We start from the raw sequence: 144,179 nt of genomic DNA, 5'->3' as shown, positions 1-144,179 counted from the left end.
ATGAGGTGAATCCAGGTGAAAGCTATGATCCCTTATTGATGTAACTTGTTAAATCCACTTCAGTCAGTGTAGATGAAGGGGAGACAGGTTAAAGAAGGATTTTTAAGCCTTGACACAATTGAGACATAAGAACATAAGAACATAAGAAAGTTTACAAACGAGAGGAAGCCATTCGGCCCATCTTGCTCGTTTGGTTGTTAGTAGCTTATTGATCCCAGAATCTCATCAAGCAACTTCTTGAAGGATCCCAGGGTGTCAGCTTCAACAACATTACTGGGGAGTTGATTCCAGACCCTCACAATTCTCTGTGTAAAAAAGTGCCTCCTATTTTCTGTTCTGAATGCCCCTTTGTCTAATCTCCATTTATGACCCCTGGTCCTTGTTTCTTTTTTCAGGTCAAAAAAGTCCCTTGGGTCGACATTGTCAATACCTTTTAGAATTTTGAATACTTGAATTAGGTCGCCACGTAGTCTTCTTTGTTCAAGACTGAACAGATTCAATTCTTTTAGCCTGTCTGCATATGACATGCCTTTTAAGCCCGGAATAATTCTGGTCGCTCTTCTTTGCACTCTTTCTAGAGCAGCAATATCTTTTTTATAGCGAGGTGACCAGAACTGCACACAATATGCAAGATGAGGTCTTACTAATGCATCGCACAGTTTTAACATTACTTCCCTTGATTTAAATTCAACACTTTTCACAATGTATCCGAGCATCTTGTTAGCCTTTTTTATAGCTTCCCCACATTGTCTAGATGAAGATATTTCTGAGTCAACAAAAACTCCTAGGTCTTTTTCATAGATTCCTTCTCCAATTTCAGTATCTCCCATATGATATTTATAATGTACATTTTTATTTCCTGCGTGCAGTACCTTACACTTTTCTCTATTAAATGTCATTTGCCATGTGTCTGCCCAGTTTTGAATCTTGTCTAGATCATTTTGAATGACCTTTGCTGCTGCAACATTGTTTGCCACTCCTCCTACTTTTGTGTCGTCTGCAAATTTAACAAGTTTGCTTACTATACCAGAATCTAAATCATTAATGTAGATTAGGAATAGCAGAGGACCTAATACTGATCCCTGTGGTACACCATTGGTTACCACACTCCACTCTAATCAGTACTTTCTGTGTTCTACGTGCTAACCACTCCCTAATCCATGTACATGCGTTTCCTTGAATCCCAACTGCGTTCAGTTTGAGAATTAATCTTTTGTGCGGGACTTTGTCAAAAGCTTTCTGGAAATCTAAATAAACCATGTCATATGCTTTGCAATTATCCATTATCGATGTTGCATCCTCAAAAAAATCAAGCAAATTAGTTAGACATGATTTCCCTTTCCTAAAACCATGTTGACTGTCTCCCAGGACCCTGTTACCATATAGGTAATTTTCCATTTTGGATCTTATTATAGTTTCCATAAGTTTGCATATAATAGAAGTCAGGCTTACTGGTCTGTAGTTACCTGGTTCAGTTTTGTTTCCCTTTTTGTGGATCGGTATTACGTTTGCAATTTTCCAGTCTGTCGGTACCACCCGTGTCAAGAGACTGCTGCATGATCTTGGTTAGCGGTTTGTAAATAACTTCTTTCATTTCTTTGAGTACTATTGGGAGGATCTCATCCGGCCCAGGGGATTTGTTTATTTTAAGAGCTCCTAGTCCTTTTAACACTTCTGCCTCGGTTATGCTAAAGTTATTTAAAACTGGATAGGAACTGGATGACATGTGGGGCATGTTGTCCGTATCTTCCTTTGTAAAAACTTGTGAAAAGTAATCATTTAATATATTTGCTATTTTTTTTTCTTCATCTACGATTTTGCCATTTGTATCTCTTAAACATTTAACCTCCTCTTTGAATGTTCTCTTGCTGTTGTAATATTGGAAAAACATTTTGGAATTGGTTTTAGCCCCCTTAGCAATGTTCATTTCTATTTCTCTCTTGGCCTTTCTAACTTCCTTTTTGACTTGCGTTTGCAGTTCCGTGTACTCTTTCTGCGTACTTTCTTTTTGGTCCATTTTTAATGCTCTATAAAGTGCCTTTTTTTTCACTGAATATTTTTTTTAATTGATCTATTAAACCATTTTGGCAATTTAGTTTTACATTTAGATTTGTCTACTTTAGGAATATAATTGTTTTGCGCCTCTAGTACTACATTTTTGAAGAACAACCATCCTTCTTCTGTTGGTGTTTTCTCTATTTTACTCCAGTCTAGTTCTGTTAGTCTCTGTTTCATACCTTCATAGTTTGCTTTTCTAAAATTGTAAACCTTAGCTTCAGTGTTTACTTTTGGGGTTTTAAAAAACACTTCAAATGAGACCATGTTGTGGTCTGACCTCTGTTTTAGTTATTCTGTCTTCGTTATTTGAAAAGACTAAATCAAGGCATGCCTCCCCTCTAGTCGGTGCCTTGACAAATTGTGTTAGGAAGCAGTCATTTGTCATTTCCACCATTGCTATTTCATCCTTCGTGCTACCCACCGGGTTTTCCCATTTTATCTGGGGGAAGTTGAAATCCCCCATTAGTATGGCTTCTCCTTTGCTACACGCATTTCTAATGTCATTGTATAACAGATTATTTTGCTCACCGTCTGAATCTGGCAGTCTATAGCATGCTCCTATTATTATGCCCTTTGAATTTTTGTCCGTTATTCTGACCCATATTGATTCGGCTTTATTTTCTTCGTCCAGGTTTAAGACTGTTTCTTATGTATAGCGCTACCCCTCCTCCTCTTCTGTCCTGCCTGTCTTTCCTATACAGTGTACACCCAAAATATTATATTCGTCCCCATCACTCTCAGACAACCAAGTTTCTGTAACACCTATCACATCATAGTTACTTGTTAGTGCAGTAGCTTCAAGTTCTTGAATTTTGTTTCTGATACTTCTAGCATTTAGATAAATACATTTAATGGTTGTCTTACCTGAGTTGTTGTCCTTGTTTTGATGCGGTCTCCCTTCTGTTTTTTTGTTGATTTCTCCCCCCTTCCTTTCTAGTTTAAATGCTTCTGAACCTGCTCGAGGATCTTTTCTCTGAGTAGACTAGTTCCCTTGTTATTTAAGTGCAGTCCGTCCCGTCTATACAGATAGTCCTCATTGTAGAATATGGTCCAATGATCAAGATAGGTGCTGTACCTAACACATGGTGTACGGTGTGCCATTCAGAGGGTGAACAAGGTAACTACTTGGAGAAAAGATCCTCGAGCAGGTTCGGAAGCATTTAAACTAGAAAGGAAGGGGGGAGAAATCAACAAAAAAACAGAAGGGAGACCGCATCAAAACAAGAACAACAACTCAGGTAAGACAACCATTAAATGTATTTATCTAAATGCTAGAAGTATCAGAAACAAAATTCTAGAACTTGAAGCTACTGCACTAACAGGTAACTATGATGTGATAGGTGTTACAGAAACTTGGTTGTCTGAGAGTGATGGGGACGAATATAATATTTGTGGGTATACACTGTATAGGAAAGACAGGCAGGACAGAAGAGGAGGAGGGGTAGCGCTATACATAAGAAACAGTCTTGAAGCCCAGGTGTTAAACCTGGACAAAGAAAATAAAACCGAATCAATATGGGTCAGAATAACAGACAAAAATTCAAAAGGCATAATAATAGGAGCATGCTATAGACCGCCAGATTCAGACGGTGAGCACAATAATCTGTTATACAATGACATTAGAAATGTGTGTAGCAAAGGAGAAGCCATACTAATGGGGGATTTCAACTTCCCCCAAATAAAATGGGAAAACCCGGTGGGTAGCGCGAAGGATGAAATAGAAATGGTGGAAATGACAAATGACTGCTTCCTAACACAATTTGTGAAGGCACCCACTAGAGGGGAGGCATGCCTTGATTTAGTCTTTTCAAATAACGAAGATAGAATAACTAAAACAGAGGTCAGAGAACCACTGGCAAACTCAGACCACAACATGGTCTCATTTGAAGTGTTTTTTAAATCATCAAAAGTAAAGACTAAAGCTAAGGTTTACAATTTTAGAAAAGCAAACTATGAAGGCATGAAACAGAGACTAACAGAAGTAGATTGGAGTAAAATAGAGAAAACACCCACAGAAGAAGGATGGTTGTTCTTCAAAAACGTAGTACTAGAGGCGCAAAACAATTATATCCCTAAAGTAGACAAATCTAAATGTAAAACTAAATTGCCAAAATGGTTTAATAGATCAATTAAAAAAAATATTCAGCGAAAAAAGGCACTTTACAGAGCATTAAAAAAGGACCAAAAAGAAAGTACACAGAAAGAGTACACAGAACTGCAAATGCAAGTCAAAAAGGAAGTTAGAAAGGCCAAGAGAGAAATAGAAATGAACATTGCTAAGGGAGCTAAAACCAATTCCAAAATGTTTTTCCAATATTACAACAGCAAGAGAACATTCAAAGAGGAGATTAAATGTTTAAGAGATACAAATGGCAAAATCGTAGAGGAAGAAAAAAAAATAGCAAATATGTTAAATGATTACTTTTCACAAGTTTTTACAAAGGAAGATACTGACAACATGCCCCACATGTCATCCAGTTCCTATCCAGTTTTAAATAACTTTAGCATAACTGAGGCAGAAGTGTTAAAGGGACTAGGAGCTCTTAAAATAAACAAATCCCCTGGGCCGGATGAGATCCTCCCAGTAGTACTCAAAGAAATGAAAGAAGTAATTTACAAACCGCTAACCAAGATCATGCAGCAGTCTCTTGACACAGGGGTGGTACCGACAGACTGGAAAATTGCAAACGTAATACCGATCCACAAAAAGGGAAACAAAACTGAACCAGGTAACTACAGACCAGTAAGCCTGACTTCTATTATATGCAAACTTATGGAAACTATAATAAGATCCAAAATGGAAAATTATCTATATGGTAACAGGGTACTGGGAGACAGTCAACATGGTTTTAGGAAAGGGAGATCGTGCCTAACTAACTTGCTTGATTTTTTTGAGGATGCAACATCGATAATGGATAATTGCAAAGCATATGACATGGTTTATTTAGATTTCCAGAAAGCTTTTGACAAAGTCCCGCACAAAAGATTAATTCTCAAACTGAACGCAGTTGGGATTCAAGGAAACACATGTACATGGATTAGGGAGTGGTTAACATGTAGAAAACAGAAAGTACTGATTAGAGGAAAAACCTCAGAATGGAGTGTGGTAACCAGTGGTGTACCACAGGGATCAGTATTAGGTCCTCTGCTATTCCTAATCTACATTAATGATTTAGATTCTGGTATAGTAAGCAAACTTGTTAAATTTGCAGACGACACAAAAGTAGGAGGAGTGGCAAACACTGTTGCAGCAGCAAAGGTCATTCAAAATGATCTAGACAAGATTCAGAACTGGGCAGATACATGGCAAATGACATTTAATAGAGAAAAGTGTAAGGTACTGCACGCAGGAAATAAAAATGTACATTATAAATATCATATGGGAGATATTGAAATTGGAGAAGGAATCTATGAAAAAGACCTAGGAGTTTTTGTTGACTCAGAAATGTCTTCATCTAGGCAATGTGGGGAAGCTATAAAAAAGGCTAACAAGATACTCGGATACATTGTGAAAAGTGTTGAATTTAAATCAAGGGAAGTAATGTTAAAACTGTACAATGCACTTGTAAGACCTCATCTTGAATATTGTGTGCAGTTCTGGTCACCTCGCTATAAAAAAGATATTGCTGCTCTAGAAAGAGTGCAAAGAAGAGCGACCAGAATTATTCCGGGCTTAAAAGGCATGTCATATGCAGACAGGCTAAAATAATTGAATCTGTTCAGTCTTGAACAAAGAAGACTACGTGGCGACCTAATTCAAGCATTCAAAATTCTAAAAGGTATTGACAGTGTCGACCCAAGGGACTTTTTCAGCCTGAAAAAAGAAACAAGGACCAGGGGTCACAAATGGAGTTTAGAAAAAGGGGCATTCAGAACAGAAAATAGGAGACACTTTTTTACACAGAGAATTGTGAGGGTCTGGAATCAACTCCCCAGTAATGTTGTTGAAGCTGACACCCTGGGATCCTTCAAGAAGCTGCTTGATGAGATTTTGGGATCAATAAGCTACTAACAACCAAACGAGCAAGATGGGCCGAATGGCCTCCTCTCGTTTGTAAACTTTCTTATGTTCTTATGTTCTTAAATGGGCAAGACAAAAGATTTAAATGCTTGAATAGGGTATGGTAGTAGGCGCCAGGCGCGCTGGTTTGAGTGTGTCAAGAACTGCAATGCTGCTGGATTTTTCATGCTCAGCAGTTTCCCTTGTGTATCAAGGATAGTCCACCACCCAAAGGACATCCAGCCAACGCAGGCCAATGGTCAAAAACGGCTCATTGATGAAAGAGGCCAAAGGAAGCTGACACGAATTGTGCAGAGCAACAGACGGGCTACAGTTAGTCAACTGACAGTCCAGTACAACATTGGTGCCGAAATACCCATAAAAGAATGCACAACTCGTCGTACCTTGACACGAATGGGGTACGGCAGCCGACGACCTAACAGTGTGCCATTTCTTTCAGGCAAACACAAGAAACTGCAGTCGCAGTGGGCTAAGAAATGAAAACACTGGACACTGGAGGATTGGAAAAACATTGCCTGGTCTGATGAATCCCGGTTTCTGCTGTTTCACGCTGATGGGAGGACGAGGGTATGGAGAAAACCACATGAGTACATGCATCCATCATGCCTCATGCCAACATTGCAGGCTGGTGGTGGTGGTGTGATTTGGCCCCTTGATAAAAGTGGAGCAACGTTTGAATGCCACAGGATATCTGAACATCATTGCCAATCTGGTGCATCCCTTCATGGCAGCAGTGTATCCATCTGCTTATGGATTTTTTTCAGCAGGATAACGCCCCATGCCACCAGGCTAGGATTGTCCAGGAATGGTTCCACGAACATGACAGTGAATTCAGCTTACTGCTGTGGCCTGCCCAGTCACCAGATCTCAATCCAATTGAGCATCTGTGGGATGAGATGGAACGAGCTATTCGGAGAAGAGATCAGCCAACTTGACACAACTGTGGGAAGCATTGGAGTCACCATGGGCCAGCATCCCTGTGGAATGTTTTCGACACCTTGCAGAGTCCATGCCCCGATGAATTGAGGAAGTAATTGGAGAAGGAATCTATGAAAAAGACCTAGGAGTTTTTGTTGACTCAGAAATGTCTTCATCTAGACAATGTGGGGAAGCTATAAAAAAGGCTAACAAGATGCTTGGATACATTGTGAAAAGTGTTGAATTTAAATCAAGGGAAGTAATGTTAAAACTGTACAATGCACTTGTAAGACCTCATCTTGAATATTGTGTGCAGTTCTGGTCACCTCGCTATAAAAAAGATATTGCTGCTCTAGAAAGAGTGCAAAGAAGAGCGACCAGAATTATTCCGGGCTGAAAAGGCATGTCATATGCAGACAGGCTAAAAGAATTGAATCTGTTCAGTCTTGAACAAAGAAGACTACGTGGCGACCTAATTCAAGCATTCAAAATTCTAAAAGGTATTGACAGTGTCGACCCAAGGGACTTTTTCAGCCTGAAAAAAGAAACAAGGACCAGGGGTCACAAATGGAGTTTAGAAAAAGGGGCATTCAGAACAGAAAATAGGAGACACTTTTTTACACAGAGAATTGTGAGGGTCTGGAATCAACTCCCCAGTAATGTTGTTGAAGCTGACACCCTGGGATCCTTCAAGAAGCTGCTTGATGAGATTTTGGGATCAATAAGCTACTAACAACCAAACGAGCAAGATGGGCCGAATGGCCTCCTCTCGTTTGTAAGAACATAAGAACATAAGAACATAAGAACATAAGAAAGTTTACAAACGCGAGGAGGCCATTCGGCCCATCTTGCTCGTTTGGTAGTTAGTAGCTTATTGATCCCAAAATCTCATCAAGCAGCTTCTTGAAGGATCCCAGGGTGTCAGCTTCAACAACATTACTGGGGAGTTGATTCCAGACCCTCACAATTCTCTGTGTAAAAAAGTGTCTCCTATTTTCTGTTCTGAATGCCCCTTTTTCTAAACTCCATTTGTGACCCCTGGTCCTTGTTTCTTTTTTCAGGCTGAAAAAGTCCCTTGGGTCGACACTGTCAATACCTTTTAGAATTTTGAATGCTTGAATTAGGTCGCCACGTAGTCTTCTTTGTTCAAGACTGAACAGATTCAATTCTTTTAGCCTGTCTGCATATGACATGCCTTTTCAGCCCGGAATAATTCTGGTCGCTCTTCTTTGCACTCTTTCTAGAGCAGCAATATCTTTTTTATAGCGAGGTGACCAGAACTGCACACAATATTCAAGATGAGGTCTTACAAGTGCATTGTACAGTTTTAACATTACTTCCCTTGATTTAAATTCAACACTTTTCACAATGTATCCGAGTATCTTGTTAGCCTTTTTTATAGCTTCCCCCTTTCTTATGTTCTTATGTTCTTATGTTCTTAAAGCACTGGCAGGTGAGCTGGACTGCTCTCCATGTAGGAAGTTCTCTAGAAGAAGTAAACACCAAAGAGCAGCCCTATCTCCAGCAGAGCCTCTCTCCCCGAGCCATCGGAGAATGAGGTCCGTGGTCCAAGGGCCTCTGCAGAGATTCTCTAGGACCCCCCCTGCTACAGTGAACAGAGACCCTTCCCCACCACTGGTACAATGGCGCAGACACCTCTCAGGGGAGGCGAGATGGTCACCGCCGAGGCAGTACCGCTTGAGGGGACTCTCACCAGGGGACAGGCAGTCACCACGCAGGCACCGCTCCCCTTCCCCACGCAGGCACAGACAATCCCCAATGGAATCGCCTCGGAGGCACCCAAGCTTGGCTGAGCGGTGCTTTGCGGAGCTAGCGGAGACTGTAAGGGCTCAGCAGACCATGCTGGAGACCCTATTGAAATCTCAGGGCAGCAGCCCCAATCACCCGTCCCTATCTCCATCTCCATCTCCGGCACACAGACCTCCAAGCCCAGGCGAGCTGTCGTTCACAGCCTCAAGGTCGGACATGTCTGAACCCATCACATCAGTTAGGCAGGCCACAGCGGGGGGCTCTATATCGCCCCTTCTGCATGTTTCACAGAGGGAGGAGTTCCGGGCCTTGATGCAGCATGCAACTGCTGCCGCGGACGTTCCCTGGTCAACTGAGCAGGAGGGAAAGGGGAACCACTTCTTAAAACAGAAGGGGCATCCACAGCATGTCCTTTCCTTGTGCCAGGACTATGGAGCTGGTGCAGTCATCCTGGAGCAGTCCAGCATCTGCCCCCTCAGCCTCTAGAACAGCAGAGGCCCTTACACAGCCCAAACAGAAGTTCAACATGTTGACAGCACAGCGTATCCTCCAGTCCGTCCAACCGGGCAAATAGTTCACATTGATCGACCTGCAAGATGCCTACTTTCACGTCCCGATCCGTCTCGTGCACAGAAAATATCTGCGCTTCGCCTTTCAAGGCAATCCGTATCTACGTGCTGCCGTTTGGCCTCTCGCTGGCACCTCGCGCAATTTTAAAGTGCATGGATGCAGCACTGGCTCCACTCAGGCTGCGGGGTATTTGGATTCTGAACTATCTGGACGATTGGCTAGTTTGGGTGCATTCCAAAAGACGTGCAGAGGCACACCTAGGTCATAGATCATGTGATGAAGGCTCTCAATACATCAACAGAAGAGCAACTTCATACCATCCCAGTCCACAGTGTTCCTGGGGATCAAATTGAATTCTGTTGGAAGACAGGATTTGGACGTTGGAGGCCACACTTCCCTATTCAGAGAGGACACTCTCCTACAGATCAGAGTATATCAAAGGTTGTTGGGGCTGATGGCAGCCACTTCGAGAATCCTTCCACTAGGGCTGCTGAGAATGCTCCCGCTTCAAGCCTGGGTAAATACGCTCAAGGTGCACCCTGTCAGAAATCGGTACCGACTGGTGCGAGTGTCCAGACAATGCCGGAAGACACTGGAGTGGTGGCTCCGTTCTGGTAATCTGTGCCTCGAGTCTCCCCTAGGATCCCCTCACAGAAGGGAAGTGATCACTACAGACGCCTTAAGCCTGGGCTGGGGAGCGGTCTGGAATGGGAGAGGAATAAGAGGTCAGTTGAAGGGACATAAATGCCCAAGAGCTGCAAGCATTGACCCTGCCGTTATCTTATTTTCGCCAGCAGTTAGTGCACAAACATGTGCTGGTCCAGACGGACAATACTACAGTGGTAGCCTACATAAACAACCAAGGCAGCCTGCGATAGTCGGGCCTTCACCATGCAACACACAGACTCCTGTTCTGGACACACAGAAACTTGGGTTCCATCAGGGCGGTTCACCTCCCCGGTGTGGACAACAAGGCAGCAGACCGCCTGTCCAGATTTGCTGCAGACAGCTCGGAATGGAAACTGCATACTCAAGTGGTGAAACAGATTTGGGAGTGGTTTCGACCTGCACGAGTCCCCTCATTGCCCCCTTTGGTTCTCCATGTAGAGAGACGGGGACCCCCTGGGAATAGATGTGCTAGCTCACCCCTGGCCACAGGGGCTCTTGTATGCACAGTACATTAATCAACATCATCTGTACCATTCCAAATGACCTGATAGAACCTGTACTCAGAGACCGTGTCTTGAAATGGCAGCAACACAAATATAACAAGTACTGTCTAAGATCCAAGAAAATCAAAAACAAGGTGGTGATAGTTTGTCACTTTGGATTTCCCAAAAAACAACAAACCAGGTGGTAATCCAAGATGTGGCTGAGACCACTGCTGGCCGGAAAGCACTCAAACGTCATGGCAGACTCTATGAGCTACCACGGAGTAGTGCAGAAGTCAGAACCAATGACTACAATCCAGCCATTTTGCTAACTTGGGAAGGCAATATGGATATTCAGTTAATTGGTGAACAATCTACAGCTCAACCGCTACATTACAAAATACCTCTCAAAACCTGAGAAGAGTTTTGCCCTTGGCATCATGAATGACATCAACTCAAACAAGTCTCTGGCCAGCAGACTATGAAATGTTGCACTCCACAGCTTGTCCAACAGAGAATGTGGTGCACTTGAAGCAGCAGACAATCTCCTAGGCTTACCTCTCTATGGCACAGATCCACAGGAACCATCAAGTGGATTGATGTGTCAAAGGTTTCTAGCCGCCGGCTGAAATCCAAGGAAAACATTGACATGCTAGCAAAAGAAAATCCTGACTCAACCGACATCTACTTTCCTTCCTGGATTGACTCATACTACCCAAAACATCTGGAGGCTCTACAAGACATAAGCTTCTATAACTGCATTGCATGATGTGGTATGAAGCCTAAAATGTTTTCCTTGGGATACAACAACAACAGAAGCATGCCTTACTTAATCAATCATTACCTTTACAGCATACAAAACTACCCAGAGAACTACTTCTATGCTATACTCCTACTTTTCAAGCCATGGAAAGACAGAACAGACCTTCTTCCTGAAGCGCCATTCCTATGTGGAAACCTTCCATGATTGATAGCCTTCAAAAAGTTATAGCCTATCATGACCAACTACAACCAATAGCTGCAGCTGATGAGGAGTTATTCTAGTTAGTAGAGCAAAAACAAAAGGAAATAGAGGCTGAAGAGGACAATGAGCTTGAATTAGAAGGACCTGAAAATCAAGTTCACTTTGCTCCTCTGCGGGCTGCAGAGGCAATGGTTGAATTCAGAGATGTGGCAGCACAACCTCTTCTACAAAATGTAGAAGACATGCTCAAGCACCTTAATAAAGATTAGCAGAGTGTTTGACCACATTGCTAAAACTTTGCAACAACAAACTGAAACAAACGCCCCCATCCTCTACGTGTTTGAGTGGCACTGGAGGCACAGGGAATAATTTTCTCATTCAAACTGTTACAGCATGGGTGAAACAAAGCCTGGGAAAAGAAGTGGTAATCACTGCACCCACTGGAGTTGCAGCTTACAATATCAATGGGATATTAAAGATTTTCTTTAAGTCACATTACATGCAAAACAATTACCTCCATCTGCATGTACAGTTTCTTTGGGAAATATCTTGACATGATCCTCAGCCAAAATATACTTTGTTTGTTTTGCTTTGTCTTCCATTTTTGGTATTTTACATCAGACAATTGGTTGATGGCCAAATCAGTCAAGACACTCTTATGATATAATGGCCAAAGCTACTGGCTGAGTGCCTTATCATGCAATAGAAAATGTGCACATTATGAATAAAAGGTTGTATTATTTATTTATTTTTTTACTTTTAGGTTTATCTGACTCGTGACTTTGATGACCCTACCCTACTTCTGTCTCTATGACACTGATTGTGTAAGCTTACACTGCAATTTATACAGAGGATTTAAGTAACATTGAGATATCTTTCATCATGTATTTAATTTTGATCGAACTGATGTCCTCTGGATTAAAGATGAGCTTTGTCCAGTAAGCAGGCTATATCATATATATATATTGAACAGATGGAGACTGAGATGCACAGACTGAGAATGGCACAGAGAAGATAGAGAAAGTCAAGGCAGCCTGAAGAACTTGTACAGATGATGGATGAGGCAGAAAGTACAGACGAAAGCAGTTCGGATGATTGATTTGGATAAATCTAGTGATGAGGAAGTAAATATTTCTCTTATTGAGGATTCTGAGGAAAGTGACCATGAACCAGACGCGCAGCCGGAGGGCGAATGGAGACGCACATCGGTAAGTGCAGATGCTTTCACAAAACTTAAATTTACTGTGGTAAATAGGGGATATCAAGGGAGTACTTTGAGAATTGCACTGGAGTTTTTTCACCTTTTTCTCACGAACACTTTGTTTACTGGAATTGTAAATGAAACCAATAGATATGCAAGTGTAAAACTGACGGGACCAATGTGTCATAATTCTATTTGGAACTCCTGAATACCTATTACATTACCAGAGATTAAGGCATTTTTGGTGTTCTGCTGAATATGGGACCGAATTTCACATTTCATTTCCAAAAATGAATCAAAGAGCACCAAATACTGTTTAGTGTGCAGTGACAGAAAGACAAAAGGGGGGAGAGAGACTGTATGCTTCTACAAAACATGGCAGCCAGGGCCAGGTGACTGTTTTGAAAGATACCATACCATGGACACATACAGAGAATTTCTGTCACTAAATGCCTTTTTTGTTTGCAAACCTTGCCTGGTGTAAATAGTTATAACATCATGAATAATAGTTTTTAGTTATTTTTTTTTTTGTTTGTAGTAGTGTGTAATTGATCTGTAAAAAGTTTTGTACCTGTAATATAATCAAGCAAAAACTCATATTTTGTGACCTTTTGTTACTTTTTAATGTTGTCAGTTTCCCTGATATATATATATATATATATATATATATATATATATATATATATATATATATATATATATATATATATAAACAAACAAACATGTTTTTTGTTTACAAAAAATAATTGGACTGGACCAGCCTGACAGCCGCAGAATAAATGGACTGCAAAGGATTAAATGCATCAAGATTTAAATGCATCAAGGAGATTAAAAGTAATTAAATCGGGTTTAAAATAAATACTTCTTATTGTGCAGAAACAATACATGTGGGACATTAGGGCCATGTGGAAGTTACTGGAGTGAGGGATTGGCTCCAGTTCAAATTAATTAATTATTCAATTTAATGTCTTGTCAATTGTCTTTAACAATGTAATTGTTTAGCGTTTAAAAACTCTGTGTTTGTGAGTGTTGGACGAGGGAGAACGTGTGGAGTTTGGTTGGTGACTGGGAGAGTGAACAGAGGAAATTATTTGGAATAGATTTACTGGTAAACGAACACTGAAACAGGAATTTGGTTTACAGCTTTGGATTGTGAATTGGTTTTGATGACAAGGGAACAGACTTAGCCTGCCTCGTTATTAGTTAGAGAAAGAACTGTTTAAGTAGGGCCCGGGATCGGGTTAGGTTTTGTTTTCTTTATTTTGTTTGTGAATAATAAACACACGCTATGGCATTTTCTTGCATCCTGTGTCCCTAAAGTGTTTATTTGAAGAAGAAAAAAACATGTGAACAGAGGGCAATCCATCACTCCCGGGCCCTACCTAAACAGTTCTTTCTCTATTAAATGTCATTTGCCATGTGTTTGCCCGGTTCTGAATCTTGTCTAGATCATTTTGAATGACCTTTGCTGCTGCAACAGTGTTTGCCACGCCCCCTATTTTTGTGCCATCTGCAAATTTAACAATTTTGCTCACTATACCAGAATCAGAGGGCAATCCATCACAATTTTATATATATGAGAAAAAGATGAGAAAAAAAGGCTGTAGAAAATAAACAACACAGCTAATGAGATGATATATTGTAATTTTTCAACATGTGGAACATATTGTACTTTATTAATGATTCAAGGGAATCAACCAAAATTACACATTTCTCAAATTATAAATTTATTTCCAAAAATAATAAGTGTCACCATTATTGGCACCCTTGTTTTCAGTACTTTGTGCTCCCCTTGCAAGGATAACGGCGCTGAGCCTTTCTCCATCATTTTTTATGAGATTGGAGAACACAATGAAAGGGATCTTAGACCATTCCTCCATACAGAATCTTTCCAGATCCTTGATATCCTTCGGTTTCAATGGGATTCAAGTCTGGAGACTGAGATGGCCATTGAAAAATGTTGATTTTGTGGTCAATTAACCTTTTTTTTTTTGTGAATTTTGATGTTTGCTTGGGGTCATTGTCTTGCTGGAAAGATCCATTTGTGGCCAAGTTTCAGTCTCCTGGCAGAGGCAACCAGGTTTTTGGCTAAAATGTCCTGGTACTTGGTAGAGTTCATGACGCCATTGACCTTAACAGGGACCCCGACACCAGTGGAAGCAAAACAGCTCCATAACATCAAAGATCCACTACCATATGTTACAGTAGGTATGAGGTTCTTTTCTGCATATGTATCCTTCTTTCAACGCCAAACCCACTGCTGGTGTGCGTGGCCAAAGAGCTCTATTTTCGTCTCATCTGACCATAGCACCTGATTCCAATCTAAGTGCCAATGTCGTTTAGCAAACTCCAGGTGCTTACATTTGTTGGTTGCTCTCAATAAAGGCTTTTTTTCTGGCAACCCTTCCAAATAAGCTATTGGCATGGAGGTGGCGTCTAATTGTAGATTTGGAGATTTGGTGACACCAAGATGCAACCAAGTTCTGTAATTCTCCAACTGTGGCTCTTGTATTCTTGTTTGACTCCCGAACCATCTTCCTCACTGTGCGTGGGAGCAAGATGCATTTGCGTCCTCTACCAGACAGATTTACCACTGTTCCACTGGTTTTGAACTTCTTAATTATTGCCCTAATAGTGGTAAGTGGTATATTTAGGTTTTCAGGTATTTTCTTGTACCCATTGCCTGATTTTTGAAGGTCAACAACCATTTGTCTCTTTTCATGTGTGAGTTCTTTACCTTTCCTCATGGTGATGGATGACAAATGGATTTACCTCATTTTTACACCTCAGTGAAACAGGAAGTCATGGAAGGCCACAATACAGTTCCATAAGACTGTGATGTATTTAAAAAAGTAGAATGTTAATGCAGTTTAATTTTGTTTGATTTTATTTATAAGAATCTTTAGGGGTGCCAATAATTTTGACACCTATCTTTTCTATAAATTAAAAAAAACTTAAAAAATAAACTGTTTTCTCTGAGCAATTGTATTAGTATAAAAATATAGTTTTCCCATATTTTTTAGCATAAAATATAGCTCATTACCTGTGTTGTTTATTGTTATAATGTTATTACATTATAACACATGGCAAATGACATTTAACATAGATACTGCATGCAGGAAATAAAAATGTGCATTATAAATATCACATGGGAGATACTGAAATTGGAGAAGGTATTTATGAAAAAGACCTAGGAGTTTTTGTTGACTGAGAAATGTCTTCATCTAGACAATGAGGGAAAGCTATAAAAAAGGCCAACAAGATGCTCGGCTACATTATGAAAAGTGTTGAATTTAAATCAAGGGAAGTAATGTTAAAACTGTGCAGTGCCTCAAATAAGGCATTATTTAAGACCTCAAATGTTGTGTTCAGTTCTGGTCACTTCGCTATAAAAATGATATTGCTGCTCTAGAAAGAGTGCAAAGAAGAGCAACCAGAATTATTCCGGGTTTAAAAGGCATGTCCTATACAGACAGGCTAAAAGAATTGAATCTGTTCAGTCTTGAACAAAGAAGACTACGTGGCTGCCTAATTCAAGCATTCAAAACTCTAAAAGGTATTGACAATGTCGACCCAAGGGACTTTTTCAGCCTGAAAAAAGAAACAAGGACAAGGGGTCACAAATGGAGATTAGACAAAGGGGCATTCAGAACAGAAAATAGGAGGCACTTTTTTACACAGAGAATTGTGAGGGTCTGGAATCAACTCCCCATTAATGTAGTTGAAGCTGACACCCTGGGATCCTTAAGAACATAAGAACATAAGAAAGTTTACAAACGAGAGGAGGCCATTCGGCCCAACTTGCTCGTTTGATTGTTAGTAGCTTATTGATCCCAAAATCTCATCAAGCAGCTTCTTGAAGGATCCCAGGGTGTCAGCTTCAACAACATTACTGGGGAATTGGTTCCGAACCCTCATGATTCTCTGTGTAAAAAAGTGTCTCCTATTTTCTGTTCTGAATGCCCCTTTTTCTAAACTCCATTTGTGACCCCTGGTCCTTGTTTCTTTTTTCAGGCTGAAAAAGTCCCTTGGGTCGACACTGTCAATACCTTTTAGAATTTTGAATGCTTGAATTAGGTCGCCACGTAGTCTTCTTTCTTCAAGACTGAACGGATTCAATTCTTTTAGCCTGTCTGCATATGACATGCCTTTTAAGCCCGGAATAATTCTGGTCGCTCTTCTTTGCACTCTTTCTAGAGCAGCAATATCTTTTTTATAGCGAGGTGACCAGAACTGCACACAATATTCAAGATGAGGTCTTACAAGTGCATTGTACAGTTTTAACATTACTTCCCTTGATTTAAATTCAACACTTTTCACAATGTATCCGAGCATCTTGTTAGCCTTTTTTATAGCTTCCCCACATTGCCTAGATGAAGACATTTCTGAGTCAACAAAAACTCCTAGGTCTTTTTCATAGATTCCTTCTCCAATTTCAATATCTCCCATATGATATTTATAATGTACATTTTTATTTCCTGCGTGCAGTACCTTACACTTTTCTCTATTAAATGTCATTTGCCATGTGTCTGCCCAGTTCTGAATCTTGTCTAGATCATTTTGAATGACCTTTACTGCTGCAACAGTGTTTGCCACTCCTCCTACTTTTGTGTCGTCTGCAAATTTAACAAGTTTGCTTACTATACCAGAATCTAAATCATTAATGTAGATTAGGAATAGCAGAGGACCTAATACTGATCCCTGTGGTACACCGCTGGTTACCACACTCCATTCTGAGGTTTTTCCTCTAATCAGTACTTTCTGTTTTCTACATGTTAACCACTCCCTAATCCATGTACATGCGTTTCCTTGAATCCCAACTGCGTTCAGTTTGAGAATTAATCTTTTGTGCGGGACTTTGTCAAAAGCTTTCTGGAAATCTAAATAAACCATGTCATATGCTTTGCAATTATCCATTATCGATGTTGCATCCTCAAAAAAAATCAAGCAAGTTAGTTAGGCACGATCTCCCTTTCCTAAAACCATGTTGACTGTCTCCCAGTACCCTGTTACCATAAAGGTAATTTTCCATTTTGGATCTTATTATAGTTTCCATAAGTTTGCATATAATAGAAGTCAGGCTTACTGGTCTGTAGTTACCTGGTTCAGTTTTGTTTCCCTTTTTGTGGATCGGTATTACGTTTGCAATTTTCCAGTCTGTCGGTACCACCCCTGTGTCAAGAGACTGCTGCATGAGAAATCAACAAAAAAACAGAAGGGAGATCGCATCAAAACAAGAACAACAACTCAGGTAAGACAACCATTAAATGTATTTATCTAAATGCTAGAAGTATCAGAAACAAAATTCTAGAACTTGAAGCTACTGCACTAACAGGTAACTATGATGTGATAGGTGTTACTGAAACGTGGTTATCTGAGAGTGATGGGGACGAATATAATATTTGTGGGTATACGCTGTATAGGAAAGACAGGCAGGACAGAAGAGGAGGAGGGGTAGCGCTATACATAAGAAACAGTCTTGAAGCCCAGGTGTTAAACCTGGACAAAGAAAATAAAACCGAATCAATATGGGTCAGAATAACAGACAAAAATTCAAAAGGCATAATAATAGGAGCATGCTATAGACCGCCAGATTCAGACGGTGAGCACAATAATCTGTTATACAATGACATTAGAAATGTGTGTAGCAAAGGAGAAGCCATACTAATGGGGGATTTCAACTTCCCCCAAATAAAATGGGAAAACCCGGTGGGTAGCGCGAAGGATGAAATAGAAATGGTGGAAATGACAAATGACTGCTTCCTAACACAATTTGTGAAGGCACCCACTAGAGGGGAGGCATGCCTTGATTTAGTCTTTTCAAATAACGAAGATAGAATAACTAAAACAGAGGTCAGAGAACCACTGGCAAACTCAGACCACAACATGGTAAAGATTCAGAACTGGGCAGACACATGGCAAATGACATTTAATAGAGAAAAGTGTAAGGTACTGCACGCAGGAAATAAAAATGTACATTATAAATATCATATGGGAGATACTGAAATTGGAGAAGGAATCTATGAAAAAGACCTAGGAGTTTTTGTTGACTCAGAAATGTCTTCATCTAGACAATGTGGGGAAGCTATAAAAAAGGCTAACAAGATGCTCGGATACATTGTGAAAAGTGTTGAATTTAAATCAAGGGAAGTAATGTTAAAACTGTACAATGCACTAGTAAGACCTCATCTTGAATATTGTGTGCAGTTCTGGTCACCTCGCTATAAAAAAGATATTGCTGCTCTAGAAAGAGTGCAAAGAAGAGCGACCAGAATTATTCCGGGCTTAAAAGGCATGTCATATGCAGACAGGCTAAAAAAATTGAATCTGTTCAGTCTTGAACAAAGAAGACTACGTGGCGACCTAATTCAAGCATTCAAAATTCTAAAAGGTATTGACAGTGTCGACCCAAGGGACTTTTTCAGCCTGAAAAAAGAAACAAGGACCAGGGGTCACAAATGGAGTTTAGAAAAAGGGGCATTCAGAACAGAAAATAGGAGACACTTTTTTTACACAGAGAATTGTGAGGGTCTGGAATCAACTCCCCAGTAATGTTGTTGAAGCTGACACCCTGGGATCCTTCAAGAAGCTGTTTGATGAGATTTTGGGATCAATAAGCTACTAACAACCAAACGAGCAAGTTGGGCCGAATGGCCTCCTCTCGTTTGTAAACTTTCTTATGTTCTTATGTTCTTGATTAGCGGTTTGTAAATTACTTCTTTCATTTCTTTGAGTACTACTGGGAGGATCTCATCCGGCCCAGGGGATTTTGTTTATTTTAAGAGCTCCTAGTCCCTTTGACACTTCTGCCTCAGTTATGCTAAAGTTATTTAAAACTGGATAGGAACTGGATGACATGTGGGGCATGTTGTCAGTATCTTCCTTTGTAAAAACTTGTGAAAAGTAATCATTTAACATATTTGCTATTTTTTTTTCTTCCTCTACGATTTTGCCATTTGTATCTCTTAAACATTTAATCTCCTCTTTGAATGTTCTTTTGCTGTTGTAATATTGGAAAAACATTTTGGAATTGGTTTTAGCTCCCTTAGCAATGTTCATTTCTATTTCTCTCTTGGCCTTTCTAACTTCCTTTTTGACTTGCGTTTGCAGTTCTGTGTACTCTTTCTGCGTACTTTCTTTTTGGTCCTTTTTTAATGCTCTGTAAAGTGCCTTTTTTCGCTGAATATTTTTTTTAATTGATCTATTAAACCATTTTGGCAATTTAGTTTTACATTTAGATTTGTCTACTTTAGGGATATAATTGTTTTGCGCCTCTAGTACTACGTTTTTGAAGAACAACCATCCTTCTTCTGTGGGTGTTTTCTCTATTTTACTCCAATCTACTTCTGTTAGTCTCTGTTTCATGCCTTCATAGTTTGCTTTTCTAAAATTGTAAACCTTAGCTTTAGTCTTTACTTTTGGGGTTTTAAAAAACACTTCAAATGAGACCATGTTGTGGTCTGAGTTTGCCAGTGGTTCTCTGACCTCTGTTTTAGTTATTCTATCTTCGTTATTTGAAAAGACTAAATCAAGGCATGCCTCCCCTCTAGTCGGTGCCTTGACAAATTGTGTTAGGAAGCAGTCATTTGTCATTTCCACCATTTCTATTTCATCCTTCGCGCTACCCACCGGGTTTTCCCATTTTATTTGGGGGAAGTTGAAATCCCCCATTAGTATGGCTTCTCCTTTGCTACACACATTTCTAATGTCATTGTATAACAGATTATTGTGCTCACCGTCTGAATCTGGCGGTCTATAGCATGCTCCTATTATTATGCCTTTTGAATTTTTGTCTGTTATTCTGACCCATATTGATTCGGTTTTATTTTCTTTGTCCAGGTTTAACACCTGGGCTTCAAGACTGTTTCTTATGTATAGCGCTACCCCTCCTCCTCTTCTGTCCTGCCTGTCTTTCCTATACAGTGTATACCCACAAATATTATATTCGTCCCCATCACTCTCAGATAACCACGTTTCTGTAACACCTATCACATCATAGTTACCTGTTAGTGCAGTAGCTTCAAGTTCTAGAATTTTGTTTCTGATACTTCTAGCATTTAGATAAATACATTTAATGGTTGTCTTACCTGAGTTGTTGTTCTTGTTTTGATGCGGTCTCCCTTCTGTTTTTTTGTTGATTTCTCCCCCCTTCCTTTCTAGTTTAAATGCTTCCGAACCTGCTCGAGGATCTTTTCTCCGAGTAGACTAGTTCCCTTGTTATTTAAATGCAGTCCATCCCGTCTATACAGATGGTCCTTGTTGTAGAATGTGGTCCAATGATCAAGATAGGTGAAGCCTTCCCGTGTGCACCACGTCTTCAGCCATTCGTTTTGATTAATTATTTCCAGCTGTCCATATGGTCCTTTGCAAGGTGCGGGTAGTATACCAGAAAATACCACAGTTTTGGTTTTCTCTTTTAATTTCCTTCCTAGCTCTCTGAATTTGTTTTGCAGGGATTTTGGTCTGTCTCTTCCAATGTTGTTTGTACCGATGTGGACGACTACTACCGGGTCATCTCCTGTTCGTTCTAGGAGCCTGTCCACGTTTTCAGTGATGTGCTTGACCGAGGCTCCCGGAAGGCAGCACACTGTTGTAGTAAGGGGGTCCAAACTGCGAACTGAACTTGCTGTGTTTCTCAATATGGAGTCCCCAACAATCATGACCTCCCTTCTTTTTGCTGTCTGGTCACCACTGTCAATAGGGTCCTGGATGTTGTTCCTTTCATTCTCTTGTTGTTGGTTCTGCTCATCAAAATTCTGAAGTGACTCAAATCTGTTGGTTGTTTTGATTTCTGGTGGTTGTGTTTGACGAAGTTTCTTTTTTTTCCCTGCTTCTGCCTACCTGAACCCAGCTGTTCTGACCTTCTATCTCCCTGGTGGCTTTCAGTCTGTTAGGGGTGATGCAGACTTCCATGAATTGTGGGTGTGCCAGTTCCTCAAGATCCTGTTGCTGTCTCACTTCTTCCAGCTCCATTTCTAGCATACTTACTAGTTTATGCAAATCCTGGATCGCGCGGCACTTTACGCACACTTGGTTTAGCTCGGCTGGGTTTTCTCGGATTTCCCACATCAAGCAGGTGTCACAGATTACTGGCTTGAAGACCATGTTGAGTTTTTTTTTTTTGAAGTTTAGTTTCTTCTGCAGCCGTCAACCTGCTTTCAAACTGCTTCGAAACTGCTCTGTACTTTTCCACGCCTGTACTTCTCCCACTCGCTGTCGCTTCCACTCGCTGTCGCTGGGAAGACTGCCTCGTTTAACTGCGTTGTTCAGCTGTGCTGTTGGCTCCTCCCCTCGCCCGTGTCTCAAAACGGCGCTGAATTTGAATCAGCTGCTCCGAGTTTCAGCTTGTTTGTTATCAGAAAAACACACGCGGCTGTTTGACTTTGAGCTGCTGCTGTGTTTCCCCAATGTCCTCTGTTTTCTGATTAAAGCAATTCAAGATGCAATTTCTCCTTTCTGCTTCGAAACTGCTCTGTACTTTTCCACGCCTGTACTTCTCCCACTCGCTGTCGCTTCCACTCGCTGTCGCTGGGAAGACTGCCTCGTTTAACTGCCAAATTACCTTCAAGAAGCTGCTTGATGAGATTCTGGGATCAATAAGCTACTAACAACCAAATGAGCAAGATGGGCCGAATGGCCTCCTCTCGTTTGTAAACTTTCTTATGTTCTTATGTACTCTTAAAACTGATTTCACAGACACCAATTTAGCCTTAATCTTGGACTACCTGTAGAGTACTGTTGTCCTGGTTTATTTCTAATTTGGTATTATAAATTGTTGGTAATGACAAAACCTAACATACTAAGATTTTGGCATCATACTATGTACACAACTATATTCTATGATTCTCTCGGTCAAGTTCTATTGTGGGTTTATACAAGAAAAGGTAAACTCTTTGTGGTGGTAATTTGCCGCCGCTACTACATGGTCAAAGCTGCTTATTTCAGATTTGCAGGGTTATAAAAACCATGGCTTGCTTAAATGGCTGTCATGACTTTTTAGATTTCTTTTGAATAGAGAAGTAAAGCTGGAGCTGTTGTCTTCGTCTTATTGTGTACATTTACACCATTCAAATCACCTTACATTATGTGACTGGGGAACAGTTAACAGTATCACTATATTGTTAACTGCAGCAGTAACTGTTTGTCAATATGAAGCCTGGTGGATCTATTCAAACAGGGTTGTGCCCTACAAACAACATTCATTTTTAAATTGGTTCTTGAAACAAAGTGTATGTGGTAAAAACAGTATTCAATTTTAAAAAATCCGATGACTAAATCGTGCAACCTTCAAATGATTCATTTTTATAGAAACATTTTTTTATTCTATAACAAGCTTTATATTATTATTGATTAGAGATCACCAAACTTGATCTCTTTCCAAACTAGGATACAACAGCTATACTTGCAGTAATAATAAACCAGTGGTTCTCAAACTTTTCCTAACTGTGACCCACTCTGAGGTGACTTGGATCTTCTGTCATTCCCAGTTTGAGAACCCCTGTACTTAACAGTTGTGTAACTTTATTTCCAACAAAAACATTAGCAGAAAAAAAAATATTATACTTAAATATGTTTGGGTTGTTCTGCATTATGTTTTTAAACCACTATTGGAATACATAGGAATAATGTATTACAGTGAATCAGACAGGCTTTGAATTTCAAGAATTTAGTTATCAAATGAGTTGTTTATCACTGTGACAGGACGGCCGCGAGCGGTGACGTCAGGCCGGAATGCAGGAACAAAAACAACCAAGCTAGTACTGCAGTCCAAAAGACGCGTTGTGCGCAGTTTATTAAAGAACAAAAAGATTTTAACAAAAAAAAAAACATCCTCATTTACTACGCGTATGCCATTTAAAATATGGGCCCAAATCAGGCCTGATTGTTAACCAAAGTATTCAAACAGCTGACCCTAATTATCCCTTTAATTGGGTTGAGTTAATTAGGGAGGCAATAACTTTTTCACACCTGAAGATTGCATGTTTGATTACCTTGTGAAAACAAATGAAAGCACCACCAAACTTTGGTGTCATTTTTTCTCTCAGACTCCCTCTATATACTACTACAACCCACAAAAAGATTTGACCAAATTCAATGTGAAAAATGTGCAAAAATGCAGAAAATCAGACAGGGGGCAAATACTTTTTTATGTCCAACAGCTCACCTGGTTTCAGCTTCTAATTTCAGGTCGATAGTCTCGTCATTTCTCCATGTGTCGTAAAAAACACAGGCTGCTATGTGAACGCGCCATTTCATGTTCTTTAATTTTTCATGAAATACGGTGCCAATCTTTTTTTCCAACTGCCCATGCTTGTTGGTGAGAAGCATGTTTTTGCAACCTCCAAACAGCGAACACAGTTCACAGTATACATTATCCTGGGAACCTTCTCTCCATTCTTAGTCACTTTGTAATAATATTCACTTGGAAAACATGTTTTTTGTTAATAATTAACTTTTTTTACATTTCCATCATCGATATTTACTGGCAAATTTGCTCTCTCAGTTGGGAACGGGTCACCTGGACAACAATCGCTAGTTTCAGCTTCTGGTTTGTCTTGTTTGTTTTAAATCACAGTTTCATTATTTGTAGTACTTGCCTCATCATTATTGCTAGTGGCATATCATCGGGGTTGTCTGTGTTTTGACTGGAGCAGGAGAAAACGTTGGTCAAGGTGTAACTCTGGCTCTGGCTGTGATGATGACGATGCTGATTCCGAATCACAGGTAGCAGGCCTTGTTATTTTAGAACATAAGAAAGTTTACAAACGAGAGGAGGCCATTCGGCCCATCTTGCTCGTTTGGTTGTTAGTAGCTTATTGATCCCAAAATCTCATCAAGCAGCTTCTTGAAGGATCCCAGGGTGTCAGCTTCAACAACATTACTGGGGAGTTGATTCCAGACCCTCACAATTCTCTGTGTAAAAAAGTGTCTCCTATTTTCTGTTCTGAATGCCCCTTTTTCTAAACTCCATTTGTGACCCCTGGTCCTTGTTTCTTTTTTCAGGCTGAAAAAGTCCCTTGCGTCGACACTGTCAATACCTTTTAGAATTTTGAATGCTTGAATTAGGTCGCCACGTAGTCTTCTTTGTTCAAGACTGAACAGATTCAATTCTTTTAGCCTGTCTGCATATGACATGCCTTTTAAGCCCGGAATAATTCTGGTCGCTCTTCTTTGCACTCTTTCTAGAGCAGCAATATCTTTTTTATAGCGAGGTGACCAGAACTGCACACAATATTCAAGATGAGGTCTTACAAGTGCATTGTACAGTTTTAACATTACTTCCCTTGATTTAAATTCAACACTTTTCACAATGTATCCGAGCATCTTGTTAGCCTTTTTTATAGCTTCCCCACATTGCCTAGATGAAGACATTTCTGAGTCAACAAAAACTCCTAGGTCTTTTTCATAGATTCCTTCTCCAATTTCAATATCTCCCATATGATATTTATAATGTACATTTTTATTTCCTGCGTGCAGTACCTTACACTTTTCTCTATTAAATGTCATTTGCCATGTGTCTGCCCAGTTCTGAATCTTGTCTAGATCATTTTGAATGACCTTTACTGCTGCAACAGTGTTTGCCACTCCTCCTACTTTTGTGTCGTCTGCAAATTTAACAAGTTTGCTTACTATACCAGAATCTAAATCATTAATGTAGATTAGGAATAGCAGAGGACCTAATACTGATCCCTGTGGTACACCGCTGGTTACCTCACTCCATTCTGAGGTTTTTCCTCTAATCAGTACTTTCTGTTTTCTACATGTTAACCACTCCCTAATCCATGTACATGTGTTTCCTTGAATCCCAACTGCGTTCAGTTTGAGAATTAATCTTTTGTGCGGGACTTTGTCAAAAGCTTTCTGGAAATCTAAATAAACCATGTCATATGCTTTGCAATTATCCATTATCGATGTTGCATCCTCAAAAAAATCAAGCAAGTTAGTTAGGCACGATCTCCCTTTCCTAAAACCATGTTGACTGTCTCCCAGTACCCTGTTACCATATAGGTAATTTTCCATTTTGGATCTTATTATAGTTTCCATAAGTTTGCATATAATAGAAGTCAGGCTTACTGGTCTGTAGTTACCTGGTTCAGTTTTGTTTCCCTTTTTGTGGATCGGTATTACGTTTGCAATTTTCCAGTCTGTCGGTACCACCCCTGTGTCAAGAGACTGCTGCATGATCTTGGTTAGCGGTTTGTAAATTACTTCTTTCATTTCTTTGAGTACTACTGGGAGGATCTCATCCGGCCCAGGGGATTTGTTTATTTTAAGAGCTCCTAGTCCCTTTAACACTTCTGCCTCAGTTATGCTAAAGTTATTTAAAACTGGATAGGAACTGGATGACATGTGGGGCATGTTGTCCGTATCTTCCTTTGTAAAAACTTGTGAAAAGTAATCATTTAACATATTTGCTATTTTTTTTTCTTCCTCTACGATTTTGCCATTTGTATCTCTTAAACATTTAATCTCCTCTTTGAATGTTCTCTTGCTGTTGTAATATTGGAAAAACATTTTGGAATTGGTTTTAGCTCCCTTAGCAATGTTCATTTCTATTTCTCTCTTGGCCTTTCTAACTTCCTTTTTGACTTGCATTTGCAGTTCTGTGTACTCTTTCTGTGTACTTTCTTTTTGGTCCTTTTTTTAATGCTCTGTAAAGTGCCTTTTTTCGCTGAATATTTTTTTTAATTGATCTATTAAACCATTTTGGCAATTTAGTTTTTACATTTAGATTTGTCTACTTTAGGGATATAATTGTTTTGCGCCTCTAGTACTACGTTTTTGAAGAACAACCATCCTTCTTCTGTGGGTGTTTTCTCTATTTTACTCCAATCTACTTCTGTTAGTCTCTGTTTCATACCTTCATAGTTTGCTTTTCTAAAATTGTAAACCTTAGCTTTAGTCTTTACTTTTGAGGATTTAAAAAAACACTTCAAATGAGACCATGTTGTGGTCTGAGTTTGCCAGTGGTTCTCTGACCTCTGTTTTAGTTATTCTATCTTCGTTATTTGAAAAGACTAAATCAAGGCATGCCTCCCCTCTAGTGGGTGCCTTGACAAATTGTGTTAGGAAGCAGTCATTTGTCATTTCCACCATTTCTATTTCATCCTTCGCGCTACCCACCGGGTTTTCCCATTTTATTTGGGGGAAGTTGAAATCCCCCATTAGTATGGCTTCTCCTTTGCTACACACATTTCTAATGTCATTGTATAACAGATTATTGTGCTCACCGTCTGAATCTGGCGGTCTATAGCATGCTCCTATTATTATGCCTTTTGAATTTTTGTCTGTTATTCTGACCCATATTGATTCGGTTTTATTTTCTTTGTCCAGGTTTAACACCTGGGCTTCAAGACTGTTTCTTATGTATAGCGCTACCCCTCCTCCTCGTCTGTCCTGCCTGTCTTTCCTATACAGTGTATACCCACAAATATTATATTCGTCCCCATCACTCTCAGACAACCACGTTTCTGTAACACCTATCACATCATAGTTACCTGTTAGTGCAGTAGCTTCAAGTTCTAGAATTTTGTTTCTGATACTTCTAGCATTTAGATAAATACATTTAATGGTTGTCTTACCTGAGTTGTTGTTCTTGTTTTGATGCGGTCTCCCTTCTGTTTTTTTGTTGATTTCTCCCCCCTTCCTTTCTAGTTTAAATGCTTCCGAACCTGCTCGAGGATCTTTTCTCCAAGTAGACTGGTTCCCTTGTTATTTAAATGCAGTCCATCCCGTCTATACAGATAGTCCTCGTTGTAGAAAGTGGTCCAATGATCAAGATAGGTGAAGCCTTCCCGTGTGCACCACGTCTTCAGCCATTGGTTTTGATTAATTATTTCCAGCTGTCCATATGGTCCTTTGCAAGGTGCGGGTAGTATACCAGAAAATACCACAGTTTTGGTTTTCTCTTTTAATTTCCTTCCTAGCTCTCTGAATTTGTTTTGCAGGGATTTTGGTCTGTCTCTTCCAATGTTGTTTGTACCGATGTGGACGACTACTACCGGGTTGTCTCCTGTTCGTTCTAGGAGCCTGTCCACGTTCTCAGTGATGTGCTTGACCGAGGCTCCCGGAAGGCAGCACACTGTTGTAGTAAGGGGGTCCAAACTGCGAACTGAACTTGCTGTGTTTCTCAATATGGAGTCCCCAACAATCATGACCTCCCTTCTTTTTACTGTCTTGTCACCACTGTCAATAGGGTCCTGGATGTTGTTCCTTTCATTCTCTTGTTGTTGGTTCTGCTCATCAAAATTCTGAAGTGACTCAAATCTGTTGGTTGTTTTGATTTCTGGTGGGTGTTTGACGAAGTTTCTTTTTTTCCCTGCTTCTGCCCACCTGAACCCAGCTGTTCTGACCTTCTATCTCCCTGGTGGCTTTCAGTCTGTTAGGGGTGATGCAGACTTCCATGAATTGTGGGTGTGCCAGTTCCTCAAGATCCTGTTGCTGTCTCACTTCTTCCAGCTCCATTTCTAGCATGCTTACTAGTTTATGCAAATCCTGGATCGCGCGGCACTTTACGCACACTTGGTTTAGCTCCGCTGGGTTTTCTCGGATTTCCCACATCAAGCAGGTGTCACAGATTACTGGCTTGAAGACCATGTTGAGGGTTTTTTTTTTTTGAAGTTTAGTTTCTTCTGCAGCCGTCAACCTGCTTTCAAACTGCTTCGAAACTGCTCTGTACTTTTCCACGCCTGTACTTCTCCCACTCGCTGTCGCTGGGAAGACTGCCTCGTTTAACTGCGTTGTTCTGCTGTGCTGTCGGCTCCTCCCCTCGCCCGTGTCTCAGAACGGCGCTGAATTTGAATCAGCTGCTCCGAGTTTCAGCTTGTTTGTTATCAGAAAAACACACGCGGCTGCTGCTGTGTTTCCCCAATGTCCTCTGTTTTCTGATTAAAGCAATTCAAGATGCAATTTCTCCTTTCTGCTTCGAAACTGCTCTGTACTTTTCCACGCTGTACTTCTCCCACTCACTGTCGCTTCCACTCGCTGTCGCTGGGAAGACTGCCTCGTTTTAACTGCGTTGTTCTGCTGTGCTGTCGGCTCCTCCCCTCGCCCGTGTCTCAAAACGGCGCTGAATTTGAATCAGCTGCTCCGAGTTTCAGCTTGTTTGTTATCAGAAAAACACACGCGGCTGTGTTTCCCCAATGTCCTCTGTTTTCTGATTAAAGCAATTCAAGATGCAATTTCTCCTTTCTGCTTCGAAACTGCTCTGTACTTTTCCACGCTGTACTTCTCCCACTCGCTGTCGCAAAAACTTCCTTTTTGACTTGCATTTGCAGTTCCGTGTACTGTTTCTGCGTACTTTCTTTTCGGTCCTTTTTTAATGCTCTGTAAAGTGCCTTTTTTCGCTGAATATTTTTTTAATTGATCTATTAAACCATTTTGGCAATTTAGTTTTACATTTAGATTTGTCTACTTTAGGGATGTAATTGTTTTGCGCCTCTAGTACTACATTTTTGAAGAACAACCATCCTTTTTCTGTGGGTGTTTTCTCTATTTTACTCCAATCTACTTCTGTTAGTCTCTGTTTCATACCTTCATAGTTTGCTTTTCTAAAATTGTAAACCTTAACTTTAGTCTTTACTTTTGGGGATTTAAAAAACACTTCAAATGAGACCATGTTATGGTCTGAGTTTGCCAGTGGTTCTCTGACCTCTGTTTTAGTTATTCTATCTTCGTTATTTGAAAAGACTAAATCAAGGCATGCCTCCCCTCTAGTTGGTGCCTTCACAAATTGTGTTAGGAAGCAGTCATTTGTCATTTCCACCATTTCTATTTCATCCTTCGCGCTACCCACCGGGTTTTCCCATTTTATTTGGGGGAAGTTGAAATCCCCCATTAGTATGGCTTCTCCTTTGCTACACACATTTCTAATGTCATTGTATAACAGATTATTGTGCTCACCGTCTGAATCTGGCGGTCTATAGCATGCTCCTATTATTATGCCTTTTGAATTTTTGTCTGTTATTCTGACCCATATTGATTCGGTTTTATTTTCTTTGTCCAGGTTTAACACCTGGGCTTCAAGACTGTTTCTTATGTATAGCGCTACCCCTCCTCCTCTTCTGTCCTGCCTGTCTTTCCTATACAGTGTATACCCACAAATATTATATTCGTCCCCATCACTCTCAGATAACCACGTTTCTGTAACACCTATCACATCATAGTTACCTGTTAGTGCAGTAGCTTCAAGTTCTAGAATTTTGTTTCTGATACTTCTAGCATTTAGATAAATACATTTAATGGTTGTCTTACCTGAGTTGTTGTTCTTGTTTTGATGCGGTCTCCCTTCTGTTTTTTTTGTTGATTTCTCCCCCCTTCCTTTCTAGTTTAAATGCTTCCGAACCTGCTCGAGGATCTTTTCTCCGAGTAGACTGGTTCCCTTGTTATTTAAATGCAGTCCATCCCGTCTATACAGATAGTCCTCGTTGTAGAATGTGGTCCAATGATCAAGATAGGTGAAGCCTTCCCGTGTGCACCACGTCTTCAGCCATGCGTTTTGATTAATTATTTCCAGCTGTCCATATGGTCCTTTGCAAGGTGCGGGTAGTATACCAGAAAATACCACAGTTTTGGTTTTCTCTTTTAATTTCCTTCCTAGCTCTCTGAATTTGTTTTGCAGGGATTTTGGTCTGTCTCTTCCAATGTTGTTTGTACCGATGTGGACGACTACTACCGGGTCGTCTCCTGTTCGTTCTAGGAGCCTGTCCACGTTTTCAGTGATGTGCTTGACCGAGGCTCCCGGAAGGCAGCACACTGTTGTAGTAAGGGGGTCCAAACTGCGAACTGAACTTGCTGTGTTTCTCAATATGGAGTCCCCAACAATCATGACCTCCCTTCTTTTTGCTGTCTGGTCACCACTGTCAATAGGGTCCTGGATGTTGTTCCTTTCATTCTCTTGTTGTTGGTTCTGCTCATCAAAATTCTGAAGTGACTCAAATCTGTTGGTTGTTTTGATTTCTGGTGGTTGTGTTTGACGAAGTTTCTTTTTTTCCCTGCTTCTGCCTACCTGAACCCAGCTGTTCTGACCTTCTATCTCCCTGGTGGCTTTCAGTCTGTTAGGGGTGATGCAGACTTCCATGAATTGTGGGTGTGCCAGTTCCTCAAGATCCTGTTGCTGTCTCACTTCTTCCAGCTCCATTTCTAGCATACTTACTAGTTTATGCAAATCCTGGATCGCGCGGCACTTTACGCACACTTGGTTTAGCTCTGCTGGGTTTTCTCGGATTTCCCACATCAAGCAGGTGTCACAGATTACTGGCTTGAAGACCATGTTGAGGTTTTTTTTTTTTTTAAGTTTAGTTTCTTCTGCAACTGTCAACCTGCTTTCAAACTGCTTCGAAACTGCTCTGTACTTTTCCACGCCTGTACTTCTCCCACTCGCTGTCGCTTCCACTCGCTGTCGCTGGGAAGACTGCCTCGTTTAACTGCGTTGTTCTGCTGTGCTGTCGGCTCCTCCCCTCGCCCGTGTCTCAAAACGGCGCTGAATTTGAATCAGCTGCTCCGAGTTTCAGCTTGTTTGTTATCAGAAAAACACACACAGCTGCTGCTGTGTTTCCCCTATGTCCTCTGTTTTCTGATTAAAGCAATTCAAGATGCAATTTCTCCTTTCTGCTTCGAAACTGCTCTGTACTTTTCCACGCCTGTACTTCTCCCACTCGCTGTCGCTTCCACTTTTCAGTAACTTCCTTTTAAGTATCTTCTCTCTCTCTTTATTCTGGCACTTTTGAGAGCCACTCAAATACTTTCTTGAGGCACTAGAATGCTTCATACCTCATAATTAAGTCACCCACAACCTAAACTGAAAAATGTGAACTGAACAAAATGCCTGTTAACACTTATTTGTTCTCCAGAATAAATCCTATGGGGCAACGACATGCACAAAGGACTGACTCACCCCCTTATTCTGATTGGTCGGAGGACCAGGAAAAATGCAGAGAAAAAAAAAGCACCACAATATTTTAAACCAATTAATATTGACAGATTGTCTTCCAATCTGAGGCCTCCTGTTTGAGACGTGGATGCCCCCCTCTCCCCCCTCAGTGGGGGGTCTACGGGGGCTTACCTTATGCCACTGAAACAAACATCTTTTGTCAACGTTTAAGCACACCCAAAGAGCTTAATATAATTAACATGCATTTGTCCCAATTGGGAGACGTTTCTGTTGTTGAAGAAGATTTCAATATTATACAAGACAGACGCCTACAGGCTGAATATGTGTTGTTTTGGATGAGGATGGTGAGAAGGCTTCTAAGCTACTGGCATGGGTTAAACAAGTAGAGAAATAAATCTTATCGCGGCTGTTAAGAGTAAACGAATACAACTGTTACTGATGAAGAGAGTGCCAATACAGTATTTAAGGTTCACAAAATAGTTCTATGCCATATTTAATGAAATGACCCCACTGTTATTAAATCATTTCAATACAGTATTTGAGAGCGTCTTCTTCCCCCCCTTTTTGCAATAACGTAATAACACTAATACCCCTAAAAGTCAGAGACCCTTTGCAATGCAGCAGCTTTCGTCCTATAATGTTAATAGATTGTAACAAAGACAAATCACAAAGGTCATTGCTAAATCACCTAAAGCAAGTAATTGGGGATTTGAGGATGAACAGATATAGCTCTGACACTATAAAAAAAGTTGTTAAATATGAAGTGAAGTCGTTTATGAATAATTCTGACATTCCTGCCGCAGTTCTAGCTCTTGATGCTGAAAAGGCGTTTGACAGAGTTGAGTGGAATTATCTACTGAGCAGTTATGGGTTTGGACCCGGCTTTATTAAATGGATACAGACTATATCAGGACGCGGCTACGGTGGTTCTCACAAATGGCTGCATTTCACAGCCATTTAGGTTATATTGAGAGACCATACAGGGTTGCCCTTTGTCCCCCCTTTTATTTGTACTATAGCGATAGCAATCACAGAAGACGATAACATTCATGGCATTCCTGTGGCAGACGTGACACATAAAATAGTACTATGCAGATGATGTCATTTTGTTTCTTACTCAACTAGACATACACCATCCACTCAATATATCGTGGGTGTCGGCGTCCAAAATAAATTCGCTATATATCAAGGGCCGCGATATAGCGATAGACCCATAGAAAAACAAACAGGCTAACAAATAAATGCAGTACAACCACTCCCTTGTTTTATTGGGTGTGTCAGGGTCCAGTATAAATCCTTTACACAACCTGCTTTTTCTCATTTTTCATATAAAAAGCAGTACATCGTTTTAATTCATACAGCAGAGGGTAATTGCTTCTCATCAGCTTCAGTCTCCAATTAATTTAATGAGTCTTCCTCTTTTTCAAATGCACAAACCTGTTGCATTGAAAGAATCCATTCCCAACAACAACATAGGCTTTTTTGCTAGGGAGCCGACGTCACTGCCTTGTGGCTTTTGCAATGCATTGCTGCCACATGTGAATAGCTAAAATAAAAACCACTTCAGCAAGTATAATTTGCTTTGTGTTATTGTGCAATACGTGTGTATATGATAACAGTACTATATTAACCCCTTGCAAGCCATTTATTCAGCGTTTGTCAGACGCGTCAGGTCCAATTTATTTTCACACGCACTGTTTATTTTACACATGCTGTTTAAATTTAAAAATAAAAGTAAAACAGGTTTAAAACGCATTGCATGGCAAAACGACATCAGTACTGCATCTCCAGCTAAGGCCCACACCTTGTTTGCAGTATTTTTCACATACCTCTTTATTGACGTGCATACTGATAAACCCTCTCCTGAGCACTTATTTTATCACCAAACTCCTCAAGTCATTATATTATTATTATAGCATCTCGAAAAAGCTCTGCAAATGTCCTTGATATTCTTCAGCGCTGGATGCGGAAGCAGCTATCTCCTTTATTTGTGTCCATCTTAACCTCTGTGGTGCAGCTGCTAGCTCTATTGCTCTCACACCCCCTTTTTTCGGCTTCATTCGGCTCTTATCAGTTTCACCCGTCCATTGAATGTTTTTTTTTAGCTTTTTCTGGAAAAAAAAAGGCTAGAGACCTGTGCTTTACGTCTTTTTGATGAGACTGGAAAAGGGAAAATTCTAATGTCGGACCTGGTCTGACCGCAAAGGGTTAATTGTTTTGAATATTGTTGTTTGTGATGTGCAGTACGAAATAAAGTGAACAGTAATTCTAAGTGCCTATATGTATATTGCAGCTAAGGCATACGCAGTTAGATACTAAAAATTGGGAGCCAACTCAAGGACTGTGATATACCCGAATCTGCAGTATAGTGAAGGACAATATAACGAGGGGTGGGTGTATCATTAAAAATGTATTGGCCATTATTAAAGACTTCTCTTTTTCTGGCTATAACATTAACTGATAAAACTGAGAAATACTTACTATCAAAGGTGGAGACACCAACCAGCTTTATAGAATCTGACATCAGTGTCAGAAAAAAGTTATTAAATATGGGGAGGGCTTAGGTGGTCTGGCCGGGCGGCTGCAGGCTTGCCTGTAAGCTGCGTTGTCCTCCAACATTGTAGCTCTAGAGGTGGCTGCATGGTGGGCCTGCAGTGTGAAAAAGAAGCGGTCTGCTGATGGCACATAAGAACAATAGAAAGGCTGTCAGCTTCAACAACATTATCGGGGAGTTGATTCCAGACCCTCACGATTCTCTGTGTAAAAAAGTGCCTCCTATTTAATGTTCTGAATGCTCCTTTGTCTAATCTCCATTTGTGGCCCCTGGTCCTTGTTTCTTTTTTCAGCTCGAAAAAGTCCCTTGGGTCGACACTGTCAATACCTTTTAGAATTTTGAATTCTTGAATTAGCTCGCGGCGTAGTCTTCTTTGTTCAAGACTGAATAGATTCAATTCTTTTAGCCTGTCTGCATATGCTATGCCTTTTAAACCTGGAATAATTCTGGTCACTCGGTTCTGCTAAAGTTATTTAATCTGAGTAATACAGTAACCCCATGCACCACAGAGATAACACGGACACAAAGGAGACAGCTGCTTCTGCATCCAGCATACAAAGAATATCACAGACATTTGAGAGCTTTTTGAGATGTTACAGTAATAAAATAATGGATCACATTACTGAGGTGTGAGGTGATAAAACGAGTGATCAGGAGAGGATTTATCAGCATGCACATCTATAAAGAGGTATGTGAAAAATACAGCAAACAAGGGGTGGGGCTTGGCTGGAAATACAGTACTGATGTTCTTTTGCCATGCATTGCCTTTTAAACCTGTTTTTCTCTGAAAAAATATTTTAAACAGCACATGTAAAATAAACAGCGGGTGTGAAAATAAATTGGACCCGACGCGCCTAACAAGCACTGAATAAACTGACTGCAAACGGTTAAAGCTGTTATAAGCTGTGTTACTCAGGTGAGAATGGAGCCTGACTCTGCAATTTGCATACTGGGTGTTCTGTCATGTTTATGGAGATCAGACAATGCTAAAATTCAATCCTAAAATTCTAGGTACCTCACACATTACAGATATAGCATGATCCCTGGGGAAAGTTATTATATATACTGAGTCAGTAAAGGGCAGTAAACAACTTCTTCTGTTTTTGTTTTTTTTATTAATCCATGTACTGTATTATTGGAAAGTATGCAAACCAAGTGGTTGCCTGGCAGCTTGATACAACCTTTTCTGGCAACTGCAGAATCAACTAGTTATGACAATTTTCAAGTTTTTTTTGTTATTACATTGTTATTTTCACTCTTAAATTGCTGTAAAAATGCCTCCTAAAACTAGCTTGAAAATTGACTTGTTTTTTATAGGCTTATGAGAAAAGGTACAGAAGGTGTGGTGCCCCAAAGCAATTTAAATGTGTCCAGACGTTTGACTTTAGATACACCGACTAAAATGCAATTGCAAGCAATGCTCAAAATTTTTTACAAACAAAAAAAAAACATCCTTGTTTTACACAGATTGGTAATGCTCCTCACCGAGTAAGCATTACAAAGAATAATGTAAAAGTCAAGAATATATGATCACAATAATATATATCCAGAGTAAGTTTTGGGCAGTAATGCAGCCATATGGTATTTTATATTTTCTACCTTTCTAAAAGCATACACAAATGAATAAAACATTTCTATATTGTTTGTCAGTTTTCAGCTGTAACAAATCTCACAGATTAACAAGAAATGTGGAATAAAGTGCAGGTGCACGGGCCGGGTACTGGTGACCAATGCACGGGCTGGTGCTGCTGATGCCATGAGCTGATACGGTCCACAGGGTGGGTGTGGTACAAGCCGGGGGCAGAGGGTGCTCGTGCCTGCAACAGTGGAGGTGACAGGCTGGGCTAAAAGCAACCACACAGACCACTGGCAACAACAACAGGAGTACCACAGCAGAGCCTGTGTGTGCCTGCTTGATAGCCTGGGTTAAAAAGCCTTTGCAGCGTGTTGCTAAAAAGTTGCCCACTGCTGCGGTATGAACACAGAGACCAGCTCTCCAATCGGAAGGCTCCTGTCAATGGATCGGTCGGTGTAGCCTGCCAGCTGAGCACCAATGCTCGTACAGGAGTGTGAGTCAGCAACAATCTGGTTCCAGAAAACGTAAAGCTATTATCATAACCTTGGTTCCCTGAAATATAAATGTATCCATCACACATGGGTTAACCTATTACACCCGATTCCACTGAACACTACCAATGCTGCGTCTACGCCCACGACGTCAGCACGCCTGTCTTAACCCCCACAGGAGACAAACTAGGTGCAAGATGGCGCTCAGCGACATAAACTTTCTTCATCCTAAGGCATAGAATATACGCAGCGACCAAAGAATTGTAATGGATACATTTCTATTTCAGGGAACCAGGGTTATGATAACAACCTTCCGTTCCCTTTCAAGTACAAAATGTATTCTATTACACATGGGTATGTATACCTAAAGCCGTCACAAGGACATGATCTGCAGAACAGCCAACTTTGGCAGACCGATGGCTTGCCATACTGATAAGACAGACTAACTTCTACAGAATGCCTAATTACCTCATGAATGTGCTTCTGAATGCGGCTGAGACGCCGCTATCAGCACTCTGGTTCCAAAAGCAGGGTTATGGGGATCCAGGACATTAAGCCTGTAGAACCTTGTGCAGGTGTGAGGGTGGCCCACACCGCTGCATCGCAGATGTCTCCACTATCCAATTGGACAGCATCTGTTTTGATAGAGCTTGACCTTGGTTCTTAGCTCCAAAACATATAAATAGTTGCCCAGACTGTCGACAAGTTTTTGTCCTGTCAACATAATACGCTAGTGCCCTGACCAGACAAAGCGCATGGAGCCGACGCTCCTCATTCGATTGGAAGGGAGGTGGATGGAAAGCCTCCAATTCGACAGATTGATTGACATGGAAGGTCGATAAACATTTAGGCAGAAAAGTCAGATTTGTATGGAGTGTGAGCTTTTGCCACTGAAACAGTACATGTAGCACCACATTTAACCACCAATGGTTAGATAGATATCCATTGGCCATGGTCATGTAGTTAGATGACCAGAGCCCCTGGGGTTCCTGCTCATGTAGCCGGGGTGATGGAACTGTCCCCGGGGTAGCTGATGCCAGCCCGGGGAAGTGGAAGCTGGTTCTGGGGTCATGGAAGCCAGCGGTGGGCGGTGGAAGCTGCTGCCGGGGTCCTGGATCTGTCCCCCAGGTAGCTGATGCCAGCCCGGGGCTGCGGAAGCTGCTGCTGGGGTCGTGGAAGCCAGCGGTGGGGGGTGGAAGCTGCTGCCTGTGTCCTTGAAACTGTCCCCGGGGTAGCTGAAGCCAGCAGTGGGGAGTGGAAGCTGCTGCTGGGGTCCTGGAACTGTTCCCTGGGTAGCTGATGCCAGCCCGGGGCGGTGGAAGCTGGTTCTGGGGTCCTGGAACCGTTCCCGGGCAGCGTAACCCTGAGCCGGGGTTATAAGCAGAGGCAGAGGCGCCTATGCTTGACACGACCAGAGCCGGGATCGGGCCGAGAAGCCAGCCCAGGGCGGTGGAAGCTGCTGCCGGGGTCCTGGAAGCCAGCCTGGGGTGGCTGAAGCCAGCGGTGGGCGGTGGAAGCCACTGCTGGGGTCGTGGAACTATCCCCAGGACGGTGGAAGCCAGCCTGGGGCGGTGGAACCTTTCCCCGGGACGGTGGAAGCTGCAGCCGGGGTGGTGGAACCGTCCCCGGGACGGTGGAAGGTAGCCTGTGGCGGTGGAAGCAGCACCCGGGGTCCTGGAACTGTTCCCGGGGCGGTGGAGGCAGCCCGGTACAGTGGAAGCAGCACCCGGGGTCCTGGAACTGTCCACAGGGCGGTGGAAGACAGCCCGGGGCGGAGGAAGCAGCAACCGGGGTCCTGGAACTGTTCCCGGGGCGGTGGAAGTGGCTGGTGAGGTCCTGGTACTGTTCCCGGGTAGCGGAACCCAGAGCCGAGGTGGCTACATGACCAGAGCCCCTGAGGCCATGGTCAGTAGGCCCGGGGCTCTGGTCACATAGCTGGTGGCCATGGTCATGTAGTTACATGACTAGAGCCCTGGAAGCCATGGTCATGTAGCCCAGGCCATGATCATGTAGCCGGTGGCCATGGTCATGTAGCCGGAGCCGCTTTATGACCAGAGCTCTGGAGGCCATGGTCATGTAGCCCAGGGCCATGGTCATGTAACATCTACCTTCTCTGGCTGGCAGCCGGTGATGGTCATGTAGTTTTGGGAAATCCCCTATCTTAACATGACATGGCCAGTTCCGAGTTTTTGGTTCTGCCAGAAACTAAGTTTTCGTTTGCCTCTGGTCATGTTTACCTATCTTTAACATGACATGACCATGTCCACCGAGGGTCAGTTTCTGGAAGTACGCTAAGGGTGCTTTCCAAAGGCTCCAGTCGGGCGGTGGCGGGGGTTTTTCTGCCTAAATCAGTGCCTTGCTCCCTTAGGTGTCTGACCCTGCAGATACAATGGGGGGGGGCTACCTTCCTGGGTGCCCGGCTAGCTTTCTACTTGGTGGTGCTCCGGTTCCTTGGCCAGGGAGCGACCCAGGCCACCAACTGCAGCCATGTTTGTGCACTTGGTGCCAGGCTTGGCTTGACATCTACCTAGGGTCCTTGGCTACCTTCGCCCTTGGTCGGGCTCCGGTTCCTCGGCCAGGGAGCAACCCGCGTCACCCACTGGAGCCGGCTTGGGGCTCTTGTTTGCCGGCCGGGGTTGACGGTTCCCCCGGGTCCTAGGCTAGCTTCCTACTTGCTTGTGCTCCGGTTCTTTGCCCAGGAAGCCACCCGGCCACCGACCGGAGTCGGCTTTGGGCGCTTGGTTGCCGGGCCAGGGTTCTCGTCTCACCTAGGCTCGTGGCTACCTGCGCCCTTGGTCGGGCTCCAGATCCTCAGCCAGGGAGCGACCCAGGCCACCGACTGGAGCCAGCTTGGGGCTCTTATTTGCCGGCCGAGGTTGACAGTTCCCCCGGGACCTGGGCTTCAGTTTTCATCTGTTCCAAATCTCACAGATTAACAAGAAATGTGAAATTAAGCGTTTTATTTCTATTATTCTTATTCATAAACCTATAATAATGTTCCTGGACGAGACCAAACCTGCACATTTCCACCCGGACCGGGCTCTTATAAAAGTTAATGACACATTATCTGTCAATCAAATACTCTAATTGCCCCACATAATTATCAAAACAGAATTATTATTGAATCATCTATTATGTTTCAAAAGAAACCTGATGGAGGAGTCCGGACGGAGCAGTTCATTTAACTTTAAATAACACGTATCATGTGATGTTTTTTATTTAAGTTGAATTAACTGCCCTGTCCAGGCCAGGCCGGAGGATATCTGATACTGGCCTGCAATTCTGTCTGCTTATTATTAATACAAAGATTCATTAAATTGCATAATGGGGACACAGAGACAGTAACTCTTCCTTATCTTACATTATTCGAGTTGTTTCCTATTTCGTATCTGCCGATCACACTGCTCATCCCCTGCTAACTTTTACCCTGTGAAGTTTAGCCTAGGCTAATTCTCACACCGTAGTGATAATTAGCCTAGCGGTGAGAATGTGAAGCAGCACTGGCAACTTCACATGTTGTAGAGGTCACTATTTGGCAGCTAGTTATACAGTAAATCATGTTGTGCTCACAAGCTAATTAAGAGTTGTGCCTCAACATTGTACCAAATCAAGGTTAATAAACCTAAAGGTCCTCTGATTTTATACCCAGAGATCAAACTTTAAACAGCATGGAATCGAAACAAAAAAAAAAAAAAACACACATTTAGCATGCAGTGAAACTCTTAAAACTGTACTCATTTATAATAAATCAGCATTTAAAGTTAAAAAAATTATCGATCTTTACTGTCAGTAAATATTCATAATTTTAAAAAGCTTAGTTGGTGTTCTTATTCCGTCTTTAATAATGTGTTACTGTAAGCCTGCCTCGTACACAGGCCACCACACCAGAGACCACAAAAACCCAGTAGATTCACAAAAAATAAAAATACATTGGACACCCATGTTAACACAAGGACAGTTGAAAAGAGATGGTAATCATTTTATTTTCTGATCACAATATAAAAACAGAAAGAAAACATGACCAACATGAATTTTTTCTCAGCAAAGGGTGTTGATGTTTTGATGTCGATTTTACATCTAAACACTTTATCCAGTTAATTTTTCCAGCAAAGCCTCCACTCCTTTTGCATTTTCAATTTTCTTTAACTTGCATATGAGTAACTTCAGAGCATCCTTGACCTTACTGGCAACATCTTCATCAGCACTCCGGAGAAGACTAGAGAGGGAATAAGAAAAAAGGAATAATTAAATCAAACAAGTCTAGAATTACAACCCAATCTAAAAAATAAGCCGAATGTCTATTTATTTTCTTTCAGTGCCATCAGAATAACAAGTAATGTAGTTTCACTGAAGACACAAAAGACATCTAGGTCTAAACATTTTTCATTGAATTAAGTTGCTTTTGACAAGTTTTCCACTATACGCCGCAATATAAGTCCATACTTATATAACATGTCACAATGAAATCCTGTCCAATAAATGAATAAACAAAACAATTTATCAAACTACACATTATAGCTTCTTCCAAAACACTGACATACCATTACTTTACTGAAGTCAAAACAGTAAAATGTTACCTGAAATAGAAATGCAATCATTTCCGAATGGGATCGTGGCAGTGTGAAAGCCTTGCCGATGCAACTGTATATGTGTTGGTGTGGAAAGTAAAAGGTTGGTAGGCAAAGGGTTAAATTTTTCCCTGTTAAAATACACGGGAATGTGGAATTATTAATTAAGGCTCCAGCCACAGGTGTATAAGCAAGGTGATCACAGGTGTTAGTTAGAATTAGTAGAGTTAATGTTGGTGTGGAGGTCAGTGGTCTGTGTTTTGTGTTCCATGCTCTCGTCCTGTATTGTTGTAAGTTTTTGTATAGACCTTTTGTGCCATTTATTTTGTTAATGTGTTTGTTGGTGTTCACTTCTGTGTTTATTTGTATTAAACGTGTGCATTAGCGCTTAAACTGCAGCTTCTGTGTTTGAGTCTCACTTCCTGGTAGAAATAGCTTGCCAGTGACGCTGTCATGTCACAGGAATCTATCTCTTATAGCCCACATTATCTTATATCAAAGCTGCACCTTTAAGAGTCCCGTATGCGTCAGACATCTTCTCCACCCCCAGGAGATAAATACGAGTGACGCATAAGGCTCAGTGCCATTTTCTCGTCAGTTCTGTGTTGGCGTGAACGCAGCGACCTTGAAGGGTAATTGTTACATTTCTATTTCATGGAACCAGGGTTATGATGATAACCTAAGGTTCCCTTTCAATCATGAAATGTAACTGTTACCAAATGTGATACAATACCCAAGCTGTCACAAGTGAAGGACTTGCAGCACCGGCAGATGTACTAAAAAGATAGAAAAACTGCCTTTAGCATTCTGGCTGAGGACCGATAAGGGTCCATGACATTAGTCCACAGTACAGTGTATATGCTGCAAGGTCATAGTGAGTAACCTCAGTATTTTTAACACCAGATGTCTAAAGAGGTGTGTGGCTAACTACCCTAGGTCTTAAAGTGGAACATGATAAAAATGTGTAAAAGAACAGAATGAGTTGTTGCCCTTAACACTCTGGCCCCAAAAGCAGGGTTCTGCTGACCTACGACATTCAGTCGGTTGAACCTGGTAAAAGTATGCAGTCCTGACCATGTCTACAATCCACCTTGACTGCCACTGTTTAGACAGGGATTGTCTGTGGAACTTAGACCCGAAGAAAACAAACAAGCAGAGAAAAGCAGGATTAATGCGGAGAGTAACCTTAGTTCTGACTTTCGCAAACAAGAAACAGGCTTTCGCCGTTGAGAATGCTTGTATTTCACCTACCCGCTTGACTGCGAGAGTAGCAAGCAGGAAAGCTTCTACGGACAAGAATTTCATTTCTGCTGAATGCTGGGGATCAAATGGCGATTTTGTAAGCATATCCAGAACTACACTGAGCCGCCTAGCGAGGGACAAGGTCCTTTCTAAGGGGTCTTAACCTCTGACCACCCTTCAAAAACTGTCCCGCCAGGAAGTGTGCATGTGGTGAGACTTAGTCAATTTTAATATAAGAACATAAGAAAGTTTACAAACGAGAGGAGGCCATTCGGCCCATCTTGCTTGTTTGGTTGTTAGTAGCTTATTGATCCCAAAATCTCATCAAGCAGCTTCTTGAAGGATCCCAGGGTGTCGGCTTCAACAACATTACTGGGGAGTTGATTCCAGACCCTCACAATTCTCTGTGTAAAAAAGTGTCTCCTATTTTCTGTTCTGAATGCCCCTTTTTCTAAACTCCATATGTGACCCCTGGTCCTTGTTTCTTTTTTCAGGCTGAAAAAGTCCCTTGGGTCGACACTGTCAATACCTTTTAGAATTTTGAATGCTTGAATTAGGTCGCCACGTAGTCTTCTTTGTTCAAGACTGAACAGATTCAATTCTTTTAGCCTGTCTGCATATGACATGCCTTTTAAGCCCGGAATAATTCTGGTCGCTCTTCTTTGCACTCTTTCTAGAGCAGCAATATCTTTTTTATAGGGAGGTGACCAGAACTGAACACAATATTCAAGATGAGGTCTTACTAATATGGCAAGCTGATATAGCTGCCAGGTAGATCTTAAGTGTGGAGGGAGATTTCCCTTCATCAAAAAGGTCCTGCAAAAATTGCAGCATATCTGCCATGGGGCAGGTCGTGGGGTCAAGTCCACATGACTGACACCACATCTGGAACCGTGTAGATCAGGGGTGTCAAACATATGGCCCCGCAGGCCAGATCCAGCCCCCAGAGCGATGTCATCTAGCCCGCGGAATATAATTTTTTTATTCACTAGAATACAGGTTAAAAAAGGGGGCTAAGATCAGCCCGAGCATTGCTGTTCTCTCTATTTGCTAAATAAAATAGCTTTCTATTTTGGAAGATAAAAGTTGCACGCTTGGATTGTTACCACTGCTGCAATCGGGGTCCGTTTCTGTCTGCAATATTATAATACAGGTCATACTTGCAAAACTCGTTTTTTAATCAACGTTTTAATTTTCTTTCATGATGCAATCCTAGTTTTTGTAAGTGAAATGCAAAAAATAAATAAAACAGTGAGTAAATATTGTTCATATTGTACAATTCCATCTTTAACCTGTGTTTTATTTGAAGTGTTTATTCAAGTTAAAAACCAATGAATGTTATTACTTTATAAAAACGCGTCTATGACCACTCTTGTTTATTGCCAAGACACAACAAGGGCAGTGATTATTAAATAAATAAAATAAATGTTTTTACTTGAAATACACACATGATTTAACTAATGTATTGCTTTCTTTGTTTTGTAGTTAATTCACAAGGGTAAAGTAATGCCCTTCTTAATTCTGGAATATTTTTCAACTTTAATACAGTGCTACATATAATGGCTTTGATAAGGTTTTTAAAACGAATATCCGAACAAATATCAAAATCTTGAGCGAATATCCAAACATGAACATTTCATGTTTGTCCCAGCACACACACACACAAAAAAAATTCTAAATTGTAAGTAGATACTGATCAATTTTTTTTATTTAGCACTCACCAAAAAGATAAAAGACAAAGAACATTAGTGACTACTACTGCTGCTCCTGATACCTGGAACCTTTGCGTGAACCAGTGTATCAACATCTGGATCAAATGACTGGGCTGAGGATAGCTTGAGTATTGAGTTAAGTTGAGAATAACATTTGATTTGTTAATATTCATGACAGAGAAAGACTGCTGCTTCTCAAGATACTATTTCAGCAGCATTTCTTCAAAAATTCTCCATCAGAAAATGGTTCTGAAGAAACAGCTATTTCGTGAGCAATCACATGGCTTGCCTTAGCAGCATCACTTATGCTACAAGCAACAGTAAACATCAATTGCTGCTTTTTCAATAACTGTGCTAATTCAGAGTATTTAGCTTCACGTACCGTTCCTGTATATGCATCATAGTTCTTGCCATGGTTTGCTTCATAGTGTCTTTTAATGTTGTACTATTTCCCAAGACACATGTTGCTTACAAATAAAGCACATTGACTTTCCATTCATGTCCTCAAAGAAATATGAAATTCCCCATTTGTCTTGAAACACACAACACTCTTCCACCTTTCTCTTCATGGATAAAGACACAATGACACTTGTCTCCACAGAACATTGTTCTGGTATCACTGGTGTCGTCTACTCAAAACAGCTGACGCACTGCTGTCTCACCCAAGTGGTCGGCGATTGACAGCAATCACAGCAACATGACAATTTGTGTTGCTCATGCAAAGGTTTTGGGTTCGTCTTTGTATTTTTATAACTGTCACCCAGCCCGCGCCAAGTGCCAGGGTATTGGATCAGGCCCGCCAAACTAAACAAGTTTGACACCCCTGGTGTTGATGCTGCTCTGGCATTCTGAAGTCTCAATGACTTTGTCAGATAACCTAAAACAGCACAAGTGTCTCCGCTCAGGGGCCAGACCCAAAGAGCTGTTGGTTCTGGACACCACAGAGTCCCCCGCACCTGCCTCAGCAAGTCACGACAGACCAGCAGCTCCCATGGCTGACCGAACAGGAGCTGTGTCAGTATCGAGAACCAAGTCTTCCTGGGCAACTTTGTGTTGGGCTGAAACAGCTCCAAACAGATATTAGCCTCTGGATACTGTTGTCCCACAGATTGGCGATTATGTTTCCAGAACTGAGGCTTATGCCAAGATCAAAAACCTCTTGAGAGGTCGTCAGCATGTTTTTCGACTGGTTCACCGTAAGGCCTAGCTATTGGATGACTGGTGACCAGTCTAGTGTTCAACACTGCCTGTGCTGGTGACTCAGCAATTATCAGCCAATTGTCCACGTAATTTAGAATTCTGATGCCTTTGAGTCTCAGAAGGGCCAATATAGCATCCATACACTTCGAAAAAGTGCGAGGAGCTAGAGAGAGAACATAAGAACATAAGAACATAAGAAAGTTTACAAACGAGAGGAGGCCATTCGGCCCATCTTGCTCGTTTGGTTGTTAGTAGCTTATTGATCCCAAAATCTCATCAAGCAGCTTCTTGAAGGATCCCAGGGTGTCAGCTTCAACAACATTACTGGGGAGTTGATTCCAGACCCTCACAATTCTCTGTGTAAAAAAGTGTCTCCTATTTTCTGTTCTGAATGCCCCTTTTTCTAAACTCCATTTGTGACCCCTGGTCCTTGTTTCTTTTTTCAGGCTGAAAAAGTCCCTTGCGTCGACACTGTCAATACCTTTTAGAATTTTGAATGCTTGAATTAGGTCGCCACGTAGTCTTCTTTGTTCAAGACTGAACAGATTCAATTCTTTTAGCCTGTCTGCATATGACATGCCTTTTAAGCCCGGAATAATTCTGGTCGCTCTTCTTTGCACTCTTTCTAGAGCAGCAATATCTTTTTTATAGCGAGGTGACCAGAACTGCACACAATATTCAAGATGAGGTCTTACAAGTGCATTGTACAGTTTTAACATTACTTCCCTTGATTTAAATTCAACACTTTTCACAATGTATCCGAGTATCTTGTTAGCCTTTTTTATAGCTTCCCCACATTGCCTAGATGAAGACATTTCTGAGTCAACAAAAACTCCTAGGTCTTTTTCATAGATTCCTTCTCCAATTTCAATATCTCCCATATGATATTTATAATGTACATTTTTATTTCCTGCGTGCAGTACCTTACACTTTTCTCTATTAAATGTCATTTGCCATGTATCTGCCCAGTTCTGAATCTTGTCTAGATCATTTTGAATGACCTTTGCTGCTGCAACAGTGTTTGCCACTCCTCCTACTTTTGTGTCGTCTGCAAATTTAACAAGTTTGCTTACTATACCAGAATCTAAATCATTAATGTAGATTAGGAATAGCAGAGGACCTAATACTGATCCCTGTGGTACACCGCTGGTTACCACACTCCATTCTGAGGTTTTTCCTCTAATCAGTACTTTCTGTTTTCTACATGTTAACCACTCACTAATCCATGTACATGTGTTTCCTTGAATCCCAACTGCGTTCAGTTTGAGAATTAATCTTTTGTGCGGGACTTTGTCAAAAGAGGACGAACAGCAGTAGATGGAACTCGTATGCAGTGCCTTGAAGAGCGAACCACAACTACTTCCTGTGGCTGGGTTTTATAGGGATGTGAAATTAGGTGCCCTTGAGGTTCACCATAGTGAACCAGTCACCTGACCTGACTGACTGCAACATTTGCTGCATTGTGTGCATCTTGAACCACTGTACCCTCAACTACAGATTGAGTTGTCTGAGCTCAAGGATCGGTCTGAGGCCGCCATCCCGTTTCTGCACCAGGAAGTACCTGAAGTAAAACACTTTTTCTCTTTAACCCCTAACCCTGGGGACAATGGGGGGCCTTGCAGCAGCTCCGTCAAAAGGGAATGCTGCTGGTTTATAGCTTCAAAAAGCTTTTCCATTTGCCCCACAACCCGGTCAGTATTGACAGAATGCCTGCCATGGCAGCATCTGTTCCTCTTCCTTGGCAGAGGCGAGGGGGAGCTCTCAGAGCCAGAGAACAAAGGAGGATTTAGAGGAGCACGCGCTCTTAGTCCTTCCCCTAGAGGGTCGATTCCTAGCTCCTTGTGTAACAGATATGAAGAGCGGTGTCTAGAATAGAAGACTAGCCTGGTTTCCATTGTCCTCTTAGCAAAATAAGCACAAGACATGCAAGTGCTGCGGTCTTTGACTGCTCCTTTGCAAGGCAGTGGATGTACATGTCATGCTTATCCTCTGCCTGAATGTTTCTCTTGCAATCAGCACAAATGTGAAACCCAAGCATGGTGCAAGGTTGAAAAAAACAGTTCAGCTGTACAATGTATGCGCACAAGAACAGACAGCAAGCTGACTGGTACTGAAAACTGTTGTGTACCTAGAGTGCAAAAAAATGGAGCACTGGTAATGGACTTGGTTGTCGAACCAGACTGAACCGGGTCACTAGTACTGGCTCTGGTACCAGTTCTAGTACAGACTGGTACTGGCAGAGCTAGTCACTGGTACCAATGCACTGTTAAACAGACAAGAGGCTGCAGTCGCCTTCTAACTAGAAGAAATCTAGTAGCTTTAATTGTCAGTGAAGCAAAAAGCAAACACAGTAATGGCAATGAGACACTCATTGGCTCAAAGGCTCCTGCCAATTCGACAGCGCAGTGCAGCTAAAAAGCCATACACTGGCAGTATCTCCGTAGTACAAAAAAGCTGACTGGAAAAAAAATAGACAGCTAACGCAGTATACTGTATGTGTACAGAGGCGAACCTAGTACGAGCAGACAGCCTACACGCATGGTAGGTTTCTGGAAAAAAAAAAAAAAAAGACAGAAATATTAACTTGCTAAAACGTTTATATATTTTTTTAAAACAGTTTTTCAACAAACTACCACTTTATCCTGACTTGTTTCGAAATCTCCTGGTTTCTTGGTTGCTTTGTTGGATCACTATGTGAGTTGCAGCTTGAAAGTCTTTATAGGAGGCTGTGTGGTCCAGTAGTTAAAGAAACTGGCTTATAACCAGGTGTTCCCCGGTTCAAATCCCAGCTCAGTCACTGACTCACTGTGTGACTGAGCAAGACACAACCTCCTTTTGCTCCTTTCTTTTGGGTGAGACTTTGTTGTAAGTTACTCTGCAACTGATGCATAGTTTACAAACCCTAGTCTCGTATCTTGTAAAGTGCTTTGTGATGGTGGTCCACTATGACAGTCGGTATATAAAAATAAAGATTACTATTATTATATACCTGAGAGAAATTATCTACAAGTTAAACCACTTTGAGTACACACAGGCTGAAACCATTTAACTAATTTTGTTACCTTGCAAACAAACCATTTGCACCTGAGCTGATTTAGGGCTTCAGTAGCAAACGGGTTGAATACTTATGCAACTGAGTTTAATCAGTTTTTCTTTGTAAATCTTATTTATTTATATTCTATATGCATTAGTTTGTGTAGATTCTACATGTAAAGTCTAATTTGAAAGAGTCATGGAAAACACTCAGGTGCCAACAAAATGTGAAAATTTGCTAGGGTGTGAAAACTTCTGCAAACCACTGTATATACTTGATATATCGCGGGTGTCAAGGTCCAAAATAAATGCGCTATATATCGAGGGATGTGATATAGCGAGAGACCCATAGAAAAACAAATAACCACTCCCTTGTTTTATCAAGTGCGTCAGTGTCCAAAACCTGCAAAACCTGCTTTTTCTAATTTTCTGTGTAAAAAGCATTTTAATTCATACAGCGGAGGGTAATTGATTCTCATCAACTTCAGTCTCCAATTAATTTCATGAGTCTTCCTCTCCTTTCCCAAATAAGCAAAACCCGCTGCATTGAAATAATCCATTCCCAACAACAATATAGGAGGTTTGTTGCTAGGGAGCTGATGTCACTGCCTTGCTAGTGCATTGCTGCCAAACGTGAACACCTTGTTGGCTAAAATAAAAACTGCTTCAGCAAGTAGTATTTAATTTGCTTTGTGTTATTGTGCAATACGTGTGTATATGATAACAGTACGATATTAATGCTTTGTTTTTAATTGTTTGTATATTGTTGTTTGTGATGTGCAGTATGAAATAAAACGAACAGTAATTCTAAGTGCCTATGTATACTGCAGCCAAGGCATATGCAGTTAGACAGTAAAAATAGAGAGAGCTCCGTCCAGGACCACGCTATATATCAAAGGCAGGACGTAGCTAGGGTTTTGCCCGTTACTGTCGCACACCACACAGTATATATATATATATATATATATATATATATAATATATATAGATATATATATATTATATATAATATATATATATATATAATATATATATATATATATAACCGAGCAGCAAGGAAGAGTGTGAGAAAGTTAGCCGCAACAAGCAACTGAATCCCAGGGAAGGGGCGGGGAGAGCCACACAAGGTCGAGGAGGGACTTAACCCTTTGGTCCATTTATTCAGCACCTGTCAGGCGTATCAGGTCTAATTTATTTTCACATGCGCTGTTTATTTTACACGCGCTGTTTAAACATTTTTATTCAAAGTAAAACAGGTTTAAAAGGCACTGCATATCTACAGGACACTCTACAGTACTTCAGTACTGCATCTCCAGCCCTGCCCACCCGTTTGCTGTATTTATCACATACCTCTTCACAGTCGTGCATACTGATAAATCATCTCCTGATCACTCGCTTTACCACCAAACAATAACGTGATCCAATTCATTATTACTATAACATCTCAAAAAGCTCTGCAAATGTCTGTGATATTCTTTGAACATCGGATGCAGAAGCAGTTATCTTGTTTATGTGGTGAAGGGACTACTATGCGCATTGCTCAGATGCGTCTTCATTTAAAAAAATATTTTTGGGGGGGTTCTCTCTGCCTCACTGTCCATTGAAAGCTTTTTTTGGCTTTTTCCATAGCAAAAACAATTAGGGGCCTGTGCTTGACATCTTTTTGATGATACTGGACTGGAAAGGGAAAATTGTAATGTCGGATCTGGTCCGACATAGGAACACAAACGGTTAAATCAGAACCGAAGGCTAAGAAAGAATTATTCACAAATAAAATTATTTCAAAATATGAAATTAGAGAAAAAGTGAATACACAACTTATCGCTGTAGTTATGACTAAAGGCAGGCTGAAAGAAAAATGGCGCTGATCCTTATGCGTCAGTCGTATTTATCTCCTGAAGGCAAAGATGATTTTGATGTAAGTGCTCAGGTAATTTGGGCTATGAGAGATATATCCTATTCAGTAATGGTTAAACTAGAGGCGCAAAACAATTACGTAGACAAATCTAAATCTAAAACAAAATTGTCAAAATGGTTTAATAGATCAATTAAAAGCATATTTCAGAGAAAAAAGGCATTACAGAGTGTTTAAAAGGGACCAAGAACAAAGTACACAGAAAGTACTTGGAACTGCAGATACAAGTCAAAAAGTCCAGTTTCAAAAACTTTTTTTTTCCAATATTACAACAGCAAGAGAACATTCAAAGAGGAGGTAAAATGTCTAACAGATACAAATGGCAAAATCATAGATGAAGAGAAAAAAATAGGAAATATATTAAATGATTACTTTTCACAAGTTTTTACAAAGGAGGATACGGACAACATGCCCCACATGTCAACCTGTTCCTATCCAGTTTTAAATAACTTTAGTATAACAGAGGCAGAAGTGTTAAAGGGACTAGAAGCTCCTAAAATAAACAAATCCCCTGGGCCGGACGAGATCCTCCCAATAATACTCAAAGAAATGAATGAAATTATTTACAAACCGCTAACCAAGATCATACAAGTGTCTCTTGACACAGGGGTTGTACCGACAGACTGGAAAATTGCAAACGTAACACCAATCCACAAAAAGGGAGACAAATCTGAACCAGGTAACTACAGACCAGTAAGCCTGACTTCTATTATATGCAAACTTATGGAAACTATAATAAGAGCCAAAATGGTAAATTACTTATATGGTAACAGTATCCTGGGAAACTGTCAGCATGGTTTTATGAAAGGGTGATCGTTTCTAACTAAACTGCTTGACATTTTTGAGGATGCAACATCGACAATGGATAACTGCAAAGCGACAGGGTTTATTTAGATTTCCAGAGAGCTTTTGACAAAGTCACATAAAAGATTAATTCTCAAACTGAATGCAGTAGGGATTCAAGGAAATGCATGTACCTGGATTACGGAGTGGTTAACATGTAGAAAACAGAAAGTACTGATTAGAGGAGAAACCTCAGAATGGAGTGTGGTAACCAGTGGAGCACCACAGGGATCGGTATTAGTTCCTCTGCTATCATCTACATTAATGATTTAGATTCTGGTATAGTAAGCAAACTTGTTAAATTTGCAGACGACACAAAAGTAGGAGGAGTGGCAAACACTGATGCAGCAGGAAAGGTAATCCAAAATGACCTAGACAGCAATCAGAACTGGGCAGACACATAACAAATGACATTTAAGAGAGAAAGGTGTAAGGTATTGCATGCAGGCATAAAAATGTGCATTATAAATATCATATGGGAGATACTGAAATTGAAGAAGAAATAAGAAAAAGACCTAGGAGTTTATGTTGACACCAAAATGTCTTCATCCAGACAATGTGGGGAATATAAAAAAGGCCAACAAGATGCTCGGATACATTGTGAAAAGTGTTGAATTTAAATCAAGGGAAGTAATGTTAAAACTGGACAATGCACTAGTAAGACCTCATCTTGAACATTGTGTGCAGTTCTGGTTACCTCACTATAAAAAAGATATTGCTGCTCTAGAAAGAGTGCAAAGAAGAGCGACCAGAATTATTCCGGGCTTAAAAGGCATGTCATATGCAGACAGGCTAAAAGAATTGAATCTGTTCAGTCTTGAACAAAGAAGACTACGTGGCGACCTAATTCAAGCATTGACAGTGAACAACCAAACAAGCAAGATGGGCCGAATGGCCTCCTCTCGTTTGTAAACTTTCTTATGTTCTTATGTTCTGTATATCTAGGACCAAACATTTAGCATCAACTACAATTTTAGGATTGAGACATAATAATAAAAAAAAAATTAAAAAAACTATGAACATAATTTAGATCTTTTATTTAGTAAGACCTCATCTAGAATACTGTGTTCAGGTCTGGTCACCTCTCTACAAAAAGGATATTGCTGCTCTAGAAAGAATTGTGTCTTGAACAAAGATGACTGTGCGGCAACGTGATTCAAGCTTTCAAAATTCTAAAGGTATTGACAATGTCAACCCAAGGGACTACTTTGATCTGAAAAAAGAAAAAAGGACCAGGGGTCACAAATGGAGATAAGACAAAGGGGCATTCAGAACATAATATAGGAAGTGAGGTCTGGAACCAACTCCCCAGTAATGTTGTTGAAGCTGACACCCTGGGATCCTTCAATAACCTGCTTGATGACATTCTAGGATCAAGAAGCTACTAACAACCAAACAAGCAAGATGGGCCGAATGGCCTCCTCTCATTTGCAAACTTTATGTTCTTAAAAATAACTGGACATTAATAAATTGGGGAGAAAACAATAAAATAATTGGTGACCACCAAGCAGATGTGATAAGAAAGATCTTGGAACATATCAAACAAACGAGAACAACACAGCTTAGTCAGCTGACTCCTCCCTAATCGCACCCTGTTTTAGTGCAGGAAATTACTGGTACATTTACATTTTAATACATTATTTGGAAAAGGGTTACAGACGAGTACGCTGAAAGGACAGAAAACCTTTCTGGTGATTCAAATTCAGACCCGAAAATTATTTTTTTTATTGACCCCCACCCAAATCGCAAATCGTGAAAAAGTTCACATTCAGAACCCAACCCAACCCACTTTTGAGGGTCATCCGTGGGTGCCCGACCCGATGCAGAAAATATGACATTTGTGATAGAGCCTTTTTTGTTAGGGTTCCAAAAGGCTGCTTCTAATTATAGCTGCCTATTTTTATACTATAAAATACATTAATATATTCATTAATTGATTGAAACCATGCCTGCATGCTTATTGATTACTAGGAATTGTGCAGTGGGGGTAATGTTTTTTGTGTAAAGTAGTATATTTGAGTATATTGGCCTACATACAATTTCTATAGATAATTTCAGGTACATTACTATGCAGTCTCTCAGTTGAAACCACTGGTATGGCTCTCACACTGAAATGTGAAAGAACACATCCTTAAGATGTAGACTTGTGCACCAGTCTCCCAACTGTGGCCGTTTTTTGGAAATTTGTTGAGGGGCCTCATGTCCAGTATTGGACTTAGGCCGCCGCACCTCTTGAGGACAAGGAAATGGCGAGAGTAGAAGCATCTGCCTCACTGGTCACCGGGGATGGGTAGATGGCTCATTTCTCTTAGGTGCAGCAGCTCTCCTGCAAGCAGAGCGTTTTGGGATGGGTCACCCACCATTGACCACCAAATGCCTTGAAAAGGATGACAGCAGAATTCTAGGGCGTAGCCTCTTTCCACAATGGAGAGGACCCATTTGTCTGAGATGGCATCTAGCCTAGAGTGACCAGACCCCCGATAAAATCGGGATCGTCCCGGTATCAGGGGCCATCGTCCCGATATCGAGGTACTATCGGGATGCCATTTGTCCCCATTCTTAGAGTAAACACTGAAAATCCAGGCATAAAATGTGAAATTTTTATTTTCTCGTTAGGAAATTTCGTGTATGTGGCTGCTCTACTGTCTCGCGGTGCAACAGCATAGTTTACTGGTTTAGGGCGTGTTGTTCGAGTGAACTGTTTGCATTGCATCTGTGCGGCTATCCAGTCACGTTAACCCGCATGCATCATGTTTTCCTTGGTGCGTGCACCTGTGCGTCTGGTTTTACTGGCGAAGTGTCATGATGGCTGGTGGTGTTGACGAGCCTGTCACTGGTAAAAAGCAAAAAAGAATTACCGAATGCAAGTACCGAATGCTGTGGGGGGAATAAAATGGATTCAAATCATATGTCCATGGTCAAGTCATCCAATTTGAATTAGGGTTATAATTAGGATTTCACAGATATTTCGCGGACCTGTTTAAACATTAAATACACAGAATATTTCATGGCACTATAAAAGCCTAAAATAGTGGTACTTGCTTCCTTACTAAAACAGAGTACTGTCGTTTGTTAAAAGTCAACCATGCAACATCTCCCAACAGTTGCTGCTGACATTCTCTGTCTGGTGTGGATGTCCCCATACACTGAGACTGCATGTTTGCATCCACTGAATTATTTGGAAGTGTAAGGCAAAGCTTTGCCATGTTATACAGGATGTGGCAAATAATTAGAAATAGTCCCAAAACTCGGTTACCCAAAGGTATCTGGCATTGTTTAATAAAGTCCATATATGCAGCACGTTCATTGTCATGTTATTTGTCTCATCCAGGAATTAATTTTACAAGTAGAGTCAAAACAAAGAAAACGTCCCTATTGGTCTACAATTCTAACTGCGTTTAAAAAGTATACAGCAGGTTGTTTGAACCGAGGTAGCTTATTTAGGTACCTGTAGTGCCGACTTAAATTGGCTACAACCAACACAGGAATACTTTGCCTGCGGTTACTTTCCAGTTTGTTTTCTGAAAGCTGTTGTTTGTTTTACATTCTGTTCCTTTTGTTTAATGTGTGATTCTGAAGTTATAGTGATCGATTTTATTTTCTTACGTCACGTTACAAGATGTGCAAAACAATTACCTCCATCTGCATGTATAGTTATTTGCGAAATGTCGACACGTTCCTCAGCCGAAATACACTTTGCTTGTTTTGCATTGCGTCCACTTTTAGTATTAAGTCTAATGCTGAAAACTAGATTTTAGCAACCTACATTAAAACAATGCAGCACTGACTGTCCCACCCGCTACGTACAGTACAGCAGGTCACAAAATAGCCAGTACAGACGCACTAATAGGCTGATTAAAACATTGTTGTCATCTGAACAGTAAACAAGAAAGTTAACCGCTTTGGAGTATGTTTTTTTAAAAGTATATTTCTCTAAGTTTTTATTTTGCCTAAGTACAATGCACACAACCTATCTGCATAAGAAAGGAAAAAAAAAGCCTAAGAAAGATGGGTAGTTTGCGTCGCTTGTGTTGTGCAGTCGAGGTTTCTTTCCTCCCCGCACCAACTGAAAGTGTCCTGATTTTTCACTTTTGCTACCTGGTCACCCTAATCTGATCATTCGTTTAGATTTGGGGATAAGCGGGAGAATGAGGTGGGGCTCAGGTCTGTTGTGTTGGCAGACACTGCTGGGCGTCAATACTGTGGTTGCAACCTCTGGGGTCTCCTTATACGCTGTCTCTACTGTTCTTGCTTGCCTCTGGGCTGATGGTCCTGAAAGCTGGTGCCGGGCGGCTCCTCAGAGCTGTGGTGGCAAACAGGTCTGATAACCCTTTCAGGGTGTCCTGGGACTGCAAGAGGAGATTACTGACCGCTGGCCCAAAGATGGTGCCCCAAGTCATGGCACAGCCACAATGCTCTTGTGGATGTACTCCAGGCAATGCATTTGTGCCACCCAGACCTGCCTTTGGATCGCTTCTGCAGAGGCCAGATTTGCACCGTTGACCGCCACTTGAGCCTAAGAGAGCTTAAGCCACTAACGGCTGATGTTCACCAGCTCTGCACAAATCTTGTTTGCCCAGGATGGCAATGAGACAGACAGTTCTTACAAGCCGGTGGTGGTAACCAGCATGATAATTGCCGATCTTTACTCCTAAGGCTCCAGCGGCATAAGCCCTCTTGGCAAGGGCATGAAAACAAGGATGTTCCTATTTGTGATGAATGGAAGGTTCCCTGTCTGAAGGAGAAATATACATTTTTACATGTGATGTGTACACACAAAAGTCACTAAATTAAAGCCAACTGTTACGCATGTGGGTACGTGGGAAAACTCCATACTTTCTCTGTGTTAAAATGCCTAGGTAGAACGTCTCAGTTAAGATTGTTGTAGTGTAAAAACTTAAACCAAAAGTTCCTAATTTTGTGTATTTGTGTCGCAAACTTCACGTTACCTTAACATAGTTTTTTTTTGTATTTCATTCTTCCCCTATCAAGCAGACAACCTGAGGCAAACATGTATGGAATATTCATTATCAAATTTATTTACAAAAGACGGCGGACATTATAGGTTAATGGTTACTTACCAACAAAGAACAATAGCTCCACGATTTACAGTGGCCCATGTCTTCAATTTCTCAATTCCTACATGCTCCAGCAATGTTCTTGAAAAGCATTCTGTGGGGTTCAGTTATAAATCGTTACAATTACATTACACTTCTTAAAAATACAGGGATCCTAAATATACAAGCTTTAATGACACTGCCAGGAGATTGTTAAAAATACATAAACAATTTCACTTCGGGTGGAAAATGTCACCACCCAGTATTTATTTTGGTGTACTCTGGAACCTCCGTACAACACAAACTATCAACGGATTGGGGAAACTTGATCAAGTGTAGTATAGGAGACCTGGATTACATTTGTAAATTTAGTGAAGACACCTATAGCACATATCCTACAGTACTTCTGATTTTACTGAGAGTAATTATGTAATATCACAAGCATCATTCAGAATTAATATCCCTAAAGGACAAATTTAAAGTAACAAGTACCTTTCGGTCATAAAGAAGGAGCAAAGGGTAATTTTGCAAGGAACTTAGTTTTCACCACAGAAATGTGTAATGTTATGTAGCCATTCAAAATTTAATTTTAGAAGTAGGTCAAAATATCTGTTCAACACTTATTTTCATTGCTTAAAAAATATGTACTGGAGCTGTGCTTACAAGCATTGCAAAGAGAGGGAAAACAAATAAGTACATTTGTTATTCAGGGAAACTCATCTAAAGGATTTCTTATACTAGGCTTTACAGCATGGGCAATTATTTAACAGAGATCGTCGACCAAAAATAGCATTATCATTTAATATCCCCTACTTCTGTGGCCAAAAAGCATATTCTCCTGCAATCAGACCCAACATGAAAAGCCTCAGACCCTATCAAAATAAATACTTATCAACTTTCTAAATCACTGAAAACTGATTAACTCATTTTTCACTTTTGGCCAGTTAATTACCCTCAGCATTATTGTCTAGGTTTAGACTTAAAATATATATCTGTCATAAGAACACTGAGCATCTGAAATATTTAACTGATTGTAGGAGGATTTGAAGGAACATTAGATTATTATCATAACCCTGGTTCCCTGAAATAGAAATGTAAACATTACCTAATGGGTATTTACAGTGGCTCTCAAAAGTATTCACCCCCCTTGGACTTGTCCACATTTTATTGTGTTACAACACGGAATCAAAATGGATTTAAAATTAGGAGTTTTCGCCACTGATCAACACAAAAAGTCCATAATGTCAAAGTGGAAAATAAAATCTACAAATTGTTCTAAGTTAATTACAAAAGTAAAACAGAAAATAATTGATTGCAATAATTGAAGTATTCACCACCTTTGCTATGACACACCTAAATAAGCTCTTGTGCAACAAATTGTCTTTAGAAGTAACATAATTAGTTGAATGGAGTCCATCTGTGTGCAATTAAGGTGTTTCACATGATTTCAGGTTAAATACACCTGTCTCTGGGAGGTCCCACAGTTGGTTAGAACATTTCCTAACAAAAACTACATCACGAAGACGAAGGAACATTCAAAGCAAATCCGGAATAAGGTTCTTCAAAAGCACCAATCAGGGGTAGGATATAAGAACATTTCCAAGGCATTGAATATCCCCCGGAGCACAGTAAAGTCCATTATTAAGAAATGGAGAGAATATGGCACAACTGTGAATCGGTCTAGAACATGCCATCCTCAAAAACTGAATATCTGGGCGAGAAGGGCACTAGTCAGGGAGGCTACCAAGAGGCCTATGGCAACTGCATAAGTAGGGACTTTTTTGACCTGAAAAAAGAATCAAGGACCAGGGGTCAAAGTGGAGATTAGACAAAGGGGCATTCAGAACAGAAAATAGGAGGCCCTTTTTTACATAGAGAATTGTGAGGGTCTGGAACCAACTCCCCAGTAATGTTGTTGAAGCTGACACCCTGGGATCCTTCAAGAAGCTGCTTGATGAGATTCTGGGATCAATAAGCTACTAACAACCAAATGAGCAAGATGGGCCATATGGCCTCCTCTCGTTTGTAAACTTTCTTGTAAATGTTCTTCTTATGTTCTTATTTCTGTGAAAAAAAAAAAAAAAAAAAAAAATAGGAGAAACAATTTTTATTTTTAAAGTTCAACTGAAGTAGACACCCGGAGAGAGAACACAGGTGCCGACTTAAGGTTGTTCGATCCTGGGGAAGAGGCAGCGGAGCCGGCGGCTTCGTGCGGGGCACAAGGCCGCTATGGGATGAACAAACACCACGGCTGAGTGCACAATACATGTAAGTAGTAATTACTATAAGCATGTACGATAATTGCATGTAGTGTAATTAAAAAAGTGAACTACCCACAGTTGGGTAGTGTATTCAAAGCAAAGATACTATCATCAAGTATGCTTTCAAAACAACTCTGGGATAAAGTAGGGGAGGGGTATAAAAAGATTTCAAAGGCATATATCCCTTGAAGCACAGTCAAGTCGATCATTAAGATCTGGAAGGATCTGGAAGGTAGCACCACCCAGAATCTGCTTGGAGCAGGCCGTCCTCCCAAACCTAGCAGCCGGATAAGAAGGGCAATGGTCAGAGAAGCCACCAAGACGCCAATGACAACTCTGAAAGACATACAGCGTTCAATGGCTGAGATGGGAGAAACTGTCCATGTGTCAACAACAGCAGAGGTACTCCACGAATCTGGCCTGTATGGAAGAGTGGCACGAAGGAAGCCATTTCTGAAAAAAGCCCATTTAAAATCCTGCTTGGAATTTGCAAAAAGGCACATGGGAGACTAAAAAGATGTGGCAAAAGATTTTGTGGTCCGATGAAACAAAAATTGAACTATCTGGCCTAAATGCAAAGCGTTATGTCTGGCGCAAACCCAACACAGCACATCACCCTGGTAACACCATCCTACTGTGAAGCATGGTGGTGGCAGCATCATGCTATGAGGTTGCTTTTCATCGGCAGGGACTTGGAAGCTTGTCAGGGTAAAGGGATGGAGCTAATTACAGGCAAATCCTTGAGGAAAACCTGCTTCAGTCTGCAAAAGACCCATTTGAATGCATCAGGATTTCAGGTTGTAAAACAACAAACTGAAAATGTCCAAGGGGGGTAAATACTGACTATAGGCACTGTATCTTGTATCAGGTTATCACTGTCTTTAAGGATAAATACCTATTAGATAATGGTTACATTTCGTACTTGATAGGGAACAAGTACATATAGTAAACATTACCTTTTTTCCCAAGCTCTTTCATCTTCAAATCTTGTTCAATTAACCACTTCAGCACCAAGTGCCCTGCAGGGTGCTCTGCCATGTGAAGCTGAAGAGAAAAAGAAAATAAAGCATTCTGTCAAGATTAAGCATGTTGCTCGAAACATACAAACTACTAATATTTTGTGGTAATCCATTCAAATCACAATTATACAAAAAGCTGTATAGAAATGGTAAAATGTGTTTATGATCAAAAACGAAGCAGTCAACTAGTAGTGGTTTGTCACACCAAGTTAAAACCACGAGCAACGTATACTAGGAAAATGAATTGTTGTTCTGCAGTTGTTCTTCCAATGTAGTCACCTCAAACTAACAAATGTTTTGCATCATTCCAAAGAATTAACCAATTGCTTCATAAAGTAGAATAAAACCTGCTGAATAATGTTATGTTAACATCGAATTACATATCACATTGTAATTTTTCTATATACTTAAATTGACAATTTGAAAAAATGTGACATTTCAAAATATAACTTCCAGCGGACTTTCGGGATATCATGTTGTTGTTTCTTTGATTACATTATGTTAAATAAAAGATCTAAATTATGTTCATATAGTTTTTTTAAAATGTTTTTATTATTATGTCTCAATCCTAAAATTGTAGTTGATGCTAAATGTTTGGCCCTAGATATACAGAACATAAGAAAGTTTACAAATGAGAGGAGGCCATTCGGCCCATCTTGTTCGTTTGGTTGTTAGTAGCTTATTGATCCCAGAATCTCATCAAGCAGCTTCTTGAAGGATCCCAGGGTGTCAGCTTCAACAACATTACTGGGGAGTTGATTCCAGACCCTCACAATTCTCTGTGTAAAAAAGTGCCTCCTATTTTCTGTTCTGAATGCCCCTTTGTAATCTCCATTTGTGACCCCTGGTCCTTGTTTCTTTTTTCAGGTCAAAAAAGTCCCTTGGGTCGACATTGTCAATACCTTTTAGAATTTTGAATGCTTGAATTAGGTCGCTGCGTAGTCTTCTTTGTTCAAGACTGAACAGATTTAATTCTTTAGCCTGTCTGCATATGACATGCCTTTTAAGCCCAGAATAATTCTAGTCGCTCTTCTTTGCACTCTAGAAAGAGCAGCAATATCTTTTTTATAGCGAGGTGACCAGAACTGCACACAATATTCAAGATGAGGTCTTACTAGTGCATTGTATAGTTTTAACATTACTTCCCTTGATTTAAATTCAACACTTTTCACAATGTATCCGAGCATCTTGTTAGCCTTTTTATAGCTTCCCCACATTGCCTAGATGAAGACATTTCTGAGTCAACAAAAACTCCTAGGTCTTTTTCATAGATTCCTTCTCCAATTTCAATATCTCCCATATGATATTTATAATGTACATTTTTATTTCCTGCGTGCAGTACCTTACACTTTTCTCTATTAAATGTCATTTGCCATGTGTCTGCCCAGTTCTGAATCTTGTCTAGACCATTTTGAATGACCTTTGCTGCTGCAACAGTGTTTGCCACTCCTTACAGCACTCGCTTAAAGTTACATACAAATAAATTTGAAACATGTAACCATCCCATTCAATTATTTAAACTGCACTGGAGAAAAAGTTGTTTGAACGTCAGAAAAAACAAAGGAAACATTTAAGAGTATAACATGTTTTATTTTAAAATAAACAGAGCCTGTTTGTTTAAATTCTGAGATGCATTTTCATGTCATGCTTTAAATGAAACACTTTGTTTTAGTTCAATAATTGTTAACAAGCAGCTTACTGACATGTTAAAGTGCATTTTATGTTTAGTTTATGTTAATAGTTATTTAAGACATTGCAGCTAGTAAAATAAACCAAAATGTATCCTTTATATATTATTATCCACCGTTTACTGCCATATTCTAGTTTAAAAGAACAGGAAAACAAGCTTATATTTATATAAGCTTAATATTTATATTTATATTGTTGATGAATCTAAAAAAAGAAAAATAGCAAATGTGGAGAGAAAGTAAACCCATGAGGTACTTCTTGAAGGTCAAAATACCCTGCAAAGGTGCTTTGGTGTAAAGGTATATCTGGACCCTTAGTCTCTCTGATGCTGTGGAATCAATGAATTGGTTTACTCTCAGCACTCAAGGTGGGTGTTCGGAGGAGTGAACAAGAGCGGGAGAGGAGAGTAAAAATAAAATAAAGAAAAACGAAACTTAAAGGAACCATGAAGGCTACTTGCCCAGCCAGACCTTAAGGGTTATTATTGTGTTCGTGACTTGTTTTGTTTATTATTTTATTTTGCTCTGTGAGCAATGTTTTCTGTTTGAACTTTTTATTTTATTTTTGTATTTAAATAAAAACGGCGCACGCCACATCTTTTTCACTGCAGTACTGCCTGTGTGTTTTGGTTCCTGAATCTGGCCTGACGTCACCACACGCCATTCCTGTCACAGAGCTAGAGTGAGCACTACTATCAGGCATTACCTAACTGGAAGAACTGTAATACCAGTGTGTTGTATTTGTTTTAAAACTTTAATTTAAAGTTATTTTTCTTGTTAAAATTTAATTAAAAATTAAAAACAGATTACAAAAAAATTACATTATACTGCGGTATGACGATAACCGTGGTATATTTGATGGTTGCCATTGCGTCAAAATTTGATACCATGACATCCCACGGAACTCATAAGTGGTTCCCTGAAAGGTGAACCGGAGTTACTACCTGTGTGGGTTTTATGGGAATGTGGAAATTGACATCCTTTAAGTCCACCGTGAACTAATCACCTGGCCTGATTGACTGCAACCTCTGTTGCATTGCCAACATTTTGAACATCCTGCTTCGGCACTAGGAAGCAAGTACCTTTTGTTTTTGCACAGGGTGGAGGAACCTATTATGGCCTCCGCAGCGAGCAGCCACGGGCTGGTTCTGAACATCACCTCTGGCAATGGCCGCAGGTTTACATACACAGGGTTTGACATTAACTGGGCCAGTTAAGAGCACATTTTGGCTGGTAGTTATGAAGCACCACAGGCCCGACTGGTCCGGTTACATTTAACTAGTGTGTGTGTGTGTGTGTGTGTGTGTGTGTGTGTGTGTGTGCGTCTAATTACATATATATATATATATATATATATATATATATACACATACATACATACACATACACACACACACTGAGTGTACAAAACATTATGAACACCTGCTCTTTCCATGAAATAGACTGATGAGGTGAATCTAGGTGAAATCTATGATCCCTTATTGATGTAACCTGTTAAATCCACTTCAATTAGTGTAGATGAAGGGGAGACAGGTTAAAGAAGGATTTTTAAGCCTCGACACAACTGAGACATGGACTGTGTATGTGTGCCATTCAGAGGGTAAATGGGCAAGACAAGATTTAAGTGCCTTTGAATAGGGCATGGTAGTAGGTGCCAGGCGTGCCGGTTTGAGTGTGTCAGGAACTGCAACGCTGCTGGGTTTTTCACGCTCAACAGTTTCCCGTGTGTATCAAGGACGGTCCACCACCCAAAGGACATCCAGCCAACGGCAGGCCAGTGGTCAAAAAAGGCTCATTGATGAAAGAGGTCAAAGGAGGCTGACACGAATTGTGCAGAGCAACAGACGGGCTACAGTTAGTCAACTGACAGTCCAGTACAACGTTGGTGCCGAAAGACCCAGAGAAGAATGCACAACTCGTCGTACCTTGACACGAATGGGGTATGGCAGCCGACGACCTAACAAAGTTCCACTTCTTTCAGCAAAACACAAGAAATCGCGGTTGCAGTGGGCTAAGGAACGAAAAGACTGGAGGATTGGAAAAACATTGCCTGGTCTAATGAATCCCGGTTCCTGCTGTTTCACGCTGATGGGAGGACTAGGGTATGGAGAAAACCACATGAGTACATGCATCCATCATGCCACGTGTCAACATTGTAGGCTGGTGGTGGTAGTGTGATGGTGTGGATGATGAAAAAATATATAAATATATTGGGCCAGACAAAATTGCATCCGGGCCAGTAAAAACACTACCTAACTAGTTAAAAAATCTAAGCGTAGAGCCATGATACTGCAGGTGGTTGCTTGGGAAGGCGGCCAACCAGCTCCTTAGTAGATTCCCGTGGGCATTGAGAGCGCTGCACACCGAGTCCACTGTGGTATCAAGCAACCGACAGCGGTGCTTTGTGTTCGTCAGGCATGTGTGGCTGGGAAAGCGGCTCCTAGCGCAGCCAGGTTTCTAACTACAGGCTGTCCTTTAAGCCTGGACACATACAGTGGCGAGAAAGTTTGTGAACCCCAGTGATAATTATGGAGATTCCCCACAGTTTTACCATGATAGCCTTCTTGAATCAAAACCAGTCTTTTCTTAAATATTCAATAGGGTTTATATTAACCAATTCCATGTCTTTTGAAACAAAACGATGTATGAATTAGACAAACAATTTAGTAATTAAGATTCAGGGTATGTGAAAAAGTAAGTGAACTTCTGGTTTTATCAGCTCAATTAAGGCGATAATTAGAATCAGGTGTTTAAATAATTAGGTAGCTCTTCAGGGGTAAGTATAGGAGGCCCCACCCTATATAAAGATTAGAAACTTTGTGAGTTTGGTCTTCACCATACAGGTGTGTGAAAACACGTCATTCCACGATCAAAAGAAATCTCTGAGGACCTCGGAAAAACAGTTATTGATGCTCATCAGTCTAGAAAGGGTTACAAAACAATTTCTAATGATTTGGGGCTCCACCAGTCCACTGGTCAGACAGATAGTCTACAAATGGAGAAAGTTCAAGACCACAGGGTCACTTTGGTCAGGAGTGGTTGTCCTACCAAAATCTCTCCAAGAGCTTTTAATTAACGGTACGTTACCACAGGGTACGTAACCACAAGGTACGTTCTGTCTGACAACGTCCTCAGGACGGGAACACCAGCTGTTGTTCACCCACCCCCTCAGCGCTTGGGGCCCCAAGAGGACAGGCGGTTCAGGTGACGCTGAATGCTCCCGCAGTAATTCAGTGAGAACAGTTCCTTGGTGGGAAACAGCTGCCCAGAGCCTTTCCATCTGCTACGAACGACGACTCTTCCTGTTTCCACAGGAGAGGGGAAGTAGAGGCAGAGCTTGAGGAGGATGAGGAAGACCAAGAGGACGGCTCCTTGCCTGGGCTACTTTCCTGGGTGCGTTGCTCGCTTTCCCTTGGCACAGAGATATGGAAGAATGGTTCACAGTAAGTGCAGGTGCCACTAGCAAAACCACTCAAGTCAGTACCACACATGAGACGGAGGGAAGCCTGCTTGTTATAATGGACTAACAGCCTTTGCAATGGTGTTGCTTAAAGCTGTCACCAAAATGGCATCAAGATAATGTAGTTGAATTGCAAGCAACAACAACAACAACCGAAGCAAATATCTCAGTCCTACGCAGTGCTGCTGAGCCCAGCTGCTGCTCCTGCTGCATGTGTTCTGAGCACCACGTTGCAGACAGGTGTGTATGCAGTATCTACAAAAAACACAACACACACACAAAGTGAAAATACTTTCTCAACAAATAACAGTAATTAACAATTGCATAAATAATACAAAACGTCTCGTATGGTGCTAACATGCAAAAACAACAAATAAAATAAGCTCCGGCCAGAGCTAGGCAGCCTGGGGGGAGGGCACAAAGTCAGTCGACTGATGTTGCTGGATCCCTGGGAAGGAGCGACTCCAGCCACTGGCTTCACACAGGGCACAAGGCAGCAACGGGCCATACCATGCAACAGGCGGTAGTGCACACAATAAAAACTATTACCAGCGATTAGTTTAAGTATCCCATACAATTTGTGTAAAAACACAATAAATTCAAAATATATGCTGACAGAAGCAACAATATCCTTATGAACAAGGCTCTCGGATCAGGTCAGTCTTGAAAAGAAAAATGTCGCCGAGATCTGTGAGCGCAGTCCTTTTGTGCCCTTGAGGCGGGGCTTTGACTATGCCACAGGCTCGCTCAGCAGCTTTGGTATACAATTTTCAGGTTTCGGTCTTTAGGAGGTAAATACCCTTAGTTTATGTCAATGAGTTATTAGACAGTGAAAGTTACAATTGCAATGGTAACTGTTCTAGGAGTTAGTTCAGTGACACAACGTTTTAAAGTTTAAACTGTTCACTCAGTTGTGCCACTGAACTAACTCCTAGAACAGTTACCATTGCAAATGTAACTTTCACTGTCTAATAACTCATTGACATAAACTAAGTTGAGTAAGCCCCCCACAACACGCAACACAGAAGAATGAAGGAAAACAAATGGATAAATAAATACTCAATGCTATGATGCCTAAAAGTTTAAATAGAAAGGAGTAATAGATTGTTACATCTTAACTATTTAGTAAATTACATCACAAACACATTCATAGATTTAAATAGAAATAGGTGAGTATAGTTACCATTGCATCAAAAGCCTAAACGTACTTCCACTGTTTGTTTTCAAACACACTACCCCTTGACAAATATAAACATACCGAAAAGTTGGGAAGTTGGCTCTTTTGAGCGAAAAACAAGTTGAACAGGTTAAGACTGAACAAATGAGAATGTTTTGTCAAAGTGCTGGGAAAATAATATGTTAAATTTACCTCTCCTCCTTTGCCTCCTGGAATGAACTCCTCTGCTGCTAGATCAGCAACAGAGTCCATGGCTGGCTGCAGGTCTCCAACAGCAGCGCCGAGGATATCTGCAACAACCACGCTTGTAGCTTTGTCCATCACCACCGCACGTGCGTTCTCTTGCAGGTGCTGGAGGACGGGAGGGGATATGGCCTCTAGCAGCTCGTGCTGCCGTGTATGCACATCCTTCTTACTGAAAGCAGTAGAGAGCACAATTATAAAAAGCAAAAGATATACTGAAGCAGGTTTTGGAATGCTGTCGCAAACTAGGCAGAAAATGCTGTGACTGGATGCTAACTGGTGTCAATGTGACAATATTGAACACCAAATACAAATTAAACTCCACAGACTCAGAGATTAACAACCACTGCTGGTGGTTACTAACTGTTAGTTTCATCCATATAAACCACATATTCCACTTTACTTTTAACTTGTGGAAGGATTTCTAGCTATCTGGTCATGAGATTCAAAAATCCAGGAATGAATTTAAACAAACCATTTAAAATGAGTACCGGTATTTACAGCAATCAAAATGTACCAGGGCTCTGTTTGCATTTGACGACAGCAAAATTAAAACTGCTGTTCGTAAGCCTCCCACAGTACTTATGTCAGAATTATGCTGCTGTCTTTATTGTCTGGACATCAAACCACAGTTAAGGACTTTCCATCACAAATGAAAAAATATTACATATTTTAATAGCAGAAATAATACAAAGTACTGTTTCAGCTATAGTTTATGCCACCGCAATTAAGATACTATATATGCATTTGTTTATTTTAGGAGGACAAGTCTTGGTGACAGACTGAACGTGTATTACACACACTAGGTGCAATATGAAGATCAAGGCCAAACGAGGACCATTAATTGAAAGTTTTCATTCGTTCTCATTTTAAAATCAGTCAACATAACAGCAAAAACACTATTAAATGGTTTAACAAAACACATAACTTGTCCAATTTATATTTTATGAGAAAGCAATTTACCAGAATAAAACATAGTTGACTCAGGCAGGGGCGAAATTACAGGCATTATTGCTAAGGGAGTATTTTTAACATTAGGTAGATGGATTACATTTACAATTAGTCATGCTTAAAATTCAAAGGACAAGCACAGCACAGAGTCACAATAAAGATTCAAGAGTGCAGTTAACTTATTTAATGACTGGTGAAATACAGAGCTGCTGCAGTATGTCCACATTTTGTCAGGTTTATTTATATATATATATATATATATATATATATATATATATATATATATATATATATATATATATATATATACTATATATATATACACACATATACACATACATACACACACACACACGAATACGGCAGGGAGGGGGTTAAAATCCTTCCCTGCCTAAAAACTTGAGAATGTATATAAGTGTTAATTGTTTAATTATTAGTTATCACCTGCACCTGCTGGGTATTGTAAATTAGAGCCAGGTGCAGGGTATTTAAAGAGAGCAGTCAGTCTGTTCAGGGCTGTAGTGTGAAGAGCCCATTTGAGTGTTGCAACCGTCAAAAGGTACTGTGTGAAAACCTTTGTGTGTTTGGTTTTGTCAGTGTTAAAAACAGGTAAACAGCTTAGCTGTCCTGTATTATAGTTCGGTTCTAGTTCTGGTCACCTCGCTATAAAAAAGATATTGCTGCTCTAGAAAGAGTGCAAAGAAGAGCGACCAGAATTATTCCAGGCTTAAAAGGCATGTCATATGCAGACAAGCTAAAAGAATTAAATCTGTTCAGTCTTGAACAAAGAAGACTACGCGGCGACCTAATTCAAGCATTCAAAATTCTAAAAGGTATTGACAGTGTCGACCCAAGGGACTTTTTCACCTGAAAAAAGAAACAAGGACCAGGGGTCACAAATGGAGATTAGACAAAGGGGCATTCAGAACAGAAAATAGGAGGCACTTTTTTACACAGAGAATTGTGAGGGTCTGGAATCAACTCCCCAGTAATGTTGTTGAAGCTGACACCCTGGGGTCCTTCAAGAAGCTGCTTGATGAGATTCTGGGATCAATAAGCTACTAACAACCAAACGAGCAAGATGGGCCGAATGGCTTCCTCTCGCTTGTAAACTTTCTTATGTTCTTTTGTTCCTGTGTGTTCAGTTAGTGCGTGAAGAAGAGCTAGGTGTTTGTATTTTTTATTTTGTGTAAATATTAAAAATAGCGCGCAAGCGCTGCTTAAAAACTTCCATTTCCGTGTCCTGGGTCCTGGTTTAAAGGGGCAACGAACCGTGTGAGTTGAGTTCTTTTACTATATATATATATATATATATATATATATATATATATATATATATATATATATATATATATATATATATATATAAAATAGACAATATACTTAATGTTACTGCACATATAAACAGCCTTCTCATTTCCAGCCAGTGGTCAGCTAAATTGCTGTCTAATTTGCCAGATGAGCCACCTGAAATTATTTCAAAAAGAAAAAAAAAAAAAGTCCAGTGAATAGTATTCAAAATGTTTATTTTATTTTCTTCCAGTAAAATAGCGGCAATTTCCAATGTATTATGTATGTAAGTACACTGAAACATTCTTTCTCTGAGGGCATTTCGTTTCCAGAATTGTTTCCATGGTGATGGACCAATCAGTTTCAAACTCACAAGCGATGTTAAGAACATAAGAAAGTTTACAAACGAGAGGAGGCCATTCGGCCCATCTTGCTCGTTTGGTTGTTAGTAGCTTATTGATCCCAAAATCTCATCAAGCAGCTTCTTGAAGGATCCCAGGGTGTCAGCTTCAACAACATTACTGCGGAGTTGATTCCAGACCCTCACAATTCTCTGTGTAAAAAAGTGTCTCCTATTTTCTGTTCTGAATGCCCCTTTTTCTAAACTCCATTTGTGACCCCTGGTCCTTGTTTCTTTTTTCAGGCTGAAAAAGTCCCTTGGGTCGACACTGTCAATACCTTTTAGAATTTTGAATGCTTGAATTAGGTCGCCACGTAGTCTTCTTTCTTCAAGACTGAACGGATTCAATTCTTTTAGCCTGTCTGCATATGACATGCCTTTTAAGCCCGGAATAATTCTGGTCGCTCTTCTTTGCACTCTTTCTAGAGCAGCAATATCTTTTTTATAGCGAGGTGACCAGAACTGAACACAATATTCAAGATGAGGTCTTACTAGTGCATTGTACAGTTTTAACATTACTTCCCTTGATTTAAATTCAACACTTTTCACAATGTATCCGAACATCTTGTTAGCCTTTTTTATAGCTTCCCCACATTGTCTAGATGAAGACATTTCTGAGTCAACAAAAACTCCTAGGTCTTTTTCATAGATTCCTTCTCCAATTTCAATATCTCCCATATGATATTTATAATGTACATTTTTATTTCCTGCGTGCAGTACCTTACACTTTTCTCTATTAAATGTCATTTGCCATGTGTCTGCCCAGTTCTGAATCTTGTCTAGATCATTTTGAATGACCTTTGCTGCTGCAACAGTGTTTGCCACTCCTCCTACTTTTGTGTCGTCTGCAAATTTAACAAGTTTGCTTACTATACCAGAATCTAAATCATTAATGTAGATTAGGAATAGCAGAGGACCTAATACTGATCCCTGTGGTACACCGCTGGTTACCACACTCCATTCTGAGGTTTTTCCTCTAATCAGTACTTTCTGTTTTCTACATGTTAACCACTCCCTAATCCATGTACATGTGTTTCCTTGAATCCCAACTGCGTTCAGTTTGAGAATTAATCTTTTGTGCGGGACTTTGTCAAAAGCTTTCTGGAAATCTAAATAAACCATGTCATATGCTTTGCAATTATCCATTATCGATGTTGCATCCTCAAAAAAATCAAGCAAGTTAGTTAGGCACGATCTCCCTTTCCTAAAACCATGTTGACTGTCTCCCAGTACCCTGTTACCATATAGGTAATTTTCCATTATTATAGTTTCCATACGTTTGCATATAATAGAAGTCAGGCTTACTGGTCTGTAGTTACCTGGTTCAGTTTTGTTTCCCTTTTTGTGGATCGGTATTACGTTTGCAATTTTCCAGTCTGTCGGTACCACCCCTGTGTCAAGAGACTGCTGCATGATCTTGGTTAGCGGTTTGTAAATTACTTCTTTCATTTCTTTGAGTACTACTGGGAGGATCTCATCCGGCCCAGGGGATTTGTTTATTTTAAGAGCTCCTAGTCCCTTTAACACTTCTGCCTCAGTTATGCTAAAGTTATTTAAAACTGGATAGGAACTGGATGACATGTGGGGCATGTTGTCAGTATCTTCCTTTGTAAAAACTTGTGAAAAGTAATCATTTAACATATTTGCTATTTTTTTTTCTTCCTCTACGATTTTGCCATTTGTATCTCTTAAACATTTAATCTCCTCTTTGAATGTTCTCTTGCTGTTGTAATATTGGAAAAACATTTTGGAATTGGTTTTAGCTCCCTTAGCAATGTTCATTTCTATTTCTCTCTTGGCCTTTCTAACTTCCTTTTTGACTTGCGTTTGCAGTTCTGTGTACTCTTTCTGCGTACTTTCTTTTTGGTCCTTTTTTAATGCTCTGTAAAGTGCCTTTTTTCTGAATATTTTTTTTTAATTGATCTATTAAACCATTTTGGCAATTTAGTTTTACATTTAGATTTGTCTACTTTAGGGATATAATTGTTTTGCGCCTCTATACTACATTTTTGAAGAACAACCATCCTTCTTCTGTGGGTGTTTTCTCTATTTTACTCCAATCTACTTCTGTTAGTCTCTGTTTCATACCTTCATAGTTTGCTTTTCTAAAATTGTAAACCTTAGCTTTAGTCATTTCTTTTGGGGATTTAAAAAACACTTCAAATGAGACCATGTTGTGGTCTGAGTTTGCCAGTGGTTCTCTGACCTCTGTTTTAGTTATTCTATCTTCGTTATTTGAAAAGACTAAATCAAGGCATGCCTCCCCTCTAGTGGGTGCCTTCACAAATTGTGTTAGGAAGCAGTCATTTGTCATTTCCACCATTTCTATTTCATCCTTCGCGCTACCCACCGGGTTTTCCCATTTTATTTGGGGGAAGTTGAAATCCCCCATTAGTATGGCTTCTCCTTTGCTACACACATTTCTAATGTCATTGTATAACAGATTATTGTGCTCACCGTCTGAATCTGGCGGTCTATAGCATGCTCCTATTATTATGCCTTTTGAATTTTTGTCTGTTATTCTGACCCATATTGATTCGGTTTTACTTTCTTTGTCCAGGTTTAACACCTGGGCTTCAAGACTGTTTCTTATGTATAGCGCTACCCCTCCTCCTCTTCTGTCCTGCCTGTCTTTCCTATACAGTGTATACCCACAAATATTATATTCGTCCCCATCACTCTCAGACAACCACGTTTCTGTAACACCTATCACATCATAGTTACCTGTTAGTGCAGTAGCTTCAAGTTCTAGAATTTTGTTTCTGACAATTTTGTTGGTGATGAAGGCCGAACTGTACAATCATATACCCAAGTCAGTAACCGTACAGCAGAGTTATGAAATTGTATAACTGTTTTTTTTTGTTTGTTTTTTTTAAACAAACCTACGTTTTCTATGAAAGATCGTTTTTTTAACTTGAAGTGTACGAAATATAGTGAGTATAGCATTGTAAAATGTGTTATGCATTGGCTTAAGATTGATCTGAAACCTGGCATATACAATTAATTCAGGAAACGATATTCGCATTGCACAATTAATGAATATGACTGTTGATCATTTTATTTTTATGTGCATTGTTTTGCTGATTCTTTATAAATGCAAAGAAATCACTACATGAACTACAAGATGCACCAGTCAGAGCTTTTGCTGCATAATCACAAAATGCATCAGATAAAAGGTACACCCACACACACAAACAAACACGCACGTACAAACACGGGTAAACAACACATACTGTGATTATCTATCTATGTTTAAACAGGCACAGTACTATGGATGACTAAAGACAAAGGTTCTTTATTTTAGAAGACTAACTATCAATTCAGAAGTTGTTCAAATCAAATGGAAATTTATATTCAAGCTTATATACAGTACTGTCTACTGTGTGCAAAGCGCCTGTGTGTCCAGGCCTTTAGGGTGCTAAAAGGCATGGTGCAAACATAGATACGCAGTATAAAAAATGTACAGAATTAATGAATGGGTTAACTCTCTTTCAGTTTGAATCTTTTTACTCCTACGCACTCACCAGCTGTATAGTTGGCTCATCGATCTGAATGCCTCTTGTGGTGACACATTCTGGTTAAAATGAGCTACAACAGTATTACATCGAAAGTCTAAATAAAGTGTATACAATCTACGTAAATGTTTACCCTTGTCCAGGGTACTACATAAACGTTCATGTGATTTCTACAGCACGTAGTCGTACTTTAATTGAATACAAATTAAAGCTAGTAAGCCATGTATTGCAGTGTTTTGTGGCAGACTGCAACCACCCACTGAAAAGGGAAGCTGCTGCAGATTTAGTTTAGCTCATGAAGGAAGTGGTATGTCGGTCTGTATAACAAACCGTCTACATGAAGCAATTTTTATCTCCAATGTTGGCAAGACAGTAAGACAGCGAAAAAGATCAAAGGGGTTCCTGGTAAATAAGGACTTCATTGTACATGGCAAAATGATAAAAAAAATGAATCTTGTATTCAAATATTTCGGTAATGTTAAAGCACATAAACAGTATGCAGCACAGCAATATACTATTACAAACTGATAGCAGACAGTATAATACCAAGTAAACTCTCACAAAGAACCGTAATGTTAAAGATGCAGCGAGTAAGCAAACATCCACCCTTATTTAAACTGCTATTACATTGTTCCCAGTCACAATTTGTAAGGAATACATTGTTTAATATACACCAGTAAGTAAATAAAAAGTCAATATATTTTTATCATAAAAAAACAATAAACAACCATCCTCAAAGTAAAAAAGAAAATAATGTAACTGAAACATAAGCTTCATGGTCCCAATGCCTTTGAACAAACAATAAAAAAATAAATTAAAAAAAAAAAAAAAAACCAAAATAAACACGAGCTCCCCAAAAAGTAAATAGTTCGATCTCACCCGATCCATAGTGGCAAAGAAATGAAGTTATCCAGAAAACTCCAAGAACAATGAGATAAGTCCAGTTGATGAGGAATAATCCCAGCTGATATCTACAGTTCAATTCCAGTGTTCAGTCCCAATTGCCTTGTGTATAAGCACGTTTGCAGCAGCACTAGTTTGTTTTGCTAGTTTAACATTTTCTATAAAGTGCTTACAACAGTCGATTTAAAACATAACTTAAAACGCTATTTTTACTTCAACACTGACAAAAACAACAAACTCTAGACACTGCAAACCTAAAAGCACTTGGTTGTGAGCTTTTTCCATCAGTCTGCAATCGAACATGCTGCCAAACAAGGAAACAGGAAGCTCCTGTGAGAGACATGTAGCAGCCTTTTCAAGGCTGCTCTTAAGGGGAAATCACACCAAAACGTCATCCCTTACATACCACTATAAAACTAGACCTATTAAGTTTAATCTTTATAGTTTTTTTTTATTATTATTATTTCATTTGTACCTGGCCAGGTTTACTGTAATTCAGATGCTAGAGATACATATCTAGCACTTTGTGTGGCGAGAGACCAAATTCCCCACACTAAACCGTACATCTCGTCTTTCCTTTCCTTTAGAGAAATTGCAAAGAAAGCCAAGGTGTCAGTGAGTAGTTTCCTACACCATCAAAAGGCACTTGGAAACTGGAGGAAACTCTGACATGAAGAGGTCTGGCAGACCCAAAGCCACAACAGAATCAGAAGACAAGTTTCTGAGAGTCAACAGCTTGCGTAATATGCGGCTCACCGGACAACAGCTTCAAGCAAAGCTTAACACTGGTCGAAGTAAGCAAGTCTCAGTTTCAACTTCGAAGAGAAGACTTCGAGCCTCAGGTTTGACAGGTCGAGTTTCAGTAAGAAAGCCATTGTTAAGATGGCAAAATAAGAAAAAGAGGCTTGCCTGGGCCATGAAGCACCGCCAGTGGACTACTGAAGACTGGAAGAAGGTCTAATCTTCGGTTCATCACGCAGGGTTTTTGTACGCCGTCGAGTAGGTGAAAGGATGGTACCTCGGTGTGTGACACCAACTGTCAAACATGGAGGAGGAAGCGTGATGGTCTGGGGCTCTTTTGCTGGATCCAGAGTCGGCGACTTGCACAGAGCGAGTGGCACCCTGAACCAAAACGGCTACCACAGCATTTTGCAGTGCCATGCAATACCCTCTGGTATATGCCTAGTTGGTCTGGGGTTCCTCCTACAGCAAGATAATAACCCAAAACATACCTCCAGCCTATGTCAGAACTACCTTAGAAGAAAAGAACAAGACGGTAGGCTTCAAATCATGGAATGGCCAGCACAGTCTCCAGACTTAAACCCCATCGAGCTGGTTTGGGATGAACTGGACAGAAGGGTGAAAGCAAAGCAACCTACAAGTGCAACATATTTGTGGGAACTTCTGCACCAGTGTTGGGAAGAAATTTCTGAACAATATTTGATTTCCATTGTAGAAAGAATGCCAACAGTGTGTTCGGCTGTTATATCTGCAAAAGGTGGCTACTTTGAGTCAAAAATGTAGATTAAATTTTGCTAAACAAAACGATTCCATGATTTCTTTTTTATATCCAATTGTTTATTTGTTCTATGCTTTAATTTCAGAGTACACGGAGACATTAAACTGCATAAATTTCAATAAAAACTGGAAAAATGGAGGTGTTCTAAAACTTTTGACCGGTAGTGTATTAGGAATGGGACGAATACAGTGGTTTCCGAATAATTTTCCTTTAAGGTCTCACTGAACCAACACATTTCAGTTGAAAGCCAGTTAAATTTTTAAATCACAAAATTAGGTTGTGTTGTGTATAATCTCCAAAGTGCTTTCCATTAAGAACAGTGTCACCTGTTTAATTTGCAAACAGTTTTGCGTGGCCCATGCAGATCCACATTATAAACACATCAGCATAACAAAATCTTGCTAGCTTGTGAAACAAATGCAATAGTCCTGTACTTGTTGCATTGGAGTAAATCGCCCTTCTTAGGAAGTGGAATGAAGACTGATTGTGTCCACTCGTCCGGCCATATCCCAGTCTCCCATACCTTCACGCAGGTCTCATGCAGCTTGTCAACGTCATCTCCCCACCAAACCTGAACAGTTCGACGGTTATGCCATCTGGATCTGGCGCCTTTCCCTTAGCTGATTTTAGTACGGCACGCCTGATCTCTTCCTTCAGCGGAGATGGCTCTTTTTCTTGAACATCAATCTGAATGGTCCCCTCATCATCGTCGTATAGTTCCTTGCAATATTCCTTCCATCTTTGACTCACTTTCTCTGGTTCGACGAGTTTCTTGCCGGTGGTGTCTTTGATGGTTATAGTACTAGGCTGGAACGGTTTGGTGAGCTTCTTTGATGTTTGGAAGACAGGTCTGCTGTTGACTTTCTTTGCATTCTCTTCCATCTCGCTGCACAGTGTGTCCAACTCTGCTTGCTTGTCCTTTCGGAGCATCTTTTGCACTTTACTTTGAAGTTTTCTATATTCATCAGAGGACTTTGCTTTTGCTTCAAGCTTTTTTCTTATCAGGTCGAAAGTGTCGCTGAAGATCCAGTTCTTGTGCTTGCTGCAGTTCTTCTGTAAAGTCTCCTTAGCAGCATTCAATATGACGTCTTTCGGTTGCTGCCACAGTTCATCTGGAGTGTGTGGTTCATCGGCTCTTTCCAGTTCTTCAAACCTGTTGGTCACTTTGAGTTGATATTGCTGTTGGAAATGATCATTTCTGAGTTCTGCTTCTGAATCTGTATAGGCAACAGAGTGCTATTGTGAGAACAGCCAATCTCGAGTCAGCTTAGTTCCGAATCAAAAAAGGGGTCCGGCAAGGTCCAACCTCTCTCCATGTCTGTTCAACATCTTGGCAGAACAGGTGATGCGGAAAGCACTACAAGGTTTTATCGGAGAATTCAGGATTGGTGGGAAGACCATCAGTAATCTCCGGTACGCTGATGACATTGTATTATTAGCCACGTCACCAGAAGAACTACAAGTACTGCTGTACCGTGTAGAATCAGCTGCAAAGGAGTACAATATGCTAATCAACGCAGCAAAAACGAAAGTGATGACAAACACTGACGAAGTACTTGGGATCACAGTGGATGGCGGAAAGCTAGAGCCACAGGTGGATTCTTTCGTGTATTTAGGGAGCAGATTAACGAAGGATGCTGACTGTGCGGGTGAGGTGAAATCGAGGCTGGCAATGGGTTTGGCGGCGATGGCTAAATTGTCAAGAATGTGGAAAAAAAAAATCAATCAGCACTACCATCAAGCTGCGCTTGATAAAAACCTTGGTCTGGCCAGTAGTGACATATGGTTGTAAGGCTTGGACGATGAAAAAAGAAGAGAGAAGCATTCAGGCCTTCGAAAAAAAAAGCATCAGAAAGATGAAAATTTCATGGACGAAGTTGATGACCAATGAGCAAGTTTACAAGCTGGCTAGTACACAAAGTGAGCTGTTAAGCCACGTTAAATCTCGCAAGTTGAGATACTTCGGGCATCCGATAAGACAACCACACGACACAACTGAAGGCAGTGTGATGACAGGTCTTGTAGAAGGGGTCAGAGGGCACGGAAGACCAAGAATATGCTGGTTTGACAACATCAGGACGTGGACTGGATTGTCGGGAGCTAATGTGCTGCATGCCACGCGAGACAGAGGGAGTTGGACGGCTGACCCTTTCATGCAGCCAACCGTCACGAAGCGACGACGGCGAAATGACATAACATAACAAAAGTGTGTAAATGCTAGCCCCTAAAAATGAAAAAGTTCTTAGGCAACAAATATCAAAATAACAACACCTCAAGAAAGATTTATCAAAACACAAAAGGCTGTGTTGTATCCAATAATTAATTAATTATTTAAAGCGAGTTAAACCTCAAAACTCATTTGAACAGTAATGGGGAGTGTCAGGTTTTGATTATTGCTGGTGTGTCTTCATGTGAGCAATACAGTCATGACGCCCACCATGTTTCACAGAGGAGTCTGTCCGGCAGTGTTCACAGTAGATGCGAGATTGATACACTCAGCTTTTTTAATGAATGACCATTCTGTGGCAAATTCCTCTCGATGGAAGAGTGTGACATTTTTTGCTTGATTTGTGATTCCTATTTTAATAACTGATAATTAAGGCTGGTATTTGGTCACGAAAATTTGTACTGAAAATCACTGTGCAGTCACAGTAAATTTTCTTCACAATCACGGAGGAAGGGGGAAATGTGTGAAGTCACAGGGATGAAAAAAAAAGTTGAATTAAGGGCTTTTGTTCAGCAGTATCGCGTTATGCTTTAGTGAGAGAGGTCCCAGATTCGCGCCCGCCCTCTGCCTGTGTGTGGATTGCCTTGCCCTGTGTGATGCGCATGCCTGCGTTAACCAAGACTGGTACAATATGGTACATGGTAAGACTAATGCTTCAAACATATATTAACTAAAAATAAATGGTCTTCATGAATTATGTAACTGCACATACCATACAGCACTAAAGTGTACATACTGTAACAGTTACACCCCTGCTGCTTTTTATGTATTTATTGTTAATAAATACAGTACTGTACACATGTGGAAATATGGAAATTGAACTTACCTGTTAGTTGTTTTTAGGCTTCTTATTAACAACAGAAAAGTAGGACAGTATCCCATTACGCTTTTTACCAGACATTACTATCAGTGGTGTAGTGGTGAATGAAAGTTTGGTGGAGTTGAACAGACAGATTGAACAAATAAACATGAACAGATTGATTGTTATTGCCCACCCACCGTTACTGTCTTTTCCAATTGGCACGCAGAGATATTGGCGCAAGTCTGTGACCACACTCAGACAGCGCAAGTTTGCTGTCTCGACGTCCAGAACGAGGCGATGGCGATATTCTTTGACACATTTTCACATGCATGGTCAAATTCCAACATAGTTTGCTGGAAAATATTTCGATTTATTTTGAAAAAAGGTTCCCCCCAAAAAAAAAAAAAAAAAAACAAAGACGACGTGGCGGAACTCTATTTTCCGGCTACCAAAAAAAAGTGCAGGAACACCATTCCGGTGCGTTCGCCTGGACTCGAGCATGCATACTGATGGCATGCAGTAACTTAGTCCTATTGCTTACCTGTAAGCATTTCCATCTCCCTGTTGTAAGACTTTGATTATCTCTGGTAGGAAATGTGCAGGATCTCTGGGACTCAGTAAATACAGCAGCACCTTCTTCCCGTATTTATTGTTTAGGATAATAGGTAGGGAACTGATGATCTCCTAGAAACATAGAAAATAAGCTATGCATTATTTTCACACTGCCTAGCAGACAAAAGTAGAACTGTGACAGAAACATTCATTCAGAAGTCATTCTATTTCTCTCCAACTTTCTTTAGGAATAACCACAGCTCAGCCACAATACACTAAGCATCTATTACTGTACTGCTGCTACAGCATTTGTAAATTTACAGTATTTAAATGCAATCCAATGGGATACTTACTGAAATGATCAATTGCTTTACAAGCTTTGTATCATCAATGCAATCGAATGCTGCCAGGAGGACCAAGTGAGAAAACTCCCCCTGTAGTGACAATGAAAAAGTCAATAAGGTAATCAACATCCAGGAGATGAAAAAAAAAAAAAAAGAACTTCATCAATTTGTATAAAAAAACTAAATTGACCATTCTATGAAAGTCAAATTTCAGATAACCACAGAGTTTTGGGTCAGTTACTTTTGTATTGGTGTGTATCAATTAAGAGACAATTGATGGACTTCAACAATAAAAACTAGTGTAATTGCTTTACAAACATTTCTACAGCATGTTTTCACACTTTGCATGAAGACAATAACACAGAGATTTCTTTGAAACATTTAGCAAAGATTTAAAACTAGTTTCTAATACTATCTGAAAACAAATAAAATGTAGAAACTATGAATCATATTTATGTAGTTTAAATAACAAATAAACAACTTACAATGGCAATCTTTTCGATGTAGGTCTTCATTGTTTTTACAATAACTTTCCTGTCCTGATGGGTATTAAAATGAAAAAATGTAAAATGTATACTTCACTTAATTGTTAACATGTAAACAGGTTGAATTTAAAATTGCTAGGATTATTTAAATTAGTTATTATTTATGGTGTTTATTTTTATTCAATCACTACTAAGTGACATAATACAGTAAAACCTGTCCAATCTGGCATTGCTTGGGATCAGAAAATTGTGCCGGATTAGACAGTGTGCTGGATTAAGGAGGTACTGTCAAAAATCTAATACTGTACCAAAAAAAAGTAAAATGACAAAAAGTACTGTATTCCTTTAAATTTAAGACACACTTTTTAAACCATTTTTTCTCATAAAAATTGGCCTGCGTCTTAAATTCAAGTATAGTGATGCGTGTTAAAAAATCAGCAACAAAAGAAAAATCAACTCCCCAGTAATGTTGTTGAAGCTGACACCCTGGGATCCTTCAAGAAGCTGCTTGATGAGATTCTGGGATCAATAAGCTACTAACAACCAAACAAGCAAGATGGGCCGAATGGCCTCCTCTCGTTTGTAACCTTTCTTATGTTCTTATGACTATCCGAGTGCACACTGACTCTCCGAGAAAAAACAAAACAAGACGTGACTGCCTGAGTGCACGCTGACTCTGAGAAGTCAAAACAAAAGACATGACTTCCCAAACCCTAATCATCCATGACATACAGATAGCCATTTTCAAACAAGTGGGAGTCATTGTCTGGGAGATGTCAAGTAATAAAAGACTCCTTCAACTCTGAGGATGATGGCTAGGAGAGATTTGTTGTTGTTACAGGCAAATTAATTTAGCAATATACAATATGCTTTACCAATATGGCTAATAGATGAGTTTGTAGCATTTCATTGAGCATTCCTTTTTGTAAATGCATCCCTATTTGATGTTTTATTTTTGCCTCAAATTGAGGGTGAAAATTTGGGCTGTCAAATTTGAGGTTGTCTTAAATGTATGTACTATTACATAAACAGTATAATAAACACAATAATGCTTCAGCAAATTTTAAACCCTCAACAAAATCTTTACCTGCTATTAGCATGCATGTTTAAACTATTCCCATAGAAAGACATTCACTTGTTCACACTACCAGCATGCAGGATCCAAGTCCTTCAGTTTTTCTCTGTGTTCCTTTTAAATATGCTTCTTTTCAGAAAGTCAGAAATGGTTTGCCTTTCGATTTTGAATTTTTCACTTAGCTTGTTTTGTGTTGGTTTTGGTAAACTTTTCTGATAAGCGCAAATTTTGTTTCAAGAGATAGCTTGTTGTGTTGGCATTTAGACATTTATTTGTTGTTGTGCAGTGGGACGTGACTATGTGCAACGTCTTTTTTTCTTTTTTAATACTAGGTTTTAAATTTAGAAAAGAAAAATATCACAAGACGAGGTGCTGGAATACAGTCACATTTACACTGATTTTAGGCAGAAAAGACTTAAAGCATGCCGGATTCCCAAATAGCTAAATTCCAGATGTAGGGGGTATCACACACCATTCATTTTAATAGGGATTTGGTCGGGACCCAAAAATAATTGCAGAATTATACAGAATGCCGGTTAATAGGATGTGCTGGATTAGACAGGTTTTACTGTAATCCATTAGGCAGTTGGCTAGTGGAAGGAAAATGCCCAAGGGACTTTCATGTATACATGTCATTTTTGTGAAATTTTATGTTCACCCTCAACACGCCTCAAAATAATCAAAACAGGTTAAGGTTGACTATATAGACACTATATGATGTGAGTGGCCATAAACCATTAATAACTAATGTTTTTGCATTGTAGCACCAGTAAAAGAATACAGGTTCCTTCTATTAATCTAAAATCTAGAAATAATAAAAATACTGACATATGTCCAGCAATGTCTTGTTTTTTCACAATATTGCTTAGTTTGTATCTCAGTATCAGTGCAACATTGCCATAGAAAATGCGAATTTAGAATTAAGACAATCAACATCTTACTGACGCAGTTGTTAAAACAGTGGATAACACTTAAAATCAGTAGAAAAAAGCAAAACTTACTTTAGGGGTTCCTTGCCAAAGACAGTGCATGGCTACTCTTGCTCCATTGTGTGTGTGCAACATGTATACAACAGCTTCCCTAATGGCTTCAATCATTTCCTACAAAATAAAAATAAGTTTTATTGTTTCATTGTCAGACAAATTAAAAAAATAACATTTCCTACTACTTCTATTATATACTATAGACTAAAAGAAACAAAATGCAGAAAAAATACTTACCGTTTTTAATTTGGCAGGAGCATGAATGAAGAAGTCCAAAAGCACCTTGTGTACCAATGAGTGTTTTACAACGGCCTCCCTGTCAATAAATAAAACACATTTTTTATAAAAGCTGAAAATCATCCAAGACTAGTAATACCAATAAGATTTGTTTGTTTTACCTTTATTAAAAATTCTAATTATTTATTTCAGACCAATGTATCTAATTAGAAACTACAGTGGCTTTAAGTAAAAGGTTTGTGGTAGCTTTTTTAAATGGTATAGAAAATACAATAAGAAAAGGTAGCATGGTTTGTAGTCTACCCATAACACTAAATATTGCATTACTAAAAATAAGAGTAACAGTTTTATCAGTGTCAAATGTCTAAATTGTTAGGAGGTTCAGTTTATGTATCCAAATGTAATAAATAAGCGACAGCGAGTGGAAGCAACATCGTGGGAGAAATACAGGCGTGGAAAAGTGTAGAGCAGTTTAGACGCAGTTTGAAAGCAGGTTGACGGCTGCAGAAAAAAACAAACTTCAAAAAAAAAAAAAAGCCAGCAATCTGTGACACCTGCATGATGTGGGAAATTGAAGAAAACCCAGCAGAGCTAAACCAAGTGTGTGTGAAGTGCCGCGCGATCCAGGACTTGCATAAAGTAGTAAGTATGCTAGAAATGAAGCTGGAAGAAATGAGACAGCAACAGGATCTTGAGGAGCTTGCACACCCACAATTCATGGAAGTCTGCACCACCCCTAACAGACTGAAAGCCACAGGTTTTAAGTGTCTACAGGTGGTTTTACTATTACAGCAACAAGAGTGATTGGGGGGAAAAAAAAATTGTGGTAATATTTATAAAATACTTATTTTAACTACCAACATTATATTTATGTTCAAATGCCATATTTATTAATATGTTGATAAGAAGTGGGAACACATGGAATTGGCCATTTTTGAAAAATGGAATTTGGTATTCCCAAGAATGGAACAATTAGTAGCCCTAAAGATGTTACAATTGAAGGCAGTGCATACGCCAGTGTTTTATGCAGTAATATGAGGCAATGTTATGCAGGCCACCAGTTAAGCATGCAGTCTGTATCTATGATAACTGGCAGTGCTGCATAGGATCAAAAGATTCAAAAAGGTTTCAAAATCAGGCAGAGCCACAATAAATGTATTGTTTAAATTTAGTAAATTGTAAATACTTGTGTTAGAATATTGTTTCAAAATTGTATAATGCAACAAAAATATATTAAAAGGGTTAATGCGTGGCCAAAGGTTTCTCACTGATAATTTACCCTCTCAGTCAAAACGGCAAGTTTCTCAGACATCACTCTACCCCTACAATTGCTGACATATTAAGAGAGTTTAACATAGAAACAAAGTTGAAACCATATGCACTAAACTGGAGAAACAATACAAGCCTCTTGGTGCTTACTTGTGAGACATTGGAGTAAGGATCTGTTTCATTTCTTCCATGATGCTTGCTTGCTTTTCAGGGTTGGCCTCCAGCACCTTGTCAAGTGTTGGGCAAATAGCAGACTAAGAAAAGTTATAAAAAATAAAATGTTATGATGTATTCACACATCCCGAACTATAGTTTGTGTGGTGTGTTCTTTGTTTTAATAAGACCACAAACCTTGCAAAGCTGGAATGTATTTCCATAGAGCTCCTCTGTCAACATCAGTCGCTGTTCCAGAATGGCTTTGTCATTGTACGCATACTCAACTACTGTCGAGGCCTCGGCATGCCGCAGCATTTTTCTCACCTGCCCTTTGAAACTGTTCATAACTTCAGAAACTTGCTGTTTGTTACTAAAACAAAAAGTATTAAAACATGTTTAATCAAGTAAAAAAAAAACAAACACAGTACTGGTCATAAGCCTGTGCCTAGACTGTGAAGAAATCGAAACACCTGCCAATACCTTAGTCGAATGATACAAATTCCAAAATCAAGATTACTACTTTTTTTGTAATGTTTTGGTGCTAGTCAGAAACGTTTGCGTTTAGGGGCCAGTTAAAATGAATTACATGCAGAACAGAACTCTAATCCACGTAGAACATCACCACCAAGTCAATATTCAATACTTAGCACAGTACACTGTCAAAGTCTTGAGCTCTGCATAATTTCTATTAGGCTATTCCATAAAAATGTATCTTTTGTAAAACCGTTTTCTGTAACTTCCACTAGTCTTATATCAATCATTTTTCAGTGCAACAAATGTACCATTTTCATGGTACATTTAATAAAATAAAAGATTCAAGTTGAGAGTTAGCACAGTAAACGCTGAGCCCATCAAATTTACAGATTTAATGCAAAACTCCCACCCCTACAAACATAATAAATGTGTATTTGTTTTAAGTATTTATATATAGCAATCAAGTATTACTATGTTTTACTTACCCATACATTAAGAATTTCTTAACAATATTTCTTGCATATTTTGATTTGCTTAGTTCAACCAGATGCTCTGTGCAAAAACAAATTTTGGAGAATGTTTATTATACGTTAACCATTTGAAATCAAGTTTAACAGGCATTTCACCAATCCAACACAGCCAAGGTGTAATATATAACCCAACATTTAAAGTAATTTACTGTTTTGCACACTTTCACTTGGCTTACAAGGAAAAGAAAAAAAACACACCACAAAAATTTACAAAATATAGAAAATAGAGAAGAAATTTGTCTTTCAAATACCTTTTAACTCCTCAAAAACCTCCTGTCTTTGCTTGTCATTTCCAAACTGGATGTAACACTGGAGCACTCTGGTTGAATCATGTGCAAAGGCAATCTGTGGGTTAAAATAAAAAATTTAAGCATCTACAGTTTCCCAGTTTCATTATCAAGCTCTTTTTCACTAGCCTCCTGTCAAGCCAAATATTACATAAAGAAACAAAAAAAAGGCAGCAGAAATTTTAAACATTTAGTACTATTAAAATATATTAAATGTTGCACTTAAAAGAAAAAATGCAACATTAATTAATAATTTGCTTCTTAAATATTTCCTGAAACATGAGACAGAACACCTTCCCACTGCTGTATGTCACTTACACTTTTAATCTTGCCTCGAATAAGCTCCTGTAGTTCACTCATCAGCTTCAACCTCTTCTCCTTGTCGCAGTCTTTTCTGCACTCAAATATTGAAGGGTAAAAAGCTGTCACTGTGCACAAATCGTTTAATCACTGAATACAGTCAGAGGAAGATTCACCCGAAATTATACTGTAGCCAATAGTCTTTAATGCTACAAAATGGACATTTCAGGTGTCTAAGAAAATTCAACTATTTTTTTTTATACTCTGGTTATACTTGTGCTTGATGAAAATAATCTTTCAGTCTTACATTTATTCAGTTGCTTGTAAAAAAAAAAAAAAAAAAATTATATATGTATATATACAGCTCTGGAAAAAATTAAAGAGACCACTGCAAAATTATCAGTTTCTCTGGTTTTACTACATATAGGTATGTGTTTGGGTAAAATGAACATTTTTGTTTTATTCTATAAACTACTGACAACATTTCTCCCAAATTCCAAATAAAAATATTGTCATTTAGAGCATTTATTTGCAGAAAATGACAACTGGTCAAAATAACAAAAAAGATGCAGTGTTGTCAGACCTCAAATAATGCAAAGAAAATAAGTTCATATTTATTTTTATATACTAATGTTTTAACTTAAGAAGAGTTCAGAAATCAATATTTGGTGGAATAACCCTGATTTTCAAGCACAGCTTTCATGTGTCTTGGCATGCTCACATAATGAGAGTGCTTGAAAGTGATAACAGCTACATTTTCTAATATATTATTTATTACAAGTTGAATACTGTTTAGGTAGAGACAGGCATATATCCTCCAGGTGAAATGACACAGGAAGGCAGTCAATGTATGGTGTTGTAGTGTAGTACCAGAAATTTAAATGAAAATACACGTTGAAAATGTATTTAACTATTTTGCAGCACTCAGAATTCCCATAATTCCTCCCCAAGTAAAATGTACTTTACCTCCTGACAGCTTCCCAGACCTGCTTAGATCTGTTTATGATATAATAATTGTTCTTCTTTTCATTCTGTTGCCTGTTTTGCTTCAGTTCCTTCTTGTTTTTTTTAAATTCATCCCACTTTGGCTTCTTTGCTTCTGAACCTTCTGCAGAAAGAAAAAAAATCAATTTAAAACATATAGCCTTACAAAACAGACCTCAGCTTTCATTTTTGCAGCACCTGTAGCCACCGATTCATATCATTCATATTCATCAGCCCCTCACAGAGATACTGGTAAAAAAATAAATAAACCTACCTTCCTCATCCTGTTCCTGTTTTCTCTTTTTTGTAAATTGGTCAGACTTTTTTTTTCCAGTAAACTTCTTCATGCCCCTCTTTTCTCCCATCTTCTCAGACTTCTTGTTCCCTTTCTCAAATGTATTGGATCTGTTCCATTTTCCTTCTCCTGCTTCTTTGCTTTTGAACTTCCCTGGAGGTTTAGAATCTGTGTAAATCAGGTACAAAATTAGTAACACTTCAGGCAACTACATTTTTGTTTTTTTTTGACAAAGTAAATTTGGTGCTAATAAATAGTTTACAATGAATTATTGTAATTTGTAAAGCAATTGGCAGAACTCTCCAGAAACGGCAATGTGGTGTCATGAGCAGACATTCTGACAGCTCTCAATCACTACCCACTGGCTTTGTTTATTGCTTGTTCTTCAAATTTTCAAATGTATTTATTTACCCAAGATAGAACCTTTGAGATTATAATAATCTTTATTTTTAGCACCTTTCACAATAAGAATTGCCTCAAAGCGTTTTACATGAATAGACAAATATGCATTAAAAAAATGCAAGAAAAGCAACAAAAACAAAAGGAAACACATACAGTAAGACAAGGCAGAGAATAAAAGGCTCATTTTAGCATAAAAAACTACATTATAAAAGTGTGCTTTTAATCATTTTAATAATAATATATATATTTTTATATCGCGCCTTTCATAGTGGACCATCACAAAGCACTTTACAGAGGTAGGCTGTGAACTGTGCATTATCACTTACAATAGGACACTGAATTAACATCTCACCCACAGGATGAAGCACAAGGAGGTTAAGTGACTTGCTCAGAGTTACACAGTGAGCCAGTCAGTGGCAGTGGTGGGATTTGAACCAGTGACCTTCTGGTTAGAAGTGCTGTACTTAAACCACTGGACCACGATGGTGCTTGGCCATTTATGCATTATAACGTTAGGCTATTATCATAAGCCTGGTTCCCTGAAATAGGAATATTAACCATTACAAATGGGTGTTTCCCCTTTAAGACACCCGAACCTGAAACTTTATACCAACGACTCTGGTCAGAGCACTGTGACGTGGCTGCTGCTCTGCCCCTGAGCATAAAGAAGCCGCGCTCACTGACAACGATGTTATTTTCCTTAGAGGACTGCGACCATGAATGTCGTGACCCTGAAGTTAATGGTTAATATTCCTATTTCAGGGAACCAGGGTTATGATAATAACCAAACATTCCCTTTCAAGTGGGAATATTAAACCTTTGCAGCCCTATGTTGAACCAGGTCCAACATTACAATTTTCCCTTTCCAGTCCAATGTTGGACCCTGTCTGACATCATCAAAAAGATGTAAAGCACAGGTCTAGTAGTTTTTTCACCAGAAAAAAGCAAAGAAAACCTTTCAATGGCCTAGTGAGACCGATAGGAGCTGAATGAAGCCAAAGAAGAGGGGGGGGGGGGGGGGGGAGCGTAGCGTGACCCATGCACTACAGAGATAACACGGACATAAAACTAAGGAGATAGCTGCTTCTGCATCCAGCGCTCAAAGAATATCAGACATTTGCAGACCTTTTTGATATGTTATAGTAATAAAATAATGACTTTGATCGCGTTCTTGAGGTTTGGTGATAAAACAAGTACGGATTATAACAAGTAAAAGATTTATCAGTATTCATGTCTATAAAGAGGTATGTGAAAAATACAGCGAACAAGGGGTGGGGCTTGGCTGGAGATGCAGTATTGAGTGTACTTTTGCGATTCAGTGTCTTTTAAACCTGTTGTACTCTGATATAAAATTAATTATAAATTAAACAGCGCGTGTGAAAATAAATTGGACCCGACGCACCTGACAAACACTGAATAAATGGACCGCATAGGGTTAACCATTACAAATGGGTGAGGTATACCCAAGCTGTCGCAAGGACACGGCAGTATATCACTGAGCTACAAAGCTAAGCCGAAACCACTTTGTGCTTGTTAATCAGTATCCAGCAATAGCTGGGGGGGGGGCACACTACTGCATTGCATATGTCCTGGACAGATGCACCTTGGAATAAAGCCTATGAAGTTACCTGACCCCTGGAGGAATGGCCACTGAGCTTCTTTGGGGAGGCATACTGGCCAGTTCATAAGCAGTTTTAACTGTGCTTGTCAACCATTTAGACAGATGCTGTTTGGAAAGAGCCTGTCCCCGGAACTTAGCTCCGTAACAGAAAGAATTGTTCTGACTGCCTCCAGCTTTTAGTCCTGTCAACATAATACGCTAATGCCTGCACTGGGCAAAGCGTATGGAGCTGGTGCTCCCGGTCAGATTGTAAGGATGTCTCTAATTGAAAACCTCCAATTTACGATGTTGTTAAATGAAAAGCCGAGATGGTTTTCGACAAAAAAGACGGGTTAGTACAAAGGATAACCTTCGTTCTAGAAAGGAAGGGGGGAGAAATGAACAAAAAAACAGAAGGGAGACCGCATCAAAACAAGAACAACAACTCAGGTAAGACAACCATTAAATGTATTTATCTAAATGCTAGAAGTATCAGAAACAAAATTCTAGAACTTGAAGCTACTGCACTAACAAGTAACTATGATGTGATAGGTGTTACAGAAACTTGGTTGTCTGAGAGCGATGGGGACGAATATAATATTTGTGGGTATACACTGTATAGGAAAGACAGGCAGGACAGAAGAGGAGGAGGGGTAGCGCTATACATAAGAAACAGTCTTGAAGCCCAGGTGTTAAACCTGGACAAAGAAAATAAAACCGAATCAATATGGGTCAGAATAACAGACAAAAATTCAAAAGGCATAATAATAGGAGCATGCTATAGACCGCCAGATTCAGACGGTGAGCACAATAATCTGTTATACAATGACATTAGAAATGTGTGTAGCAAAGGAGAAGCCATACTAATGGGGATTTCAACTTCCCCCAAATAAAATGGGAAAACCCGGTGGGTAGCACGAAGGATGAAATTGAAATGGTGGAAATGACAAATGACTGCTTCCTAACACAATTTGTCAAGGCACCGACTAGAGGGGAGGCATGCCTTGATTTAGTCTTTTCAAATAACGAAGATAGAATAACTAAAACAGAGGTCAGAGAACCACTGGCAAACTCAGACCACAACATGGTCTCATTTGAAGTGTTTTTTAAATCCTCAAAAGTAAAGACTAAAGCTAAGGTTTACAATTTTAGAAAAGCAAACTATGAAGGTATGAAACAGAGACTAACAGAAGTAGATTGGAGTAAAATAGAGAAAACACCCACAGAAGAAGGATGGTTGTTCTTCAAAAATGTAGTACTAGAGGCGCAAAACAATTACATCCCTAAAGTAGACAAATCTAAATGTAAAACTAAATTGCCAAAATGGTTTAATAGATCAATTAAAAAAAATATTCAGCAAAAAAAGACACTTTAGGGAGCATTAAAAAAGGACCAAAAAGAAAGTACACAGAAAGAGTACACAGAACTGCAAATGCAAGTCAAAAAGGAAGTTAGAAAGGCCAAGAGAGAAATAGAAATGAACATTGCTAAAGGAGCTAAAACCAATTCCAAAATGTTTTTCCAATATTACAACAGCAAGCGAACATTCAAAGAGGAGATTAAATGTTTAAGAGATACAAATGGCAAAATCGTAGAAGAAGAAAAAAAAATAGCAAATATATTAAATGATTACTTTTCACAAGTTTTTACAAAGGAAGATACTGACAACATGCCCCACATGTCATCCAGTTCCTATCCAGTGTTAAATAACTTTAGCATAACTGAGGCAGAAGTGTTAAAGGGACTAGGAGCTCTTAAAATAAACAAATCCCCTGGGCCGGATGAGATCCTCCCAGTAGTACTCAAAGAAATGAAAGAAGTAATTTACAAACCGCTAACCAAGATCATGCAGCAGTCTCTTGACACAGGGGTGGTACCGACAGACTGGAAAATTGCAAACGTAATACTGATCCACAAAAAGGGAAATGAAACTGAACCAGGTAACTACAGACCAGTAAGCCTGACTTCTATTATATGCAAACTTATGGAAACTATAATAATAAGATCCAAAATGGCAAATTACCCATATGGTAACAGGGTCCTGGGAGACAGTCAACATGGTTTTAGGAAAGGGAGATCGTGTCTAACTAACTTGCTTGATTTTCTTGAGGATGCAACATCGATAATGGATAATTGCAAAGCATATGACATGGTTTATTTAGATTTCCAGAAAGCTTTTGACAAAGTCCCGCACAAAAGATTAATTCTCAAACTGAACGCAGTTGGGATTCAAGGAAACACATGTACATGGATTAGGGAGTGGTTAACATGTAGAAAACAGAAAGTACTGATTAGAGGAAAAACCTCAGAATGGAGTGTGGTAACCAGCGGTGTACCACAGGGATCAGTATTAGGTCCTCTGCTATTCCTAATCTACATTAATGATTTAGATTCTGGTATAGTAAGCAAACTTGTTAAATTTGCAGACGACACAAAAGTAGGAGGAGTGGCAAACACTGTTGCAGCAGCAAAGGTCATTCAAAATGATCTAGACAAGATTCAGAACTGGGCAGACACATGGCAAATGACATTTAATAGAGAAAAGTGTAAGGTACTGCACGCAGGAAATAAAAATGTACATTATAAATATCATATGGGAGATATTGAAATTGGAGAAGGAATCTATGAAAAAGACCTAGGAGTTTTTGTTGACTCAGAAATGTCTTCATCTAGACAATGTGGGGAAGCTATAAAAAAGGCTAACAAGATGCTCGGATACATTGTGAAAAGTGTTGAATTTAAATCAAGGGAAGTAATGTTAAAACTGTACAATGCACTTGTAAGACCTCATCTTGAATATTGTGTGCAGTTCTGGTCACCTCGCTATAAAAAAGATATTGCTGCTCTAGAAAGAGTGCAAAGAAGAGCGACCAGAATTATTCCGGGCTTAAAAGGCATGTCATATGCAGACAGGCTAAAAGAATTGAATCTGTTCAGTCTTGAACAAAGAAGACTACGTGGCGACCTAATTCAAGCATTCAAAATTCTAAAAGGTATTGACAGTGTCGACCCAAGGGACTTTTTCAGCCTGAAAAAAGAAACAAGGACCAGGGGTCACAAATGGAGTTTAGAAAAAGGGGCATTCAGAACAGAAAATAGGAGACACTTTTTTACACAGAGAATTGTGAGGGTCTGGAATCAACTCCCCAGTAATGTTGTTGAAGCTGACACCCTGGGATCCTTCAAGAAGCTGCTTGATGAGATTTTGGGATCAATAAGCTACTAACAACCAAACGAGCAAGATGGGCCGAATGGCCTCCTCTCGTTTGTAAACTTTCTTATGTTCTTATGTTCTTATGTTCTGGCCTCTGAAAAAATTAAACAGGCTTTCGATACTGAAAATGTTTGCATTTTACTCACCTGCTTAGCGGAAATGATTGCAAGCAAGAAAGCTTCCTGAAACACAAAAATTTGAGCTCAGCTTGTTTGAAAGGCACTGAATCGCAAAAGTACACTCAGTATTGCATCTCCAGCCAAGCCCCACCCCTTGTTCGCTGTATTTTTCACATATCTCTTTATAGACGTGTATACTGATAAATCCTCTCCTGATCACTCGTTTTATCACCAAACTCCTCAATAACATGATCCAAGTCATTATTTTATTACTATAACATCTCAAAAAGCTCTGCAAATGTCCATGATATTCTTTGAACGCTGGATGTAGAAGCAGCTACCTCCTTTGTTTATGTCCGTGTTATCTCTGTGGTGCATGCATCAGATACGCCCCTTTTTTTCAGCTTCATTCGGCTCCTATCGGTCTCACTAGGCCATTGAACCATACATGGCTAATATACTAATATTAATTATGGCTAATCACACAAAGTGTCTACTTTGCATTAGTATCTTCAATACTAGTTTCTCATTGTAAGCAATCACATTTCAGATCAAAATGCACAACAATTAATTCAATTCCTATTCAGAATGGAATTCAACAGTCCAATAACTAATTTATCAAATTAGTTTTACCATGTTAATTTGGTTTAGACGTAATCTAATCTAATCTACCAAACTGACAATATTAATCAACCTCAATTGATTCTATATTCAAATTAACTCAAAAATGGGGCAATGATCAAATTCTCTGCATTAATTAGCCCTTTGCGGTCCATTTATTCAGCGCCTGTCATGCACGTCAGGTCCAGTTTATTTTCACACAAGCTGTTTATTTTAAATGCGCTGTTGAAAAGTAATTTTATTCACAATAAAACAGGTTTAAAGCCACTGCATATCAAAAGGACACTCAGTACTGCATCTCCAGCCCTGCCCCACCCCTTGTTTGCAGCATTTATCACTTATCTCTTCATAGTAGTGCAAACTGATAAATCATCTCCTGATCACCTGTTTTATTACCAAACTCTTCAATAATGCAATCCAAGTCATTATTTTATTGCTATAACATCTCAAGAAGCTTGGAAAATGTCCACGATATTGTTTGAGCGCCGGATGTGGAAGCAGCTCTCGTTTGTTTGTGTCTGTGTTATGTCTGTGGTGAAGGGACTGTGCGTATTGCTCAGATCCGCCTCTTTTTTTTTGGCTTCTCTCGGCCATTGAAAGGTTTTCTCGGCTTTCTCTGGAGAAAAAACGACTAGGTACCTGTGCTTGAAGTCTTTTTGATGATGTCAGACCTAGTCCGACAAAGGACAGCAATAGGTTAAGCAACTCCTTTGAATTACACATTTCAACAAACAAAATAGTGCTTGGTACCGACGAACCAGACACAAATATCAGGGATCCGGTTCCAGTGAGTACTATTATGTTTTTAGTAAAACTGGTTACTAAAACATACATTTTTGTCAAAAATACATTTGATAACCATAACTGACACTTTCACACTTAGAAAAATGTATTACACATTTAATGCAGCAATAACAGGGTTTTAACACTAGAACCAAGATTTCAGACTGCATATAACCGCCGCACCTGCAAAATGTGAGGCTCCATTTTAAAATGGCATCGATATGAAAATGAAAAACAAACATTAACATTCAGAGCAGAAATGCTATTTACATTGAAAATTAAACTTTTTTCTTATTTTGACAAAAAGAGCACATATCCATAAACATGAAAAACTAATAAACTTTACGCAAAAAACTTGTGTAAACTGGTGTAGAAAGCTGTATGCACATATAAAACTAGAAAACATAAATAATAGCTTTAAAAATAGCATAAAACAATAATATAACAATCATGTATGTAACATGAAAGCACTTTGAGTGAAACAGAGTTCAGAGGCTCTGTCTGTCTGTTCAGAGTTCTATTACAGCTTTCTAAGTACAATCTACGCAGAAAACACACTTTTCAACTGTACCAGTGCATTTGCCACAGACTGCTTTTTCACAATGGGCGCAGAAATCAAAAGTTCTCTTTGTACTGCATTTAGCCACCTGACATTGTCTTATTCCGTATGCCAGTGGGTGCAGCGCTGGCTGAAGGTTGAGGGGCATTTGCCAGCCGGCTTTCGTGTCTCTTATCAAAAGTTTCTGCTGTAGCTCCAGGGCTAGCTGCAAAATGAAACCCCTCAGAGTGATTGTGTTGCTAGCTGCACAGCTGGGGACCCCTCTAGAGGGGAGGCCCGCAGCCCAATAGATCACCCCAGGCAGGTGAGCTGCCCGGACTGAGAGGTTATGTTGTGCCCATACCAGAGTGGTCTACACGGTGGAGACTGGGTGATCGCAAACCACACTGGTGGTTGATGGAGGACACCACAGATGTGTTGTCCGTACGAACAAGCAAGTGACTCCCCCAAACGTGCTCCAAAAACTTCTGCAAGGACAGGTATTGTGCAGCTCTAATATATTTACGTGGCGACCCTTCCATGGTCACCCCTTTTGCACTGCTCGTCCATTCCAAACGACGCTCCAACTCGAGTTGGTCACGTCTGTGGTGATGGTGACGACCTTCCTCTTGGTGACACTGCCCAGTGCCATGCCTAGGTGTAGATAGGGTGGCTGTTTCCACTAAGAGAGTGCCTGTAGAGAGTGTGCAAACACTGTCAACAGTAGGTTGTGACTCAACACCGGCTGACAAGTTTGTGGTTGAACCAAGCCTACTGGGGGAGCATATGCAGGAGACCCAGTGGAAGGGTGTTGGATGCTGCTGCCATCAGGCCCATAAACCTGTGGAAAGCCGCTCCACTCTGTCATCTGACAGGATGGCCAACATCAGCCCCGAGTCCAGGTGCACCCCTAGATAGGTAACTATCTGGGTAGACATTAACTGGCTCTTTGCATAATTTACCTTCAGGCCCAACCAATGTACGTGGCTGGTAATGAGCTCTGTGTGTTCGTGTGCCTGTGCTGGAGACTCTGTGCAAATGAGCCATCCACGTAGTTGAGGACCCTAATGACTGAGTCTCAACGGGGCCAGTATAGCCTCCATGCACTTTGCAAGTACGCGTGGAGCTGTTCAATAAGAATAACCTGCTGGTGTGACAGCACCTCCCAGATCTTATATGCTCCCTATCTGCCGAACTTAAAAGGCGAGCTTTCTTCTTCCTCCATTTTGGAGGGGAAGAAGATGAGGAAGGCGGCGAGGATTATAGCTTCTCGACTGGATTCCTTCGACTGTGACGCTCCCCCCTCCCTTGACACAGAGCCAAGGGATGAGGGTCCAGTCTCACTGACCGATCACAGCAATGCCAAGCGCTGAGCGGACGTGAGGGAGTGAGTCCTGGAACGATGGGCCAGCAGACAGTCCAGCGTATGCTTGGGAAGGGGGCACAGAAATCACACGAAGACTCTGTACTATGTAGTAGTGCACACAGTAGTAACAGTAAGCAGTGTCAGTACAAATGTAGTGCACACAGTTGATAATGCCAGTACACACAGTAGGTAGTATCAGTGCACACACTATTGTTGAAACTGACACCCTGGGATCCTTCAAGAAGCTGCCTGATGAGATTCTGGGATCAATAAGCTACTAACAACCAAAAACGAGCAAGATAGGCCAAATGACCTCTCGTTTGTAAACTTTCGTATGTTCTTAACAGACAGTGTCAGTGTAGATAAAATGGACAGTGTCAGAACACACAGTATACAGTGTCAGTGCACTCAGTACAGTGTTATTGTACACAACAGACAGAGTATCAGCACACACAAATTAGTGTGTGTGCACAATAAGTACAGTGACCGTACACAGAGCAGACAGTGTCAATGCATTTAGAACATAGTGACAGTCCTCAATAGACAGCAGTGTACAATATACAGTGTTAGTGCATACAGCAGACAGTGTCGGCACATAAGAGACAGTGTCAATTAAACAACAGACAAACTGTATACAGATAGTGTACACAGTAGTCAGAGTCACTCGGTACCAGTACTACGGGTACTGTGTACCGGCTACTGACACAGTGCACTCGGTACCGACGCTCGGCACCGAACGGTAACCTCAGTTCAGGTATTGGTACCAGGAGCGGGGAAGACAGTGTCGCAGTTACCATTAGTGGTGTATTAACAAGCGAGTCCCCTTTGTAAGACAACCATGGCTAACTGTTCAGTCAGTACGTATACGAGACCGGAAGCAGCCGGATTGTAAAACAAGCCAAAAGTGTGCTCATAGCAGCACTAATACAGCATCAAGCTGCTAAAGTAGGCACGCCAACATTAGCTGTTTGGTTTCTTTTCAATCCTTACTCTAAGAAAAAGAGCAAGAAAGAAGCACACAGCTAACATGTTATAACATAGAATATTGCACAGCTGAAAGAGTGCTAAGGATCTCACGATGGACAACACTTGAGCCTCAGAGTTTACCAGCACTCTAACACACAAGAAAGGCTAGAAATAAACCATTTAAATTCAACATTTAAAAGGCAAAGTTGAAAATGTGAAAAAGGTAATTGGAAAAGCAAAATTTAATATCAGCGCTCTTTCAAGTATTCAGGAACAGCTGAAAAGAAAAATGGCATCATGGTCAGCATGCTCTTGGAGGCGGAGCAGCATCCATGTCACACTGCTCTGTAATGGTTAATATTCCCTACTTCAAAGGAAACCAGTGTTCCGCATTTCTGGTTTGCAGGGTTTTTTTTTTTTTTTTTTGCTTTTTAAGCGATGTCGGTTTTTACGGATTCATACCGGATTTTTGTCTATTCAATATTTTGCAGGTACTATTTTCTAGGAAATACACAATATTTTGATTAAAATGTTTTATTTTGACTCCAATGGCAGTTTAGTGGATGAGGCATAGAGAGAAAACTTTAAATCAGTTTATAAATATTAAAAAGAAAGTGTTTTTAGCAAAAGTGGGTCAGATGAGGCACAGGATGCATATCGCTGCTGCACGGTACATGTTCGCACTGACAATAAAACATACTGAAAAACAAGCCTTTAATAAAAAGACAACGCAGAATGGCTGTTATGAGTTTCTCAAAGCGCTGTGCTTTCCCACGCAGCCACTGTTTATTGCAGAGAGGCATGTATTGGTGACTTTGTGCAACAGTGCTGTCTGTCCATCAGCTAAAACACTGCCTAACGGCGACAATCTTAAAATGCCCAGTGTGATTTTTGACATATCTCCCAATGGCTTGCTCTGCTTAGTTCCGTCAATTCTCTTATCTTGTTATGCTTTAAATGCAAATAAACCTGGCTTGATTTGTGCTGACGTCATGTTCGTACCATCTGTAGATACTATTTCCATCAACTAGGGATGAAACCATTTTTCGATAGTACGATATAATCGCAATTACGAATATTCGTGATAATCGTATCATTAACGTTATTTTAATTATTCAATAATTGTAGAAAAAGATAGTCACATACTCACTAAATGTTAACTAGCATCTGATTTGCTTGTCTCATCCTAGAAGCAAATCAGTTTTGAAAATTCTTTGTAAGTACGCCCTTGTGTATTCAATGTGCAAAATGAATTGTGCCCATTGAAAAAAAACTTACTGTATACAGCTTGCGTTGCTTTGGAGTTTGAAAATGAACTGTTATATAATGAATGTTTAACAATATTCAATAACGTTAAAAATAAATAAATAAATGGTCAGTGGTGTTAAACGCAATTTTGAAGTAAGGATCAGCTAGCGGGTATGCAATTTGTGCTAAGTAAATCAATTATTATTATTATTATTATTATTATTATTATTATTATTATTATTATTATTATTATTATTATTATTATTATTATTATTGTTTTAGGCTGGGATTTTAGGCTGGGATTTCCGCATTGTGTTTCACAGATAGTGAAGGTTAGGTGGTACAGTATTAACAAAATGCAATGTGTGATGCTGCAGCTGTCACTTATTAAAAAAACAGAAGAAAACGTTTTTCGTAAACTCATGTCTAGTTTATATAGCTTACATTTCCAAGTACTATAATCTGTTTGGAATACATATTTTAGTAACACTTGTGTAGTTGTTAAACTTGCTAGGCTTGTTGCAAATGTTTGTTTTTCTTTTTCTCGACGCTACCCAGGTGTAATTACCCCTCGCATTCAATTGCTATGCACAAACTTTTACTGAACTGCAATGATATTAAAATGAGAACGTACAATGTATGGTACCATCATCGGTATTTACTAGAGCAATTATATTCTGTGTGCCCAATTAAATCAATTGCTATTTTGCAGCTTAACTGACAGCCCTAGTGTGTACTTTCACTACAAAAAATATACATAGCAGGGAAATACAGTACCATCGGACGTACAAATGTGGCAAAAGCACAACAACTTTAAACATGTCCTTCCAACACCATCAGCAGAACAAGCAAAGTCACTTTTATAACATACTTTTTTTTTCCAGTGCGGCGCCCTCCCTATATTGTCCTCCGTTCCACCCTCCATTATCAGTATATAAAATTTAAATCATTTAAAAATTTATTTATTTTGCAGACTATTTGAAAAAGAATTGAGAATAGTTAGCAGTATGTGTGTAAAGCAAGTACTTTAAATGTGTTGAAAGAAATACAGGTGCTTCATATTTTGTAACTATGTATTGTTTCTAAGTACATTTAAATTTTTACATAAATGTGTAAATCAAGCAGGAGGAAAAAGCTTGCAGTCCCATTTTGACAGACAAAGTTATCATGTTTTGCAACTATTAGATGGTAATAGAAGGACCATTTCATTAAGATTATTTTTCTTCCACCTGTGTGCTAGTAATTTTTTTAATTCGTGCTAGAATCCTGCTCTTTTTTAAAGTCTGTAGCGTCTGTTTCAGACTACATTCCACAGTGAAAAAAAGACATAACTTGTTATTTTTTCTTTTTATTCAGTTAAAGTAATTGAAAATTAACAGCTATTATCGTGATAATCAGTGTATCGTGAAAGAGTGGACTCTCAACTATTCGTATCGTCGAAATTTACTATCGTTTCATCCTGACCATCAACACAGCGATTGCCCAAACTTTCGTAAAGTAACATATAACTTGGGAAAATGTGGCTTCGACTAGCACAGATTCTGCTTCATCACACATGCCAGGGACATTAAACTAAATCAGAAACCAGAACTGCTATTCCACATGTAAAGTGTGTATACTGAGACAGTTTTCCCCCCGGATTTCTACTGATGCTTCAAATAAAAAATTGTTTTACTGATTTTATCCCTTTAATACAGTGCACTCCGTTTATAAAAGTCACCTATATAAGAATCAACCACAATGCATGACTTTTATTGAGAATTGCTTGAGACTCGTTTTGCCACTTACTGGTCTGGATATTGAAATTATTTTAAATATGCATTTTTAGTTTTAATTTTATTTTAATTAGTTCAACAGCAGTTTTCCATTAACAGTAATTGGCTGAACTGTAGCCCCTCCTCCTTCCCTGTGCCTTCTTAGCCAGCACAGACTCTGGTTTATCTATTTATTTATTTTTTTAATGACTTAATTTTTTTTTGTAACTTGATGTCATATTTGTTCATTTTAAAATACAGAATAGCATAACCTTGTCTAGGGGCTGCATTGTTTACTAAACTGAGTGTAGCTTTACTAAAATCTGTGATAAAAAGCAGGCACATCCATCGCATTGGTAGGTAAGCATTTAATTAATTATATATATATATATATATTATATATATATATATATATATATATATATATATATATATATATATATATATATATATTCAGTTAACATCAGTAAGTACTTAAGTCTACTAATTAGAAAATACCATTTTTTTCTGTTTTCATTGGTATATTATGTCCGTATCTCAGATGGGGTTACACGGTAGACTAAATTTTTTGGAAAGGGGTACGGGGCCTATAAAGTTTGAAACCACTGATCTAGACAATATGGGGAAGCTATAAAAAAGGCCAACAAGATGCTTGGCTATATTGTAAGAAGTGTTGAATTTAAATCAAGGGAGGTGTGGCAGGCTGGCGAGTGGATAGAGGCCCAGAGACAGACTGCAGTTCAAACAAATATGCTTTTATTATAAATAAACACAAAATAAACGTGCACAAGGGCAAAATAAAGGGAATTAAACACAAATAAAGCAATTAAGGTTTCCAGGCTGGGCAATGCCTTCACTGGATTCACAAATACAAAAAACCACAAACACCAACCTTTTTCCTCAGCTCCCTCTTTTCAAATGAGAAGCAGAGGCCTCCTTTTATGTCAGGTGGCTGGGCGCTGATTGATCGTTAATCAACCTAATCAACTAATCAACCCCAGCCACCTGAACATAATAAACCCAGGCAGGGAGGGGAAATTAACCCCATCCCTGCCAATTTAAAGGGCAGAGCTTTGCTCTGCCACAGGAGGTAATATTAAAACTGTATAATGCATTAGAAAGACCTCATCTAGAATACTCTGTTCAGTTCTGGTCACCTCACTACAAAAAGAATATTGCTGCTCTAGAAAGAGTGCAAAGAAGAACGACCAAAATTATTCTGGGCTTAAAAGGCATGTCATATGCAGACAGGCTAAAATAATTGAATCTGTTCAGTCTTGAACAAAGACGACTACGCGGCGACCTAATTCAAGCATTCAAAATTCTAAAAGGTACTGACAGTGTCAACCCATGGGACTTTTTCAACCTGAAAAAAGAAACAGGAACCAGGGGTCATAAATGGAGATTAGATAAAGGGGCATTCAGAACAGAAAATAGGAGGCACTTTTTTTACACAGAGAATAGTGAGAATCTAGAACCAACTCCCCAGTAATGTTGTTGAAGTTGACACCCTGGAATCCTTAAAGACGCTGCTTGATGAGATTCTGGGATCAATAAGCTATTAACAAACAAACGAGCAAGATGGGCCAAATGGCCTCCTCTCATTTGTAAACTTTATTTTCTTAAGTACGCCACAGACGCTCAAATGAAGTGGTAGTCCTGACAGTAAAATACAGTACTTTTAAATAGGTTAAACTAGGCACCCTCACAAGACGATCACTTCAAGTATACTGTAGTAAAATAGGACTCTGCAGCCTTGAGCAAAAATAATCGTGATCAAGTTGCTTACCCACAAGGACTTGTTTTGATTGTTCTGATGTATTGTCCTCTGTGATTGAGCACCACTAACAGTTGTATACTGTATGAAAACTGCCGATACACTGAGGCGCTTTTGCTAATTGTAATGTAACGTGGCTGAGGTCAGTGTATATTATCTGGCTGACGTCTTGATTTACAGTTAACCAATTGTCCATTATCCTTAATTAGTTAAGGAAACAACTATGAATTTTCCAGAGGTATGCATACATGGGGTAACTTATGACATCTAGTGGTCAACCCATTACACTGCAGGATCAAAGCTGTTATTTTCAAATTACCATACTGATTCTGCAGCACTTCACCACAGTTAGAACATAAGAAAGTTTACAAATGAGAGGAGGCCATTCGGCCCATCCTGTTCGTTTGGTTGTTAGTAGCTTATTGATCCCAGAATCTCATCAAGCAGCTTCTGAAGGACCCCAGGGTGTCAGCTTCAACAACATTACTGGGGAGTTGATTCCAGACCCTCACGATTTTCTGTTTTGAATGCCCCTCTGTCTAATCTCCATTTGTGACCCCTGGTCCTTTTTCTTTTTTCAGATTTAAATTCAACACTTTTCACAATGTATCCAAGCATCTTGTTGGCCTTTTTTATAGCTTCCCCACATTGTCTAGATGAAGACATTTCTGAGTCAACAAAAACTCCTAGGTCTTTTTCATAGATTCCTTCTCCAATTTCAGTATCTCCCATATGATATTTATAATGCACATTTTTATTTCCTGCATGCAGTATCATACACTTTTCTCTATTAAATGTCATTTGCCATGTGTCTGCCCAGTTCTGAATCTTGTCTAGATCATTTTGAATGACCTTTGCTGCTGCAACAGTGTTTGCCGCCACTCCTACTTTTGTGTCGTCTGCAAATTTAACAAGTTTGCTTACTATACCAGAATCTAAATCATTAATGTAGATTAGGAATAGCAGAGGACCTAATACTGATCCCTGTGGTACTCCACTGGTTAGCACACTCCATTCTGAGGTTTCTCCTCTAATCAGGTAATCGTATCGGTCCGCTTTTAAGAATCAACCTCTTATGAGAATCTAATTATCCGGGACGGATAAGAGTCTTTTAAATGGAGTGCACTGTATATGTAAAATAAACTCATACAATGAACTTTTTTTTTTTTAAAGATGAAAACCAAAAATGCTACTACTTAAAGTTAAAAGCAACACCTTACAACCTATCCTGAAATCAGACCGGAAGCCAGCACAGAGATGCTAGCACAGGAGTAATGTGATTTTGTCTTAGTACTGGTTAAAAATTCTACCTGCAGCATTTTGTATAAGTTGCAGTCGGGATATAATATGGAGTACCAGAGAACAGAGAGTTACAATAAATCAGTTCTAGAAGGTATAAAACATAAGAACATAAGAAAGTTTACAAACGAGAGGAGGCCATTCGGCCCATCTTGCTCGTTTGGTTGTTAGTAGCTTATTGATCCCAAAATCTCATCAAGCAGCTTCTTGAAGGATCCCAGGGTGTCAGCTTCAACAACATTACTGGGGAGTTGATTCCAGACCCTCACAATTCTCTGTGTAAAAAAGTGCCTCCTATTTTCTGTTCTGAATGCCCCTTTTTCTAAACTCCATTTGTGACCCCTGGTCCTTGTTTCTTTTTTCAGGCTGAAAAAGTCCGTTGGGTCGACACTGTCAATACCTTTTAGAATTTTGAATGCTTGAATTAGGTCGCCACGTAGTCTTCTTTGTTCAAGACTGAACAGATTCAGTTCTTTTAGCCTGTCTGCATATGACATGCCTTTTAAGCCCGGAATAATTCTGGTCGCTCTTCTTTGCACTCTTTCTAGAGCAGCAATATCTTTTAACATGCATTAATTAACATGCATTAATCTCTTAGTAGCTGAGAGGGAAAGAATACTTCTCAATTTGGCGATATTTCTGCATGATCAAAAATACATTTTAGTAATAGATTTGGCTTGAAGATCACACCCAAATTTCTTATTTAGTCTGCAAGTTCGTAAGAGAAGCCACCAAGGAGTAAATCAGACATATTATTACTGTGTTGCTTCCGAGATCCCAGAATCATCAGTTCTCTTTAGAATTACAAAGTTTTCAAGCATCTTTTTTTATGTCAGTGAGACAGGAAGTCAAAATAATTACAGCCGAGATGTCACCCTATTAGGGATAAACATAGCTGTATCATCATTATAAGAATGAAAATTAACACCATAGCTACACAATCGTATCCATAGGCAGCACATACATAGAAAACAGTTGGGCCAAGGATTGAGACCTGTGGGACCCTGCATCTATTAACCTTTGACAAAAACGAGGTCTCTTCTATTTTAACAAATCGCAACCTGTTCGGGACCAAGACAGAACACAACCTGACAAGCCTACCAGATTTTCAAGGTGATAAATTAAAACAGAATGATGAATAATGTCAACGCAGCACTTAAATCTACAGTATAAGAACTGAAGGAGTGCCCAAGAATAACACATCATTAACCACTTGTCACACGACTGGCTGAGTGGTGACGTCAGCCCCAGAACAGTAACACACAGGACAGACAGAAGCGGAGTTTGGTGAAGCTGAGCGCTTGCTTGCACTCAGCATTTAATAAACAAAATAAAAGACTTAAACAAAAAAACAGCACACCAAAACAGGACACGGCACTTGAGGCCAAAATAAAACTGTAAACAAAACTGACAACACTAAACACGCAAGTAGAGTGCTGGCCCTCCAGCACTCGTAGCAATTGTTGTTTTTATTTGAAATGACCTCCTCTCTCTCACCCGTTCTCCACTTCCCGAACACACAACCCCGAAAACATGCTGCTTTTATGCAGCTGTACCGAGACTCGATTGCTCGGACATTAATTAATCTAGTGCAATTCCCTGTGCTCCCATATTATTACATTTTACCTGCACATGAAGTGCTGTGCAATCCTTGTGCCTAAATACAAATACACATTTTAAAACACTTGTGCGCATAACCCGTGTACCAACTACAATACACCAACATTAACATACCACACACAACATATAACACAGAAATACACACAAGGGTGGGGCAACATTGCCACACCACTAATAAGTGCTGTCTCAGTGCTGTGATAAGGCTGAAACCCAGACTGAAATGTCTCATACATGTTATGAACTGCAGGAAATGTCCTAAGTTGATCGGCAGCTAATCTAAAACTTTAGACAGAAACAGAAGATTTGAAATAGGCCTGTAGTTATTAAGAACACTGTGATCCAAGGTAGATTTCTTGAGAAGTGGTTTTACTATTGCAATCTTGAAATAGCTGGAACAATACCTGATAAAAGGGAGCTATTAACAATATTTAATGCCATGGTATTTATTTTGGAGAATACTACTTTAAAAAGTGGAGTAGAGATAGGTGGTGTAGCGGATTTAATCTTCTCAACTACAGTAGCCAGATCCATTACACTAATAAAAGTAAAATTCTCCAAACTTTAGATTTGTGTTGTGCAAGTAGCATAGTTTTATGACACATCTAAATTTAGTACAATGTTGAATATCTGATTCCAAATGTCAGTAACTTTTTTGTTAGTGATTCATGAAGTCATTACAACTTACTGATGGAGTGTTTGATTGGCCAGATCCTTGTTAACTTAGACTGAAACAGAAATTTGGTATTATTCATGTTTAATTCAGCGATACTGAATAATACACTGATCTTGCTGAGGATAGTACTGTCCTATATCTTAAAATATTATCTTTCCAAATTAAACAATGGGCCTCAAGTCTAGTAGCTCTCCATCTACGTTCTAGTTTTGACAAGTTCCATGTTGTAACACAATAAAATGAGGAAAAGTCCCAAGGAGGGTGAATAATTTTGAGAACCACTGCAGTGTTGGATTACCTAAAAATACACAGGGGAGGGGGCAATCCGGCATGGAAACTCCAAGCTCTATTTTATTCCAGACTACTCAAACTTTACTGCACAAAATAAGAAAGCTTTTGCTCACTCAGTCCTTGCTTTGCCAAAAGAGAGTTCATAACGTTCTGGTCTACCCAGCAAAGCTACAAGTTCTCTACAAAAGACGAGTCCTTGATGTTCAGTTCTCCTCAGGCAGCAAGTAAATTTGATAATGAAAACGGCTGAGCGACGGTTACTCTCCCGGCTGTGTGTGGATCCCTCATAATAACAGCTCTTTTCGTGTTCTTACGTTCTATTTGGAACGATATTCTAAAACAAAAATAAATCTTGTATTTGTTCCCTGCTCATTACATTGACTGTATCACCTCTTTTAATGTTCTCCTACTTTATATTCTCTCTCTCTTCCTCTATCAATGGAGTACAATAAACACATGTATTCACTGCATTGTTATAAGACTATAAAACAGCAACAGAAGAAGTAACTTGTCAGTCTACAAAACAATGTATCTGTTCATATAGAAACTGAAAGCACATCCTTTTCAAGCAGTTTATTTTCTTTATTTACTGCATTTATATAGCACTTAACAAAATTATTGCAAAGCACTTTACAGTACATAGCAGAAAAAAGAGCAAACCACAACACATTTGTATAGTCATACAACTGCCACAGTCAGATCACTTAAATAACAGTATACACAATACAAAAGCAGCAATTTGAAAGTTAGTGCCGAGAAACTTTGTGAACCCCTTAAGATTTTCACATATTTCAAACCTAAAATGTTATTAGATCTTAATCTAAAAGTCATAATAGATAAATCCACAAATGATTCAACATTCAATATCCATGTGTGAAAAAGAATGTGAACCTTTAGATTCAGTAACTGGTGGCACCACCTTAAGCAGCAATGACTTCAACGAAGCATTTCCTGTAACTGTTGGTCAGTCTCTCACATCGGTTTTGAGGAATTTTGGCATATTCCTCCTTACAGAACTGCTTCAGCTCAGTAATATTTGAGGGCTTCCTTGCATGGACAGCTCGCTTCAGGTCCTGCCACAACATTTCGATGTTGTTTAGGTCTGGACTTTCTAAAACACAGAACTACTTCCGCAGCCATTCTTTTGTAGATCTGCTTGTATGTTTAGGATCATTGTCTTGCTGCATGAGCCACTTTCAGATCAGCTTCAGCTGACAGATGGCCTGACATTCACCTCTAGAATCTTCTGATACAATGCAGAACTCATGGTTGTGTCAATGATGACAAGCCGTCCAATCGAGGCAGTAAAGGAGCCCCAAACCATCACACTCCCACCACCATGCTTGATGTTCTTTTTAGAGAGCAGTGGTTTCTTCCTGACTATACTTCCATTAACACCATTCTTGTTCAGTCTTTTTCTGATAGTTGAGTCATGAACACTCACATTAGCTAAGGGGAGAGTGGCCTGCAGATCCTTGGATGTTACTCTGGGGTTCTTTGTGACTTCCTTGATGATTTTCCGGTTTGCTCTTGGAGAGATTTTGGTAGGACGACCGGGCAGAGTGACTGCGGTCTTGAACTTTCTCCATTTGTATACTATCTGTCTGACAGTGGATTGGTGAAGCCCCAAATCCTTAGAAATTGTTTTGTAACCCTCTCTAAGCTGATGAGCATCAATAACTGTTTTTCCGAGGTCCTCAGAGAATTCTTTTGATCGTGGCATGACGTGTTTTCACACACCTGTATGGTGAAGACCAAACTCACAAAGTTTCTAATCTTTATATAGGGTGGGGCCTCCTATACTTACCCCTGAAGATCTACCTAATTATTTAAACACCTGATTCTAATTATCCCTTTAATTGAGCTGATAAAACCAGGAGTTCACTTACTTTTTCACATATCCTGAATCTTAGTTACTCATTGTTTGTCTAATTCATACATCGTTTTGTTTCAAAAGACATGGAATTGGTTAATATAAACCCTATTGAATATTTAAGAAAAGACTGGTTTTGATTCAAGAAGGCTATCATGGTAAAACTGTGGGGAATCCCCATAATTATCACTGGGGTTCACAAACTTTCTCGGCACTGTATGTGTCCAGGCTTAAAGGACAGCCTGTAGTTAGAAACCTGGCTGCGCTAGTAGCCGCTTTCCCAGCCACACATGCCTGACAAACACAAAGCACCGCTGTCAGTTGCTTGATACCGCAGTGGACTCTGTGTGCAGCGCTCTCAATGCCCACGGGAATCTACTAAGGAGCTGGTTGGCCTTTCTCAGATTTCTTTTGATTGTGACAAGACCTGTTTCCACACACCTATATGGTGAAGACCAAACTCACAAAGTTTCTGATTTTACATAGGGTGGGGCCTCCCAAACTCATCCCTGAAGATCTACCTAATTATTTAAACACCTGATTCTGATAAAACCAGGGGTTCACTTACTTTTTCACATACCATATTGGACATTTACGAAAAGGTTTTGATTCAAGAAAGCTATCATGTACCCCTTTCACACTTACTAAGTCGGCCTTGGGACGCCTCAAAATTTCCGTTCACAGTTGAGGTTTTAAGGGGCCTAAGTGCGTTCACATATGTGGCTGAAAGGGAAGCCTAAAGTTGAGGCAAAGTGCTTGTCGGGAACGTAAACAATGACGTAAACACTGCATTCCCGGAAGTCAACATAAGAGATTGAGCTGGGAAATTTGCAGACGTAAATAATACAATCTTATTTTTTGCAACACTGTTGGTACTGTACTTCTTGCATAAGATACGATAAAGGCGTGTGTTGACAGTGCAGTCGGTTACTGTGGAAAGAAGCGATCGTGTTGGATCATGTGTAAATGTAGCAAACAAGGACGTGTACATTACATTAGCCACAGTACAGATTATTTAATTAATGGTGACTGAATATGCAACGTCATATGCATTATTTATCAATATTGAGATTTACAATCTTAGCTACAATCTGAAAATATATATATATATATATATATATATATATATATATATATATATATATATATATATATATACAACGTTTTATCGTTTTAATGAAAGCTGTTTCAATGAATTATATTATATTTACCATTCATGCCTGACCCAGCATCATCATCAAAAGTGTCGGTGTATTCTGTGTATTCCCCATTGCTATTTAACGGGCTGGAGATCGCCGTTGGTTCCATAAAATCCAAGATCCGTGGTGGGTTTATTTCTGGCCTGCTGCTCAGTATTTCCAAGAGTTCTCGGACAAACTTGCAGGTTTTCACCAGAGATAACACGGACATAAAGGCGACAGCTGCTTCTGCATCCAGCGCTCAAAGAATATCACAGACATTTGCAGAGCTTTTTGAGATGTTATAGTAACAAAATAATGACTTTGATCACATTACTGAGGAGTTTGGTGACAAAACGAGTGATCGGGAGAGTATCTACGTTTATAAAGAGGTACGTGAAAAATACAGCGAACAAGGGGTGGGGCTTGGCTGGAGATGCAGTACTGTCCTTTTGCGATTCAATACATTTTAAACCGGTTTTACTTTGGGGGGGGGGGGGGAAATATATATATTTAAAACTGCCCATGTGAAAATAAATTGGATCTGATGCGTCTGACAAACGCTGAGTAAATGGACCGCTAAGGGTTCATTTCTGCATCGTCCCAGGTGCTACCCCTTAAAACCGACATTGTTTTGATCTACTATGCTCGACCTAGTAGGGGAGTGGTTTAAGGTACGTCACCGCACTGACTTGTTAAGGCCAGCCCAGGGCCTGCGCTGGGTTCACACAGGCAGAGAGGCCGGCCCTGAGGTGGCATTGGTACTTTAGGCCGCATCAAAAAGCTGGTCTAAATTTCCCCCGGCCCAGGGCCGCCTTTTCATTTGTTGAGCGTTCACACGAGATAAGGCGGCACTGGGCCGGCCTAAACCGCAAGTGTGAACGGGGTGAAGGTAAAACAATGGAATCCCCATAATTATCACTGGGGTTCACAAACTTTTTCTCGGCACTGTACATTAAAACTAGGCTTATTATTTGGAAAGAAAAAAAACACATCACAGACTTTTTATATCATTGACAAACGTCTCATTTAGCAAAGCCCCTTTATCATATTCAACATGCAACAAAACCTTGTTACTAACATTCTAATTGAAACTAGGTTTCCAGCAATTTTACGGTTTCCAGGACCAGTACCGTAATCTGGGGCTATTTTGGACAGCTGACACATTTTTTGTAGGATTTTTTTTTTTTTTTAGTAAGTAATTTTCTGGAACTAAGTTTGTGATATATTTACAGGTATACTTGGGGCTATATAATAGAGTTGAAACATTTTTGTAACAATGATCCAGGGCTTTGTGAAGTCTCTGGACTCCCCTTCAAAACTGTGACTAAACCACTTTATACCTTCCTCATTTCAAGATTGGACACCTGAGAAAAAGTAAAAAAAAAATAAAAAAAAATAAATAAACAAACAAAAATAGTGGAGTTTGTCCACAGGAGAAAATAAATTGTGCTTTCTGGCCAAAATCTAAACAATTTTGCTGTGCAGGTAGAACTTAAACCCCTGAACTGCTTTTTTTCATTACTCAAAAAGCTGTAGAGAACAAACAAAACTGATTAATGTTAACCTGCAAACAAATATTTGGGTCCTCTAGTTTCACTGAACACTGAGTCCATCAACAGGCCTTCTTCAAACTGGACAGCACGTCTTCGGCGAGTTCCGTATAAATCATGGTAGCTTCGAGCACCAAATTTTCTTTTATATGTTTGAACCATTTCTACCCTCTCTACAATCTAATGCCCTTCAACTATGAGGATTTCCTAGTCTGAAATTCTTATCATGAGATTTAATTATCAGTCCATTTATTCAACGCCTGTCAGACGCGTCAGGTCCAATTTATTTTCACACGTGCTGTTTATTTTACATGCGCTGTTTACATTTTTGTTTTCACAGTAAAACATGTTTAAAAGGCACTGAATCATAAAAGGACACTGTATCTACAGCCAAGCCCCACCCCTTGTTCACTATTTTCCACATACCTCTTTATAGACATGCATACTGATAAATCCTGTCCTGATCACTCGTTTTATCACCACACTCCTCAATAATGCAATCCAAGTCATTATTTTATTATTATACAACATCTCAAAAAGCTCTGCAAATATCCGTGATATTCCTGACGGCTGGATGCAGAAGCAGCTACCTTCTTTGTTATGTCCGTGTTATCTCTGTAGTGGATGGGGCTATGAGATATGGCCTTTTTTTTTTGGTTTCATTTGGCTCCTATCGGTCTCACTCGGCCATTGAAAGGTATTCTCGGCTTTATCTGGACAAAAAATGACTGGAGACCTGTGCTTTTTAATGATGTTGGACAGGGTCCGACATTGGATGGGAAATGGAAAATTGTAATGTCGGACCTGGTCTGACATAGAACTGCAAAGGGTTAATGTTAACCCTCACATGATCAGTGACGAGATAAAAATCACATGATATGCGGTAAAGCAGTATGTGGTATAGTAACGTTAGTACATATCTTATCAAGGACAATAATAATAATTGTATTATTCTTGGTGCATATGCTGAACTATTTCTGTCCAGAGTTACCCCAAAGAAGTTGTATTACTTGGAGATAACACTGGACAGGTCATTTTCTTGGCCATGGAATGGACTACAGATTAGATCAGTGATTTGTGCAGACTCTGACAATATGGAGCAGATCTACCTAAGAGCTTCAGGATGGGCTATACCGAAAGTATAAAAAGTATGAAAGTTTGACCTCAACATTTGGATAGTCATTTTCACTCCTCACACAAATCATATAAAAAAAAGTAGGTAAACCCAAGAATAGAATACAACTAAACTGCTCATTAGAAAGAGAAGAACCAGGGCTTTTAAAACAGTGTATAGTCTGTTTACATTTAAAAAGTAAAATGTAGTGTTTTATTGCAAAAAATAACTTTCATTTCTGTCCAATGTTCAACGTCGTCCAAAATACCCCCAGATTATGGGTACAAAAACTTTAGCAAATAGTTCAGAATGCTGGTAACAGTACCAATTATTTTAGCAAATAGTGCAAAATGTCAGTACCAGTACTAAATACTTTAGCAAATAGTGCAGCATGCCAGTACCAAACACTTTAGCAAATAGTGCAGAATAGTGCAGTATTTTTACATAGTAACCATGACCATATGTGCACTCTATTTCACATTTGACCTTTAGGAGAGGTCAAAAGGTCACAGGCAATTACTTTTTTATAGCAAACATGGATTACTATACGTGTTCCACAGTAACCATGGCCCTATCTGCAATCTAAAGCGTTATTAGCCAGTTTTGTATGTTGATGATGTCATCCAACGTGGCTGCCATGTTTTTTACTGTACCAACTTCCTTTGAACAACCTTTAAGACAACCACACTACGATCACTTGTGCCATTGGGTTTGTTTCAAATCAGACTAGCGGTTTGGGAGAAGATCTTTGTAGTTTGTGATTATGACGTCTATACCGTGAGATTTTGATGGCTTACGAACACCAGTTAATCTCGGACTATCCCTCAACAAATACACCAACTTTCAGCACTGTGCAATAAGTTGTTTTTGAAAGACCAATTTTTACTTTTAGACAAAATGTTTTCATCAAGTTCTGGCAGAAAAATAATAAATAATAAATAATAATAATAATAATAATAATAATAATAATAACCAACTAGAAGTTGCAAGCAACTTTATGGTTTCCAAGGCATTGTTGTTCCTATTTGTGTTGCATTGTAACCATTACCCTATCTGCACTCTGTAAGGAGTTATAAGCTAGTTTTGCATTTGACCTTAAGGACAGGTCAAAGGTCATGGTCAAGCTAATTTTTTTTTATGGAGCATATATGGGTTCATTTGTGTATTTTACAGTAACTAGGGCACTGTCTAAACACTCAAAGGAGTTCTAAACGACTTTTGCATTTGAGCTTTGCAATTACACCATAGCTGAAATTTGATTGGCTCATGGTGGCCAAGTTTTTTTTATGTAGCGACTTGCTTTTAAACACACTTAACAGGCAACCTTGCCAAGGCTAAGTATGCAAAGTTTCGCTTCAAATTGGCATAACCGTTTCAGAGAAGACAATCCAACATGACCACCAGACCATGTGACCAATCAACTTCTCTTGAACAACCGTAAAATCTAGGCCATGAGGGTAGTTTATTGCACCAAGTTTAACATCTAGGCAATAAGCAATTTCAGAGAAGATTTTTTAAAAATTGTCCAAAATTCGAGAAATCCAATATGGTCGCCACACCATGTGACCTATGATCTTCATTTTCGTTCTGACACAACTTCCCTTTGGTGTCTACCACCCTACCAAGTTTTGTGAATTCTGTACAATGTGTTGATTTGAGATTTTTTTGAAAAAAGAGCAGAAGAAAAAAATAAAATACAAACCCTAACAGAAACAATAGGCTTCCCAGCCATTCTGGCTTGGAAAGTAATAATAAACACAGCAATAACAATAGGCTTCCCAGCTCACTGAGATGATTGACAGCGACCCTTAGCCAGTCAGAGTGGAACGGAGACGGGACAGACATGAAGTATACAAAACAAACTATAGATGATTTCTAAATTGTTATTTTTGGTACGAAAATAAAAAAAAAAAAGTCACACTGACATTTATCCTATATAAATTTATTTCAGTCAAACTCTCATTTTTTGAGAATTCGACGTTTAGAGATTTACTGCTTAATATTGAAAACTAGCAAGCCTAATTAAAACCCACTAAAAAAGTTTTAGTCTTGACTAAAAAAACATAACCGTACCAGCTTCCCTGACAATGAAGGCAGAGCATTCCATAATTTAGGCGCTCTACAAGAAAAAGCCCTACCTCCCGTGTTGCTTTTGTTGACCCTAGAAATAACCAGCAGCCCCGCATAAGAACATAAGAAAGTTTACAAACGAGAGGAAGCCATTCAGCCCATCTTGCTCGTTTGGTTGTTAGTAGCGTATTGATCCCAGAATCTCATCAAGCAACTTCTTGAAGGATCCCAGGGTGTCAGCTTCAACAACATTACTGGGGAGTTGATTCCATCCTGTGATCTCAGAGTGCGGTCTGGAATATACAGGGTCAGTAACTACAAATAACTAGGTGCTAATCCATTCAGGGTCTTGTAAGTTAACAGCAAAATCAATTCTATTCTGCACAGTGAGCCAGTGTAAAGAGGCCAAAACAGGGGCAATATGTTAAATTTTCCAGGTTTTAGTCAGAATTCTAGCGGTGGTACTCTGAACAAGCTGCAAGCAGGATACCACATGTTTTGGGACACCAGAAAAAAGTGCATTGCAATAAATTAATTCTAGATGAAACAAAAGCATGCACTAGTCTCTCTGCATCTGATAGATTAATTGGCTAAGTTAAGTTTGGCTATAGTTCTCAAATGTAAAAAGATACTTTAGTCTCAAATGTTAGATCAGGATCAAAGATGACCCCCAAACTCTTAATTTCTAGTCTACATTTTGATGAGAGACTGCAAAAATCGAGCTCATGTAATCCCACATTTCCATTTAGTTGGCTTTGTGATCCCACTAGCATAACCTTTGTTTTATCTCAATTCAACATTTGAAAATCCTGTGACATCCAATAATTGATGTCTGTAAGGCAAGTGGCAAGTAACAAGTAACACCCAGGAGAAGAAATTCCTGGCTTAAGGGTCAAAAAGCTGGGTATCACCAGCACAGCAAGGGAAGTTCACTCCGTGTCTGCAGATAATGTCACCTAACAGTAGCATATATAATGAAAACAGTAAGGGACCTAGAATGGAGCCCTGTGGAACAACAGACAATTATTTACATATGAATAAATCTACTGAAATATGATCTCAATATGATTAAATATAAAATGTTGTTTATTTTTCAAAGGGATGTGATTTTTATAATGGAACTGGGAAACTCTTTACATTTATTTGACATATTATTATTACTAGTGCATATACTTATTTGCCCCGAGTATCCATTGATCAGGGTGACTCTGTTAATCTATTTATATGCTACACTGTCATTTACAGCAATGTCATTTTGTAATTCCAGTTTTTATTTGCAAGTTTTACAAAAATGAATGTGCATTCGCCAATTTTAGTTTTAATGCAATCGAAGCTAGTAAGTTTACTTTTTGCCAGTTATTCTGCTTAGAGATACATGTATAAAAACTAAAATGTTATTCTATGACCGGAGGGACCTTAAAATACTTCCTGAAAGTTTTGTTGAAAAATATTGTTGTTTGGGCAAATTAAAAAACAAAAATTGTTTCACCTGAGTGATTGCAATGACATAATACATGTTTATTCTCAGGGTCTTTATAAGCAATAATGGACACTACGATTTATTTTCTCAAAACAAATATTTATAAATAAAAGTAATTCATTTCATTATTACCAGTAATAAGGAAAAGAAAAAAAGTACCCGATACAGTTTTCATGCAAGGCAACTTAAGAGCTGGTTTTCACAGTGATTTCACCCATACAGGAAATTCAGATCCAGGTACAGTGGCTTGCGAAAGTATTGACCCCCCCCCCTTGGCATTTTTCCTATTTTGTTGCCTTACAACCTGGAATTAAAATTGATTTTTTGGGGGTTTGTATCATTTGATTTACACAACATGCCTACCACTTTGAAGATGCAAAATATTTTTTCACGAGTGTTGCTTTAGCAGTATGCTTAGGGTCATTGTTCTGCTGGAAGGTGAACCTCTGTCCCAGTCTCAAATCTCTGGAAGACTGACACAGGTTTCCCTCAAGAATTTCCCTGTATTTAGCGCCATCCATCATTCCTTCAATTCTGACCAATTTCCCAGTCCCTGCCGATGAAAAACATCCCCACAGCATGATGCTGCCACCACCATGCTTCACTGTAGGGATGGTGTTCTCTGGGTGATGAGAGATGTTGGGTTTGCGCCAGACAAAGCATTTTCCTTGATGGCCAAAAAGCTCAATTTTAGTCTCATCTGACCAGAGTACCTTCTTCCATATGTTTGGGGAGTCTCCCACATGCCTTTTGGCGAACACCAAACGTGTTTGCTTATTTTTTCTTTAAGCAATGGCTTTTTTCTGGCCACTCTTCCGTAAAGCCCAGCTCTGTGGAGTGTACGGCTGAAAGTGGTCCTATGGACAGATACTCCAATCTCCGCTGTGGAGCTTTGCAGCTCCTTCAGGGTTATCTTTGGTCCCTTTGTTGCCTCTCTGATTAATGCCTTCATTGCCTGGTCCGTGAGTTTTGGTGGGCGGCCCTCTCTTGCCAGGTTTGTTGTGGTGCCATATTCTTTCCATTTTTTAATAATGGCTTTAATGTTGCTCTGTGGGATGTTCAAAGTTTCTGATATTTTTTTATAACCCAACCCTGATCTGTACTTCTCCACAACTTTGTCCCTGACCTGTTTGGAGAGCTCCTTGGTCTTCATGGTGCCGCTTGCTTGGTGGTGCCCCTTGCTTAGTGGTGTTGCAGACTCTGGGACCTTTCAGAACAGGTGTATATATACACACTGAGATCATGTGACAGATCATGTGACACTTGGATTGCACACAGGTGGACTTTATTTAACTAATTATGTGACTTCTGAAGGTAACTGGTTGCACCAGATCTTATTTAGAGATCTAATACCAAAGGGGGTGAATACATATGCACGCACCACTTTTCCGTTATTTATTTTTTAGAATTGTTTGAAACAAGTTATTTTTTTCATTTCACTTCACCAATTTGGCCTATTTTGTGTATGTCCATTACATGAAATCCAAATAAAAATCCATTTTAATTCCAGGTTGTAAGGCAACAAAATAGGAAAAATGCCCAGGGGGGTCAATACTTTCGCAAGCCACTGTAGCAGTAAAGCTCTGGACTCACAGAGGCCTGCAATCCACCACTGAAGCCCAGCTGCAAGGATCTGCACAACAGGAACTGCCCAGCCCCAATCCAACAGCAGCAGCAGCAGCATTATACCTGAGGAAGGGAGCTTTACTTTTACTTGTTGACCGATTGTCTTTCCCATGAAAGCTAAAACCCTACCAACATCAGCGAGAAAGCATCAGGCAAGAAAAGTACTGAACTGAGGTCTGCATCGGATATTGGATATTGCTGCTGGACAGCCAGACCAGGATGAGGCTCTGTTCTTCACAGGCCAGCAATCCACTCACTGCAACAACAGATCCCAGATCAGAAGGAGGCTCTGCAGGAAAAACCCTGGTCTTTCTGAAGACACTTGACCATACATTCTACAATCATCACTTGTTGTTTTAACAGACTCTTGAGACGCTACCTAGATTTGATTCTTTCCTCACAAAGGCAATTTATTTATTTTAACTGAAATGTCACCCATGGAATTACCTGATTATGTCATGAAAGCAATGCAATGCTTAGCATGTAAAATGTTTGTAGTTGCTAACTGTTGCTTGTACTGAGCTTATGAGCAATTTTACATGTAAAAGTGTAAGGTCAACCAAGATCTGATGGATCAAGTACTTGCATTAGAAAGACATATTGACCCTCTGAGAAATCATTAAGTCCTAGCAAATTACTGACTACAGCTTTAACAACATTTCAACAATATGGCCTGTCACTGGCACCTGTGTAAGGGCGGTGGGGGTGGGGATGGGCTCTGGTTCCGCAGACTCTGCACTGATTCTGGGGGAACCCGCAGGCCCTGTTCTGGTTCTGGGGGAACTTGCCCCTGTGGCCAACTCAACTACTCCCAAGAGGGGCCATAGTGTTTTCTCTTCACCCTAGAGAGGTAGAGATCACTGGGTATCTGTTAGAAGGGGATCCACGGCCAAAGCTTCTTTACCTGTTTCCCCTAAACTTGTACTCAGAAATAGATTTAATGCCCTTATTGACTGTAATAAACATGAATCCAATTCTGGTGAAATACTCTTAGTTGGTGATTCCATTATTAGAAATGTCAGCACAGCTTTCACGAATACTAAGAAAATGACTGTTAAATGTTTTCCAGGCACAGGATTCTTGATATTGCTGGTCAGATGGAAAACTTAGTTGAGAACCATATACAAGCGTCCACTGTGATTGTCGATGTGGGCACTAACGATATTAAAAAAACTTAAGAGAATCTGAGACACTCAAGAAACACTTTAAATCCCTTTGTCAGAAATTAAAAACATTGGGGAGGAATATAATTGTCTCAGGCCCTCTGCCTGTCATTAGGAGGGGTTGTGAGGTTTTTAGCAGACTGTTTTCTCTTAATAGCTGGCTAGTAAGTGGTGTGCCCTAGAGAATCTGGGTTTCATTGATAACTGGGACAGTTTCTGGGAAAGACCAGGGTTCTTTAACCTATTAAACCCCCAGCCTCTAGGCGGAAATTGCCTGTGGGAGGGCTGTGGTCTTAAATAAATCACATTACATAGTGTAACAATTTTTTAATTTTTTTTTTTTTGTTCCTGGGTAGTAAGTGTTATTTCCTAATTGCTTATGCCTCAAAAGTATAGAAAATGGCTATTATTCCCCACAAACTTTGCTTTTGTGACCAGGACAGTGATATTTTGAAATGTACCTATTTTCCAGAACATTCCAGATAGATTCAGTGCTGAATAAACTTGGAGTAACTTCTAGAACTTTCTAGAACTTTCCAGTAATATAAATAGTAGTATAAATACAGGGGCCTTAAGCCCACCAGTTCAGTTTAGTTCCAGCTGCCTAAGTGCATACATATCTGCATTTTTCTGAGATGGCATCAAGAGGCTGCAATGGTGGCATTCCTGATGGGTCTCCAAGGCGGTTTTACCAAGTTTCCCTGCTATCTTTGCCTTTGGGACAGCAGGGACACCAAGGCGCACTACCACAGGCGGAACTGGCCACAGCGGACCGAGTTCTCTGTGGGGAGGAACAACGTCAAGTGGGAGCCACTGGTGGACCCCCGGAAGGTGCTGATGCCACCGCTGCACATCAAATTGGGCCTTATGAAACAATTTGTCAGAGTTCTAGATAAGGAGTCGGAAGCCTTCAAGTACCTTCAAGACTTCTTCCCTAAGCTGTCTGAGGCAAAGGTCAAAGCCGATGTCTTTGTCGGACCACAGATAAAGAAGATCCTGGAGTGCAATGAATTCCCCAAGAAGCTCACTAGTAAGGAGAAAGCAGCTTGGAACAGCTTTGTCGCAGTGGTTCGGGGCTTCCTGGGCAATCACAAGGCCGAAAACTATGTGGAGCTGGTTGAGACTCTGGTGAAGAACTACGGCACAATGGGCTGTAGGATGTCCCTCAAAGTCCATATCCTTGATGCTCATCTTGATAAATTCAAGGAGAACATGGGAGCGTACTCGGAGGAGCAAGGCGAGCACTTCCGCCAGGATATACTGGACTTTGAACGCTGCTACCAAGGACAGTATAACGAGAACATGATGGGAGACTGCATTTGGGGGCTGATTCGTGAAAGTGATTTACAGTATAATCGTAAATCTTGAAAAACTACTCACTTCTAAATCTTTTGTAGTCATTTCTGTATTACTTTAGTATAAATACATGTTAATTTGGATTCATATGTTGTTTTTTTCTGACTTTATGTGAACGAAAAGACCGTTTTCTCATTGGAAATAGGTAAATTTCAAAATATCACTGTCCTGGTCACAAAAGCAAAGTTTGTGGGGAATAGCCATTTTCTATACTTTTGAGGCATAAGCAATTAGGAAATAACACTTACTACCCAGGAACAAAAATTGTGTTACATAGTGTTAGCTTCCAAAGTATAGACAGCACAGGCATGGTTCAGGGCTTGAATTCAAGGTAACCCCCTGGCCATTAGGACTAAAACCTCAGATTTGATATAAGTCTTACTCAGTACCACACTGGAAGGAGATATCCAGAAAAAAAACATCAAGAAACGCTTTTCATTTGTTTATATTCTATCGTAATTTTTTCACCTAGTAGCACATACATGAAAGGAGCCAGATTTTTTTTTTTACAGTGCTTCCCCAACATGTCTACTACACTGGATAAAAACTTGAAACGGGCTGAATAAAGGGATCAAATTCTAGATGAGTTTTTACAAAGCTAGGCCCAAGGGTCTGCAAACCTCTCCAAAAATGAATATTGTGAAATCTTTATGGCCAGTCATACACTAGTTTCTTGAGCAGGATCTAAAAGGGAGGTTACCTTCTGGCACCTCACATGCTATACATTGCCACATGAATTAGATTTTGTAATCCTCTTTTTTACTTATTTGTCCAATATTTCATTCAAAAGGTGGCCTTTCCGGGGAGCTTTGGGGTGCCCGAAATGTATCCATGATGAGTATGCATGACAAATACTCTCAGTTCATATGCCACAACTGTCAGGCACATTGCTCTCACATAACTGTGTGTTTGTGCAGTAGTGTTTCCCTTGTCTGGTGAAATAAAAAACATACAGGAGATAGAAAATTAAATTCTAAATACTGAAACGTATTATTTTTCTCAATAACAGTTAGCGAAATTCAGTGCTTACCCGGCATATTAACACCTCGCTTACATAAAACTTGACAGATCTCTCTTCTACTGGTTAAATGTACCTGCACCTGAAACAGACACAGTTTATGTCCCACCCAGCTATGATTGGGCTACCGCAGAGACAATGCAGATATTCAATTGGTTGATCGTATCGCAGAGTACATAAAAGCACAGCATAAGCAAGCAGCACTGTCAACAGTCTGCTGTGGCGCTTTTGTTGGAAAACGTGTTTTAAGCTTTCTTTATTTTCCCACGCTACGACCCTCCAGAAATGTGTTCACGACCCATAATTTAAGAACAGCTGCCACAGGCACGATGGCCTGGCTTTGCGGGCATAAATTTGCCCGCAGGCACGACTGAGGACCACTGATTTAATCCCAGTCTAATTGAGGGAAATTAGAGGTATTTATGTAGTCATTATGCATTATAATTTTTTAAAATGTTTTTCTTATGTTTTCAATTTTCAAGAAGCATGTTTGAGAAACTTAAAAAAAAAGTGAAATCGATGACTCGATTAGAGACGCTTAAACATGCCCTAACAAGCCAGGAGGAAGCAGATTCAAGGTAAGCTATCGATGCTGTTTCCATAGTCAGACATTGCTCTTATTCACCCCAGCCTGAGTCAAGGACTTTCTGCAGTCATTTCAATCTATTCAGTTTTATTTGATTCCTAAGATTCTAAATACACTCAATTTAATTAAATTTAATGACTTAAGGATTCTTATTAAATTATACACACATGTACTGTATTGCAAATAAATACATTGTAGTGTATTTTTTTATCACTTTGATGTTTGTCTTCTAACTTGGATAAGATTTAATAATTGCAATACATTCTATCTCTTATATATGTTATGGACCAGTGCCGAAGTCGGGCAGTTGATGTTAATGACGCGCCCATCTGCTTTGGGCAGATGCTCAGTGTCATGAAGAATAAAAAAGCCTAAAATTTTGTTTCATTTGCCCGCAATGGCCCTTTGTTAATGTCGCCAGTAACACACACACACACACACACACACACACACACACACACACTCACCCATCTATTAATATGTTTGATTTTGATTCTGTTTATTAAAAAAATATTAAAAACAATCAGATAGTTATATAAGTTGCATAAATGTTAGGTATTACATCACAACGTTACATATGTAGTTGTCACAACACAACGTACAACTACAAAAGTGTATTGTTGTAGGTAGGTTACATCACAGCGTTGTGACAACGTTGCTGAAATGTTACATTTAAAAGCTGTATAAATGTTGTAGTTAAAACTCCACAAATGTTTGTTGCCACAATGTTACATTATAACGTTGTCACAACCTATCTACAACGTTGCTACAACTTTAAATTGTTAGCTGGGCTCTCAGACCTGTAGTTCTGCGGAGGTCTTAAATGCAAGCTCTCAATAGTTCACAGTACACAGCTTTTCAAGTAGTTTGGTGTAGCAATATCTTACATTTCCCAGTTTATAAAAGCACATATTTTACTCTCAATGTGAAATAATTAAATTAATCTTAAATTTGAAAGCAGATTGTATATGTTTTGTTTTTTTTTTGTTTTTTTTGTTTTTTTTATTTTAAAATCATTATTTTTCTATGGGTCTGCAAGCAACTTAAAGCATTTTTTCACAATGGGCAACATAAACAAAAGGTAAATACATCTGTATTCACGTTGTACTTTTTGTAACTTTACCAAAATTATTTTTTGTGCATTGCATTTAAATCACCAAATTTAAATGCATTTGCTTGAAGCAGTGTATGAAATCAAACTTCTTACAATGTGAATGCCCAACTGTGAATATCTTTTTATTTGTGTTTTATGTGTGATGGTGCACTACTTAAGTTGAAAATGTTTTTACAAAGTTTTTTTTTTTTTTTTTTTTCTGTTCATAGTTATAATCTGTGGAGGCTTTGTGGTTAAAAAAAAAAAAAAAAAAGTTTGGAACCAGGAGGTTCCTGGCTTTAAATCCAATTTCAGCCTCTGACTCACTTAACCTCCTTGTGCTCTGTCTTTAGCATGAGGTGTGAAGAGGTCCTAATTTAAGTGACCCTGCAACAGTGATTGTTGTTGCATAGTTCACAGCTTAGCCTCTTTAAGTTGCCTTGGATAAAGGTGTCTACTAAATAAATACAATTATTATTATTATTATTATTATTATTATTATTATTATTATTATTATTATATCAAATAATTATAAGATTAATATATAACATAATCAAAACTGTTTTATGGTTCGTCCTACAAATATCATTATATGCTGCTAATATATTTATTCATTATACGTAACATGTTTAAATCAGGAAACTTGTTTTTGGGTCTTCTACAATAAAATTATTTTTATACTTTTTACCCACTCATTAAGTTATGGTTAATTTTAACTGAGTATAATTAAATAGCTTGCTGCTGGCCATTTAAAAGATTGGGGTGCTGGTGACGAAGCAAGGTTTTTGCACATAGCTGACAGCTATGCCGCAGACCTAGACTAAAGGGCTATGTACTCCAGGAGCGAAGCAAATGACACGAATACATAGAAAAAAAAAACACACTACTGTAGAGAAAATACTGTCTTGTTTTACTCCTTTTGCGGAGACAAAATAAAATAAATAAAACAAAGAAATTGTCTGAGTACACCACACAAAAAAAAAAAAGACGTTTAACAGCAAACGTGATCTGGTTTAACATGTAAATCATTCAAAAAGAATACATCTACACATTTATTTGTAAATACTCAGAATTAGTTTAATATACTTTTATACTGATTTTCAGTTTTAATAAAATCTTCAGTTAGTGTGTGAATGTGATTATTATCAGTTAACATTAAAACAATGAAGCATCATTTTACAGAAATATGAAACCAGTGTGTGGCACTCCCCTTCACTTTGACCAAAATTAAGATGAAATAGATAGACAAACCATTGTGGCATGTGCCGCACATTTATTATGAGGCAATGAAAGTCTCATTTGCCTTGCTTAGATGCAAGGTGAGAAAACCTGGCCAGACAGATTTATTTACTCTAGTCTTATTCAATCCTTTTGATATTTGTTTTAATAATAATACAAGAATAAAATAAATATGAGTATATAAATATATGGAATGAACGTGTTTATGAAAAGCAGTTATTCATGAAGGTTGAGAGGCTTTAGTTTGTTTGATGGTTTGTGTGTATTGGCTCTGAATTTCTGAACACTTTTTCGCGTGTGGTCCCTCAGGCTTGCTGTACCTTTTAGAGGTGGAGTATGGGTTCTCTCAGGATTTAAAAAAGAGCTGGAAGGGACGGTAAGGTACTCCGTATTTCTCGTGTATGCTTTGTTGACTGGATATTTTATTATTTAGAATTTTGGTTTACGTATTCTTTAGTAGTGGAGTTTTATTGTGTTAGTCTGTGTTTTAGTGTCTCGTCTAATTTAAGTAGTCAAACATGCTTTCACTTATGTTTGGTGTGTAGAGTTGTTTGGCTGTAGAGAGAAACTATAGCACAGTGGGTTTAACACAGGGTCATTTAGTTGATCATTTTTCTTTGATACTTTGGTTTCACAAGCCTGTTCGTTTTTTTTTATTTTGTTTTGGTACTTTGTATCAAGTCTGCAACGCGGAGGATTTCGACGGAGATTGTACCAGCATTTGGAGTTTATCACAGCAGCGTGCGATCGGGACTGGGTGAGATTGATCCATCGTTTTTTGTTGGTTGGTTTCCCCTGGAGGATTATTTTTTTCTTCTCTTATCGGATGGATATTTAGTTTGTTCGCAGGACAATCGCATTTCGCTGGGAGGCGATTATATTTGGGATTTCATCTGTTTGTTTTTTGGACTGTTTTTTTGTTTTTTGTTTTACTTTCCTGCGAGTTCAATTGAATTCACGTACGTGGTTACACGCATTACCGCTGTGTCATGCATGGTGAACAATGATATTGATGGTCTAGTTTCTCACATCTGTATTAGCTGGGTAGGATGTTAAGGAGACTTCTTGCAGGAGTTATTCATTAACTGTTTTCCTACAGCTTATTAGAATACTATGCTATAACTTTAGCTTAAGTTATTGTGCGTTGTTATTAAGAGTTCTTTCTTTTTTGTTAACTGACGTTTATTTGTACACGTTTTGGGTGTCCTACTTCGTTTCTATTAGGTTTCTTATTTTTCAGTTGTCTTACTTTGTTTTGTGTGAATATGGGTTGGATATTAGGGAAATTATTGTTAACTTCTAGAATGCTAACTCAATAAATTTAAGCCTCTTGGTGTACTTTCGGATATTAACTCTGGACATTCCCCTTTTTTCTTTATTGCTGTATCAGATGCTGCATAGTATCTGTGGTGACTGTTACACCATCAATTTCAATTTCTGTTATTTCTTACCACATGGCGTCTTTTTTGTATTGTCTTTATAATCACTGACACTGGCATTATAAAGAACACTGTATTTTTTGACTTTAGTAATTACATTCCCACTGTTGTCCAGTTCTCTTATTTCTGTGGTAATTTCTGTGTGAACGAGACAGTGACAGTCTGACAGTCTCTCCTTCGACTCTGTCTGAGTAATGACGTGCTGTGTACAGAAACATAGAAGGCTCTGCAGACAAACCGTCAGTTTGAGACAAGGCAATTCTATCTTTGGAGTAAGGGAGGAATTTGCCTAGCAGCTACAGGAATATAGAATGGTAATATACATCTCTTCATAGTGACCTCAACCTCACAAAAAATAACAAACTTATGCACAAACGTGACAATCCATTGCACGGCTGCGAGACTCACCACGAGTTTTACTGGTAGACCTTGAGACTTGACATCCATGCTCTAGTGAGATGTGTTAAATGCTTCGGCTCTGGTGCCACAAAAACCTATGCGTGATGACTATCACAGTATCATGCTGTTTAGGTTTGTGCTGTTTGTTTTAAATTGTTCAGTTAGTTTGGAGCAGTGTGTTTAACATGCACTTTGTTACTGCAATATGTCAGTAAGTGACATTTTGTATTACAGTTTACACTTTCTGCTCTACTTGGTTGTGGTTGTTTGTCTTTGCAAAGTATATTTATAATTGTTTCGAGTGTTCATAAAGCACACTTTGACTGCTTTTTACAACTTTTCACGTTGCTGTGTGGTTAAAATAACTGTATAGATGTGGAGACAGTAAGCTAATCTGTATTCTTAAATTCCCCTTACTGTGCAGCACAGTCTGTGTTCTTGAATTAAATAAAGATAGACAAGTGTAAACACAACCTGAAAATAAGGATCTCTGCTGCCACCCGGACCTATGCCGGCTTAAGTCTGAGTTGTAAACGAGGCCTAGAAGTGTAATTATTATGCGATACAAAACCACATTACCCAGATTAGTTTTAAACACCTTGCCCCAACCCTCAGAATTAATTCTGTTGACGCCCATGTCAGCACATCTCCACTAGCATTGGTCCAGATAAGCTGCAAACCTGCCGTTTTTACAATTTAAAAAATCTGAAATTTACACAATTTATTAAATGCGTAAAAATATGCATAGCAATTGTGATGCACAGTTTGTCTGCCTCCCCCAAAACTTCCACTAACAACTACATCTCCCAGAATGCAATGTCTTCAGTTACAAGGAAACTGTACACAAGAAAAACCAATCCAGTAAACATTATCCAACCTATGGCTAGCCCTGTTGTCTGCAGCCAATCACAGAAAGAATTGGAAATATTCAAAACACCCCAGTCCAGCTACAAATCCAAAGTGGCTGTCTCTTCAGAGACAACCACTAAAAAAAAGTGCCTATAATATTAAAGTAACTGTTTTACTTAATAATACATTTCCTTATTTTATTTATCTGTATAGCTTTATATTGAAGATTTAACTTGTACACAGAGTTTAAGAATTTAATGTTAAAATATAAGTAAGGGGTAAATTTGCAGTCAGTGTGATACCTCGAAAAAATGTGCTGAGCCGATAAAGAAGCTTGTAGAACACACGCATGGTTGTACAGGAATTTGAATTAACACTGCAGGAAATGACCAAGGATGACCAAAATTGTATTTTGATAATAGGCCACTTCTGGAATTTCAAAAGAAACCCTTTTACCCCCACCCAAAAAATATGTTTTTAAATACTCAGTATATAATGAATATTTTATGGTGACTTACCTGGCCAAATGTGTTTACAATTATAAAGCAGTAACTTGGGTCAAAAGAGTAACTATTTGAAATCTTAACTTCATCCCTGTATACTGTAAGTCAGAACATTTGTAGGGCTTGATCAAACGTGTCTAGGATGAACTTCCCAACTGAATTGTTTCTGACAAAGCTGTCAAATGTTACCTTTAAATTGTTTAGCATGACCTTCCCCAGTAGACATCTTCCCAACTCTTTCTGTAATTTTCTTATTTTTCAGTTCCATTGTTCCAACCTATTAAAAAATGAAAAACAATTACATAAATATACAAATACATTTAAATGTATAAGCAACAGAACTTGCCTGCTGAGAATAAACTTACTAATTTTCTAAAGTGTATTTTTCATTATGTACAAAGTGTTCTCTAAATATACTGTATACAAATGTTATAAAAACATGTTTAAAAGTCACATTATACACATCCAGACTCTACGGCTCCCCAGCAATAATGGTAAACCCTACTTCTTGTTGTCATGAGTTCCATGTGTGTCTGAGGCAAATGCTGAAAACCTACAGTATTTACACACAATAATGCACTTGAACTAATTAACACAATATTGTTTTTTAATATAAATAACGTTAGGTTATTATCACAACCCTGGTTCCCTGAAATAGAAATGTAACCATTACCTCATGCGTATTTATCCTTTAATACCGTCTAACCATATATATATATATATATATTATATATATATATATATATATATATATATATATATATATATATATATATATATAAAATCAAAAGCTGCACACCGAGCCTGTGACGCAGTGGTGCCTGCCCCAGAGGGCATAAAAAGACTGCTTACACAAACATCAGAATTTTTCTTCAAGCCTGCTGCAATCATAGACACAGCGACCTTGAAGGTTAATGGTTACATTTCTAATTCAGGGGACCAGGGTTATGATAATAACTCAAAATTCCTTATCAAGGACAAAAATGTAACCATTACCTTATTGGTAGTATAACAGGGCCAGGAGCCCTGTACATGAAAAGGGGGCATGGCAAAGCCCTGCTGTAAAATGTATTTATTTTGTATTATGATTTATAAATGTATTTATTTAATTTTAGAATGGGGTACCCCTTCGTCCGTGTTCAGTGTTTATTATTTTGTATGCGTTTTGTTGTATTGTTATTATTATGATTTATTTATTGTAGTTAAATATGATGGCATAGCCATGTTTTTATGTGTTTTTTTTTTTTTTTTTTTTTTTTTTTTTTAAAGTGTTTGGCAGAGACAAGGTTGGTATCACGTCCTCTGCCAGGAGTAATAAAAAATCTTGTGTAGAATGTGGCCATCTCCCGAATTAAGTGATTCATTTGTTGCTAAATCAGAAGATGGTCATCTGCATATGAGCCTGCAGCTCACTGCACTATGGGGGGGGGGGGGGGGTTGACAGAGGAGAATATGAGGGAGGAGAGAAGAGAGAGAGGAAAACTAAACCAAAATATAGGAACAGTGAAGGCGATCGTGTCTAACTAACTTGCTTGATTTTATTGAGGATGCAACATCGATAATGGATAATTGCAAAGCATATGACATGGTTTATTTAGATTTCCAGAAAATGTTTGACAAAGTCCCGCATAAAAGATTAATTCTCAAACTGAACACAGTAGGGATTCACGGAAACACATGTACATGGATTAGGGAGTGGTTAACATCTATAAAACAGAAAGTACTGATTAGAGGAGAAACCTTAAAATGGAGTGAAGCAACCAGTGGAGTACCACAGGGATCAGTGTTAATTCCTCTGCTATTCCTAATCTACATTAATGACTTAGATTCTGAAACTTGTTAAATTTGCAGATGACACAAAAATAGGAGGAGTGGCAAACACTGTTGCAGCAGCAAAGGTCATTCAAAATGATCTAGACAAGATTCAGAACTAGGCAGACACATGGTAAATGACATTTAATAGAGAAAAGTGTAAGGTACTGCACGCAGGAAATAAAAATGTACATTATAAATATCATATGGGAGATACTGAAATTGGAGAAGGAATCTATGAAAAAGACCTAGGAGTTTTTGTTGACTCAGAAATGTCTTCATCTAGACAATGTGAGAAAGCTATAAAAAAGGCCACAAGATGCTCGGATACATTATGAAAAGTGTTGAATTTAAATCAAGGGAAGTAATGTTAAAACTGTGTAATGCATTAGTAAGACCTCATCTTGAATATTGTGTTCAGTTCCGGTCACCTCGCTATAAAAAAAGATATTGCTGCTCTAAAGAGTGCAAAGAAGAGCGACCAGAATTATTCCAGGTTTAAAAGGCATGTCATATGCAGACAGGCTAGAAAAATTGAATCTGTTCAGTCTTGAACAAAGACGACTACGCGGCGACCTAATTCAAGCATTCTAAATTCTAAAAGGTTTGACAATGTCTGCCCAAAGGACTTTTTCAACCTGAAAAAAGAAACAAGGACCAGGGGTCATAAATGGAGATTAGACAAAGGGGCATTCAGAACAGAAAATAGGAGGCACTTTTTTACACAGAGAATTGTGAGGGTCTGGAATCAACTCCCCAGTAATGTTGTTGAAGCTGACACCCTGGGATCCTTCAAGAAGCTGCTTGATGAGATTCTGGGATCAATAAGCTACTAACAACCAAACGAGCAAGATGGGCCGAATGGCCTCCTCTCGTTTGTAAACTTTATGTTCTTATAATTGCCCAGCCTGACCTATATGGTTGGATTATTGTTTGCGATTTGTTTTTGTCAAACCTTAAATTTTGCTTTATTCCAACTGGAATGCTACAAGGCAGAGCCAAGGTTACCATGAGAAACCCAGTAGAAAGTACTGTAGCTACGGAAACTCACCTCTATGTTTATGCTGTAAGGGTCGACCCTGAGGCCGCGCTTAACACTCATTCCAAAACTAGCATTTTGAGGACAGAAACCGAGAGAAAACAACGTCTGTGTTTTACAATGCAGACAATATAATGTTATGATGACTATAAAGACATACTAAATGCTAAGCAGAACAATGCAGTGACTGTAAGAAAAGGCAAGATACTTGGAGTTGGAAAGGAGTTATTTTTTAACCCTGGACTGCAGTTCAGTGTAAAACATCTACTGTTGACTTTCTGTGAATGGATGCAGTAACATCAACATTTGTACTGACCATTAAAAGTACAACCAGGTATCCTTGTTTTGAATTATTTACAGGTTACTGAATAAACAAAGTAACTTGACTTAGATTGTAATTAGTAATGTTAAACTATTGTAATGTTGGAATGTATTTTCTATTGTTTTGGCCAGGTTACAAAAGATTATTTTATAAATATTATTTGTTAGAGTTAAACAGATGTAGAATATTTAGGTTGCTATATGATAGGTCTTACTTTATTCTGAATACACTATAGCAAAAATTATTATTTGGTGATTAGCGCAATATTATGCTACTGTTGCTTTAATTGGAAGAGATGCTCTGTGACATTGCTGCTCATTGAGTTCTGTATTTTAATTCAGTAAACAAAAAAGAAACTTGTACCTAAGGAAATATGGTATTGAACAAAGAAATCTCTTCTTGCCATTGTTTGAACACTTTGTGAACCCCGCAAAATTTACCAGCTTACACTGTTATGCTGTTTGCTTGTGCACACGCATTTGACTTTTACTCTTGGTAGCATAAGGGACCAGAGTTCGGATAATCAAATATACAAAAATTTTGCAGCCTGTGTATTCAAATAGGAAACTATTCAAAATTCCCATCCCTAATCCTAATAATAAACACTATCAAAACAATATTCATAATATAAAATAATAACAATCCTATTTAGAGCACTATCACTTGTGTTACCAGCAAGTCCTGGAAAGATTGTGAATGGCATTTTTGACCTGAACACCTTGGATCCCAGATCAAAAAATTAGAAAATTAAATCGCGTATCTGGGTATCCATCGGGACATCTTACTGTGTGTCTGGATTTGATGTAAACAAAATGTTGAATTCACAAAAAACAAATAAAGCTGCTGTTTTATCTGCAAGTCTGGGAAACTGACGCCAAACAAGGTAGAACGTTACTTTGTTTTCATAATGAAGCCAGATGAAGCCTCCACTCTAAATATTCGGCTTCATTTTTTCATAATTACTTTCTTTATGATTTACTGATTTCAGCTCTTTCCTTTTGGCTTATTGGTTGCTTTGTTGTAGAAAACCCAATAGGTAAAAGATTTGCCATGTCACGGGAATGAGTACCACCAACACAGCACTTTGGTACATAGTCTCAGAGTCTGACTGTACAACAAATATGATGTGGGGCGGGAAAGTTAGGATTAGTTCATAGTTATGTTTTAAAAAAATGGTTTGTGTCAATTTTCAGCTTTTTGGCACACTGGCCCATTTTCCTGGATTCATGAAACGGAAGCCACGTGCACTATATATATTACTAGTTAAATGTAACTGACCCAGTCAGGCCTGTGGTGCTTCATAACTACCCGCCAAACTGCACTCTCTATTGGACCTGGGCCGCCGGGCCATGGTTAATGTTGAACCCTGCCCATCCTCTGTGTGTTTGTGAGTGGCACTGGAGGCACAGTGAAGACTGTTCTCATTAAAAACTGTCACAGCATGGGTTAACAAAGCCTGGTAAAAGAAGTGGCAATCACAGCACCCAATGGAGTTGCAGCTTACAATATCAATGGGATGACCATTCACACACTACTAATGCCTCCAGTGAAACATGGAAAAACACTGATGTATCGTAACCTCTCTGATAAGGTACTGCAATTCCTTCATACAGGCATGCGAGATGTGACGCTCCTCATTACCGATGAGGTGTCCATGATGTCCAATGTCACCTTATTGTACATCCACCTACGTCTGTGTGAGATTTTCCAGACTGCTAACACAGATTAAAGTTATTTTCTTGTTAAAAAATTACTTGAATTGAGTGTACTTCAAACAGCCATTTAAAAATGGATTACAAAAAAAATAACATATTTGTTAAATTTGATACCGTGACATCCCTAATTGGTAGGGAGTAAATACATACATACAGTGGTTTGCAGAAGTATGTATGTGTGTGTGTATACACACACACACACACACACACACAGTGGCTCTCCAAAGTATTCACCCCCCTTGGACTTCCACATTCTATTGTGTTACAACATGGAATCAAAATGATTTAATTAGGAGTTTTTGCCACTGATCAACGCAAAAAAAGTCCATAATGTCAAAGTGAAAAATAAAATCTACAAATTGTTCTACATTAATTACAAATATAAAACAGAAAAAAATTGATTACATAAGTATTCACCCCCTTTGCTATGACACACCTAAATAAGCTCTGGTGCAACCAATTGTCTTTAGAAGTCACATAATTAGTTGAATGAAGTCCACCTGTGTGCAATTAAGGTGTTTCACATGATTTCAGGTTAAATACACCTGTCTCTGGGAGGTCCCACAGTTGGTTAGTACATTTCCTAACAAAAATTACATCATGAAGACGAAAAAACGTTCAAAGCAAATCCAGAATAAAGTTCTTCAAAAGCACCAATCAGGGGTAGGATATAAGAACATTTCCAAGGCACTGAATATCCCCCGGAGCATAGCAAATTCCATTATTAAGAAATGCCGAGAATATGGCACAACTGTGAATCTGTCTAGAAGGCCGTCCTCAAAAACTGAGTATCCGGGCGAGAAGGGCCCTAGTCAGGGAGGCCACCAAGAGGCCTATGGCAATTCTAAAGGAGTTTCAGTCTTCCACGGCTGAGCTGGGAAACACTGTGCATACGGCAACAATAGCTCGGGTGATTCACAAAACTGGTCTTTATGGGAGAGTGGAAAAAAGAAAGCCAATGTTGAAAAAACTCACATCAAATCTCAGCTAGAGTCTGCCAGAAGGCATGTGGGAGACTCCGAGACAAGTGGAAGAAGATTCTATGGTCCGATGAGACCAAAATAGAGCTTTTTGGCCTCAATGCTAAGGGCTATGTTTGGCGCAAGCCTAACACTGCACATCATCCTGAGAACACCATCTCTATCATGAAGCATGGTGGTGGCAGCATCGTGCTATGGGGATGCTTCTCTGCGTCAGGGCCTGGAAAGCTCGTGAAGAGGGCAAAATGGATGCAGCAAAGTACAGAGAAATCCTGTAGGAAAATTTTGGTAATGGTACTTGCCCTTCGGGCAGTCCATTGCTGACATTTGGTTGTCCAAAAAAATGTCAAGTTGGCCATAATTGACCTATGGACTGTGATTTGTACAAAGTACACTGTACTCAATATAGGTACAGTATCTCAGGATTCATATACTTTTTCAACATCAAAAATCCTGTTTGTGGCATAAGGACCCAGTATTCTGGCTATATCCTATTCATTGAACACAGTAACCACCCCCACCCCACCAAAAAAAAAAAATACAAAGTTTCAGTTTTGTTTCAATTGCAAATTTTAATTGAAATCTTGATTCCTTATTTAAATAAATAAATCAAATATTGCTTTGCTGTGCAGCAGTTTGATTATTTTTTTTTAAAAATCAGTATTCAAAAATCTAATGTTGCTTTGCCGTGCCAGTTGCATAGACATCAGCATAGACATTGCATAGACACGAGCCAACATCAGCGGCAGTTAGATTTTTGTTTTTTTTGTTTTTCAATATTAGGTATTTAACCGTACAATTAAGGCTTATAGCGAAGATGTAAATAGTATATATACACTCGGCTGACGGTTTGGACCTGAGACTGTTGCTGCACTCTGTACAATAAGTTACAAGCAAGCACCATACATTTAATATAAAATTACCAGTACACTTAAAGAAATGAAAAAAGCGATGTGAGCACGCTACATGCTAAATCTGAGTCAGTGATAATAGCTATCTTATTCGATGTTTTTTTTTTTCCTGGGTTTGGAAATAACGTTAACGATTTAATAAAAGTAACAACAAGATAACAAAATGTGAATCTTGGTGAGCAGAGTACAGTAGCTTGTAATTCCAGTCTGTAGCTTTGTTTAAAAATCATAGTCTTCAAAATAAAAGTATATACTTTGGCTGTCGTAGAGTCCATGCACCATTTGTTTCAGTGAGCAGACAGTCACGTGACATACCAGCGCGCTGACTAGATAGGATTGCTTGAGTTTTCAGGGGTGTTACACGGGGCAATCCTCGCGGGATTTGGTCACAACCAATGTGTATGTGTACGTCACCCCAGAAATCACTCAAACATTACCAATGAAAAACATTGATCCCTATAAATGTGTTTTACTAGGATGATCTGTAAGCGGAATCTCGATTGAGAAATTGCCATTTGATTAAAGCACAGAACGTTATCTTTTTATAGAGTAAAACAAATGGGATTGTCCGTTGGGCAAGCAGCCAAAAAAAAGACGTTGTCTGACAGATTTTTTTGGTTGTCCCGGAACGCTGGGGTAGCGATTTTGCCGGCCCTGAGTCTGCAAGAGACCTGGGACTTGGGAGAAGATTCCTCTTCCAGCAGTACAATGATCCCAAACATACAGCCAAAGCCACACTGGAGTGGCTTAAAAACAAAAAGGTCAATGTCCTGGAGTGGCCCAGTCAAAGCCTGGACCTCAATCCAATTGAAAATACGTGGAAAGAGTTGAAAATTGTTGTTCACCCAAAGGTCCCCATCCAACTTGATGGAGCTTGAGCAATTTTGCAAAGACGAACGGGCAAAACATGTAGTGTCCAGATGTGCAAAGCTGTAGAAACCTATCCAAATGGAATCATGGCTGTAATTGCTGCCAAAGGTGCCTCTACCAAGTATTGACTCAAGGGGTGAATACGTATGCAATCAATTATTTTCTGTTTTGTATTTGTAATTAATTTAGAACAATTTGTAGATTTTATTTTTCACTTTGACATTATGGACTTTGTGTTGATCAGTGGCAAAACTCCTAATTAAATCCATTTTGATTCCATGTTGTAACACAATAAAATGTGGAAAAGTCCAAGGGGTGGGTGAACACTTTCGAGAGCCACTCTGTGTGTGTGTGTGTGTGTGTGTGTGTGTGTGAATATATATAATAAAAACGTTTCTGGCTCGGCTCTGTTCTCAGTCATAATTAAACCGCCTCCAGCCCGTGTTTACGAATCAGTGAGTAGAATCCTGAGTGTTTATTGGCAGCTGTGAAATGTCAATCACTAAACTCTGTCCAGTTGATGATATAGCTTTCTTTTTTTAAAATTGAAAGAAGCCAATTGTCATACCAGGAACCTGTGATGTACAACTGTACATACACTTGAATTGGATTTTAGTACATATACTTGAATTGGATCTGCTCTCCTACATAAAGGAGAGCAGATTTCACACTGTGGACTAAACACTTCATACAGCTGTGAAATATCTAGGTACCCATCTACATCAAATTATACTAAAAGTATTTTCTCTCTGCTTACATACTTGGTAGTGTTAACAACAAAGAAACTACAAATTAACACTAGAGCCACCAAGTCCGTCAATTTGACAGTTTTCACTTTTAAAATGGCAATTACTCTGCATGTGTGAAAGATACACGGTTGTCCGTTCTTGACTTTTCCTATACACAGTATGTATATTAAATACCCTGACAGCGTATGAAAGGCAGGATCGCAAAAATGAAAAGGTTATATTCCCCTCCTACCTAGAACCTAGTGCTGTCAACTTGACGGCTACATAGAAAACAGTAGTATTTTGTTTTTAGTCTAGGGTTCTATTTCATACATTTTTATGCATCAATCAGCACCATTCCGGCGATGTACTAAACTGATTAGATCAATCTGCAGCCCTTACATAAATTAAACTGTGCTACAACTAAGTATGGAGTTGACATTTTAGACCAGATGGCATGGGGTATTTCATGCTTTTATTCTTTTCAAGAAATGCACAGGCAATAACAAACAAGGAGAAACTATACGGTATACAGACGATCCTCGATTTACGACGCTTTGACTTACGACTCTTGCATTATTACTGCGACTTTACGACACCAATACGGCATTTACGACACGGCGAGACCCGAGCCATGCGTCATGTGCGCAGCTCGGTGTCTGAACCGCAGCCCTGTCGTGGTCGCCATGACTTAGTCTAGCATTTTTTTTTTTTTTATTTGTTTGTTTTTATGCATGCAACTGTTTTTTTTTTTTTTTATTATTATTATTTTATTTGCCGTTAACAATGCCTGATAAGAGCAATGGACTCAAAACGAAACCCAAGCTGTGAACTCTGTCACATGATGAGGGGCTTAACTTCAGACGATCGTAGTTCCGGTTAGGAGTACCGCATACACACACTGAATACGTCATTGGAAAGCCCGGAGTCTGTACTTTTAACATGCCAGGTAGGTGTCTGAGTAATATGCACGTAACCACCGGGCTGAGTGTAAAGAGATAAATACATATTTGCATGAGTACAATATAACGGGTCATTTTTGTAAAACTGTATTATCTGGCTGAAGAGTCAGGAATGTAACCCCAATTTATAACATTGTTCCTATGGGAAAATGTGCTTCGACTTACAACGCGACTTGCCTGTATGGTGTATAGCCTATTGCAGCTAGACAACGTACAGATTCGAAATACAAACAACTCAAACTCAAACAAAATCAAGGGAAGTAATGTTAAAACTGTACAATGCACTAGTAAGACCTCATCTTGAATATTGTGTGCAGTTCTGGTCACCTCGCTATAAAAAAGATATTGCTGCTCTAGAAAGAGTGCAAAGAAGAGCGACCAGAATTATTCCGGGCTTAAAAGGCATGTCATATGCAGACAGGCTAAAAGAATTGAATCTGTTCAGTCTTGAACAAAGAAGACTACGTGGCGACCTAATTCAAGCATTCAAAATTCTAAAAGGGATTGACAGTGTCGACCTAAGGGACTTTTTCAGCCTGAAAAAAGAAACAAGGACCAGGGGTCACAAATGGAGATTAGACAAAGGGGCATTCAGAACAGAAAATAGGAGGCACTTTTTTACACAGAGAATTGTGAGGGTCTGGAATCAACTCCCCAGTAATATTGTTGAAGCTGACACCCTGGGATCCTTCAAGAAGCTGCTTGATGAGATTCTGGGATCAATAAGCTACTAACAACCAAACGAGCAAGATGGGTCGAATGGCCTCCTCTCGTTTGTAAACTTTCTTATGTTCTTAACTGAACAGGCTGATTCAACTTCCATCAATTAAGTATACATTCAGTTCAACGTCTAAATCACTTTCCACATATAACTTAAAACGTATAATTGATGTTGTATTAATACTTTTAATAGTAAAATACACCACTAATCTTTTAGGGATCATGGCAACAAAGAAACTATCCAAAGGAAAATGCACATGTAGATTTAAAACACTGTATACAATTAAAAACAACAGCTTTTTCATTTCTGTACAATTGCTGGTCATGTAATTTGGAAAATGATTTTTCTTTGCATCTGACATGCAGCTTTTTCTTAGAAAGCCAAATATTTACCACAGTGTTGGCCTCTTCAGTTCCAAAATTCCATCTGGCTCTCGTTAGAAAAAACATTGAAAATGTATGAATGTGGTCAGTGCTCCCTCGAAGGCTAAAATCCGAGCACTTTTTGCAGTAACTGGCAACAACTTTCGCACTCAGTTTACTAACTTTCGCAAGTTATTATCATAAATATCAACCTCAATCGAGACTCCAGCCTCTCCGGGTAAACCTATTATTTTGAGACCACTCTTACAAAGCATTACCATAAGCATATTTGTGTCTGTCTTGCAACTGATTCTCTGATTTCCCTCTGTAAAAATGCACATCACATTAGTGCAGAGCTCATTCATGCACCAATGAATCTGCTAGTACAGGGTGGGCGAAGCAGGCTTCTGGCGATTCTCTCATGCTGCTCATGAACTTCAGTTTTTAACTTGTCGTGTAACTGAATAATAAAATCAGTGGAGCACAATCTTACTGTATTATTTGTAAGTATAAATACTCCAGTAAACATGAAAATCACAATACTCACTGACGTTTTTTGTTTTATTCCCTTTAAAAACATCCATTTTAGAAATCGTCTCAAGCGTTTTGAAAGAGGTAAATGTAATCGGCACATTAGTCAAAAATATACACATTTAAGTGTATAGTAATTGAAGACATACCATCTCCATTATTTATTTATTTATTTATTGTGAGTTTATTCATCATATGGCCATTCTATGTTTCTGCTGAAACCCAACATGGCGGCTGCACCAACGGAAAAAAAAGCAATATTTCAGTGAAACTGAGCTAAAAGAAAATCAGATTATCTATATGAGGATGGTGCGATAATATTCTTAAAGTTTTGCTGCAATTCATGTACGAGTCAATACTATTAAATATCATAACAGCAGTCATAAACGCATAAAGAAAGCAACTAGATGGCAATAATGGCAAAGCACTGCATTCTTCTATGCTGAAAAATAAGTCGCAAGGTACTGCGCTCAAGGAGGAGCTTTCCCGAAGTAAGCTAAATTAATTGCGTATTTCATTATTGTTTAGTTTATTTCTTTCCACGCTACCTGCCTTTAATGCAGCAATAATTAGCAATTTTAAACCACGGCCATTTCTTAATTGAATTATATTTTCTGACGACGAAGAAATAAGCTCAAAACAATTTTTCTAGTTATACAATCAAAAGAAATTGATCACTTTACTTTTATCAGAGTTTCACATTTTATCCTGGTTATTACTATAATGCCAGCAAAACGCTAAACTTAATGTGTGGCGTACTGTACATAGGATTACTCTCACATGACATTGCTGGACTGTCACTGAACTGTTTCATATTTTGTATTGTTATTGTAAATGAGAGCAATAAGCTAAACAGGTATTTTCAAATTATTTGTAGACTGAACTACTGTGTTAGTGGAAGACTGTAAATATGATTCTCACAACTGTGCTGGACACTTGGTTTTCTAAACTGTTGTAACATAATTCTTAGGTTTTCCTGATTATTTTAATGCCAGCAATGAGCCAAGTGATGTCTATAAACATTATGACAAGTTTGAAGTGTCTGCAGGTGCTTTACTATCTATTATAGAAACAAGAGTCTGGTCATTTATTAAATTTACTTATTTTAAACTGCCAACATTATATTTATGTTCAAATGCCACATTTACTTAATAAGTTAATATAAAAAGTGGGAACAAACAGAATTGGCCATTTTTGAAAAACGGAATTTGGTATTCCCAAGAATGGAACAATTAGTAGCCCTAGAGAGGATTACAACTGAAGGCAGTACATACGCCAGTGTTTTATGCACACCACCAGTTAAGCATGCAGTCTGTATCTATGATGACAACTGACAGCGCTGCATAGGATGAGAGGATGATTCAAAATCAGAGGCAGAGCCACAATAAATGTCTTGTTTAAAGTAAATTGTAAAATTGTTCAGATTTGTGTTGGAATATTGTTTCAAAATTGTATAATGCAGCAAAAATATATTTAAAAGGGTTAATGCATGGCTGAAGGTTTCTAGATGATAATTTACCCTTTCTCAGTCAAAACGGCAAGTTTCTCAGTACCTAAAAAGCATAGAGGGAACACTGTATATGGTGTATCGTTAACATACAAATAACCTGAATACATAATTAAATTATAGGGCCTTTTTTTCCTCCAGTACAAAATAAAGAAGAAAAAAAGTTTTCTGTCCCATACCAACACACAGATTATGCAGCAGAGCAAACCCTTTTCAAATCAGACCAAGCTTAGTCAGAAAGTAGGTAATGTACTAGAATTAGTTGAAATATAAATGTACCACTTCTGTATCACTGAAAAACCTGTCAGAAACTTTCAAAGTACTTGATACACTTGACAGCAGAACACCCGTCAGAAATTGATACGTCATTAAAAGTACTTAATATTAATTCACTTATTTTAACAACATAAACTGGTATGCAGATGTAAAGAGGTATAACAGTTTTACAGCAGTACAACAGCCACCAGATCTTTGTTACACATACCAAAACATGACAACATACCATTTCTTGACGTTACACTGGTCACGTTTTGGTACGCATACCGCATTATACGATATATCACTTTCTGAAGTTACACTGGTACTGTATTATTGTTCAGTCGCCTCCTTCTACCCCCCCCCCCCCAATTTATGGGGACCAAAGCTAAATGAATAGGGAAGGGCATTTTATTTTAATTGTACAGATTACCGGACTCTGCTCACGTGAATAGAAAGAAAAATACAACATAGTAGTTGCTCTGCGAATGACATGAACGATAGCTACGTAGTCAAGATGACTGGAAACGATGCGCCCTTCGTAGAGCATATGGTGAAGCTGCACAAATTGGTAAATAACTTATGTAAATTGATAATCACGACAAATACAGCAAAATAATAATCCCGATACTGAAAATATTATATCGGTTTGTTTTGTTTTTTTACTACAGTCTCCATATGCCCCTGGACATGTTCAATAATTTGTGCTAACGCAAAGTACCGCGTTTTTTCAATATTGTTTTACACAAAGTGAATAAATAAAAATGTAACTGCCACACTAACATCTGACATTATTCTTTGATGTCCAGAGACGTGAGGTTGGCTGGCGTTTTTTTTTTTTTTTTTTTCAATATTTGTACTAACAAGAGTTTTACATCACGTTACATATTTTATTATGGTCTACTTCTTCTGAGCAAGAAAGAAAACTGTAACTAAATTAAAGTAAGCATGTTGACATTACTACTGTACAGAGGAATAACATATTAAAACCATTCCCAGCAACAAGGCAAACTTTCATTTCTTCGTTGGGTTTTATATTTCATAAAAATATTTCTTTCCTTTTTTTTTTTTTTTTACTAAACATACGAAATCAATGTACTTACCTCTTCACGTGTCTCCATCTGCAACATATACTTTACGGCAATCGCGTTCAGCCAATCAGGATGAAGACATATTCCCATTCTCACGCCAACCAGAAAAGATTTACGGTAAGAGACCTATTTATATTAATATTCATGAGCTACCGGAAGTTCGTCATGTGACCTAGAAAATTTCTGCTTTGCTGTTATTTATCTGATGTTGTTATTGAAAGAGTTGTTGAATACATTTTTGAGATACCGAAATGGAGAGCGCGAAAACTAAAACTAGAGCTAAATTATGATCTTGTTGCTGTGTAGTCGGGTGTTCATGTTCAGTACGACCAGTGGTAAAAAGGTTTTCAGAGAGTGTCGTTGATTGCCGCAGTTAAACGGGATATTAAAATGTGTTATTTCCCACTAAAGTAATTCTAAGTTATTCTAAGCATTAAGACAGCATCTCTCTGCCCCCTCTTATCTAAAATCCTTTATTATTTGGAAAACCATTTTGACCCAACATCCTCAAACGAACATAGTGGTTGTATTAAGATGTAATAGATACAAATCGAGGACACACAAAAAGGCACAGGACTGGTGAAAAATAATATAATCTGTAATTAATCTTTACAGTTTACACAAGTGTTAAAGCAGAAAAATGTCTTTACAGTTTTTTTTTTTTTTTTTGGGGGGGGGGGAGGTTAAGTGTATATTTAGTATATTTAAGGATACTTAGATATGCCAGTAAAAACGTACGGACTTGGTGTTAAAAACATTTATCTGTTTTTAATGTATGTAAATAAACTTTCTTTTATTATACTGTGATACTGTGGTAGCGAGTACAGTACATGAGGGGTCCCTAAATTGGGGGACGCAGGGAACTTTCAGATTGCATATTATGTAAAATTATTTAACAAGAGAAAATTATGTGTAATATATACAAAACAAGGTTGAGAAAGTTTGGGAACCCCTGTGCTATTGTAATGAGTTAAAAAAAAAAAAAACATTAAAGCATGTATGGTGGATAAGAGGCTACCAACTGCCTTTATAATTTCCATGGTAATAAATTAAGCACCAGTATTTATTTTAAAAAAATATGTAATTGTTCGTTTACACATTAGTTTATTTCAGTTTAACGACATTATGTCTCAGTGTCCTGGGAATTATGGAGCTAGCTGGTAGCCTATGGACTATGTTAATACAAATCGTGTAATCGAGTGCTCCCCCTACCCAAACGTTAATTTAACCCTTATTTATAAATATCAAACACACCAAATCAAGTGTGCAATATTGAACTGTATTTAATTGTTAGTATATTAGCATGTATGAAACAGTATGTAATAAGAATGTTTTCTACTCTCCTACTTTATTTTATTTTGCATACATCTTTACATCCAACACTACACTATTTTTTAATCATAAACGGACAGGTTCAATCACTAACCCTACCAGGATTCCCCAAATCTTCGATCACTGAAATTATTACAGAATTCACAATTCTGCACAGATATTTGCAGAAATTGTATCACATAGGAAACCGTTTTAATAGGCTTCCAAGCCAAAGGCTGGGAAGCCTATTGTTATTGTTAAAGTTTTATTATTATTATTATTATTATTATTATTATTATTATTATTATTATTATTCCCAAAACTTTAAACTGCTGCTGCATCGAAGCTGTGTGACTGACCAGGTTCTGACTTGGAAGGTAACGTTAGGTTATTACCATAACTGGTTTCCTGAAAAGAGAATGACAGCCATTACCGAACGGGAAGAGCCTCTGTGACCATCAATCTCTGGGCAAATATACAACAGCTGCCCTATCAGGGCCCTGTTGTGAGGAGGAAGTCCCGTCCATCTCCTGTTGAAGGGGGAGGTCCTCACAGTAACACATCGCCATTTTCTTTCAAAAACAGATCAGCTGGGGACACGACCTCAAAAGGTAATCGGGGAGTCTGTCTGTTCATACGCCAAGTGTATCTGTCACCCAGTGCACTAGACGTTGCTTCAATAGGACCTGACCGCTAGAGCGGGACCTGTAGCAGACAAACAGCTGGTTGGACTGTCTCCAGGATGCTGTCCTATCCAAATAACGACGCAGAGCCCAAACTGGGCATAGCGTATGTTGTCTACATAAGAACATAAGAACATAAGAAAGTTTACAAACGAGAGGAGGCCATTCGGCCCATCTTGCTCGTTTGGTTGTTAGTAGCTTATTGATCCCAAAATCTCATCAAGCAGCTTCTTGAAGGATCCCAGGGTGTCAGCTTCAACAACATTACTGGGGAGTTGATTCCAGACCCTCACAATTCTCTGTGTAAAAAAGTGACTCCTATTTTCTGTTCTGAATGCCCCTTTTTCTAAACTCCATTTGTGACCCCTGGTCCTTGTTTCTTTTTTCAGGCTGAAAAAGTCCCTTGCGTCGACACTGTCAATACCTTTTAGAATTTTGAATGCTTGAATTAGGTCGCCACGTAGTCTTCTTTGTTCAAGACTGAACAGATTCAATTCTTTTAGCCTGTCTGCATATGACATGCCTTTTAAGCCCGTGCAGGAGAGGTCTGAAAGTTTCCAAAACCACTGATTGGTTAACATGGAATGAGGATACCACCTTTGGCAAAAAGGATGGATTTGTTCTTAATGTTGCCCGCGAGTCACTTCCAGTGAAAGCCATACATGTGTCATCGATGGACAGCGCATGAAGCTCACTTACTCATCTGGCAGACGTAATGGCTATTAAAAATGTCACATTTAATGAAACGGCACAGTTTTACTAATGCCATGGGCTCAAATGGGGGACCCATAAGGGCCCACACCAGTTCTAGATCCCACTTGGGGACCATACTTTTCATGGGAGGACAAAGCCTCCGAGCCCCTTTAAGAAATTGCACTGCCAGGAAATGTGCCCTAGGGGACACAGAGTCAATTTTGTCATGGCACACTGATATTGCTGCCAGGTATACCTTCAAAGTGGACGCTGATTTTCCTGCGTCAAACAGGTGTTGTAAGAAGGTTAATATCATCTCAATAGGACAAGTCATCGGATCGTGACCTTCGGCAAGGCACTAGTCTTGGAAAACTTTCCATTTATATGTAGTGTTTCTACTATTGCATCTGACAAACCTCATCTAAATAGATGGCTCCGTTCAACGGCCAGACCCAGAGCTGGAGCTGGGCTGAGTTCGGGTGCCATAATAGCTCCTCCACTTGGCTCAGAGGTCTCACAAGGCTCACATCAGTGTTCGTCCCGAAGTCTGCCCCGGTGTAATGGGGGCATCCATCAGCGCGACCTTCTCAGTCTCTACGACCTTGGCTTGCGTCAGCCACAAATGCCGGCGAGCAGCCACCATCGCTGCCAGCGCCAGCGACCTCCCTGATGCCTGACCTAACTCCCCTGTGTCAGCCTCTGTGGCTCTGTCCTGCAGCCTCTCCACCAACTGGCTCTGGTAGAATACCAGTATGGCCATGGCGTTTGCTGCTCGCATGGACAGTGCTGCCGACGCGTATGCCTTCTTAGCATCACGTCTGTTGTTCTCCAAGGCTTTGACGGGCATGTTGGGTCCTTATCCCACTTGGTGAAGGTGGAACCTTGCATCAGCACCGTGACCGTGTCCCCGATGGTGGGGAATGCACCTAGGCCCGCTTCTTGGGCTCCTGCAGTGTGCAGCAGAGACTCAGCTGTTCTGGAAGCTGAAGGTGCAGGCGCAGGGTTGCCCCAGGAGGAGCGCACCAAATCCAGGAAGTCCTGGCATAAGGGGAGGGTGACCCGGCTGTAAGGGAGAATTCCCTGGTCTCTGTAGCAGGGGTGGTCTTAGACGACCTCTGCAGAGGCTATTGGTCCCCCCTCGTTCTCCCATGGCTTGAGGAGAGAGACTCTGATGGGGATAGGGCTGCTCTCCATTGCTTTGTTCTTCTCGAGAACTTCCGACAGGAAGAGCAGTCCAGTTCTCCTGCCAGTGCCTTGACTGTGTGTTCTGGACCTAGGCACCTTGCGCAGGATCTATGTTCGACCCGCCTGGGCAGCTTAGCTGAGCACCAGTAACACTGGTGGAAGTCAGCTGAAGACCCAGTTGACTGCACCGACATGTTTGCAGTTGTTGTTGTTGTTTTTTTTAAACTGCTCTGCTAAATGGGCAGCCTGCATTTTTAAAAAGATTCACCGGTGCTGAATCAGTTGGTGCCGGGATCGGTGTCGAGGCAAGCGCTGGCGGTGCCGAGGTCGGCGTCGAGATGTGTGCGGTCTGAGCCTAGAGGTTGGTGCCGAGTTGATTGGCGCCGAGGTCAATGCCGACATGTAGCGCGGTCGGTGCCGGGATGTAGATGGCCTCGAAGCTATTCCCCAGTGCCGAGTCAATCGGTACAAGGCTCGATGTCAAAAAGAGCGTGGTCGGTGCCGGGAAGTCGGCGCCGAGTCAATCGTGCCAAGGCCGACGTGTAGCGCAGTTGGAGCCGGGCTGTAGACGGCCTCGAAGAACGCTGTCGGTGCCGAGTGGACCTGTTCCAAGGTCGGTGGCGATGGTAGGCACAGTCGGGGCCAAGCTGTAGACGGCGCCAAAGATGTTTACACTGGTGCCAAGTCAATCGGGACCGTGTAGGCGCTGTTTCTTCAACCTCGCGATCGGCTGGAAAAACCTTCTAAGAAACTTGTGAAGCAATTGATCTGAAACTTGGCACATATAATCAGCATCCAAACCTGCATCAAGTTTGCGAAGCAGAAGTTGCTATGATAAATTTTAATGTCATAATGGCTGCCACAAGTCTTATTGAAACGCACCCCTAACAACAAACTGCTGCTGTTTGAAATCTGTTTTTCCAACAAATTCCAAACTTGGTAGTTATCGTCCCAGGAACAGTGGGATACAAATATGTGAAAATGATGATGTTTTGTAACACAAGATGGCCGCCACTTATACGTTTACATTTGAAATTTAAACCGGTGTCAGTTGACGAACAATTTACTTGACTAACTCTAAACTTCACAAGCATCTTCCCTGATACTGTATCAATACAACTGACTTTTAAAAAATTGTTTTGACCGGAAACGGAAATGTCCGTTTGACGCATTTTTTTAGAAACTTTTCGAAATCTTCTTCTTGGGAACAGGTGAAGCGATTGATTTGACATTTGGCATATATCATCAGCATCCAAACCCGCATCAAGTTTGTGAAGAAGAAGTTGCTGTGATACAATTCAATAGTAAAATGGCTGCCACCAATTTCCCTGAAACACACCCGTAACAGCAGACTGCTTTTATTTGAAAACCGTCTGACCAACAAACCCCAAACTTGGTAGGAATCGTTCCGGTGACAGCGGAATACAAATATGTCAAAATGGTTATGTTTTGTGAAACAGTATGGCCGCCACTCCTACATTTTCTTCTTATATCTAAAACTAATTCAATTTAAAAACGTTCACTTGATTAACTCCAAACTTGAAAACCATCTTGCCTGTGTAAGTAAAGTTTACATTTTCAAAAATGGCATTTGTGCGTTAAACAAGATGGCAGCCTGATGCAATTTTGAAAAAAAAAAAAACTTTTAAAATCTTCTTCTGTGGAACTGTTGAAGTTGCTGATTTTAAACTTGGCACATTGAGAACTAAACACGCTAAACTAAACTAAACTTGGGAGCCGTAAAACTGCCTGTCAGTTCTAGTTATTATTATTATTATTATTATTATTATTATTATTATTATTATTATTATTATTTTTTTAATTTATTTTTTTAAATCAGAAATGCAGGCGTGGAAAAGTACAGAGCAGTTTAGAAGGAGTAAGGAGAAATTGCATCTTTAATTGCTTTAATCAGAAAACACAGGACATTGGGGAAACACAGCAGCAGCTCAGTCAGACAGCTGCGTGTGTTTTTCTGATAACAAACAAACTGAAACTCGGAGCAGCTGATTCAAATTCAGTGCCATTCTGAGACACGGGCGAGGGGAGGAGCCAACAGCACAGCAGAACAACGCAGTTAAACGAGGCAGTCTTCCCAGCGACAGCGAGTGGGAGAAGTACAGGCATGGAAAAGTACAGAGCAGTTTAGAAGCAGTCTGAAAGAAGTCCGACAGCTGCAGAAGAAACTAAACGTAAAAAAAAAAACTCAACATGGTCTTCAAGCCAGTAATCTGTGACACCTGCTTGATGTGGGAAATCCGAGAAAACCCAGCGGAGCTAAACCAAGTGTGCGTAAAGTGCCGCGCGATCCAGGATTTGCATAAACTTGTAAGTATGCTAGAAATGGAGCTGGAAGAAGTGCGACAGCAACAGGATGTTGAGGAACTGGCACACCCACAATTCATGGAAGTCTGCATCACCCCTAACAGAATGAAAGCCACCAGGGAGATAGAAGGTCAGAACAGCTGGGTTCAGGTAGGCAGAAGCAGGGAAAAAAAGAAACTTCGTCAAACACAACCACCAGAAATCA

The 144,179-nt window shown here is 39.4% G+C and overlaps 1 protein-coding gene across 1 annotated transcript; it reads right to left on the bottom strand.

Moving 5' to 3' along the window:
* Positions 1-40,124: 40,124 nt before the first annotated feature.
* Positions 40,125-137,858, bottom strand: LOC121319538 (pumilio homolog 3-like). The gene is made up of 18 exons (XM_041257066.1): positions 137,790-137,858; positions 124,161-124,248; positions 85,141-85,329; positions 84,849-84,990; positions 83,901-83,976; positions 83,547-83,640; positions 83,251-83,317; positions 82,487-82,661; positions 82,286-82,389; positions 80,867-80,945; positions 80,648-80,746; positions 78,572-78,625; positions 78,096-78,176; positions 77,732-77,874; positions 65,533-65,755; positions 58,953-59,040; positions 55,760-55,850; positions 40,125-40,382 (listed from the first exon to the last, which is right to left on the bottom strand). The coding sequence occupies exons 1-18, from the start codon at positions 137,814-137,816 to the stop codon at positions 40,253-40,255; spliced, it is 1,950 nt and encodes a 649-aa protein (XP_041113000.1). The 5' UTR covers positions 137,817-137,858; the 3' UTR covers positions 40,125-40,252.
* Between the last annotated feature and the right edge of the window lie 6,321 nt (positions 137,859-144,179).

Source organism: Polyodon spathula, chromosome 1, assembly GCF_017654505.1.
Source record: "Polyodon spathula isolate WHYD16114869_AA chromosome 1, ASM1765450v1, whole genome shotgun sequence".
NCBI classification, from domain to species: domain Eukaryota; kingdom Metazoa; phylum Chordata; class Actinopteri; order Acipenseriformes; family Polyodontidae; genus Polyodon; species Polyodon spathula.
The sequence above is the reverse complement of the archived record's forward strand: the minus strand, read 5'-3'. Positions and strand labels throughout refer to the sequence as shown.

Bases quoted from the DNA above. Each gene is read 5' to 3' on its own strand.
- LOC121319538 (XM_041257066.1), bottom strand. From the start codon at position 137,816: ATGTTGCAGATGGAGACACGTGAAGAG. The intron at 83,641-83,900 runs GTAAGTGACATA...TTTAACCCACAG, and splicing joins TTCGAGGCAAGATTAAAAGT to ATTGCCTTTGCACATGATTC. The intron at 65,756-77,731 runs GTAAGCAATAGG...TACTGCTTTCAG, and splicing joins GGAGATGGAAATGCTTACAG to TAAGAAGGATGTGCATACAC.